The sequence below is a fragment of the Syngnathus acus genome, chromosome 9, assembly GCF_901709675.1.
Source record: "Syngnathus acus chromosome 9, fSynAcu1.2, whole genome shotgun sequence".
In the NCBI taxonomy this organism is placed as follows: Eukaryota; Metazoa; Chordata; class Actinopteri; order Syngnathiformes; family Syngnathidae; genus Syngnathus; species Syngnathus acus.
Window position 1 is genome coordinate 720981 of NC_051094.1, and position 118791 is coordinate 839771.

Sequence of the window (118791 nt, forward strand, 5' to 3'; positions counted from 1 at the left end):
CGTACATATATGTACAATAAAAGTTACACAACAAAATAACAACACAATAAGTCTGCAGTCTGCAATTGAGCCCTCTATTGTCGCCGAAATGTTTTTGTCGGTTCAGAATTAGGTCAATAGCAGCCCAGACAGTCATTATCTGTGTCCACCTGCTTCCACCACAACTTAAGCATTCCTCCTGCCTTTATAGCTCCCACATCATCACGTTTTAATCCACTCTGGAATCCAATTCTCTTCGGTGTCGCATTGTCAGTCGAATTCCCCCTTAAATATAGTTCATAAATATTCATGCTACGAAGCCCCTGTTTGTGTCTAGAATCTAATGACACTATTTTTCATAGGAGACCGAGGGTTGAAATGCGGTCAGCGGATTAAAAGGTCGTCTGGTGTTTCATTTTTCCGAGCAAAAGTAGCTGCATCGGCGCTGCGGAACATGATAAGTCGAGGGGAGGACCGATTTCTGCGTGTGTGTGTGTGTGTTTATGAAAGGCACATGTGTATGTGCCCTCAAGATGCAACTGTGAAAGGTGTGACATTTAAGGTTCAGACATCATCGGTGCGATTAAGAGCTAGGAGAGTTTGGGTGCATGGATGCGGGGGCCGGTGGTCGGGGGGCTTGCTGTCAGGGATTTCCAGATGGTACACATGTGAGTGGGCGAGCTCAATCTCGACAAGGGCAGCTTTATCCAGTTTGTCCAGGGATTCATCTGCAGCTAGCTGTCCGAAGAGAAATGCGCCGCTTACCAGCTCATTATCAGGCTTTGGCCAAGCTGTGAACATTTGTATGCATAAGCGGGACTGGCGCACAATCAAGCCGCATAGTATCGTTGAGTTCAGCTGGCTGGAAGTGGAAGCAGCCTGGGCGTTTGGGTTTACAACAACCGTGCGGGTACTGGAAAGAAATTCACTGAAAGAAATTCTCTCCGTCGAAACGAAAACAAGATGTGACGCATGACTGAATTGGAGCGGCCAACCCGTTTTATTTGCTACTGGTTTTGTCCTTTCCGCACATTTCCTTCACAGTTCACATAATATTGACGGTGAAGTGAAGTTTTACTCAGATCTTTTCGCGGTTTCGAAAGCCCCAACCGAATAAGCCATATAAATGGCTTCTTTCTTTACAACACATTTATCATGACTTTTTAAAATCCATTTTTCTTTTTTCTTTCCCCCAAGACCAACTCGATGACAGCACAGAAGCGAGAAAATAAAAGCACAGTGGGTGGAGACGGAGGGAAGATTTAGAACTCAAGCGGTATGTGGTACCGTACATCTTTTTTTCCCCCCCTGGCGAGTTACACGCCGTCCTGCTGTGATGATTTCCACTATTTACAGAACTCGTGCATCCCACCTACACGCTAGCGTTGGAAACACCAACCAATCAGGCTGTTCCTCGGACCAGTCTAGTGTCAAAGGGTGACAAAATGCTCTTTCGTCTACCTCCACACGACCCGGCCATCACGTCGGCTACAAATCATATCATCAATTAAATCAAGTGAAAGAAATGATTTATTTTCCACCCTTGAATTAGCAATCAATCAAGAGTCAGTGACGTCTCATTAAAATGAGATGTGACCCTGAATCCTTCTTCCGTGACTAAACAGGTAAGCAAGGGAGAAGCAAAACCGTAGGGACGGCACGTGATATTTCTGCTTGCAGGCGACTCAGCGGGTAAGTTTCATCTCATACATTGTCCCTTTATTGGATTTGACAAGAAAGCAACGACTGCAGGTATTGATTCTGCCATTTCTTATGCTCAACTATGAATTCATTATAAAGTCTTTTCACACATAAACACATTCATCCTTTGTGAGCGCACCGCAGTGCCGTGCCAAATCCCGGCGTTATGTGCCATAAAAAAAAAAATCATGGCACATTAGAAGGCAGTTTACAATTTAGATTTATCCTCATCACGTCTTGACGGCATCATCACGGCAGGTGGCTCACGATGGCTCGTAAAGAGCTCTCACGCGACACGCTTGGCACCGAAGCTACGAGCGCTCGTCTTTGTGCTAGCGCTAACGTGATAGCATATCTGGCTATACATTGTCATTATCCGGGCAATGAAAGCTCAGGGGACGTGTGGACATGTTTTGCGGGTAGCTTGCCAGAGACGGACAATGAAAGGCCATCTGTGAAGAAGGTGTTTTGTTGGCGGGAGTAAATTGCTAGGCCAACACACCATGTTTTCTAGCTGCACTCATATGGGGAGGAGCTGATAGCGTGGCTAACGTACAAAAATCAGTAAGGGTAGTTTTTATCCCTTGTTGGATAAATTCTTGACCTAATGTGCTGGCGTTTTCTTTGATTGAAAATCTGGCTTTGCTATTTCACAAGCTTGGATCGCTTTCTCCATTTTGTGCCCGAGCGGTTGCATGAACTTGACTCTCGGGCTAATGAAATTAGCGAGATTACACCTGTGTCTTGTCGCCTATTAAATCAACTACGGTCAATGAATTAAAATGATTTTCCTGGCGGCCCACTCGGTATAGCGTAGAGTAGGCCACGATTCGGTCGCTGACATTTACTCATGCTGGCGTAGAAAGACGGACAGATGCAGATACGCGTCTGTCAGCTCGTCTCTGCGGGTGGCGAGCGGCGTGAAGATGAATGGCATTCATATTTTGCCCTGCTTCCAAATTGTTCCCAGTAGCTCCTTAGCAGAAAGAGGTTAGAGCAATTTAACCTCTTCTCAGTCTCCGCTCAAGCCACCTTGGACCAGATCCAGCGGCAGTTAGAATGATTACACGGAGAAAAATGCATAAATCATACTTTGTCAATTGAGATTTGGCTCCCCCAATCCCAGCCAGTCTAGCCTTCGTCGGCTCGGCAATTTACATTGATTCACAAAGGCAAGTACAATTCGCAACGGGCACAATGGGTCTGTTTAGCCTCTCGATTGTTCGTTCAGGAGCCAATTAGGATGCGCGGTATTTTCAACGCTCTTGCGGCTGCTGTGATTTGCATGTTATAAATGTCTGTCTTTTCCCGCTAAGTTCTCACAGTGAGACGAGTGAGCTGCATAATATTGTCTCCTGTGTGCAAGCATCTTTTTCATCACAGCACACCTCCCGTCTTTCGGATGGGGGTGGGGGTGGGACGCAACCGGATCCGAGATTCCTCATTGAGCCAATTAAGCCGATGGGTAGCCGCTGTGCTGGCGCAAGCATATGTTGATAATCTCATTAGAAAATACGCTTCCTAATTCTGCTCATTGGTATTCCAAAACCAACTGTGAGAGGCAGGGGCGGAGCTATGTGGTGGCCAGTGGGGGCAGTGGCCAACCTGGGAACATTTTTTGATAAATGTGATTCTGCAGTGCGGATAACACTGGCCAACAGTGGAATTTGGTGAAATTGGGAGGTGCTTTTGTAGCAATGAAGCAGAAGGTGAGAGGCGCGAGTCTCAGCGATGCCACACGGTGGGAGATGCTCGTTGACTACACATTGCTAATTAAGGATGATTTAAAGGTGTGCTTTCGTCGGCCTCGTGATGAAAAGTTACTGGCAAATGGAGATGGATGGAGCCACGCAAAAAGCCTAACGCCACTTCGGTGGAACCAAAGGCAAAAAACTGGAAAAACACTGCAGAAGAAATGCTTTGATGGCAATTCCTGCTGTATGTTGACATCACGATGTCACTTTTATTTGTGCGATGAAAATGGGTAGCGGCTGGTAGTCTAGTTGCTAAGCAACCCTGTATAGAAGTTATTGATACTGGCCAAGATGCTGTATGGCTTTATTGTTCCGCCAAGCATGTCGAACGATGCCCTTCTGATGATCAGCTCTGACGGGTTTCAAATGAATACTCACGTGAAGGTTAAAAATGTGGCAAGAAAGCAAAAAAAAAAAAAATGCTGAATGGCTAAAACAGTATGACGGGAAAGACAAGTCAAGAATGAGTAGCGTGTCACATATTTCCCAAGATGACAACGGCGAAGATTCACATGCTAATCAGATATTCACACGACTTGAACCTGCGCATGCTTTCATGCTGTGTAGCAACACACAAAGCCTCCATTCACACGCTAAGCAACCGGCTGATCATGGCTGAGCACGCACAGTGACTGTCACAGCATCCGGCACGGCTGGTCAAATTGGCTACGAGAAAATAAAGTGCAGTGCAGGTTGGAAAAAAAAACATACCAGAATCATTTTGACAACAATATGTCAATTGTGTTCAAGCAGCAGAGAACGCAAGAGCCCTCCATATGGAGACAAGCTTCTTAAAGATATCGAATAATATTCATGAGAGTGCTACGAAGCATAAATATGCCTTCGCAAGACAAGAAATGCGTTTAAATATAATGGCATGATTTATGCACATGATGTCTTAGTGGATAAACGCCTTTGGCATCAAGCGACAAGACGGCGACTAACTTTTAAAAGATGCGATAAATAATATACTACTACATCGATATGCAGCCGGGGTGAATTGCACTGAAGATGAGAGCCAAAAAAAAAAAAAAAGCAATAATGAGTTATATTGAGTATTAATGCCGTATTTATTCGTTCTATTTCAAAGTTAATGCAATCTTTTACTGGTCTGCAAGTTTTCTTCCATTTTTCCAAAAAACGGTACTTGAAATAGAGTGGCGGGCTATGTCTAAATCCTGACACTGGAGTCAAAGCCATTACATTGAAGTGAGTGAGGCGAAATGAGGCAAATTTTACCCAAGAAGCTCTCACGGGGTTTGATGGCCCTTGACATCAAACATTCACACTCTCACCGGGCGGCCGGGCGAGCTCAGTCAGCCATAAGCCATCAATCATGATTTGTCGGCAACTCGTGCCACTGGGCTTCACCTTCTCACTCCATCTGTATGGATATAAATGACTCTTTTTGTTCTGCCAATACATTTTACCCACTAAACTGCACGCTAAGTGATGAAAACGCTTTTGTCTTACTTGGAGACCTGAGCCCAAGACAGAATGAAGAATGGATGGGCTCGAAGGTAAATGCAGCACTTGAGCTTTTGCCTATTTTGACAGTCCCAATGTGTTTTTCCAGCATGTTCTACCGAGCCACATTTGTACTCCTCCCGGGGATACAAGCGTTCTTCTTGTTTGTCTCTCGTCAAAATGAGGTAGGCCAATCACCTTTGCTGGCTTCCGAGTGACGCAATTCCCAGAAGGCTTGCTGGCGGAGCGGCGGATACCAGCCCGTGGGCTCTTGCCGGCAGGAGATGAGAAGAGCGGCTCGCAGTGTGGGGGCGCCACATTGGGGGGGGGTGTAACTGTTGACTGTCGATGTGGACTGATGTTAGACAAAAATGTTTTCTCCCTACCCACTGAGACGTTTATCTTCCTTTGCAGATGCAAATATACTGGAGAAGCACAAACAAGAAGCACAGTTGGTGCCCCGGGTGAGGACATTTGTATGAGGTCCCTCCATTTTTTTTCCAACGGGTGGTACGAATGGTAGATTTTGCATTTGAGGACAGGAACATTTCTGTTCTTGATACACTTGTGTCTGGTGTATTGCCCAGTTTTACTGCCCACTCTAAATGTTCAATGGGAATGTTTGCAAGGAGCTGCTGTAGGCCACAGCTCACACCCAGATGCTCACACACATACTATAAGTGGCCCAAATTCAACTCCAGCTCCTGACGTCCCTCACAAGACCACGCATACACATGGAACTCAAAAAGACGACCATACGTACAATAATTAAACTTTGACATACCGGTTTATTTCTTGATATTTTTACATTTTACATAATATTATTTTATTTCTATTTATTAAAAATACTGGGGGGGCGGGCAAACAAATGAATGGGTTTGTGTGACAAAAGTGGCGAGATGAGTCACGAAAAATGGAGGTCATGAATATTTGAAATCATTTCAATGGGGAATTTATTTGAGAAGTAAATCAAGTAAATTGAGTTACAAGCTTGATCACGGAGCAGATTAGATACATAAGTCAATGTAGCGGTGTATTTGGAAGCCAAAGGCCTCTTTAATTAGGCTTGTATTTTATTTTATTGCTCAGTTTGCACAAATGGCACGCACCTTGTAACATGCTAGACATGCACAGCCAGGCATTTTTCTCTTTCTTTTTTTTTTCCCCATTCAGCTGGAAGGGAAAGCAATTTGGCAGTGACACCGTAACTAAAAGCATTTCGGAAAACTAGAAAATAGATTGAATTAACATGCGGCGCACACTCCGTGACGAAGTGAATATTGAATGAGTCGAGTGTTCCCAAGTCAGCACGGGGCGAGGGGGGAAGCAGTCGAGAATTACGTTTCATCAAAATGATTGCTATGTACCGGTGGTATGGAGTCGGGCATGTTGATCATTGTGAAAATCACTGATGTATGAGATACGTTTTGCATTTAAGCAAGCTCTTTCAGTGTGATAGAAATGTAACGTATATTTCAACTCATTCACTGCCGACCAAGCTAAAATGGATCTTGAACGTCAATGGCAGTGAATGAGTTAAAAATGCATTTGTAGAAATCAAATCCCACCCAGCTTAAAAAGCGCCTTGTCTTCAGCCGAGTAAATAAAAAAACACCGAGTGACTGAGTTCCATTCTTCGCCAGCGCTGTTTGTGTAAAAACTTGTGTCACGCACGACTCAACGCCAATGACAACAACAGGGTGGATCACTGTCCGTTGTTCATTGTCAAAAGTTGTCAAACTGACACTTTCAGTCTTCTCACTTTGCTCCTCTCTCTCTTGCACGCAGATACTGTGCTCAGTTGCTCTGCTATCAATCTGAATCATACCATTCACTTTAATAAAAAGTTATTCAGACGTCAATTTACGGTCAACCAAATGACCTTTGCCGATTTACGATGCGCAGGTCGCAAAAGTGTGCGCTTGCTGGAGCGAGCCATCGTCTCATTTCAAACCGCATCGCAAACGAGATCATTTTAAGCACATTAAAATTGGATAACTAGAACACACAGATTGAATTTCCCGGCAGACGTGGAACGAGCGCAACGGTGAAATGAATGCCGTTAATAGCGGTTGTATCAGATCCAATGCAAATAAGCCATTGATGGGAGCAATGTGACTCCAGGGAGCTGGCAGGGCGCCAAGTTCAATTGAATGACATTTTTCAAGATGGCTTACAACGAGGTTAGGACCCGCACTTAAAACGACCACCGTTAGAACGATCAGTCCGTGTCGACTTAGTGAGTCGAAGACTTGTCTTTAATGAAGACAAAGCTGCGCATTTAAATCGTTGATAACTGCAGTGTGGGGAAGCTTCACTCTTGTACAATGTAACTGAAGGCAATGCTTGAGTAAAAAAAAAAAACATTTAAAATATAATAATAATATAATAATATATTGCATATTTATATGAATGATTATATGTATATATCAATAAAAACATTTATAATAATAATAAGATTAATTAAGTATAAAGTTTTTGAAAAATACATTCATATTTTTCTTCCGTATACATCTTAACGGTTAAATTGTGAGCAAATTCCGGTCTGGCACGTTGGCCTTGGACGAATTCGGCGCTCTTTCACTTCTTTAATAGTGTTCAAAATTCGTCGCTGCGTTGCGCTTTTGCCAACCTGCGATGATTCCGTGCTTCCTGCGGGCCATACGAGCGATGAATCACAAATGAGTGAAAACAGAACGAAGGCAGTCGGAGCTCAGTGTCGCCGTGTCACCTCGGCTCGACGGTTGCTTCCAAGCAGCTTAGATAGATGGCAGACATTGTGGGAAACAGCTCTGTTGCAAGAATATCTGGAACGATATTCCTCAGTTACCAGTACTGCCAATGAACACGTGAGATGAATCTTGTCACGTCTTCTCTTCCATTCACGCCCGCTCTACTTTGCGAGGCCCGTTTAAATGGTGATTCGCAACGCCCGGCCGGCTTAGGCCGAGCGATGGTGCGCAAAAGACACCGACGGCTGCGTTGGCGCCCTCTAAACGGCACGGCGGCGTCTTAATTCCCTCAATTTTGCCGAGCGTATTGAATGTCTCGCCGTATTTAAGCACAACAGGAAGTGATTTGCAACGTCCCCCCCCCCGCCCCGAGAGCATTAAACGCTGACAACCACGGCGAATACCTGATGTACTTAGCCAAAGTAGCAAACAACCTACAGCCCTCCCCGTGTCAGCGCTTGAAAAAAGCCATTTTGCTTAATCCGTGCTTCATTGAACTTGGTAGGGATTTGCAAAATGAAGTCAACCACTAATCGTTATTTTGAAACATTTCACATGTATATATATATATACACATGTTGGGTCAATATCTCCGTTTCCAACCTCCAATTCGGCAAATGAGAAAAATCATCCGCGTGTTGAATGCACGCCACGCCGTGTTGTCTGATGGCAAAAGGGACATGTTTTCTTTTTCACGCCAAGTGACGCCGTCACATTCCCCGCATCACAGTGCTGCCATAGCCGGATAGCTGTCTTTTAATCTGGGATTTTGATGCTCTAATCTGTCTGGCATATGGTTCTCGGGATAAATCAGACAAGCTCCACTCAGTGGAGATATCAACGTGCCTTTGCCTCAGCGGTTCAAAACTAGGAGTTGCAATTCTGTTGAAATCCATTCATTGGTGAATGCACAGTTTGTTTTTCTTTAGATGTCATCTTGCCAGAGATCTTTTCTGTATTCATCTTATAGATGTCATAGACCTCTGGAGCACAACATTAACTTGTGAGGCGCAATTCGAAAATTCTATCTCTTGTGAGATACGAGGATATTTTGCCAGAATCCCCGGTGATGCAAAATCGAGCAGATTATTGTACAAATCTACATTCGGAGGTATAGCTTTGGAATACCTGTCGTCTCATGGCATGGTTGACTCCATATAGCCATTCATTTAAATATCCTCACCGCGAAGAAGTCTTAATTTCCCAAGATACTACCGAGGTAAAAAAAAACACACCACATCATCAATCACAGCAATCCAGCTGCAGCACCTCTGCTTTGACTTACTTTATTGTCTGCTCGCTGGAGACCCCCAAGCCCCGCCCCCCTCTTAAGAGACGATTATGTAACACGGTCTCTGCCGGTTTCCGCTACAATTTGTAATAGTGGCGATGGCATTTCTTAACATGCCTAAATGCCATCCTAATTATCTTGGAAAGAGACTCTAATAGTATTAATAGAGTATTCCAAGTGTCAATGTTTTCAGATTCTTGAAAAGTCAGAAAGTCTGTGTGTGGACTGTCATTTATCAGGAAGAAACATTTTGCACCAGTGTTTATCTTTTGGTTAGTGTCTGTCTGTCCGTCCTTCCTTCCTTCCTTCCTTCCTTCCTTCCTTCCTTCCTTCCTTCCTTCCTTCCTTCCTTCCTTCCTTCCTTCCTTCCTTCCTTCCTTCCTTCCTTCCTCACGTTTAATTCCATTTTCCTTATTTCTAATGATTTTAATATCCGGTGTAGCTTCATGGCACCGTGCATTCCTTTTTTTTTTTTTTATATTGACGTGAAACAATATGCAAACTGGAACAAGTCAGATCACGCATCAAACTTTTTATTTCCCTTTCTAATTGCGCTTTGACGAGTTAATCAATTCTATTATGTATTAAAAGAAAGGATCATCTTAATGACATTATGCATCGGACATGTGCAGCAGTGATGTCATTTCCACCATTTGATTACCGTAATTTCTCAAATAGCGGCCCCCCGGGCCGTGTTTATTTACTCAAGTGCCAGTGAACACTCGGCATCAGTTCATTTGTTTTAGTGGAGACGAAAATATTTCTTGGAGTAGAAGTCATTAATATAAGAAAACAAATTCTAAAAATAATACAAATGCTCTGTCACAGATAAAAATTGACAATGTAGAAAATCCTGATGTGTGAACCAGGCCTGACTAAGCACCATCTTGTACAATTAAGCTAGCGTTTCAATTAATCACTAAGATGGTCCCAGAGAAGACAACATACCAAACAACATCCAAATCCACTGGAGACAAAAATCCCAACATGGAGGATTATCCCTTTTAGCAAATTAAAATTTGAAAGGGAAAAAACAGTGAATGTGCTTGGAGAAAGCGAGAGAAATCTTTATGGCTGTAACAAGATACAAACAAGCTGATAATCCTCTTTTAACGAGATGAGTGATCACGGCATTTGTCAGCGACTTGAAGCTCCACAATCAATGATGCTGATTGAGACCGCCGTGAGCTCTTTCGTAAAAAACAAAACACAAAAAAACCCTCATTTGTCTGCCACGTGAGGCATGGGGACGGTGGGGGCCGGGTGATGCGTGGTCAGCTCAGTCAGGTGGAACCCAAAAGAGAAGAAAAGGCTCAACGAGCGCATTGGCCTTCTGTCTGGTAAATGTCACCTCGCTGTTTTACAGATGGGTCCTGTTGACATCTGTAATGCACCTCTGACAATTTATCCTTCCCGGGGAAAAGACAATTTAATGGGGGGGAAGAAAAATGGTGGTAAGTGGAAAATCAAAAGAAAGACATCATTGAGTAGAATGTAAATAGATTCTTTCACTACATCCTTGAATCAGAGATGCGACTAAATTTTCCATCATTTATAATTATATTTTTAAATAAAAATAATGTAATAATTCCTAAATGATCATTTTTCTATATTTTTTTATGCTGGTTTTGAATGAACTTAAAGTCAATTTTCTATCATTTGTAATTATATTTATAAATTACATTCATAAATTATAAATATTTACAGAGTTATCAATTATAAATATTTACAAATGATAAATAATAATATAATCATTTCTAAATGATAATTTTGCTATCATTTTTTGGGCAATTAACTTCTTTTATACGTATACCCTGCCTCCAAACCAGCCTGCACGTAAAATGACGTGAAATAAATAAAGATGTATTATTGAGACAAGCCTGACAAAAATCCTTTTCTGCCTGTGGTAACATGAGTGATTGTCCTGGGAGATTTAGAGTAACTGTGAGCACAGTCTGGACGTCCCGATAAAATAGCCCGGCTTGCTCATAATTCCACAATATTCTCTCTATAGTGTTATTGTCTGATCTGGAGAATGTAGGTCACAGGAAGGCTGCTGACGTTGTTATGAAAGGTAGATTTACACTGCCCTCGGCTTGTCGCAGCTTCTGACTCACTGAGAAGACTCGGAGTTCACACTTACCCCTTGACAATAGACTCGAAAAAGCTTCTAGATAATTTAGCTGGAGCTGGTAGGTGAACACGGGCACAGCAACACACTTGACACAGAGGTAATACATTTAATTCAGTCTCGCTCAGAAAAGTAGAAATGTTTCCTTTTTCCACCAACTCTGCCTCTACTAACGATAAATATCAACGAGTCTTGTCATCTCAAACTGCTGGCGGGAGGTTGGAGATAATGTTGTTTTTTTTTTTTTTTTAATTCAAAACAGTTCCCAATAGAGGTGTGATGAAACCAGATTTGATTTGGACGAGTGGTTTTGATTCAAAATTGTGCGAGGGCACCGATACAGATGATATAGTGTCAGATATTAATAGATTGTGGTTAAATGTATTGTAAACGAATAGAATATCAGTATCGAATCTTAAGCCTTGAGAAGAATGGTTGAAATGTCTCCCCATAACGTCCGGGGAACTCACTTGCGATCGAAAATGATTTCAAGTCCACGTCCCAGAACAATAATGATATAAAAGTACTGATTGGAAATCAGCAATGCATTCAGGCATGTCCAAACCTGCTTCCTACAACCACGAATCACTGACCACGTCTCGCATTATCTGGAGGGCTCTAATGAAATGGCCCTTTGGTGTGAAATCCAAGCCGCACCATCCAATAGCTATCGGCGCCCAAATGTCAATGGCTAATTACTAATGGCTACCTTAGCGTGGTTCCCAAGGTCCCGGCTAATTGGCTATTTAGACCCTAGGAAATGGCAGTGCCTTGAGGCCAGTCACCCCTGGAAACCGGGCAATGAGAGAGCGCTGTTACTTCCAGAGTAGGAGGCTAAGGCGGATGAATCAGTCAAGTGCGAGACAACGAAGGTAATGGCTTTGAAGATTACAACATAAGCACGGTATATCTCTCAAGGTTAGAGCACAAACCTAATGACCCGTTAAAATAGCAAACAAATGGTCAACGGAGATCCGTGTGGTAAAAGTTGAGTTCAATCAGCGTGGTGTTCACGTCTTTAATTTGAAGGGAGATCTCAAGCCATAAGAGGATTTGCGAAGACGCTATCTCAGGCAAACAGAGTGGGGGGAGTTGACGTAGCTCGGGGCTAGAGGTTAGCATGGAGGATGTTTTCTCTTAATACGCCACCTCATTCTAAACTAGAATAATGAAAACCTAATCACATTGCACCATGCTGAAAAAGAAATAGCCGGCCATCAGACGGGAAGTCACTGCTCGGGGGAGCTTATTTTGCTATATCGTGAATACTGCCGCAGACATGATATAATATTAGATGCGATAGCGAGCCGTATGTGATGTAATCAGTCCTTGCTTCGTGGTGAGGATTATGGATTACCAGTTGTCAAGGAGAGGAACACATTTTACATTCAGCTCTGGAGAAATGAGCAAAGTTTAGTTTGACCCCAAGCTGTGTTTTTCTTATTTTGCTTTAGATTAAAAAGCGTGCCGCCAATAATTATGGTTGTTGTGGTTCGTCACCCCACCTTCGGTAGCTATTCTGAAAACACTCAACGTCCATCTACCCGTATTCTAGCTAGCATAGGGTTGCGGGATATGAAGAATAAAAGATGAGGGATACGTTCTTTGAAGCCGCAACCCGCTGACCTGTCGCTAAAATACAGCTATAACATGTAAAACGTCGATGCTATTCGGTTTAGCATCTTTATCCCTACACATAGTATTTGAGCTGCAACATTATTGTTGTACCTCTTCAATCAATACACTGTATTGCTGAAATGTTGTGATGGAGTTTTGTATCTAGCAATTCAGAATTGGACCCAACATTTGATGAATGGTGAAAAGCCACAAGCTGAGAACCTGTCCACAGCCGTATAGCAAAGAGGCCACACAGAATGAGGCTATACAGTAGAACAGCAAGTGACTACATCAAATATAGGTCAGCGTTGATAAGAACTTCCTGGATTTATACTGGAGCGGATTATAAATGATCGAATAGCCTGGAACCGCATCTGACAAAGAATGTTAAGGATCACAAGACCGTAGACTACATGTACTTTTCACTCTCTTGCAGGGACGTTCTGTACGTCAGAAGCTAACACACTTTCACATGTAGGGCTACTGTACGCACATGTACAAATTCCTTTGCATACAGTCGGTTTGAACCGCTGACCCTCACCTACCCACTGCACGGTCCCTCGACGGTAAATTACGCACTAATGAACGGTTAAGTGGACCGTTGAATACAATTCATGCATGAGTGTGTATCAGATGCAAAGTGGCAAAAGCAAACCGGACCGAAATAGAGAGATCAGACCGACATCTAATCAAAGTATGTCTTCATGTCCAGAGACGTTACGTAATGTTCTTATAGCCGACGTTTGTACTGCCAGAAAGACGGAATTAGGGTGAGTGTCACATGTAGCGTCTGCAACTAGTCTTCAAGAGTTTCAATTTCAAGGTGTGGTAACATAAAATAAATGGGCAAAGTCACGGAATTGAACTGTGCTATTAGTAGTTATGTTGGTTGAAAAGCGAGATTCGCAGAAGTCCATTACGCTTGCCAGACAAGGACTTACTAGGTTACCACAAAAGGCAGCTAGCCGTCAATAGAGTGTTAAATATGGATCATTTCATGCGAGATCAACGGGATGTCAGTATGGAAATGTACATTAACTCTCAACTACGGTCTGATTCTCAGCAGTCTTATTGGTTCCGCATATGGATTTGCCATCTCAGGCTACAAAGTGACACCTCGCGTGGCGCCGGGATGAGGCGGAGAGACACGAGACCTCAGCACAAGTGGATCCCTGCGATTTAGTGTGTTGCGCAAGAGTGGCAACCGATCAATCTCTCTGATTAATTAACTTCTAAAGAGTTCAGCTGAGCATTCACAGACTGTGAAAGTTGGGAGCGTACCGTCCGTCGTGTCTTGATCTGACCTCTCCCGTCGATTGATCCGTTCTGGAGACAGTTGAAAATCAGATTTCGTTTTTCACTCTACTGGGATGTTTTATAATAAAGCTGATGTTTGACGTTCCCGCCAAGTTGACATAAGAGCAGCCGCCGCTGACTCCATTCTGTGAGTCAAAGCGATACGAATCGCGATCAAGCCAGTAATGGCGGGCTCACGCGTTCCCCCGTGCCATTACCTGACCGTCATTACGGCCTTTTGGAGAGTGGCGGCCAAGCGAAAGCCAGCGGCGCAGAAGGAACGGTGATTAATGCTCATGCGACTCGAGAAGCGGCGAAGGCTCCGTGTCGCTCAACTCAGCCAGTTACTATATTTGCCTTGCGGGAAAATTAGTAACCGCGCCACCATCCATCATTATCTGACCCGCTATTGATAGCCAGGGCATATTCTCTTTTCAACTAAATTATACGACAAAAATACTAACCAACGCATACGTGGGTCGATATCACGACAAAGTGCCTTTGGTGTCTTCGTCGGAAACATTGCATCATCATGAAATTCAAAATAGCAGCATAATGAAACTCTTACTGGTAGCACATACTATATATATATATATATATATTAGGGTATTGATATATAAACTGCAAAGTCTATTTGTAAACGATACCTCCAATTTAATGCCTCAAGCAGAGATTTCAGTTTCTGTTTGAAAGGTGTCAAGTGCGGAGCAGATTGACACCCACCCGGTGGATTTCATCTGGCACAACTTGTTCTACTGCCGTGACACCTCTGTGAGAAATGTTGCAAGCTGGTTTCTTGTCCTAAATAATATACAGAGAGGAACATGCTGATCCAAGCATCTGCTTGAGAATGTTTCGGGGACTAAGGAATAGGAACTCGCTCGCAGACCAAAAAAAAAAAGCTATGCTAAATTGAAACTTTCTTTCAGTCTCAACAGAACAAAAAGGCTTTTGGTCTGCCACTGTTTCAAAGCTCCAAGGCGCTTGTCCCTTTGACTGTTTCGTGGCTTCACGTTCATCTTGCCATTTACAAATCCATCATCTCAATCTCCGAAATGGGGAATCCATCATATACTTTAATCACAACCCTGGACATTACCGCACATACACCGTACGGCTATTTCCCGCTTTGAACGTAAAGTCCAACACGAAGACGAGGTCCATCTTTCTTTCGATTCTTATTCATCCTGATCATAAAGCCTCACTTCCATATCTGACTTGCCTTCCCTGTGGATTCCACTTTTACGCACAGCGTCACTCATCCTCGGCTCTGGCGGTGCGCCCCGGGCACCCGACGGGGGACCTGCGAGGGCCTTCGGCTTGGCCTCCCATCTATCATAACTCGCCCGCAGCCATGATAATACGCACTTCTTCTATCCAGCGATATGTTTTTAACTCCCTGCAATGATCCCATCAAGGAGTCACTTTCCAAAGCTCACTGTATGTGTGTGGGGGAGGCAAACTTTGTTTTACTCGGGCTGGCAAGTTATGCAACAGAGTTGTGAAAAAGATTTACTTTGAAAAGAAAGTGCTAGACGAAATCGCAGTCTGCAGTTGTAATTCCACTGTGGACCACTAGATGGCGGGCACTCTATTTAGTTGCACATGGATTACATTTGAAAGAAGCGACAAGTGGAAATCCTCTTTAATCCTGCGTTTTACACCGACAGGAAGCGAAGTACGTAGGTTCATTTTGTAACGTACACCTTTGGGCATGATTATTATATTTGTTAGTTTATCGTCTATCATTGCAACAATAACAATGATAATACTCCGTAGAACATGGCCCAAGCAGCAATCCATATCAACGATAAAGGAATGTAAAGTCAGCCAAAGAATATTCGTCCAACATGAAAACATGCACACATTGAGAAGGTGTCAGTCTGTCTTGTCGTTTGTCACAAGGGACCAAGAAAAAGCGCGCCGCCGCGCTCGCTAAATTCATCAACACATGAAGATGTGGGCGAGTGCACATTTACCTTTTCAAGGCATCCTCCAAGTCGACGCTGGCAAATTACAAGGATGGGGAAAGACAGCGACTGAAGGCTGCAACCATTAATTTCCCTGGAGTGAAGCGTGGATTCGGCCTGGAGGGGAAGGCTGACCTTTTGCTGACGAGACACGAGCGACTCCAGCGGGCGCGCCGGACAAATGGCAAATTAGAACACAAGCAGTGGATATGTACTCCAATCTCCGTATGCCGGTGACTCATCTGCATTCAGCGAGCTCCTTCTCTCTTAATGATCATGTTACATTTCATTTGATTGGAATGTCTTATTTACACCTTTTGTTTGCTTTGACGTGAAGCGCCGAGGTCTGAATAAATGCGAGCACAAGTGTCAATTGTAAATTGAAGTGTGGGACTCTTCCTATCGCCTCACTCCCCTTTCATGAAAATATTTTTGCGAGCTTGCGTCTTTCTGCATCAGGGCAATTGCTGAGCTTCGACTCGCATTGTTTACGCGGCTTTCAAGTCGCGGCAGACACATGCGTCTATTTGCGCTGTGGACTTGGCGTTGTACTTCTTCAGGCAGCTTGCGTCAGTTTTGTGTAACTTGCCATGATTAAGCTCATTAATATGAATTAATATACATTTGGATGCCCAGCAGCTCATCTGCATCAAAGACCTGATTGGTAAGGTTTAAATTAGACCATTTTAAAGGTCACAATTAGATGAGCAAATTAGGGCTTCTGGGCCTAATATATATATATGTATATATATATAAAATATAAAAGAAATACATAAATTATATAAATTAAATAATACATCTATATATACAGTATGTACATGAATTAAAAACAAACTCTCTGAAGACAAAGAACAAGTGAACTGAGGCCCCTTGTTCATTAGAAGCACAATAACGAGATTGTGAGGGCCAATGGTGATCTTTGAGCTAACCTGCGGTCCTGCTGCATTATCTGCAAGTGTGACGATGAGAGCAACAATCCCATAATATACATCAGCTACCCACACGCAAGCACACAAATAAACAGCAACCCACAGCAGTGACTAATGGCTAACACCCACTTATTTGGTCTAAAGCACACGAGCGGCTACTTCACTTCAGCGGATGAGGCCGACTAATGCCCTTCTCGGTATCGTGCGCGAGAAAATATTGCAACTTTATGGCTGCTGGGATACAATATGTACTTGAAGATTCCTTTTGTGCAGAATTATGGTGGTTGTGCAAGGCAACAAAGCAAGTGTGTGTCTTCATTAAATGTACAGATGGACTTAATGGAATAGTTTGTTGTCGGAAGACATCTAGAATTTTGACTGGATGCAAAAATGCTGAGGCCTCAATTTTAAATTTCAAAGTCAAAATATCTGCGAAATATGACAGAAGCGTGTGGAATAGGATCAAATGTCATGCAAGCATTTTTGTCCCTGTCACTGATCGACAATTCGTCTCACCAAAGTATGAATTCATAAAACTACACAAATATATTTTCTTTATGAAGTATATCTCAGCTACCGATTGGATTTCACCTGGGATTGGGCTGAGCTTGAATTGGTATTGACCGCTGTCTGTAACGTGCCGTCGATTCCCACCCAGCCCGTACGTTTTCAGTTTCATGTTTCCACGCTCAGTTCATGGGTGAGTCTTTCTGTCACGAGCCATCCGTCCACAAAGCAGTTGAGTGAGCTTCCTTAAGACGCAGCTGCATACTATATAAATAAAATTCTGTACATTAGCTGATTCTATCAAATCATTTCCTTTACATGATGTGAACAGTCAGCCTTGTCTGTAAAACATTGCCATTAGACAAGCAGTGTGATGTTAAACTTGTCATGTCAATTATGATTTTTCTTTCTTTCTTTCGGTCAAACGAGAGCTCCACCTGCCTCATCACAGCGCATTTGTAGTCAACAACATCACTTGATAAAAGTGTTTTTACGTCGCCTCGTTCTCATCTGGAGGAGCACATCCAATCGTGACATCACAGGCGCATCACAACAAATTAGACCGACCGCTTTTCCATCTAATGATGTTTATCGCCCGATGCGTAGATGCGGGGACTTAATCACATTTCCTTCATTCGGTGTGAGGCTAAGTGTTTATCCCCGAGACTTGGTAACGCGTTTTTTTTTTTTTTTTGGCTTGGTGAGGCTGTGAGTGTATCATGAAGGGTTCCGTTCTCAACAGATAACGTTCAATTACCAAAAGGAGGAGGCAGGTTGAAGCCACCCCTTGAAAACGCTCGCCTTCTTTTAGCCAATTAAGAGCTTCTGCTGAAAACTCTTCTTTCATTATTCATTACAGAGCACGTCAGTCTTGTCAAGTAGGTCTGCTCCCACCCTCGTGCGATTGCTTTTTTCTTTTCGTTTTTTTTTCTACACACAACAGAAGCACGGAGAGCCCTTTGCCAACTTCCTGTCCAGCCAAGATGGCTCACTGAGCCGCCAGTAATTGAACTCGACTTTCCTTCTGATCTCTCCCATCTCGTATGATACGCTCCTTACTATCTCTCTCATTCTCACCTTCCCGCTGAGGAGGGATCCTGAATAAATAAGCCGGGCTCGGGAGCGGAGGGGCGTTAATTGGCTTGTTTTTATGAGACCGGGATGTTCTCCATGACCTTTTGCGGAGGTAGCCGCTAGCCCGAGGCCAGACGCCCGCAGGGAGACCAAGCGAAAGCTCTTACTCATGAAAGCAGCTGCACGAGCTGGAACAAGGTCCTTGATGCGTCCAGACAGGACTGACCACTTGGCGACATCATCGCAAAACTAATCCACTGCCGTGTTATTGATGTTAGGTCGACTTGGTTCAGAAACAGCAGTCGGGCCACCGCCAATCTGGAACTATTCGTTCATCGCGGACATAACGCATCTTAAAAGCCTAAAAATTGCTCGATTTTTTTTCTACATTATATTATATGTTATATTATATTATATATTTATTCATTTAACAATTAATAAGGTAGGAATTAGTATCAATAGACAACACTATCTATCTATCTATCTATCTATCTATCTATCTATCTATCTATCTATCTATCTATCTATCTATCTATCTATCTATCTATCTATCTATCTATCTATCTATCTATCTATCTATCTATCTATCTATCGTCTATCAAATGATCACTTCTTCAATATTCCAAAGAAATCACAATGTCCCAACACTGTTGAGCTATTTTTCAAACAGGCACGCGGGCTTCTGCTTTTGTTTTTCTTGCCGTGACGTGCGCAAATCAGAGGCTGAGCTGCACTGTGTTTGTTTACGGAGGCTTCCGATTCATGAAAATTCGAGTCGGGAATTTTGGATCGCATCGCTTGTAATGCACTCGAGTCTCGTACTTAACTTCTAATAGCCTGCGACTAAAATCAAATCAGGACTTTTACTCCAGACAAAAGTTGAAATGATGCCCGCCTGCCGTACTGCTTCTTCGGAGAGTGATCCATCTCTTTTTGAGGCTCGCAGAAGGCGGGTTTAAGGGTCACATATGTGCTGACATGACTCATGGAGTGTACCTATTTTTGACAGCAGTGCCATAAATCACTCTTGCTGAGTTCTGCCCTGCACTTTTCAACATTTTAGGGCAGCTCCTTCAAATTCTAACCCATCAAGGGGATGATTTACTATTTCATGAATTGCCATCTTATTGTCTCCGTTATTAGTCATACCGTACTCGATACATTCTTGATTAGCAACTTGGTACGTTCAAACGTACTTAATGGCCGTCTATCTTTATTTGTGTCCTGCAATTTGGCAATCTGTCCAGACTTTAGTTTTTGCCCAAAAATGATTGATTGGTCATTTCTACAAATTTTCAAGATGTATATTCAAGTGATAGCTGCACACACGCAAAAAAAGAAATAAAACCGTATTGAACACAACGTATGAGTTGAGGCCTACTTTTGTTTACCAGACAATATTTCCGATAAAAACGGAAGAGTTGTGCAAACCCCACGTGCAGATTCCCAATAATCTTCTAGGAATAGCATGTTTTTCTTGGTGGGTTAATCGTCATGTAGCCACCATCGTTTACTGTCAGAGAGCAATCTTGATCTCCACGGAGTGCAATCTTAATATCCTCTTTTGTTAAGCTTAGAGGGGGGAAAAAAAAAATCTTGGTGAGATTGATTTATGTATTATCACACAATCGCAATATCTCCCTGGTAGGATTCTGCAGCAGACTGCATCTCAAAACATGATAGCATGTATACATCCAAGTACTGGCCTGATCCCATTATATGATCTGGCGTAGCAGTGGTCACATTTGAAACTAAAAACAGGACTCCAGCAAATAGACGGTTACTAAATCACACCATCCCATTACAACTCTAACGAAATGATGACGCCAGACAGGAATTGTTACTAAAAATAAAGCAAATCTGATGTTCACTGAGGTTTTGCCAATAATACCAGAAAAGAACGAGACGGGGAAAAAAAAGAACCTAAGCTTGTAATCCAATCTGAATCCGAGATTTCAGCGTGTGAACAAAGCGCAGCCTGGCAGGAAATCATAAACAACCTTAAGACTGTGTAATTCCATAGGTGGGATTCCGTTGTAGAATCGGATTTGAACCAAACTACTCGTGCTCCACTTTTGAGATTGTCAACATGACGTGCACAATGACGTCTTTTTTTTTTTTTAATTAACCCGGACGGACAAATTGTTCCGTTATATGTGCCTAACCCAGGGAGGCAAATTAGACATAATAGCGTGTCTGGAGTTGTGTGCTTTCAAACGCAACGGCCACACACTGTTAAACAAGGACTCATAAATCCTTCGTCTTCTTCATGAATAAATAATATTAAATGTAAGACTTGCAAGAGCCAAAGAACATCAAACAAAGATATGTGTAAAAAGGAATCGTTAGATGTTCCTGAGGCTTTTGTAAAACATTGTCCAAACAGTCTAATAACTGACATTCAAGTTAATATTTTTGTGACTTTTATGCTAGAGGGGAAACCTGAATAAAATGATCATTTGGATGAAAAATGGATATAGAGATATAGAGAACAATAAATAGTAGTAAACAATAGAGGATCAAGTACCAATCCCTGCGGGACACCGCAAGTGACATTGCGATACTCGGAGGTCATCTTTTTAATGACTGTCGGGTTGCATCCCAAGAGAGCAATACGATTTGTGGTTCAGGCGTGTCGATAACTATAAATATCTACGTTTCCATACCAACACTCAGGCTAGCGCTATCCTAACTAGCCTATGTGTGTAAACCAAAAGCAGCTTGCTCAGATAAGAGGCAAAATCTTTTACTAGGACAATCTAGCTGCAATGGAGGCAAAGCAGGATCCGCTAACCTTTGGATCAGTTCATAGATAGCCAGCATATTGTAGTTGTTGCGCAATATCCGAGCCACTGCCAGCCTCGTTAATCTGGTGCCGTGCGTTTTTGTAGAACTCCTGGGAAGACAAAGCTAAAAAGCGAGGCGCATTTGTGACTCGTTTGCGTTCTGAAGGATACTCCAGCCTCGGTCAGTCTCTACTTTCCATTTTTCTACCTCATGGTAAACTGTGCAAAAGTCTTGGGCCACCACTAGATTTATTGTATGAATATAACGTCAGTGTGATGTTTTCATCATGTGCAAAAGCAAATAAAACGAAACAGACTCATTTATGTTTCGATTGTCCATGTCAGGGTCCATTTTGGTACAATAAACACAAAGAATGGGAAATGACTTGAAAACAAAACAAATCACATCTTGCAGCTGGCAGCCAATATACGTAGCTTGTGATTCATGCTAATTATAGAGCCGAATAAACAGATGTGATGACATCCTTATGTAATATGTTCAGCTCGATGACTTAAATTTCCGTCATTTACTGGGTTTGCAGATTTACAAGATCATTTCACTGCTGTTTTCACAAAGTTCGGACGGCGCCATTAAAGTGAGTTGAAATCATGACGGATGATTCCCGCATAGTTTTGTGTGACGGAAAGAAAAAGAAAAAAAAAGACAGAAGGAGGGAAGTCGTGCTTGACATGTGCGATGGGTGCCCGTATCGCCAGACAGACAAGAACAAATCCAATCGGCATGACACAGATGCACAAAGCCACGTTCATCCAAGCATCACTCTTCGTCTCCCCCCTCTGCGACTCTGACATGAAGACGGAAGCGCGAGAGAGAATCAAGGTCAGGCCTGTGCACGTGACTTTGCAGGAGAATGCATTTGCAAAGACTCGCTCTGGACTCTGTGACAGACTCAAGGAAATAAAGCCTTGTCAAGCCAGCTGATGTATGACCATCGAAGACACATGCCGCACTTTCATGGCTCCCTCCCTCCTTAAAGCCAGCCGTGGCTGACGAGGTGTTTAATTCATGAGCCGCAGCTCCGCTCCGCCGTGCACCTTATTGCTGTTTGAACCCAATCAAGACGGGAAATAAAACCAGGAGCGCTAGCGCGCTAGTGAATCGGAATAATGACAGCCTAAATGAAAACAAGTCCACATTGGCTTCATTCTAATGAGTTAATGATGTTGAAGAGGGACAGCAGATGAAAAAACAAAAACCAATTTCATTACGGCTGCCGTGCTTCTGACCAAAGGGAGCTGTCACCCGACTGCGTTCTGACCCGGGCCGTAAGGGATAAATGACTCGAATGAGCGGGAGGCGGGAAAGAAGTGTCAACTTTCTGTCCTGTGAATCCACAAAAGAGGAAGAAATAAACAAAAGCGGAACCAAGAGAGGAACGAATATATTTTTGTGATTGCCAGCTGTGAATGAATGAATGAATATTATCTTTTGCGAGCGTGAACTGAATTTTGCAGAAAATGTGGCTCTTCTGCCAAGAAATTCTACTAATAAATATTTGGGAATTTTTTGGGGCGAATATGCTGTAGTTGTAATATCACAGATTACCACTAGATGGCAGACATGACTTAGTCGAACTTGGTTTACAGTGCTTTTGATAATCCAAAAAAAAAAAGTTAAGGTCTTTTCGTAGGCTTTCCCTGCCCTTTTTTTCTTATTTATTTATTTATTTTGCTTCTCGCAGACGCCTGAAATTCTCATGCTAACACCGGCTGCTATTTTGCGTCACTTTGTCTAAGGCCCCAGTAATAGCCCGAAGGTATGACGCCACAACTACCCTTTACAACTATACGGTCCTTTTGGTGACGAGCAGTGTGGTGTTTGCACCAAACACACCTTTTGGAATTATGGCCAAAAAGTTCAACGGAAGGTTCATTAACATCACCGTCCGATGATGCAATCCCACATTGCCAACATTGCAGCTTTTGTCATGCCGACATCTTCTTGCATCACTACGACTTGTCACTCGGCATTGGTCGACTCTTGAACTCCAAAGTGAGAATGAGAGTGTGCTCAATCAGGGCAAAATTTGCATGACAGCATCGTCACGCTTTCCGGGTTCCCGCGGAGCCTTCGTGACCTCAACGACAATTAAAGACCTTTTCAACATGTAAGCTCGAGAGCGGTTTGAGGATCCTCCATTAATGGTAATTAACACCGACTTACTGTACTGGCGAGCCGATGGCGGTGACCGCAATGCTCACATTAACATAGAAAGTCATTTTGTGCCCTTTCTGATCCCTTCGAGTGCAGGATGAAAAGAGTAGCAGAGCGTCAGTCCGGGGAATCGAAGCCCTTTGAGACCCGACAGCGAGACCCATTCCATTACTGATATGAATTAAATATATTCAAGCGCCGTCGTTCGTTGGCACGACGATGAACCCGCATTTGTTGGGGTGTGCCGAAAACAAAACAAAAGGTTTGAAGACATTTTGCCATTAAACGGTTAAAAAAAGTTTGAATATTAAATACTCCAATACACTCAATAATTAAAAATAATAAAAATAAGAATAATTGATTTTCAAAAGGTATTCAATGTCTCATTTCTTTCATTTTTATAAATCAAATTATAGCCACGACCCATTATACACTCTATATTTTTTGATGGCGTTTGTGAGATTTTTGTCATGTACAGTTCTTTCTTTGAGAAACCATCTGCCCTTTTGTCACATTGCTTTTTTTTCGCATGGCCTGTGTGTGAAAAGCACACCTTGAATCCTCGTGTTGTTCTGTACCGTAGCCGAAGGACCCACGCTTGGAACATATATGACACAAGCACATTAACACCGCCCACACATATTGTCGAGCAACGCTGCCGCACAACACTGCGAAAGGTGATAGCACTTCCTCCGCTCTCGGGACGACCTCGCTCCCGGCAGGTCACGTACGACGCCGGCTTTGGACTGCGCCTCCGCAGGGCCATCTGGCGACACACGCCCCCCCCCACCCCCACCAAGCGAGCCGGTTGAGCCGTGCCGAGCGGCTCTTTGACATATTTCTGACAATGGCGTTTAGCATATACTTGGTGGATTATCTTGTTGCGTATGCCGAATCCCACCTGGCCGTCGCTTCCATTCACGACAGGCGGATGCTATGCCAGATTGCATCATTTGACACACAAGAAGTGAGGGAATCAAATAATCAGCAAACACACCCAACCAGCTTTAATTAGAACTATTTTCATTTTTGCTTGCGTCATCTTATATTAAAGTATTATTACTTGAGTACAGTTTTTGGCAAATTGGACCACTATGAATGGTGAAAAAAATTAAATACCTACTGAAGTAGCTTTTTGGAAGAGTATTTAAGAGTCAAATTATTAAATAAATAAATAAACAAACAAATAAATATAAATTCTTTAGTAACATTACTCTTACTCTTTTTGCTACTCTAACCATCGATGATAAAAAAAAATGAATGTCAGTGTTTGCATTTGACGTTATTAAATTCTCTAGTAGGTTTTCAATGAATATTTGTGCTTCATCAAGTATATATATATTTTTTCTTAAGTAACACCACTGTTATTTGAGTACTTCTTTATCTTACTCCGATCAAACCCAACAATCACTGTTTAGTATTGGATGTAATGCGGCGAGTCACACAGACGAGCTGTCCAAGGTTCTGAAATGCGTTTCGCTTTACCAGTAGGGGGAGGTGTAGAGCTACAAATTGGCCAGCGTGTTGCGAGCACGTCAAATTCACCAAAACATCAGACCTGTGCCAACTATGTATGTTTATCTCGACATTCATTAGGATTGCACACGGAACGTCTCCATTTTTTTTGTTGTTGCGATATTCACAATGAGAATAATAACATTTAAGGCGATATATAACCGTATCATATCGGAAGCCTCAGACTTTCCAGTCCCATGTTGGCACGTTTTGACAACAGCCCTCCCTCTCTTTCTTTTTTGTGTGCCTTCAAGCAGGGCGTGATCCCTGTGATGGGGCTCCAGGTCCCAGAATTCAGGCCTGGCCGGCCGGCCGTCTCTCTGCGAGCTCCTTTGGCATGCAGGTGCGTGCCTGCCTTGTGTCCGATCCGCATCAATTCGCCTCACGTCACCTTCCTATGCAAGGCAGCCACCCACCGGCAAGCAAGCCAGCCAGCCAGCCAGCCATCCAGCCAGCCAGCCAGCCAGCCAAACCCACCCAGCATTCCACCCACCTACCCACCACCCGCTGCACATAAAACATTCATCAGAGAGCATGCAGCACTGCGCAGCAAGACATGTCTGTGTGAATAAGCAATTAAGTGTCACATTCACTCTTAAAATGCTCTCTACATGAAAAATAATGTCTGCGCTTCCGTTCGGGATTACGACTCTAAAAATAACTTGAGGGCTCGAGTGAAACCAGGCAGAAAAGGCAGTTAAGAATGCAACTTTTTTTCTCTCTCTTAAAACGGAAATTGTTTCAGATTATCAGGCGGATATTTTCGTAGCGTGATACGGACACATAAAACATTTATTTAGGGATTCTCTCCTTGTGCCTCTCTCTCTTTTTCTCCTCCCACCTCCTCCACGCAGCCCCGCCCTTCATACGCCTCCCCTCCCCTCTCCCCCTTCCACACCACCGCGCACACTAGCGCGCACCATCCATGCGCATTCATACACTTTTCCCTCTTTCGACTTGGGAACTATACAACATGGGACAGAAGGATATGTGCATTTCAAACATGGATTCCATTTTGCTTTTGCGCCTTTACCGCTGATTCTACTTTCCGTTTTTCTGTGTGCGTGGACCTTGAGCTCTTCGTTGGAGCTTTTTTTCCCTTTTTATTTTTTTTATAGGCGCCCTATATTTTGGCGACGACGGGTGTCTCGAGCGCGTCGATCTCCAAAGTGGATGTTTATCACTGACTCTTTCCTCTAAGTCGCCCCCATGACTGAGCTCGGGTGCGTGCACGGACCGGGCTGCCCACTCGGCAGGAGCCGCGGCTAAAGTTTGCAGGGCTCGCCCTTATCACCTCCGGATTTGCCAATTCCCTCCTCACTAGGTGGATATCTGCTTGGATTTACGCAGCTTCCACAACACTATTAACACCATGAAGACCATTATTGCCGATGGTGAGTAGAGATAGACACAAGGCTGCGTGTAAAGTTTGCACATAAATCAAATATGATGGATTAATGCGCACTGATGCTACTATTAGATTGTTATAGATGATTAGAAGTATGCATTTCTACTAAATGATTTGCGGGATTGACTCCATGCTGATTATTTTTTTCTATTAGTCGTGCATGCAGTGCGCGTGTATGCGCGCGCGCGCGCGCACGCACCTGGAAGCTGTTGCCACCCCTCCGCTCCCCTCCGCCTCCCTCCGGCCCTCCCTCCCTCCTCGATCCCCTATGATGAAGTTTGCAGAGAGTCCACTTGGCGGCTCAGTAGTACCGCGCACTGCACGAGCCCCCCACCCCGCCCGCCACTCGCTTGATAATTGGTGATTTTTGTGGCCTCGTCCCACTGTAGAGTGGACCAAATAGAGTGACAGGAAATTGGCTCTTGCGAGCTTTTGCCCGGGCTGAACTTTCTGAGCAATTCTAATGAGCAGAGGATTGCTCTTCCCTAGTCCAGTCCCACCGGAAATGGCCAACATTCTCATTTCTTGTCAGCCAGTCGCACGGGTCACTGAAGAGAGGTGCATGCTAGGAGGAGGACGCACCTGTGCTTTGTGTTTTGCTGTTCACACAGAATGTAACATACTATATAGTGTCAGCAGCACAAACCATTTTTGTTCCATCAGGAGTTTTTCAAGACCCAAGTTTCGTTTTTTTTTTTTCTTTCGCTTTGACTTGTATGCCAGCACGATATATGCCAGCCAATGAACTGAACTTCGTTCACAACAAGCAACAATTTGGCAGTTAGTGAACAATTGTTGCCAAGAAAGAGGCTTCAAGCTGTTTATTGCCACTCCCGGTTGAAGTTCACCAAAGGTTTTCCTTAAGAAAGTCTGTTAGCCAAAATGGCATAGAGGGGCTAAGCGTGTCAGAGTTGCAATGTTCTGAAGATTTAACACAAACAACGGAGCAACACATGTAGACAGACATTTTTTTAAAATCCTCTGCAAAAAATGCCAAACATTACTTGGGCCCAACCCAACATAATTGGCTGCCTGACTAAAAATGGCCCTCCAAACAATGGCCCAAATTAGCCAAATGGCCACTACTTGTCTTTACCTTTGTATATTCTATTTACAGCAGGTGTCTCACTATTTTTAAATGTTTTCGGAGAGGGCGACTGGAACACATTAATGCAATTTCCATTCAACTCAACGGGGAAAGATGATTTGATTCACAAATATGGTCCCAGAATAAAATGTATCCCACCACTATAAGAATTTCCACACTACCCACCCTCAGTCACACACACACACACACACACACACACACACACACACACACACACACACACACACACACACACACACACACACACACACACACACACACACACACACACACACACACACACCCCTTATGCAACATACTCCCACTCCTCCTCACGCTGCTCATTACGTGGCTAAAAGTGCAGGATTACGGGAAGAAATCCGCAGATTAAGGCAGGTCCATTTTTGCATTTCCCATGCAGATAAATCAAAGCGGCACACCTACTTGTGCATTCTCTTTGATAAGTCATATCATGTCATACATATGCATGTGCAGACCCCTTTGTTGGCACCGACTCCCACTGATCCGCTCGCTTTTCACGGGTTTGCAGGTGAGATGTACAGTAGAACAGAGAAGGAGCAGTGGGGTCATGTGGATACTGGGGCACATCAGAACAAAGTTGGAAGTGTGAGAAGCAATGATGTAATGACAAAAAAGCTGTCAAGAGTTGGAGTCAGGTTGGGCGCTGAGTTCAGCGTGAGCTTCTGGATGTGAGGTGGGGTCGACAGCAGCACCTTGTGTGTTGTGTTTATCCTGTGCAGTAAATTCAATGTGTGTGCATGTACATATATTCGTTTTTTTTAATAGAAAAATAGACTATCTTGTTCACTTGTTTTTAAACCAGGGTTAGATTGTGGTAGGACGGAAATGGACTTTTTCCCCCCTCACAATCAGAATCTGATCAATGCCTGAGCAGCAAAGCTCTTGCTCATGGCGTTTTTTATCCACTGGCAGACAAAAAACAAACAAACAACAAAACCCAACTGAATGGCTAAAACCATTACGGCGGAACAGAATGCTTTTCAGTTCCAGCAGTTATAAAGCCGCGAGAAAGTCAGGCTTATTGTTTTTCTTCAATGAGTTAAGTGGGTTTTTTTTTCTTGGTGTTGTGGCAGTGCCAAAAAAGCACCAGCCTATTTTTAGGAAATAGGCCACAGGATGCATCATCTGAGGTGAAGAGATAATTGTCGGGGACTTATCACGCCGCAAAGAAAACGAGGACAGGCGCGGCAAAGAATAACAATGGCTGATTTGCATAGAGGCGTTAGGTGGGATCAAACACGGTGCCTTAAACTGACAATGAAAGGTGACATCTTCTGCAAGCCTGAGCGGAAATGTGAAATTGATCCATCTTTGTGTTTGGGTGGGCGTGCATATAAAGAGCAGAAAAGCAGCTTTGTGTTTGTGCATTCAAATGCACATCTGGAGCCAGGCAGGAGGATGGAATGTTCCAATGTTAGCAGATTTGCTCGGATAGCCAGCCGCTCATGGCTTTCATACATGCCGCAAATACTTTGGCCAAGTCAAACCAGGCCAAATATTTCCCATTTGCCTTTCACGTCAATATCATTCATAAAGAAGGGTCTCATTTTGCTCTCAATCCCCATTTGAGGTTTGAAACAAGACGACAGAACGGACAAGGCATTAGCATTAGCATATGTAAAGCATGAATGCATTGGAGCTAAATGAGTGGAAGATGTCTGTTGCCGGGAGTGTAGTTAATCAATATCGCTGACTTATCCATCACACTGCCAAGTGCTGAGATTTCTTTCAAATGTCAAAGAGCAAAAAACACAGAAACAACCAATGTCAAACCGCAACATTGCTATGCTACGCTAGCACGTGACCTTATTTGTTCAATTAGCCTTAGATTCATTACACGGCTCCAAAATGCATTGTTGTCTTAAAGCTGGGTATGAAGATGTCAGTGTTTTGCGCCACAGAGGCTTGGCGCTATTAACGTCACCGCCGGCCGTCCGTCACAGTGATGGACCGCAGCGGGCGGAGGTGGATCTGAGCTGTTGACTGCATCCCAATGAGCGGAGCCCATCAGGGAATCCCGTTAATTGGTTGCACCCTTTGTGTAGCGTCGACATGCGTTAGCGCGGCCAACCAGGGTGTCAAAGTCCTTTTGGTTCCAGCATTACAGAATGTAAAACTCGTACATACGTATATCTTCATCTCACCTACGCTTGAGATGAAGATTAGTTTTACAAACAAACTGATGGATATTGTCACTAATTTTGACTGAATGAATATTTAAGAATACAGTGCAGAGCTCATCTGTTTCCCTCGAGCGGATGTCTGACTAACCTGCAGAACCAGACAGAAATATTGCAGAGGAAAAGTACTAATATGCAAATGAATCTGTTGCATTGGCCAGCCTGGTTGTTTGTTGGCACATGTTGTGTTCATGGAAATAATAAATGGCTACACTACAGTCGGCTATAAATAATTGGAATGAGATCGCAATCTCGGGCTTCCAGCTGCTTTTCAAGTAGGCTAATTGAATTTTCTTGCGGTTGTTTACTTTTCAGAGTGTAGATGTAGTCATTCATTTGAGCTCCAAATAATATTTACCATCTATTGAACAAGAGGTCCGATATTAAAATAAAACTTGACCTGTTTTTGATTGGAACACGGTATACTAGAAAGTCAAAGTCAAAGTCAAAGTCAGCTTTATTGTCAATCCCTTCATATGTCAAGACACACAAAGAAACCGAAATTCCGTTTCCTCCATCCCACGGTGACGAGACATACAAGTCGGCGACACAAAACAAAAACAAGAAGGCACAAACCATAAATAATAAATAATAAATAAAATAAAACCACCGAGTTCCTAATTTTGTTTACCAAACAAGTGTATGAATGCTTAAATCCCTATTTGTTTTGTTTTGTTTTGTTCCAAAGAAAGCAAAGCTAATCCTTCTTGAATTGTTGAACTGTTTGTCGGAACAAAGCGCAGTCTTTCTTCTGACTCTCGACTTGAGAAGGGCGCCCTCGGTGATTGAATACGATGCATCTTCACCGTGCTGGGGCGGATGCCGTCTCATGGAGGATTTCTTAACGTCTATTTACAAAGATCTACTGTGACACTGTATCATAATCCTTTTAAAGGTGCTTACGCATGACAGAGCGGGTCGAGCCTCTCCGCGTGCAGCCGTGCAAAGTGTGAGCAGAAGATGTGCAGCGGCGACAAAGATGAGCTTCGCATTACTGTTTGAGCCCCGGCTGCCGTGAGAATACAAATTTAAAAACAAATCGCCCGTTTGTCTGTCGTGTCGTTTCCGTCGCGTGCTGGTTTGAGGTCTGGCTGCAAATGCCGCCGCCTGCGCCTTGATGACACTGATGAGGCCGCCATGGAGGAGGCTGACTGATGGCCTGGTAAATTGTTAATCAGACAGAAGCAGAAGCAGCTCTTAAATTAGACGAGTGAATAGAGCCCTTGTCAAAGTAGGCCCGAGCAGATTTTAGCAAGCAGCGGTGCCACGCTGATAGATAAATGAATGGATTGAATGCTGATGAATGGAATTGCTTTGTTTTGATGGCGGTTTCCGTACCAACTCAGTCGCATATTTGAAATACGACCTGTCGCTAGGCAGAATTCAGTCACGTTCTACCATTTGCTTCCCTTCATGTATCATTTTTCCGGGCTTACAAATTGAACTGAAAAAAATAAAATCAACTATTGAAAATTTACCTTAGGGAAAAAAGGAACTGCGAGTGAAACAAGTAAACATAATTTCACGTGATAAGCAAGGTCACAAAGCTAGCGGCTATGGCTAATTAGCTTGCGCGGGTTGGATGCAGCTATCGCTAATATTTGCTAATAATGTTCTGTATCATTTTTCTGGGCTTATAAATTGAAGTAAAAAAAAAATCAAATCAACAAATGTTAAAAATGTACATTGGGAGGAAATAAGGAATTGCGAGTGAAACAAGTAAAAATCATTTCACACGAGAAGCAATGTCACAAAGCTAGCGACAATTAAAATTCACTGACTATGGCTAATTAGCTTGTGCGGGTTGGATGCACATTTTTTATTAGCGGCCATCACTAAATCAAGGCATAAAAGTCTTTAGTGGGTAAAGAATCCTAAAACTTTTTGCGGCTGAGGTTTAATCAACCCTATGAATGTTTCCAAGGGTGTTATCGAGACCGCTCGGGACATTTCCTATATGTCCATTTTCATTCCTTCCAGGCCACTCTGTGATATTTCATCGCTCCTGTCTGGTGCGGAATGAGAAACTGACTTGTCTCGAAGCAGGAGATCATCATTCTTTGCTGAGCCGACTTACTATATTTCTCCACCCTGTTTTTTTTTTTTCCTACTGTGCCGTAGCTGCAACTGAGATTGTCGCAAAGTAAAATCCCTCCAAATAAAATCATTAAAAGTGAAAGTCAAAGCAGTGAGGGCGGAAAAAATGTAATTGGTTACTCGTATTCCGAGGAGAGATGAATAGTTTTAAAACAAACAGGGAGTCGGTCACAGGAAATAGGTTGTCACTTTCTGGCTCATTAAAAATGGATCTGTTGATCTTTCAACAGGACTTGCATAAAATTTCTGTCTGCACAAGCAACTTTCTTTCTTTCATACACAAATCGATAGCGGGTTGTTGAAAATGCGTAATCTTGTCGCTGAGATGACACAACTGGGCCAGGAGTTGGGACGTGAATTCATTTTCACTTTGGGTAATCTCACCGGAGCGTTTTGATTCAAATGCAAATGGTGAACACGGCGGATCGTCTGACGGGTACATTCCTCAATTGTGACCTCCGAGATCCCCTCGCTCTCTAAATCTGTCACTCATCTTCTCGTACACACCACGAGATGTAAGTGCCGATTCCCCCGGCCGTGGGAAATTGAATGTGGCCGCATCTTGCCTACCATGACGTCTATTTAAGATGATCTGCAATCTGCGAGACTCGAGGAAAGAAGGAGGAAGATGAAGCAGGGTATCCGTATTACAACAAGTCATATCCCCAAGGCGGGCTCTTCCGGACTCAACCAATTTTCCAATATTTGTCTCCATCTGTCCGAAATGTATTTTGTTTTTCATCCAGAAATAGATATGACATATTTATCGCTTTGCTTCTCTCCCAAATTGGTTGTTATCTGTCGAGTTGGCTATTGTACGTTTGAATTGTTGCCATGGTTTAATTGTCAGGCACAGGCCCAACAATTTTGATGAGGAAATTATATTCGCTCCCTTGAACGGCTCTCAAACTTTGTGGCGATTTCATGTGGGTGAAATTCTCGAGTCGTGACGCGGTCTCTTTGCATGTTGTTGTTTATTCATTTGTTTGCGTACTATGCTGAACAAGGTCTGATGTGATGTCATGTTTTGGGGCGAAACCCAATTCAGTTTGGGAAAGCCTGCTGTTAGGTAGAAAGGAGCAAATGCAATATTCACAACGAGATATCTAATTTATGAATGTTCAGCTCAAATTGTTAAGTCAAGCGGTGCGCAGAATATGAAAGCATGATCAGATTCATTTTTTTTGTTTTGCTTTCATTTCTCAGCTGTGCCCCAATAGGAGTTTATAGACATCGGAAAGATGAACGCTCGGTTAGCCAAATTCTAGCGGGTCTGTCATTGGATTTCAAAATCGTAATGAATAAAAAAATGTTGATAACTGTTTTAGTGGCGTGCAATGATGCATATTTTTGTATCGATCCGATATTAGTAAATACTGACATCGATACGTTTTCATCATCGATGTAGCGACATCATGGAGTTGCTAATTGCTAAAAAGTTTTCATGAAGTCTTTCTTAATTTTAAAATATTTGTAAATATTACCATCGGAAGTAAAGTAAAACAGAAATTGCTGTATCGATCTAATTGCGCCGGTATCGCTCCGATTTCGATACTGGCTTGCTATCGCTGTATCATAAAGGACAACATTGAGAGTCTTCCCGCTGCCTCCATTTTAGGCTTTCTTGCATTGGATGCAGGAGTCCAAGTGCCAAATAAGAATTCCCACGGGCTTTCTTCGCTGTTCAGCGCTTGGAGAAATAATTGAGCGGATGAGGATGGAGGGAAAAGGAATGGATCGGTGTTGCACAGCAGAAAACGCTCAGTTTTTTTTTTTTTTTACGTTGCCTGGTGAAAGCTCCCAAATCATTACGGCAATTATTCCGGCGAGGACGATGAGCGGAGCCGACACTCCGTCTTTGAGCTGTAAACAAATTACGATGAAGGTTCCTTTGCGATGCCTGCGTGAGAAAACCAGTTCTTGATGGTCTCACGGCGGTGTCCCGGGACCAGCGCCAGAAATTGACTTGTTGACAGACATTAGAGCTTTGACAAATCAGCGCTTTTCCCCCCCTCATCAGAGGTGCTGAGGTTTAGCGACATGATTTTTTAATGAGTCAAACAACCGTTGGCGTGTTTCCATTTATTGCATTTTTCAACTCATTTGTCTGCTGAAAAATTTCCGCTGCTTTTCCCATAAATTCTTCAGCGGGTAAATGACAGGTTCCTCCCCCGGCAAGACATTTGCGTTGGATGGAGTTTAGGGCCTGACGGTGACGAGCGTCCCGCCGTGCCTTTAAAGGGCAGCGCGTGAAAACATTGAACATTATACGGGGAAAGATGGAGGCGCATCATCCACTTTGATCAGGCTACAAAGTTTAGCTGTAAAGGAGAGTGACAAGCACACACACGTTGCTCCGACACCCCGCTGCTTGCTGACTCGTGCGGTTGAGACGGCAGATTGAGGAGAATCTTCACAGCTCCCGTAGTTAACTTTGGGGGGAAAAAAAGCACAATCCGGCACTGCAAAACTACTTGACGACTGTATCAAAGACACATAGAACTAAGACGTTACTTATTAGCCGCTTTTCCGTAAGTGGTCGCTCTTCTATTACGCTTTTTGCGATGGTCATGGCTCCCCCGCCTCGGAAGTGAATGACAGCTCTCAATCATCTAAACCGACTGGTTTTGTCCAAGAGACCACCATTATAACCAAGAGGCAACTCGGGGACCACCGCTTTGGCGGAAACTTATTTTATTTGGCACCGAAGGAAGATAGACCTATACAGGCAATTTATTTGCATCTGTATATCTATTTTGGGAATCTCAGCTACATTTGACATCATTTGTATGGGTAAATGATTCACAAAATTAGCTGGAAAATAAATCGTCTAGATAATAAATCCATTTAATTTTGAAAAATGTTTTAAAAACTATTTTCCATTTCCAATATCGCGGACCACCTGCAATACCGCCACGGACTACTAGACGGCCGCGGACCACAGGTTGACAATGCCCTGATCCGGCGACCACAAGCTTTCCCAATTAATTCATCAGTCGATGTGAAATGCTGAAGTAAAATACAGTGTTTATTTTCATGTCTGGCTGCCTTTTGTTTTCTTGCCCGTGCTCCTTTTTTATTTTAGTCACATAAGAGAACTGGGATGCATTTCCGCTAGAGTTGAATGAAATCCCGGTGCAACAAAAGTAAATGCCAAAAGGTCCTTGTTAGTTGATGTCAGGCACTGGGGGGAGGGCTGCGGCGGTTAACCAAATATTGGCATTTGACTTAAAAAAAAGAGAGAATTGTACACTTCCGACCGCTACCAAGGGTAAAAAAGGAAAAGTAACATCTTTCCCCAACTGGCAAAACATTTTCCCACCAGATTTTCTTTAAGCATGTCTAAAAGTGCCTATAATGGAAAAGTTTGACATTTTCAGTCTTCTAAATCAAGTCATCCCCGTTTGAATCCAAATGTTCCATTTATCACGTTGACACAGATCTTTCAGCGGGCCTTTTAAATCTCATTCAATCTTTTGGGAATCCAGACATCCAATCCCAGTTCGGTATTTTTTCACAGGCTAGGATAAAGGAGGGTTTGAAAACGACCGGCACTGAATGAAAAATGACTTCCTGTCTGCGGGCCTTTCACAAAGGCTAATCAATGAGACCAATCAGCTGCCATTAAGGCATTAAACTGTCTGGAAAACTTGCCTGAGTTATGAGCCCCTCCTGCCAATAACCGCATTCCACAGCGGAGGTAGTCTTCCATTAAAAGCGAGCGGCTTTGTCGGTCAAGACCGTATGCCTTCGGAAATTCCAGGAGGTCACTTGCGGTCCGGCGTTTCCCGTCAATGGATTCCATCTGCGCACAAGCCCGTAATAGAAAGCTTTTATTTCAAAAGCGGAGTGCATTAGGAACCATCGGCATTAGTTGCTGAGGGTGCTGCGAGAGTGAGTGGCGGAGGAGTCATTGCGCAATCATTGTCAACATGGCTTTAATGTGTGTCGTGATCCCCCTTCTGGCCCCCAGCGGAGTCCCCGAGTGGCTCCGGTGGGGTTCGTCTTCCTGACCCGAAGGTCTTGAAAACTCTTATTTAGTTCACACATGGTTAGTGTGTCGGTGATTCCACAATCTGGCTTTTATTCATTTTTTATATATATTTTTTTATTATTATTTATTTTATGAATGTTTTTATTTTATACAGTTTGCTTTACATATCAAATTTAAAAACGGCATCTCCTCTGACTTTTTTTTCCCCCCCATTCAATAATCTCAAAGAATCCCGTCAGGTACGGTACTTTGGGAATATGAAAAAAAAACCGATCCTTGTCAATTCTTTGTCCTCTAACCTCGGGCAACGTAGATCAATGCAAGACTCCAAATATTTTCTCAAGCTTCACAACAATCGATCGGCCCGATTCATCTGGAATCTAACTACACGATTGGTTGGGTTGAGAAAATACAGCTTGTAAAGAGTTAGTCATCACTGCCAGGCAGAATTGTCATTTTGATTAAAATGCTACGGACATTGCCATTCTTGTCATATCATATCTGTCATTTCCGCCTCCATTACAGAACAGCTTCGGTTGTCCATTAGAGAACTTTTGTTCGTGCGTGTCGCCAATATATTTCCCCCCGTATCATCATTTCTTCAGTTCCTTTCTCTTCCATTTTTTTTCCTTTTTGTATAATTCAGTCTCTCGAAAAGATATCGTCTGTCAATAGCGTAGCAATCTAATTATGCTCCCCACGTATCAGAGCAGCGAATGGATACGGCCCGATACACGATACCCTCTTTATTACTGAATAGGCTCATCAAGCCCACCGAGTGCCGCCGGCACTTCTTCCCTTGTTGCGCCACCTTCCACACTAGATAGACGTCGCGCGTGCATATATTAGGCCTGTGTTATGGTATTGACTTTTCAAGTACTCAGCTCAATTTACAGCTAATTAATGTCATTAAAGGGGGCACATGCTAATGCGTTTATGTGCAGATAACAGAAACACAAGAGGCAGTGGCAGCGGGGCTCATTTTAACAGCAGGGCAAGATGAGAGTAATTACCTGCGTATTAAAGCTGAAGTCTTATGTGTTTTCCAGCTCATCAAGGAATGAGATTAAGGGAGTTTTGTTCTGTTGTCCGACCCAGTGGCAATTCCCAATCTGGAGTCACATTTAGGAAAAAGATGGCAAAAGAGTGGTCTTAGTTTCGGATTTTTTAAAATTTTATTTTGCTTTTAGTCCACTTTATTATAAATCGTACCAGCTTTGTCCTTGCTAACGCTAAGCTAACTGGGGAGTTGGTCTCTCTGTTCCGGCCTTCACGAATTTTGTTTGTTTGGTCACCTCCGGCAGCTCTTCGCTTTGACTTGGACATCCGCTTTTTCATTGCTTTTCATATGATGTATGTAGTATTTGTGCCCTCTCTGCATCCATTGCAGCCTGGTGATCCTGAAAGGGGGATCCTTCCATCTGTGGTCCCTTCTCAAGGTTTCTCATTTTCCCCTGGTAGGGTTTTTTGGAGTTTTTGGGATGCTTTGAGAATAATTGTCCATTTTTGTCTATGTGAAGCCCTTTGAGACTGCTTGTGATTTAGGGCTATACAAATAAACTTGACTTGACTTGGTCCTATGACAACGTGAGAAGTCGTAAAGATAGAAGTGTTGATACACTGCCGAGATGGGCGTCATTTACTGTACTGCTTGACATTTTATTTAATGCTTATTAGCATTAGCATAGCAACATTCGCTTTTTTTTCTTTCCTTTTTTACAGTCAATTCACACCGCAATTCAAGTCACCATTTATTTGTCATTCCATTGGAAAAATCGGAGGCAGGAAGACTTTGTAAACGTCCATCAAAGAGACAAAACGGCTTGATATTATGGCGACTTTGCATGATATTCTTCCCACTGTGAGGAATAGACAAAGACACGCCGCTGCCAGATTGACTCCCGTCTTCAAAGCAATGTCGCTCGACTTGCGCTTATCTGGATTTTCTCGTACGGATGCTCGCCGATAAACGAGGTGCAAAATGAGCCTTAACCTGGGAGGATTCAAATATAATAAGGATGTAAATCACGTGACTGAAGGTTACTAAACATGTTTTATTGCCACGGGCTAAAATAATATCCACGGATGATTCCATGACACCCAGGGAGTAATCTTCCCAGTTTCCATTTCAATCACAAAAGCGTCTATCAGTAACATCCAGCTTGGTAAAGCTTGCGTGCATTTGAGGAAACAACACACTTGAGGGAAAGTTATGTGATTGCATCAGGCAGTAAAGCCTAACGAGACTCAATGATTTCAGTGTTTACTAGGAGGAGCGGGCTTTGGGTCATTACCAGGAGTCATTCCCAGATGTCCTTGCTGTTTCATTGGCATGCCAAATAATGCTCAAAACAAGCCCTTCAAGTAACTGCTTTCATGATGTTTTTTTTTTTCACTCCGGCGGCAGACTCCAGACAGTGCAGCTGTTTCTTTCTCCGTTTGGTAAAAATGAGCTTGTGGTGAGCTGACACCCCATCCCAAATGTGGAAATTGAAAAAAGAATCGCACCATATGCAACTTGCTCAGAATAGCGTCACTGGAGGATTGTGATCAACTCCATATGGGCCAACCATCAAAGGTTCTTTTCATCAGGAGGGAAATAGGACGAGCCGGACAAAACACCTCGCCGCCGCCACTCTCTGTCACCTCGACTCCAATCTATACGACATCAGCTTCGGCTTTCTTTGAAAGTTTCGACGCTCGACTCGGTTTGCTCTCAAACTTAGTCGATTGCAATCGTGCCCCCTTTTCCAGAAGTAAACACACTTCCGCTCTGCTCTGTGAGCAGCTTCATGTTTGAGATCCGGTGTCAAAACTTCGTTTACCGTTGCTCTTTCCCCACGCGGCACCGCTGTCACCAGTAGAGCAGATAAAAGCAGGAAGAAAAATATCTCACAGGTGATGATGATGATGTCGGGCTGGTGACGGAACACTCAAGAGCAGCGGCGTAGCGTGGGTTGGAAGAAACTTGGCGGCAGCCTACTAGCGGTCCCGTCGCATACTGAGCCATGCCATACTGTGCCTGCCTGCTTGCTTGCGCAACTCCTTCAAAAGAGTAGAGGTGACTCATCAGTAAAGCCGAGGCGACCCAGGGAGCCCTTGAGGTTCCCGACCAAGGGGAACAAATATTTGAGTCTTCATGGCCCTGACATCGTGCGCCACACCACTACTTAAGCCAAAGACAGACAGATGAGAATCTCGCATACTAATGTTGCCCTCTTCAACCTTGTGCCCCCTCTTCTATTTTGCATGAGGGGCTCTATTTCAACTTTTCCAATTGGCCATGCCTCCTCGGCAGTATTCCACTTTGCATGTAACTTTCTTTTTGGCCCGAAGTACCCATGAATCACCAAGCCCGAGATATTGCGCCATCAATCTGTCAACGGGATTGCTATCCAACTGCCCGACAACGATGTCACGCTGATGCAGGTAGAGGTAATTTACCGATGCTATAATGTCGGTAATAACAGAGCCGCCATATTGACTTGGCTAATTGGCTTAGAAACGCTGTTAGCGAGATGATAAATGGGGGTGTGACTGCGTAATGTGTCATTATCCGCACAGTGGCTAGCCAAAGAGCTGTTCGAACCTGTTTGTGAGGAAGCGATGAAAACACAAAACGGCCATTCATGCTAACGTCCCCACAGGATGGCGGAGAAGAGGTCTGAATACTTTTTCAAGGCGGTGTATTTTCGGCTGGCCGCTTTTTTTTGTTTTGTCTTGTGAGCGTGACTACAAAATGGGCCGTGTGGCAAAAGAAGACAGATGACAAGCATGCAATTTTTAAACACGCTGCGAGGTTTCACAGAACTTCTTTGGATGATAAAACAGTGGCACGACTGCAATTATTCAGGAGCTCATCTATTAGTTAGCAGCTGCCTCTTTGTTTTGCTTTGACCTTTGACAGTACATTGCGAGTCCCCATGTGTCTTATTTTCACTCAGTTCCAATATTCACTGCGAGGAAGGAGCTTGTGTCTTCATGGACTTTTGCTTTTTTTTAGATTGTACAAAACGGATTTTTCCGAAACAATTGTGGAGTGTTGGAGCGTAAAAGCGACTTTAGCATCACATCGCCGTAATCGCGTACGCGTACTTCTAATAATTAGGTGTAAATGTGATAATTGCTTTCAGCGACAAAGCGGGTAATGCGGCATGTTCCCACAAAACCCATGTCAGGTTGTCGCTTCATTTTCATCTGCATCAAATAGATTCCACTCTATTTAAAATTTCAGTTCTCATTATACAAGGTTGTAAGGCTAAACGACGTCCGGGAAATTTCTATTTGTCGGTCCTTAATGATGTGCCGCACGCAGACAGGCAGGCAGGCACGCACGCACGCTGCTGGTTTGCAATGAATGCCAAAGTCTATAAACGCTGCTCGTAATTTGAAAAACGCTCACCGCTGCTCTCCAATTTCAAATAACTTTTTGTTCTAATTGTGACCCCAAAGCAAATGTAAAGTTAGCCCGTGACATGCCAGTGACACAATGGCTGTAATGATGTTTCACATTTCTGCTCAATTGAGTCTGACGGCGAAAACAATTGAGTGCTTTAAAAAGTCCGACATTCTAAAACTGACATGCGTTACGTGGCAAAGCCAAGCGTTTAACTGCGGGGGTTTCTTGTTGGACAGAAAATATCTATATAGCTGCGAGAGAAAGGTGAAAAAAAAATGGACACCCTGTCAAGTTATTCACACTTTGAACACAAGCCGCACGCACGCACAGCACGTGGCAAATTGGCCGCAATCTGAAGGTGGCGTGCTGCTAAATGGCAACACGGAAAAGATGTTGAGAATTTGGATGACATGGGTGCTTAACGTGAACCGCGGCGCAACATCTGCTGCTCTCAAGTTGCCTCGGGGAGCGTGCTTGGCTTCATCCTGTTTGCATTCCCGCTTTATTGGCTATGCCACCAATGAGATGTGATTCAACGACTTAACAGGCGGTGGGATGTTTTGGAAAATCTTGACTCCTTTCGACAAAAAAGCAACAATTTTGCCAATGAAAAATGACAATGACAATCATTAAAGACATGTTTTAAAGCAAAGCAGGCTCAGATGATGAGCACATGGAGGGAGGGAGGGAGGGAGGACCTATTGTGCAATTGGGCCTGTTTTAGCCACGCCCCCCCCCCCCCAAATCCCTGGTTTAACCAGATCTCAACAATTCAGTGCTATTTTGGTCATCTATAACTTCATTCAGGTTCTTTAAAAATGAGATACTTTCATCACAGCTGAAAATGTTCAATCTTCAAATAGTTTGATTTTATTAGACTGCACTATTGTGTTGTGGTGGCCTCAGTCTGTTTTCATTAGACTGAAACCCCATCTTCCGGGAGCGAGTGACGACATGAATGAAAATATTGACATCGACCAGCCTCTTGACCTCAGAGCGAGGGTCTTCATTTCGGTGCCAGTGTGCGTTCATCTGGTCGGGTTCACGTGACCGATGCGGTTTCATGTTACCAGATGTCACTCTCCCCAGATGAGCAGATACTTTATCATCGACCTCTGTTCCGATGAGTGGATCTCGTCTCACCACCGGTCTCGCAGCGAATAGACTCCAAATGGCGCGCCGAGCTAAGATCTTCAAAGTGTCGATTTCAGCGCGAGGTCCAATCAGATAAGTTCCCCCGGCGGGCCATTAACCTCGAGGGGAAGGCGGCAAGCGACGACGCACTGTCACTTTCTGCCAGATCCGACTGGCTGAGGAGCAATTTGTTGATTTTTTTTTCCTTCGTTTTCTTTTCCGTCACCGCACAGAGACAGTTTCCCTGTTGCTTTCGACAATAGCGTTTCAACTTGCAGCGTTTAAAGAGCGCCTCGGGTCTCTTAGTTCATTTAGAATTATGAGGAGATTTGTCGCTGTTGATTGCTTATCCTGGTTTGTGTGCTGTGATATTCAGTTGAGGGGGAAATACATTAAAAACTGTAATCCGCAAAGTCCTCGCCCCCTGTCGATAAGGAGATGACTTTGCGTTTTTACCCCTAAGCTTGCAGGCTGGATCAGAAAGGAGACCGTACACACCGGCGTAATAGACTGCTTTGCTTCCCCAGCAAAAAGGCCAGCTACTTATCTTGTCAACGCAGGATTTTTTTTTTTGTTCATCTGACTGACGATGTTGAAACCCAAGACCAGGACCTCATGTCAATTTCTAGGTTAGCTGAGCATCACTGGAGACAAATCCTGACTATATTTGGGACTTTTGTCCTCCCCTGACCCCTTTTTCCGTGTATCATGCACTGTGCAGGGAGTCTTAGTTAAGACAACCAATTTGTTCCACTATGGGAGGCAGATATGCTGAGATCATAGCTAGTAGGATATCGGGAGCATTGTTTTGCATGCTCTATTTCACCTTCATCAAAAGACGGGCAAACTAATGCTGAAAATCACTAAATGACTGATGAGAAGTCATAGCTTGTTCCTGATGTGCCAAAGGCTGACTGCTTTATTTGTATTTTGATTATGCCGCAATATGCCATCGTGAAGATAAGCAGTTCATTATAATGAAAGGTTTGTAAGGTGAAAATAGTTGTCTCTTGAGTCGGAGAGTGTTTGAAATATTGAAAAGAAATAAAACACCAGGTGCTCTCAAGCCGCCACGTATCGCAGATGTACTTTTGAGCGACTAACGCTAGCTAGCTAGCTAGCTAACGTCATATCACAATCGGGCCACATATCTGGATAACAAAGGCATTTGTGTGAGGGGCGATTGGGGTGTGTCATTGGGCCCTGTTTTATTGGATGAACATGGACATTGTATTTACGACGTCCTAATCTAATGCAGGCACACAATCACTTAACGATGAGTCGTTATATTTGGACTAATGCCTCCGCTATTCCCTCTCATCTCACTGCAAAAACCTGACGGGCTTGCCAGTCTGTGTTGCCATAGCGTCCGTTGTGTTTACACCATTATTGACCGGGAATATATCCTCACATATCTGGAGGATTCATATCCTTCTTTTATGAGCTGTATCTTAGTGTTGGGCATAAAACAAATGGGGGTGCTTGACCCTTTTCCCGAGCTACTAAAAACACTATTGATAACCGTGTTAGGCAGATGATAGCCAAACGAAACGCAGCCGGCAATGTGCCCTGTTGTGTGACTTTCACCATTGACAAAAATCCTTTTTCAAAATTATAGATCATGACCATTTATGTAATTTCTTTGTCTGAGGCTGGTATTTTACAGCGCCGCAACATTGCACATTATTTAATCATAACTGCTGCCGGCAAATACAAAATGGAGAAGCGGATGAGTGATGTCGTTAATGGGTGAAATTGTTTTCATCTTTCAAATAATGAATCTCTCTATTATGGTAGCATGACTTTGATGTTAGGCTATCCATCGAGCCATCTATCATCCATCCATCTATCATCCATCCATCCATCCATCCATCCATCCATCCATCCATCCATCCATCCATCCATCCATCCATCCATCCATCCATCCATCCATCCATCCATCCCTACATCTGCCATTTGGTTTTTAAAACGTTTCATCTGTATTTATCAAGTTTTTCAAAAGAAATCTGTTCAAAAAGATCTGATCTTAAGGCATAACAAATTCAGCTTTCATGACTTAAAAATGAGAATAATTAACCAGAAAAAAAGGAGAGCTTAATGTGATCATGTAAAGCCATATCACCTCAAAGAAATGAATTTAAAACTAAAGTACAAAGAAGATGAATAATAATAATAATAATGACTGAAAGTAATGATCAAATCTGTGCATCAATAATTTCATGGACACAAATGAGAGAAGGGGCTATGATTAAAGGAAGGAAAGAAAAAAGGCTGCGCCTTGAATTAGATCTACTTCCATTTAGAAAAAAAAAATTAGACCTGCCCTGCTTGCTTTTAAAATGCTTTATAAATAAAGTTAGGGGAGCGGATCGTTGACGATTTTAAAACCGCCAATACCGTCCGATTAATCGGTAACAATTGAAACGACTCGATCGCTTTCATGCAGGAAAATGAGAAAATACGGCAAGGGCTTACATTCTAAGAATGTAGCCAGCAGCTCACCCAGAGCCAGCTGGGATTGTCTCCAGTTCATTCATGACCCTTATTAGAATAAATGACTCAATGGATGATGTTATGAGGTGTAAAAAGCCATTAGGGGGGCTGCGGCAGACACCAGGGGGCAGCCTAAAGCCTTCCTCGCACATATTTAGCATCATTTATTTCATGTCTTTTGCTGTTTGCGCTGGTTTCCTGTTGGAATTCTCCTGTGAGCTAACACGCTTGGTTGGTGTTTGTTTAACCCCCACACCTCATCAAAAAATAACATCCAAGTGGGCGACTTCTCATTCCCATGAAGGCGTCTGTAGACATTGCGGCTCGCATCTTAAAATCTCCCCCTTCCCTTCACCGTCTGCGCACTTGCCGGCTGACTTAAAATACACTCGGCACATCTCGCTTCCCCCTCATTGGCTACATTCTCCGATCCGTCATTTGGCTTTGTGCGAGCTTATTGCGCTGTCCTCCTACATTTGCATCATTCCTCCGTGCGCGACGTCAGCTGGAGGTCGCCGATCAAATCCTAACAAGCCGACGGCGGCTCTCGTCCCGCATTTAGCCGCTGTGCTTCCATGTGGCTGCCTCCGTGTTTCCCACAATTCATTGCTGGTGCGGGAATGGTGCCCGGCCCGGCCCGGGCCGCGAGTCGGCCGCTCTGCTCTGTCTGTTGTTTGCTGCCGGGGATCAACGAACAGATGGTGTGTTACGTTTCCCCCCGCAGAGGATGAGTACGGCATCATGCGAGATGTACTTTAGTGCGCACGACTTCCTCACCGGATCTCTGCCCGCAGATGAATACTGAGTGTTTTTCGATACCTGTGCGGTTTTAGGAGATATATATATATATATATATATGTATGTATACTGTTTACATTCTGCCTGACTGAAAATCATTTGTTATTCTACTGAATTCAGTTGGTGGTATTGGGGGTTTTATAAACGGTTTTATAGATTGTTATGAATTGTGCCGGTTGTGAAAATAGATCATGTCAGGTCGCCGCATTTTAGGCCAACCTTTAAAGAAAAGGTCACTTTTTACTGCGCCTCTTATTTTTAGACGAAGGCTTTTTGGCCCATGTTGTAGTAAATACGTCTTGGTTGTATCCTGGTTGTTTGGATTTTATTCATGGTTCCATGTCAGAATTTCCTTTGGTGTCATGAGCAGCAAAGTAGTCATTTGACTAAATTTGGGAAACCTTTCTATAGCATCGTGGATACTTTTAGCAAACAGCGGAATGCTCAATGAATGTAGGCTGAACGAGATTGCTGCAGAAGTCAAACGCGGAAATCAACAAGAGACAGCGAGGTGGCATGTGAGCCTTTGTAAACGGCAACACTTTTGAATTTTTCACCACAATGGTACTTGTGTACCTACGCTAAGTCAATAGAGTGAGGTTTCCAAAAACTGACGAGCGTATCAAGTCGGTTTTCCTCTGAAATGTGTTTACACCAGCTGGAGTCACTTGACATCACAATTCAGACTTATTTTTTCCCAAAAATCATCACTTCGATTTCTATTTTATAGCACAAAAAGCTGACATTTGACCAAGGGTGTGTAGACTTTCTATAACCACGGTACGTTTTTTTGAGTCGCTGCATTGCACGGAGGAACGATGATGAAAGCGCAATTGCTTTTGCTAATGACAACAAAAGCCTCAGGATTAGTCATGGGAGATTGAGTCAGGTCCTTGGCCCCGCACTCCTAATTGAGCTCTTACCATGACCCGGTCCAAAGTGCTGTTCAACTTAAATGCCATGTCATGTTCAGTGAATTTCTCTTTGGAATGCAATAAGTTCCCAAAGGCTAGCGGAGAAAATATTCTCGTTTTGGACTGTCCACTCGGAGTGACCGGCCACGGAAGCGTAATCTTATTTTCCAGAGCAAATGAAAGCGGATTCATTGTCATGTTTGTTATAAGTGCAGAAAGCATCCATCGTTAAGAGCTGCACTTTTGCTATTTCCAGGCGCCCCGTAGAAATACGCTGCTACCTGGGAAGCTGTTTCTTCTATAATCTTGCCTTCAAGCTATTTTCATCCTCTGGACCTTTTGATTAAAAAGGCAACTTCTTCACCCTCCATCTTCCTCTTCTCTCATGCATAATTCAAAATGACGGGCTCAGCATGAAAACGGACTCAAACACAAGTGCACGGGTTACTATGTGCTAGTGAATTAGCGAGACGCTAGTGAACAGCTGTGGTAAGTATTTGGCAGCTGCGGTTTAAAAAAATAAAAAAATAAATGTGACGGGCTCAGCGGAATGATTGAAGTCCCTGCTGTCAGGTGATATGGCAACACTCGTGCCTCTCTAAGCAGAACCAACACTCGGGTGGGTTTGATATAGGAAAGGTTACACACCAATTAAAAATCAAATGCCTATTTCAAGTGTTGCCAATATAATGCAGGTGGCCGGCCTACCATCGATTTTCAGAAGAGCTAGCCTTAATGAGTACTTCGTCACATGTATATATATTTGAAAGCAAAACAAAAAGTATGAGAGTAAAATACAAAAATTCTTCATTAAAAGTGACAAAATCATTGGATTAAAGGAGAAGCCAATGGGGAATGAGTCAACAGACTGAAAAAAAGCATGCAACGAAATGCATCGTGGCGAGACAACGAGGCACTCCTTGATAAGACACGAGTGGCCGGACGGAGCTGATTGGTTGGCTCAAAGAGACGAGACGAGGTACACCTGGACGAGACACAATTTGGAGGCAGCTGATTGGTTGTCCCAAGAAAAGGGCTAATAGGATTAGCATAATGCTAACGATCCCCATTAAGTTTCTGACCCACGACTGGCAACTTTATTACTATTTGGTGTTTAGAACGCGCAGCAGCTGGCTTCACATCTCTTTGTCACAGCAAATGTGGTGGTGGAAACTATTTGTAATATTCCACCCATTAGCGGTGACATTGGCAATACTATTCATATTACGAGCCGACGGCTGCTTCGAAGATGGCGCTTGAGGGAGAAAAGAACAGCTGAAGGATGTGGTTTAAAAATACCAAATTGCTTTCCTTCGGGGCAGGAATGACTCATTACCCGGACAGCAAAGCAGGAGGTGCTGTCACACGGGTCATCCCGCAATAGAGCCACACTCCAATTGCGCCATTGTGCATTACGCTCCAAACGCTATACGCTTGTCTTGAAGATGAAACAAACACAGAAGAAATTTGGACAAAAAAAGTGCTCGCTCCACACGTCTTTTTAAATAATGGATTAGGCAAGACGCCTGGAATGTGAAGTCGGTATCTTTGCGAGACATTTTTGACAACTTTCTGCTTTCGTCTTAGTGGGAGCGGCTTGATTCAACGTGACTGCGCCCATTGCACAAGGCGAGCGAGGTCCATTAAGACATGCTTGGATACATTTGGCCGGTACAGATTGGATCTCAAGCGTTAACGCTCCTGCCAACAACATCCACTCATAAATGAAACAAAATACCATATATTTTCCCACACAATCCTTTTTCTCCAAAATCAACAGTACTACTACGTATGTATTCCAAAACGAATTGGAGTAAAGTGTGACTTATCTGCTGTGCTGTGCTGTGCTGTGCTGGTTTGTTTCTGTTCATGTGAAATGATAGGCCTTATGGTCCGAAAAATACCATAACCCCAGGGACACACTTCAACGTCTCATACAAAAGGGTGGACGCTCTTTTCATTTCCTGTAAGTGCATCAAACAGCTTTTCCAATACATTTATCCATTTACTGAAAGATTAAATCCAGCAAAATCGCTATTTTATTTAATGGAGTTTTTTGACGCGATTGCTATAGGTTGTCGGGTGTCCCCAGAGGAGCAATAAAAAAAGCAGATAACCCGGCCAATACTTTGCTCAGATGCTGCAGCGGCAAGGTGACTTGCCACCATCGGGATCTTTACTCTGGTCTTATCTGATGCCTTCCATGCCGTGAATCGTGAAATGGCAAGCTGACAACGTCACCTCCGATCCCCCGAGTCGCGTTTTGGAGAGATGAGAGGCCAAGCAAAGGAGCTACGTACGTGAGAACTCATCCCTCAGCCGGGAATGAAAGCGCACCAACGATGACTTCTCGCCTCAGCTGAGCTTTGGGCCTGGGTGTGACCTTTGCGGTAACAAAGGTGACTGATTTGTGGAGGCCTTCAATGTCAAGCGTTGCCCGCCCTTATCAGGCCAGCAGAGAGGAAGACGGCGAGACGTGTGATTCTTTAGCTCGGTGGAAACGTTCCAAAGCTCCCTGTGCCTTTGTCCCCTCTTCTAAGAGATCCTCTGCAGACCAAAAAAAAAATCTATTTTCCTGCAGCAGAGGGTGCGGCGGCATTGAGGCGACTGGTAAATAATGCACAGGTTTTTTTTTTTTCCCCTCCTTTCATTCTTGCAGAGGTGGGAGCACTCATTGTTAGGCAATTCCTGAAGTGGGCTTATTAAATCAACAAGACCATAGCTGTTTTTATTCCCATTTTGCAAGGTGAGAGAAAGCATGAATATGTTGAAAAACCATCCACTTCAGCTGCAACATTTTCCTTGCAATAGCCCACAAAAGATAAATTAACCCTCCAAAAGGGTATTCCCTGATTTATTATTCTATATTCTTATAAAATGTTGTGCAACGTCAAACGTTACTGACAAGGATGCCGTTTTGTCATTCACTATTGTTGATTCTTGCTGAATTTGTCTTTCAACCATGCGTCATCCATGTCGCCATTCTGGACGGATCGCTGCGTCCATCACCCGAACGTTCATCCGCCCATTTGTCCAACAGATTCATAACAAATCTAATCTAATTTAGACAGTATCATATCAAATATTTATTGATGAGGACGTCCATGTATTGGACATCAATTCAATGTTCTGTTAATATTTGAATCCCAAATGTTGCTTCATGCATATATCATCTAACCATGGCAGGGAAGAAAAACAACATGAAGGAAAGTAAACAAGGGCAATCAAAATAGTCAACTCAACAACGTCCAAAAGCAAGATCCAAAGTTACAAACAAACAACAACACTCGGAACATAACAGACAGCAAACACACGCAATGAATGGACTGAGCGAAAATAGGAAACCTAAATATAGATGAGACAGACAACTAGAAACACTAGGACGAGAGAGACACAGGTGGCTGAGGGAGCCAATTGCTAATCGAGATCCAGCACGATGACGTTAGGAGACAAAAAGGAAGACGTGACCAAACTGAAATCTGATGAAAAATGCGGATATTTTTGTCCAAAACCTATCCTGAAAATATCAAAATGAAAATTGCAATATGATGGGTGTTACGTATATTATAGCTTATGTTCTTTATACAAACTGACAAATCAAATGCGGTAAAAAAAAGAAAAACATTTGAGTGGTGGAAAAAGTACTACTGCCTTGGACACATTTTGCATTTTCGACTCTGCACTGATGGCAACATGAAATCACGAGGCAGGCTCCACGTATTACTTTTTGACTGATTTAACATTCCATTTTGCTTTCATGTGCGTCCCGCTATCAATCTCATCCATGTCTGCAATGTTGAGTTCGTCTGAAGTAACTGCACGAGACTCATTATTCTGCATAGTCAGCGGGCGAGTCCAACAGAGTGGAATATTGCCCAACTGGAGTGGAGGTTGAATATATCAGAATAGTAAAAAGTGACGATCATAGTTTGTCTTGTCATCTCCACCTCTCTTCTGCAACGGTTAAATTCACACGGAAAGACGAATACCCAAATGTCAAATGGATTGATAAGTCATATTTTTATGTACTTGCAAAAAAACACTGGACAATGGCGTCAGTGAGAATTTGGGGAATAGGTCTTGATATTTCAGGAAGGCCGGTTGGTAGCCAGGCCGCCTCACCCGCCCGGCAAAATATTTTCGTAGCATCCTGTCCGGCGTGCCGCCGTGATTATCTTTTGGCGCGAGATAAGCCCCACTGACGTCGACGATTACATTCGGCAACAACGTCATATGCTAATCCGTGTCCAACTGAAAGCTCATTGTGGCAGTTTTAGCAAAGGTCAAAAAGAATTTTTGAAGAGGTGTTTCCTTAGTGACAAATAAATAAATGTATTCACAGGTCACGTGTGTTTTTTATGTTGATGCGGCGTCAAACTCGAAGCGACTTGATCGGGTCGGGGAGTATAAAAAAGAGAAAAGGAGAGAAATAAATGGCCGGGAGATACCTCATAAAAGTCTCGGGCTGTAAAATAAGGTTTTGGCAACTGCGAGCGAGGAACAAAAGGTCACCGGATGAAGTGTTTAAATTTTATATAGGTTATCTTTTCAAGTAAAATAAACATCGGGGGAGCTCGTTTATCAGGATGAAAGCGAGACGATGCCAACTGCCACGCTAAATAGTCTTTGCGTGGAAAAAATAAGACAGGTTTGGGAAACAACACACATCTCACACTGCTGCAAAATTGAAACAGAGAGATGTTTCTCACACTTTGCCTCCAGCTAAGCGGGGTTATCACAACAGAACGGTCCGATTGGATTCAAACATCAACAGTCCGAGGAGGCTCTTTGGCTTGTGATAAATTCAGTGTCGTGGATTTGGACTTTTGTGATGTCGTTAAGAAGGCACCCAAGTACATCAAGAATGATGTCATCAAAACAAGAAAAGGCCAAAACCCATTATACAAAGTAACAACAACAAAACAAGACACGAGAAACAAAACACGGAACAGCTGGAGATGGAAAGTAACGAGTAGACGAGACACGAACAAAGGACACAATAAACACGGAGGGTCCCGGTTCAAGGCTACGGAAGTGCAAAACTGCCAACGTCAACAAACATTTCTACAAATACGTTTGAACCGAAAGCCATTTGTCCCATGAGGCCACGGTTGGCTTGCACAACCGTAACATTTGCTTAAAAATAGATTGAAAAGTTAAGTAAAGATTCTCGCAAGGTTGACGAGATGTTCTTACGGTAAGTTATTTCAATCACAGCCAGGTTGCATTCGGCGCCACACCGCCAAATAGACTGCTCACTCTTGTTCTTCCTTTCAGTCCAAAGCCCGTTCCACTTGGACAAACACAAAACGAGCCAGTGCCAAACCTAGGGATTTGTACCGCTGACCCGGCCAAAAACATGTTGTGACATCTACCTTCTTCTCCACCCACCGGAGTCCGTCGAGAGTGCAGCTTTTGCCTTCAGCAAAGACGCTACAATGAAATTCCAAAACGTTTCAACACTGATTGAAGTGTGCCTGTCGGTCAGACCACCGTAGGAAACCGACTCGTTTTTTTTTTTTTTTTTAATTTGTGGAGGTGCTAGCATAACCTGTAGCTATAATGTGCCACATTCGTAATTGTTTGCCTGGTTAAATAAAGATTAAAAATCCTTGGCCTAGCTCCGCCTGTGGTTAGAGCTCCAGCCTGATAACAACATTAGCTAACTTGCTAGGTCAACATATCACTCAGGGGCTTGATGATAATTTGATGCTCTTTTCTGAAAAAGGAAAAACTCTTCACTTCCACATTCCCACTCAATTTTTCACCAGTCAAGGGGGGGATTCGATCCGACAGCCCTTCTGATTGCGAGCTCATTCTCTTGCTGTCAGGACATCGCCATCCATCCCCGTTGCCTTCGACTTAACGCATCCATTTAAACCATGTGACAAGATCTGCCCGCTCGTATTATCCTGAAACGTGTATTTATTGATTTTCATCTTTTCCGAGTGCGTGGATGTGGCCCGTCTGTTGACACACCGACACTTGCCATTTGGCTAGTCCAGCAAACTAGCGCTTGCCTCAGTTATTCATGAGCCATCTGCTTGGGCCAGTTCTGTGTCACGTGTGTCAAACAGGACCTCATCTGTGCCCTCCCCCTCATCTCCAATCCGGCCATCTAATTGTGTCCTCATCTGCATTCCAACCCCGCAAATGTGCCCATTCGGTGTCCCAAATAACCTGCGTGCTTCTTCTTTTGAAGCGAGTTATATCAATGGATATTTGTGTCTGGGATCTAACTCCAAATATATTTTCCACTTTAACTGGAAGAAAAATACTTACCTCCAAGTAGTGATGAAGAACCATGTGAAATAACGTACGTGTCTTCCATGATCACAACCTCCTCTATGAGAATTTGACCTTCCGAACAATCGTTCCGGAATAGTCAATTTCTTGCCTTTATATTACATTTTCACAGTTATATAGAAGAGTTCAAAGGAAACTTCCTTCCAATATACTTCCAGTTCCTTCCCCGCGTAATCCTCACTCAAATGTCAAAAACCGTGAATTTCAAAGATTAGTTTTGTGTTACTTCTCAGCTTTGACAAAATCACTCTTGCTTCTGCAGAGCTGAAACTCGAGAATTAATGGATCTGTCAGAAACATTCAAGCATCGCAAAGATTTCTTTTTCGTACATTAATTGAAGTCAATATTGTTTTATATTTCATTTGTATATATCGGGGCCGGCTCGACCGTTGAAAACGCTAAGAGTGTTGTGGACTTTAGGGGGCAGCAAAAATCAGGTGAAAATTCACCTTCAATAGAATTATATTCAAATGAATAATTGCTATTCACTCTTTACGTTCATTTATTGAATAGTTAAAAATTGTGTGAAAAAAATTTAAATCGTGGATGGAGGGGGCATATAATATAATATATGTATATATATACCGTTTTTTTCCGTGTATAATACGCCCCCATGTATAATACGCACCCTAACAATGGCATGTTGATGCTGGAAAAAAGCCTGTACCCATGTATAATACGCACCCAATTATTATTATTATTTTTTTTTTTTAAGTCCCAATGATCGTCACACACGCAGGGAGGCAATGGGTCCCATTTTTATAGTCTTTGGTATGGTCCTAACTAGGCTGGATGTATTTTTTTGTTGGCGTTGATTTCTCCGACTGCCCATAAAGGCACCACCGCGATCAGATGAAAAGAGAGGAAAGAGACGTGCGGACATGTGAAAAAGGCGGCTCTGTATGGGAGAGACGTTGAAGAGGAATAAAAACACCCTTGGAAACCAAAACTTGCCCCTCGTCGTGACTCGGAGCCGCAACAAATGTTTCGGATTTGTGTAGGGTACATTGTGACAGCAAACGAGCAGGTGATCGAGCAAGCGTCTGATACGAGAGCATTGCGTTCGTATGGAGCGTGTTTGAAGTGAACAGCAGAGACGAAAGGAACAAGGCAAAGTGTTGTGAAATAAAATATTACCTGTAATACGCATTTTGTTATTTGCTGATTGTATTAAACTATCACATTCAATGTCAGTCAAGAAGAGAAGAGGACTATTATCCCTTCTTTGACGAAATGACCAGAGCACAGTACAAACACACTATTGTTCTTTCGGTATTTATTCAACCCACATTCTTTCACAACATGACAAGAAGAGAACAATACATAAATCAATACTCGTACCAGTACCATGATTTTCTTAAAAAAAAAAAAAAAAAAAAAAAATTAAATTAAAAAAAATTTTTAAAAAAAAATTGTACCCATGTATAATGCGCACCCCAGATTTTAGGACAATAAATTAGTTAAATTTTGCGTATTATACACGGAAAAAAACGGTATATTCTCTAGCCTAGAACGCCCCATCGGCTCGGGCCGAGTATTCGTATATTCCCCACATTTGTCAAGAAGTGGTAATGACGTCTCGAAGGGTCAAACATGATGGACTTCCATAATTAGCTATCAAACCTTTCTACAAGGTTTTAATTGCATCGAGCAAGAGCAACATATACCATTTGCTGAGGCATATTTACAGCATGCGGTGTTTGTTTACAATCAGCGCCAGAAGGTGGCGAGCCCTTGTTGATATGCCGGAGCGAGAAAACAAATGTGCACCGATAAAGCGTGCAGCAATAAGCCATGACAACAAAGGTTGTGCGGTCCTTGTAACATTTTTGTCTAATCAAGGTATGAATGAAAATCGTAAGATGGCTAAAATGACCCCTACGTGACCCGTTTAGTCGTCAGTAATAGTCGAATGAGAAATAAGGGCTTACCTTGCCTTTATCTGAAATAGTTTCTCGAATATATGCAGATGATGGAAACAATCCCGACAGAGGCGTAAAGGAATCGCAAGTACTATATGAAATACAAGGCTGCCAATGTACGATTCGGGGAAAAGGGTCAGGAGGTCCCGGTGGAGAAGAATGTGTTTCATCTTTGACAGATATGTGGCTTCCACTCGGGGGCTGGGCTGATGAGACTGTCATGTTAGCCACCCTCGCCCAATCCCTGGCGTGTCTATGATGGACTGGCAGCTCTCTATACTATCCCGGCGTGACCTTTGTCTACTTTGGGGCTTGGTGGAAAATGCTTGTTGTGTTGTTTTACACGGGGACAAATGAGAGTTTGTCTGCATGTAATCACAAGCAGACAAGTGGGATTTTCGAATGAAAGTCATCCTGAGAAGTTACAAAATACTATTTTGGGATCACAGTTTCAAACAAGTGTGGGAATTTGGCTCCAAATAAACGGGTTTCTCAGGCTGTCACATTTGAAAACGGCTCCCTGAAATGGTATCCTCATCGTCCTGACGCTACCCACTCCTCTTATGCTGCAGGGCTGGTGTCAGTGTGAGTTGAAGTGTTTCTATGCATACGGTAACAACACGCCTGCAGCAAATATTGCGTGGAATTTATGCAGCGCTCGACAGCAAAGATGTAATTCACCTATATAATCCGGCCTCAGACCTTTTCCATGAGGCAGATTTACGTTAGTCTGGACTGAGAAAACAATCCACTATTACACAAAGTAATGAATTGTACAAATTGTTCCAAAAAGACCCAATTTGTGTCGTACTTCACATAGCTCCCCATCCAACGGCCAGCGTGGGATCAATTTCTGCTCACTGTGTGATCTGAGAGTGATCTGGCTTTCACCCAAGTCAGCTGGCATAAGCTCCAACCCTTGCGGTGACCCTGAACGGGATAAGCGCTCCACCCTTTGATCAGATGAATAGCAGCACATCATGGCCATACAGTTTAGAAATTCTCCTGTCAATCAAAATGACTGAAGTATGGTCATACCCCGCCCGCGAATCTGTCCTCGACTGCCAGGGTCCGTTTGTAAATAGCGTTAAGGGCGCCAAGCTATGTACTTTAAGAGGAAGGACCGGCCTCTAGTGTCAGTCAAGAGGAAACAAAAGAGGCTCGTCTGCTCACGTTGAGTGATGATCGTCGTCGTACGAAGCGATAGCTCTCTGAAGATACGCCACCGGCGGGGTCTCGAGACGGGGAGCTCGTGCTCCAAAGCATGTTTTGACACGGCAGATAGGTTGAGATTAAGTGTTGAAAACAAAACTGGCACAAGACGATAAGGAATACATTTTTACAACCTTGCCGTTGTATTTTTAGACTGAGCATCAACAGCGGCGGTAAAAACAAACAGACAGATATCAAGAAAGAAAAAAAAACAGTGCCCTTAGTTCCTTCCTGTACATCGAAATCAAAGGTAAAGAATTGAGTTTTGTTGTCCAAACACAAGCCTGATAAAATCGTGTCTGTTCTGAGAGAATGGTAGAGTTTGGTTTGGCGCCGCATGGCTCGGTTTGGAATATCGAGCCCTGATCTGGCTTGTTTATTGGACCATCAGCGTTTTTAGTGCAGGGGTGTCAAGCTCATTTTTGTCGTAGTTATAGTTTCCATCGCTATCTAGCAATATCGCTTTTTTTTTTTTTAAAGTGAAGACAAATTACAATTTTAGTATTGACACATGGATTGGACAAAATGATGTATCTGGCCCCCAGGCCTTGACTTTGACACCTACTGTTTAGTGGAACCAGGATACTGGACCAGGTCACCTCGAGTGGGTTACTATGATGGATTTTATTTTGGGTTTACAAACTTATGAGTACATAGGCGGTTTTGCTTCCTTGTTTTGATAATGACATACCATAATATTGGTATACAGAATATTTTGATAGCCTGAGACATTGAAGTGACTGCGCTGGCATAATTGTGATGGAGTTGACGACATTGTGTGCCTAACGCTGTCATTTAAACAGATGCTGACAAAGACAGGGCGTAATACGCCCAGAGCAGAGGAAAGCTGACTTTGACATGCGACGCGTGGGTGGAAATAGCCTGTTAATGAATAGACAGCAGAGAGGCGTTACGGTAGAGGAGCTACACGGAGCGTGCTGTGCGGTGAAATATTGCTATTGTTAGGCACCGCTGGGAGAAAAAGTGCTGCGATGCAGAAAGAATGTAAAGTCTTGACAGCTTTACGGTGGCAGGCTGACGGCCGAGCCAGGCGATTGGAGGCAAATTGCGCAGGAGGCCTTCTGTCGGGCCACACCGGGGCTCGCTTTAACAAGTTCACAAATGAGCTGCGCCCGCCGCTATACGTACGTTGCAGGGAAATGAGAAGAGATGGACGGAAGGCTGAGTACGACTTTTTTGTCACGGCAGCTGTCGTGACTGCAAGCAAGCCTGGCGTTCAAACGCATGAATGGCAGGGGATGGTAGAACATGTCAGCTCCAGCCACACATGGAAATCCAAATTCAAAATCCAGTCAAAAAACAAACAGGTGGTTTTACATTCCACCCATACTGTGCGTTTCTATGCAGCAAGGTCAGCCAATGGCGCCCAAGCACAATGAATTCCTACAAATGCAAATGCCTTGAGGGCAAGTTATGCTGGAAGACAATGTAAGACATCTCTTGGCCACCGAGGGTTGGAGCTACGATTTGATTTGGAAACTACGGAAGCCTGGAGCTGCCAATGTGCCGTAAACATTTTAGAGCGGGCTATTTCGGTTCAACGTACTGTCGAGTCGTTCAACCGTATTTGGTCAAACAGAGTCAATGCGCAAAACAAAGCATTTTTATCTTTATCATACTAAGTAGTTGACCTCATTGTAAGTATACAATGTTTATTTTAGCATTTAGCTCATTTTTTACCAGAATCTTCAAAAACGTTCCAACGACTGCAGTACGTTTGAACGACATAGCCCAGTCCGAAAAATCTTACTCCACATCGGTAGTTCCACACTTGTAAAGGCAAACGCTGAGCATTGTTTTCATTTGGACCCCGAGCATCGATATGAAAGCTTATCTCCCTGGGAAAGACGGTTATTTCTGTCTACCATATTAGAATAGGCATCTTTCACATAATAAACAACAGGCCACGGTTGTCAATGAATCCACTTTGACGCTTTGTTTGTGTTACTTATAGGTTAGCAGGCAGCTGGGAGAGAATGAGTCCCTTGATTCAAACGTTATGAAGATTACGACACTATCAAAGCAAAACAAGCGATTTATACTTTGTTGACTTGGTCAATGGAGCAATGTTCGTTCAAATGTCTTTCTGCAATGAAAAAGGTCCAAGGAAGCATTTTTTGCTAATAGGCTTGCTGTGTTTTGTCTTTTCAGGGGGGCGGCTACTGGTTGTGTTCATGTGGCTGAACTTTGCACGTCAAAGTGCCAGCTGCCCAGCCAAGTGCGTATGCTACAGTGAACCCCGGCCCACCGTCGCATGCCAGCAACAAGGACTCTTTTCCATCCCTACTGAGATTCCGGTGCGGAGCCAGCGAATCTTCCTCCAGAGCAACAAGCTGACGGTTGTGAGATCCACAAGCTTCAGCTCTTGTCAAAATCTTACCGTCCTGTGGCTCTACTCGAACAACATTAGCCACATCGAGGCCGGCGCCTTCTACGGCTTGGAGAAACTGGAGGAACTGGACATCGGGGACAACGGGAACCTTCGCACAATCAGCCCGACGGCCTTCCGAGGCTTAACCAAGCTGCACACGCTTCACCTGCACAGGTGCGGCTTATCCGAGCTGCCCGTGGGTGTATTCCGAGGAATGTTCTCCCTACAGTACCTTTACTTGCAGGATAATAACATTTTAACCCTGCATGACGACACTTTTCTGGACCTCGCCAACCTTACCTATCTCTACCTGCACAATAACAAGATCAAAGTCGTGACTGACAACATGTTCCGTGGTTTGATCAATCTCGACCGCCTGCTGCTACACCAGAACCGTGTCATCTTTGTCCAAGCGAGGGCTTTCAGCGATCTGGCCAAGCTGAAATCCCTGTTTTTGTTTTTCAACAACCTCACCGTCTTGACGGGGGAAACCATGGAGCCGCTTAGCACCCTCCAGTACTTGCGCTTAAACGGTAACCAGTGGATTTGTGACTGTCGGGCCAGGACCCTGTGGGAGTGGTTCAAACGTTTCAAGGGTTCCAGCTCGGAGTTGGAGTGTGACGTTCCGGAATTCCTGGCAGGGAAGGATCTGAAGCGGCTAAAGAGCGAAGACTTGGAGGGATGTGTGGAAACGCCTCAAATCCAGACCAATCTCTTCAGCTCCAAGGCCCAATCCGGGAAGTTCCCCTCCACCGAAAACCCCCAAGGGGACACGATTCCTCGGTGCTGCCTCAGCGATACCGACAAATCCGCCATCCTGTCCGGCAAGAGTCAGCGAATTACCAACAACCCCTTGAAGGAAAAGGAGAACATGTCCAAGACCAAATTGAAGGATCCGGAAAGAACCAAAAACGACACCCAGAACAAGCAGAACGACGGACCTCTTGGAACCTTATCCAACACCCTGGACCAGTCCCTGGAAAATATGAACCCTAACCTTATAGACAGTCTGGAATCTTCTACAGTCTCAAGTAAAAAGAAAAAGAAGTGCTCCAAAAAGCCCAGATCAGACAGCCACTGCATCAAAGGCCGGGGGGCTACCTTGCAAGTGCTGCACATTCTCCTCCTTCCCACCATCTGGATCTCACTAGCCATGTCTTAGAACTCCAGTTATGATTCCAAATGCAGGACTGGAGATTGTGGAAGCTCATGACAATGATAAGAGATGATGCAGGGCGTATCGAAAACAGACAGTGACTGAAAAGCGAGTTGATAAGCTCACCTGGCGAGGGCGAGGCAAGAAACGAGGGTGAAGCTAGAGTACGTTTAACAAAATGGATGCCTTTACAGAACATTACAGATATGATGTATATAATGAATCGGTGCCCAAAATTGTTTGTTCTCTATGTACTGAACTGTGTGTGTCTAAGCTACATTTTGGAGATTTCCTCCCCCCCCCGTTTCCCACTTTAAAGCTTCGACCGCTTAGCGAGTGCACTATGAGACGGAAAAAAAAGAACAAAAACAAAAAAATGTACAAGCGATCTGACACAGTAAGCACACGATGAATGTTGGGTCCATTTAACGACAACTAAGGAACACCCCCCCCTCCCGTTATTTATTGAAAGTGATGCATCAGTTGGGTAATGTTGTTTGTTATGTTCAAAAATGTTGTTTTCTCTTCCCCCATTTTTTGGTTTTATTTTCACAAGAGAAAGGATACGTATATGGGTAGCATTTGCCAAAGGAATGCTGCCAATTTATTTCTTGCAATGGAACCATAGATATGCATTTTATTTTCCTTGTGGACAAGTATGAAAATAATATGAATAAAAATTCTTATTTCGTACATCATTTTGACAGCGTGGTCTTTTTTGAGGATTATTCCGTGCCGCCATTTTACCATTTCCTTAAATACTGCCTTGGAGTCTAATCATCAATCAGTAAGAATATTTAATATCATTAAAAGACTAAAAAATAAAGTAATCAATTAATAAGAATATTTAATATCATTAAAAAATGTTTTTACACAAATTACGGTCACATCTGATAAACAACTTTCCCACACTAAAACTTGTGCTCCTCCATCTCATCTGTACGTACTGATGACATAATAATGATTCATATCAACGACGGGTGCTCTGGCTGTCTCAAGCAAATCAATGATTTGTGCTATCGTATGTCATTTTAAACAGGGTCGACATCTTTTCCATGCAGCATGTTTCGAAGCCGTTAGTGGCTGCTGCCTGAGGCAGCGTCATTAAATTTAGCATCTCATTAGAAATAGTTCTTCACTACCGCATCCCTTATCATCTGGGTTAAATTGTTCAGCTGTTTATATGTGATATTTTTCTAATGCAATAGCCATTATGACCCTGAATTCAGAAGAAGTCACCCCGCAGGCATCATAATAAAACACAGTCGAGTACTCTTTCTATGCCTCGCGTACTGCAGATCAGACACATACCAAAATAATATACATAACAAATAACTTTTATCAAACGTGGCCTCGCTCCAATTCAAGTACTAAAATGAATGCTGCATTTCAGATGGTGTGGACATTGCAAGTAAATTCGACTCAAAATGAAAAACAAACGGAAATCAATCATACAGCCGAGAAAAAATACATCTGCATGACCTGCAGGCATGATACAAATACATACCTGAATAGAAAAACACTGAGACTGAAGCCGGGTAATTCATCCTGTTAGCAATTGCACTGAATTATTGATAGCAACTAATAATTAAAGGACACACAAATAGAAACTGCTTATGCAACGCACATTCCTTTACCGTCATGACGAGAAACGAATTCTTCCCAGTTAATAGACAGCACCGTGTCTGTCGCCATACTTAATAAAGCTCTTAAAAACCTCGCCTCTAATGGATAAATAAGTACGCGGCACTGTCTGGCGTTTAACAAATAAAATATGCTGGCCAGTGGCCATCATTTAGAAAAGACAAAGCTGTGGCTATTCTGGTGTCATAGGTTCAAAAGTCAACCGATTGGACGGGCCGGCTCCTTGTTCCATCGCCCTTGATTAATATGAATCCTGATGTAAACCTGAGAGGACATTATCCATTCAAGTAGGAAAATCAACAAGGATTGTAACTATACTTTAGTGACGGACACTGACGAGATTGTAAGCAGTTACCGCCCGAGTGGATCTGAGTAATTAGGTGTCACTATCACGAGTTTAAAAGAAAAAAAATCACTGCTTGTTAATACAGTCGAGCTGACCGTGTTCTATCCCGACATGACCTACGCTGTACGGCCTGACATTTTACATAAAATGCAATTATTAAATCTGTCAGGATTGCCGAGCGCATCACTTTTTCTGGCTTGACCCACTTGCATAAATCACACTAATATAGCATACCGCCTTGAAGAAAATATTTCTACAAAGCATATGCGCAATCGCGAGGTCTGTGAAATTGAAACGTTCTCACAGACACTTGGACTGAAAAAGCAGGAATAAGATTTGGAACGTTTGGCAAGGAACTGGATTCGTCCCTCACATCGGCAGCACATTGTGTTCTTGTTACTTTTCCTTCACATTCAAACTTTTGTATTTGTATGGGTTTCTTTTCGGTGCCTTTGTCGCGCATTTTTGGGGAAATAAAGTTTTTGCAGCAAGAAGTGAGTTTAAATCAAAGCTGTACTTTTTGTAAACAATGTCTCATATCGGAGCTAAGGCGACAAACTGAGACTAATATTCCATAAATCTGAAATAAGAAGAAAATTCATTCCATCAGAATGTTCGGATTCGAGTCATACGTTGCCGTCATATTTGGGTGGCAACACTTAAATCAGGTTCAAAGTTCACAAGAAGGTTCACAAGGTGAACATTTCCAGTTCATGCTAATGTGTGAAAGATGTTTTACGGATAAGAAGAGCTTCTAAGCACAAAACACACATTCCACGCCTTTTTCGACATGTCGCAAAAATGACCGACCTTCAACGCCTAATACAAATTTTTGCAGACATTCCGTGTCTTCTCCGGAACACATCAACCTTTGATCACAAGGCATTTTCTCCGAAAGCTTCAGTGAATGTGACTCAAATATTTCAGCTCAAACCTTAAGGCAAAGGCTTATGAGAAAGTTTCACTATAGACGAAAGTGCCAGACTTCAACGTTTGCCTTTCTTTCTGCCTACTTCAGCATCCCTCTGTATTACTCACCGACTCCTCCCGCCCCCCCCCAGGGTGCTTACGCTGAAATTTTTCAATTTTAAAAGATTTCAAAATTATAAGTCAAAAGCTAAAACTGAACACCACAACCAGTTTCCCCGACTGACTATGAAGAAAAATGAATATGAATAATCAATGATTTCTTATTGTTTTAAAGGGCTTGGAGAATATCTCTGGAATGTTCTGAACTGTCAGAGTTGCATTAAGCAATATAGGGCGGGGCTGCCTGGGCACGTAGCGCAACTCCCAAAGCCGAATATTTGAACAAAATGTTCTTGGAGAAGCAGCTGTGCAGTGCAATCCAGTCGGCCACAACTGCGGTAAGACGTCATTTTTTGCCATTTCCCAAAACTGTTTCAATTACCCTTGTAGAAATGGAAAAACAAAGCCTCCTACCGCATATTTCTTCTTTTCCCTCCCAGAGCTCTTGGAAGTGGAATAGCGAGCCAAATGGAGAGCTGAGCCAATTCAAAGTGGTTCTGTGCGGTGCAGAAACATCATTTGACACGCTGTGATTGTGACCATTGCGCTTCACGGCAGAAGTGAGGTGAGCGAGCGGTGTGATGCAGAAGGGATAATCTGGTCAACCATTTATGAGGACGGAGCCACTCATTATTTTTCCAATCCTGTAGGATTTGTGGATACAGAAGGGCAATTTGTTCCCAATCCCGATTCATCCAAATTAATGCTGTACATATGTTGGCAGCCAGGCAGGCCTACGCTGAAGGACGGAGTGGCGATGAAAAAGGCAACCAGAAGCCGCGGCGCTTTTGCGGCAGCTTAGGCTGATAGCCAATCGGATTTGGTCTTGTCCACCTCGTGAAAGCATCGTGCAAATGACTTCATCCAATGGTCCAATTGGATTTGATTAGTACAAACAACAAAGCTCGCCATATACAAATGCTCTCTGTGGCGTTCACAAGCCCAGAGCTTTAATAAAACGGGGCTCCACCACATTTACGTGTTCAGTCACGCAATGATCATCGCTAATGTTTGATTATACTCAAAAGACCAACAAGGCGTGCAGAGTCTGGTAATCGTCTCCAAACCCAATGTCTACTATCAGAGAGCATGACTCACAAACATCAGGACGATTGGATGAAGAAAAAGAAAAATGCTAGTCTGAGTCGATAATCCTCTGACGCAACATTTGAAGGATAAATCTATTATTATGAACATTTATTTTACGAGATCATTTGCGAATGTTTTGATTCGCGTTATGCCTCGCTTGTGTAAAATAGACATCAAATATTGACCGGCTCGTTATGGAGGAAACTCGTCTTAAGACATTACTTCTTGAAGTAAATTCACGATTCAGGCCTTCATTCCCAAAGAATTTTTGTTCTTGCTCAAGATGATAGGTAGATTTTGACTTTCTGCTTTGCCACATCCGACCAAGACATTTGACCAATTGCATAGTTTGCGAGAACTCTTTTCTGCAGAAATTGCAAGAGCCCTCAGATCCAAGACCAGAGACAACAGATCACATTCCCCCAGGATGATGGAAAATGAAGACCAAGTCCTGTTATTATGTCCAAGGGTCCCAATAGCTTTCATCATGTAGAGTAGGTGTTTTATAAGAAACCAATAAAATGCCTCTTGAAAGCCAAACAAAGAAGCACTTTCAATTTGTCAAGCCGAGTCAAATGGGTTTTATGGAAAGGTGAATTAGCAAGACCTTTGTGGGAATTCTTGCCATATCCTGTGCCTATGCCTCCTGAGTGCCTCCATGCTGTCAACATATTTCCCATCCGCAATTCTGCCATCGTTTTCACCGAAGCAATTATCCTAGTGCCTACGCTCTGTGGGTCTATCAGTCTGTGGTCCATTAAATGTCACGCCATGGCTTCTCATCTTCACTGTCACAATGTGCGACGATTCCGCCCACCTGCTTCATCATCGGTCCCGCTCAGTCTGCTTGGGTATTCAAACTCAGCCGACCCAAAAGCACCTGTGATTCCAGATGTTCCCGGCAAGTTGATTCCAAGACTGTCCAATGACGCTACTTTGGATTTACTGATCAGAGGGCTTCCACATCTCTCTCAAATCGAGTTCTAAACGTTCCATCTCACTAACCATAATCCCAAACACTAAAACCAACTCCCAACCCTAAAAACAAGTCCTAATCCTAAAGTGGGATCTTTTTCATTCCGTGCAGCCACCACGCAAAATAAGTTGGACTAAACTGCAGAGAGCAGTTGGCATGGAGGAACATGTTGCATTCATGTACTCTCCACAGAACGGCAAAATCGTCTTCAAAAGCACAACATGCTCTTAACGATCTGTGCTTGGCAAGGCAACATTTGTAGATGTTCTTCCGGGTCTTAGGGGGATGATGTCCAATTCTTTACACTTCCATGGCTCCAATTTTTGCTCTCTAATGGAGGAGGAGAATATGTTCCAGTACTAAGTAGCGAAGAAATATGGAGCTTCTGTTCGCCCCGTAACATTTCATGGCTTTAGAGTCACATTAAAGTAAAAAATATTAATAGATGGAGGCTCTTGATTTAGAAAGCGGTATGCTCTGAATAAATTACAAAATCCTTTTTCCTCAGGTTTACATAATGTCATAATTATGTGAATGAAAGGGAGTACAAGAGGTTGGTTTGATTTTCGCTGGACGAAAACAACGACCCAATTTTAATCACCAATCTGGACATGGTTAAAAGGATTCCCAAAGTATCACGCTCAGGCCAAGTTAGTCATTGAGAAATTTGTGGAACTAATTGAAATGGATGTTCCATTTGCGCGAGTGACCCGTGCCGAGTCTTACGTAACGTCCGAGTAGCCGGCGGCGGGGGGTTAAAAGAGGACAATTGCCATCTATCGGCGATTATAGCGGGATCCGGGGAAACTGTCAGCATTTTATAATCCCCTCCTATGTTCCCTTTATCTGAGTCACAAGCTTCTCGATGTGAGATTACAAACATCTGGCAGGTCATCTACTCTCAAGCTGTTCTGGTAAACTAGGTAGCACAGGGAGGGACAATTTCCTGATGGAATATTCCACGCAATACAAGTCCGAACGCATGGCTCGCTAACCCACTGCAATGCGATCCACCACTTAATGGCCCGCTAGCGTGCAGATGTGATTAAAAACATAATCTGAGAGGTTTGCCTGGGCCGCTACACCGTGCGTGTATCACTTCTCAGTCACTCGCTCTACAATTATTCCCTAATGTCTAGCGATGGGCGCTGCTGCTTGACGGCCTTTTTGAACCCATCCACTGCCACTGACGACTATAGACGTCAAAGATCTATTTGAACTGGGCTGGCAGTGAATGAGTTAAAACACACACCTGATGTTTGTTAGTACGTCATTGCAGGGTTGATATGAATATATGAAGCACCACCAAAGTATTTTCTTTCATTTGAATGAGAGACAATAACGGTCATTAGATATTCAGATATCAAGTGCAGCTTTGGGCAATTAATCACACGTGAGTGTGAAATTGGACTATTTTAATTGAATTTCCCATCTAGAGCCAATTAAAAGGCACAGCTGCTTCACTGAGCACATAAGAAGCGTTTTAGATTTTCACACGAGGAATTACAAATTTTTAAATAATCGCGCCTGGCAAGACACCGTGCAAAGTTTAGCGTTTGCTCGCGCTTACTGCAGTGCAGATGCAAGCAGAACTTGCCGAGAAGGCAAAGGGAAGGAAGGGGTGGGATTAAGCAGTGAATCACCCATCCTGGCATCTATTGTACACTCATTTCTTCCCAATAATCTTGGCCAAATCTAACAGCTGGCCGAGCACGGAAGGACGCCGCTTGTTTTGATGTTAGCGCCGAGCCGAGGCGGTTTATTGGTCAGGGATTTAGTGTATCTGAATTCATTGCGGACAGCCTCTGATCCAGGAGGTTCAAGGGCTGGGGGGGAAACCAAGATTGATGGTTGAGGACACATGCTTGTATTAGACCCATTTGACACCGAGCCGTTCTGCGCGGGCAGCAAACGGACCGTAAAGTAGACTGATCATGAAACATGAACACGCTGCAGGTCACTGGGTTTCTGGCCGGCGAATTCTCTATCAAGATCTTTCAGGACGACGTTCCAGGCCTCCATTTTCCATTGAATCAATTGTAATGGCAACAACATCAAGCAATTCTCTTAACTCACTTCTCAATTATCGTTGTTCGTCATTAACACCGTTCTTGTTTTTTTCGTATTTTTGGCCCAATGTTGAAATCATTTATGTACCAATGAATGTAATCTAGCAAATCCTTCTTGTGTATTTCACATAAGAACCCACTTGTTAAATTACATTGATATGAATGACATGACGTCAATAAAATGTCATCTCTGTGAGTCATTTAATTAGCAAGCATGCGGAAACGCTCCAACGAGCACAGACTCCCTTTAAGTGGTGATTAGTGCACTCGCCTGTGTATTTGGACCAAATAGTGCTAATACGTTGGGTCCAATGTCATTAATGGTGCACTTGATCGATATCAATGACCTAGCAATTGGGCCTATGAACAAGAGGCTTACATTTCAGGCCTTATTTACACACACGGAAAATGTACAAAGTCACGAGCACCTCCAAATGCACCCTGAAGATTGTGACCAATACGACCAAATATATACTAAAAAAAACAACAACTTCATGGAGACGCACGCACCCATTGCATCACCTAAATATTCTCCATTTCATGCATAGTTCCACATCAAATCAAAGTCAAACCGTCTCTATTCTCCACAGAGAAATCACTTTTCTTTTTAAAAAGGGGAGGGGGAAGGAAAAAAGCCTCTTGGAAATCAAATTACCAGGACATCTCAAGTGGAAGCTTCAAGGTCGTTTTCGGTGCTTAACGTCTTTTTATAATTGTATGACTGTTAAGAATGGTAAAATGTTCATGACAACATTACCTGCATAGTTAATGTAGGCCACCATGGGGGAGTTGGTGGTGTTAGAAGTGCTAGCATGAAATGAATATAGCTTCACTTCACAAATCCCCACTCAAGCCTTTATTCTCTGATTAAAGCCCGTCCCTAACAAGCTGGAGTGCAATTCTAAAACATGCTCATTCGTAATTGGTTGTGAAATGAAAATGCGTAGTGTTCAACGAAACAGCATCGGTAGCAATACTCAGTTAGCATTAGCACTGGAAAGACGCTGATGTCAGCCACAGCTGCTGCGTTGATTAGGGGCATGACTTTTTCAAAATAGCGTTACTTTCACTCTAAAAGGATAGTAATACAGCCATATAAGAATGGCTTGGATGTCATGACTGACAGATTGAACATCTACCCAGTCACGTTTTAAGGTAATAGTGGCGGCCATTTTGTTAACAGTTTCTTTCCACGCCTTGGCAGATGTATAACACACATTTTTTTTGTGCTTAAATATTCGAAAGCACAGTTGACAAAAAGTGATGCGTTTAATTTCTTTCCTGATTCCTTTCCAGATGAATGTTTCCACTTCCTCATACTAAATGGTAAATTCACAAACCTGCATAGAAACAACAATAACTCTGCGCACTCTCATAAAATCAAAGTGGCTGTTTTTGTCGACGACAGCTTAATAAGTTACATCAGACCCAACGTGAATTTCCCAATGACTGCTGTGAGCTATGTTGGAGGGTTTTTGCGGAAGAATTCAGCTGCGAAGGAAGGTCGCCGGAGAGGCATTCACCGCACAAGCCCGTTTTGGAATAGAACGCATTAAAGAAGGATGAGCCTGCACTCAGAGATGAAACTTAACGTTGTCCTCACTGCATGCCCTTTGAGACTGCTTGTGATTTAGGGCTATACAAATAAACTTGACTTGACTTGACTGCTGGCCTGAAAACTTGTCGATAATGAATTGAATTATTGTTAGTCTCATGCTTTTTTAAAACTATTATTGCACAGGTGTCAAAGTCAAGGCCCGGGGGCCAGATCATCACGCCACATCATTTTAGGTGGCCCGCGAAGACAAATTGTGCATCGAATTCAATTCCAAAATTTTAAATTGTTTTCACTTTTAAAAAATAGAGATATTGTTTAGCAATTTTTATTACCATTCTTTTTTTTTTTAATCATTTTTATCTTTAAATATTTGATTCGAATTCAATATTTCATTTTTTAACAATTTGAACAGTTTTAATTAGTCTCCGTTTCGAAAACTAGTTATCGATTTGTTGTGTAGCCTATACCATATACACAATATGAGACGTTCATCCATTTATTTGGGTTGACAATGTGAATGGCCCTTTGATGCAAACTATGATGCAGCCCGCGACAAAAATAAGTTTGATACCCCGGTCTTATTGTTTTGACTGTCTTCGTCATTGCAGCGGTGAGTCATCATTCGGGCCAGAAGAGACTCCGTCAAGATGGAGTCGAAGCTCTGCTCTCCACCTTGAGTGTCAATGAGTGGAAAGAGCGCGCCTGTCAGGCTCATTACTGGAGCCTCAGCTGTTTGGGCCGCGGCCGGCCGTTGCCGCGCACCCGCTTGGCCTCTCGTTCGGCTCTCGCAATTCATTACACCTCGCGCCAACGTGCGGGGGAAGCCGTCAGGAGCGAGCACCCTCATTACCCACTAAATCCTTTGACAAGGGCTTTAAAGGCTTGAGAGATACCACTATTGATTTCGGGTGGGTGTGTTGAAGACCTGTCGATACTCACTGCTTTTATTAGAGAGGGACTGAATAAACTCCATCTACATAGTATCAATAGTTTTACTTCAAAAAACTCAAAGCATTGATGTATTTCCTTCAATAGTGTCGCAAGTCTATTATTAAACACGAGAAAGGAAAACTACAGGAAATGGAAAACCTTTCGAAATCAGGTCTTAATTATTAAGCTAGTGCAACTTTTAATGAGATGAATTATCACCACCTTCATTTATTGGGCTTTTATTTTTTTTTGACATTTTCATTGGCAATGTAAAAACACAGAGGCTAAAAATAGACACGTGTCCCAGTCAACCGTGACGACCAAATAGCACGCGGAAGCCGTTTAGTGAATGTTTGATTTTGGAATTAATTCTGTTTCTCTTTTTTTCAAGCCATAACAGATGCCATTTACACACACATTTACAAATATGTCGCATTAATAAACATTCCCAAGGGCTCCACGGATTTGGATAGCGTACACTGAAATGGTTGACCTTTTTTTTTGTTTGTTTATTTGCATGCAATTAAAATCAATATGATAATGACTATTCTAATAAGTTATTTTTTCCACTGTGAAGCAAAGCACTTGTTGCCATCATGTATAGAAAATAACATCCGACTTTATGAGCATAATTAAAAAAATTGAGAGAGACAAAAGAAATTGGGAAACAAAACACAACATTTAAAGGATGGAAATGAAATAAGTCAAATGTCCATAGTTGTGAATGAATAAAACAGTGAAAGATGACTTCATAAACATTGATACAATTCTGTAAAACACATTATGCTCTTTTTTCGGAGAATTTCATCGTACTCACATCCACACATTTAATAAACAATTTTTACGCTTGTGGGAGTGCTGTGTTGTTGCACCTTGAGCTATGTCTTTATATCACTGGAAATGCATTTGCTTTTCAAAGTGTGTCTCCCGTGGGAGGGAGGGAGGGAGGGAGGCAAAGGGAGGACAGCCTTTTGTGGTCTTGTGATTCATGATGCACCAATATCTTCCTTCGAAACAAAGCAGCAAATCCTTTTAGAATGGAAATCTTTTTTTTTTTTTTTGTCCCCACACTTAATTCAGCATTTTATGTGATGTTCTTAAAGCACGTAAAGTGCTTGATTCAATTGTCAACAAAATTCTGTGTCGTCGTTTTTACAAAAAAAAAATCTGGACACTCCATTAGGTAGACCTCCACAATTGTACGATATTCAATTGATTGGGGTGATTGAAATATTTCCCTTTTTTTGTTGTTTGGACTGAGATAGTAGAATTATGTCCGTCTACATTTCAAAGTGTAGCTTCCCGTCCCTCGACTTTATGGTAGGCGTAGCAGCTTGAATAAAAAAAAAAAAAAAAAAGTAAAATGCTTTTAAACATGTTAAGAGAGAGGCACAACGGATTGATTTTTAGTCACCACGGTGACAAAGTAGATTAAAGACGAAGGCAGATATTGGAAGCATTTTGAAATGCTAATATGAACGGTAACACAGTCGATGATAAAAAGGCAACGTTTTGTGATCACTTCAAAAATTCTGTGACCTGAAATTTCACAAAGGCCTGTGAGCTTTTGTTGTGGATGTTTTTAATTATTTTTTAACAAGGACAGTTTGGCCTTTAAAAGTTAAATAAGGTCATAAGAGATTCAATCCAGTACAGATTTATTTTTTATGTATTTATTTATGGTAGTAAGAGGTCACAGCTGGCAGTTCTGCCGTCTTAACACAATCACAATACTCTACAATATTTTTCCCAACTTTTGTCGAGAGTCAACCTTGAGGGAAAGCTGCACTTGACTTGCGCGTACTATTTGAGTTATTATTATTATTTTTTTTAAGGAAGACATTTACTGAGCACTGTTTGGTGCACTCCAGATAACCAACACACAACAACGCAACTAACGGTAAAACATAGCCAAGCATTTAGCATCACACGACACAAAATTGCTAAAGACATTATTGACCAAACACATACAAAAAAAAATCAAACGGGTTAAAAATGTATTCCAGTCTTTGACATCCCCGCCACCACTTGACATCTGTCCAGCATGTCAAGCACTATTTTGATTAGGAGACGATCAAATCTATAGCTAAAATGGCTCATATGTCACAGATCATTAGCTGACACTGCCTAAGGGCATCAACGTGTCATCACGTGTCTTTACATCTATCGCTCTGGATGTTCCTGTCATCACCTCTCGGGTCGGAAAAGACCCCCCTCGCTCATCTGAGGGCGGAGACGCAATTAGCGCGGCGATGCATGAGAGGTCAGCTAGCGTGTCTGTGTGTGTAAACAACCCACATCCATTGTTAGCGTTCCACATGAGAGATGTGTGTCACCAGCAATTCCTCACACGTTTAATCTCTTCAAACATTCATCGAGAATAGCCAGAAGGAAGAAATGATTTAAATTCACCAATGTTGGCAGGGTAATACATTTTCACTCTCATACAAATAAAGAGTGACATTTCCGCTTGTTGTTTGGCTCATTCTCATAAATGGTGGCGTTTCCGTTGCGAGTGACCGGTGAGCCCTCAGCGTTGATTTTTTTTCGAGCTGAACCAGCAGCAGCAGCAGCCACAAGTTGCAGCCCTGATGTAGCGTCAAATTGTAATCACTAATCATGCCTTTGGGTTGGATGGGGAAAGTGTCCCAGATTCCAGAGGGCCTCTGGCTGACGGATCGATGTGACATTATATTAGCACGAGCTGGAGCCGCAGTCACGTCCAATACGCTACATGGAGGGCTCAACCGCACGTCTAAAAATAATTGGTAGTTTAAACAAGAAAGTCATGAGCGCACGAAAGAATACATGATTCAAATTAGGAAAATAAGAAAACAAGTTGTTTGGGCTGTTGAAATTGAGATGCATTACAACTTGGCCTAATTTTTCCTGCTTTGACCTGATGTGGCCTTTCCTACTATTTATCTACTCCGGAGAGTAACAAGTAAATGAATTAGTAAACTGACACATTTGTGTCTGTGAGATGAAAGATAAGCGGAAAGTGTCAAATGCAGCACAGTCATTCAAGGATGCTCTGATTTGTCAAGGAGAAGAATAAAAGCTGTATCACTGTCAGTCTTTTTTTTTTTTTTTTTGCTCTGTCAAAATGTTGACGGAAGAAGATGCCTGGCTGCTGTTAGAAAATATGAAATGAAAATGCACATTGCCTTTAAAGTAGACAAATCAGTGTTTTTGAAGTGTGGAAGTTTCATCTCGGACTTTTTTAAAATTATTTTACGTCACATTTGTGTGTTTACAAAAACATTTGGGTCAACATTTCGCTTTTTGTTTTTACATAAAAAAACAATGCTGGATTATATTAAAATGCAGTATGAGAATGCAAGAAAAAAAAAAAGTCAGTCAGTTAAACTCGATTGGATTAAAGCACACAGAAGCAAATTTGGGTCATGAAAATACCCGAATAAATGTCGACAGCTCGGAGGTATGACATTGATGCTGCTATTTAAACTTTGTTTGGGTGAGGCATTTACCGCTTCTCAGCAGGCTGGTTCATGGAATTAAGCCAGCATTATCTATCAATACACGGCAGGATGCAGGAGCTTAGCAAAAACCGGAGGGGGTCAAGAGCACACTCCCCAGGGGAGGGTTTTGCTCATTACTTGAATGCAGCTTCATGCGCTCTCATCTCAAGTTAAATGAGAATAACCCAGTGAAAGAGACAAACCGGGAAATCATCATAAGACTTGTTCTATAAATTGCATGGATTTCTCACTTCAACATGAGAACCATTTTTCAAAGATTATAACTTTTTATACATCCAATCTAAATGAGTCATGCATTATATATAGAAATCTATATTATACATCCAGTTTCAGTCTGCCAAATGTGACCTCTTCAGAGAAGTCTCTGGTTGATGCTAACGTTGTCGAACCCCACTCACCCACAAGACAGCAGCTGAGGTTTAGTCCATCAAGTCGCTAATTAGACCCTCTTGACCAATAATAATCTGCTCGCGGAACAATCAGTAACACCAGAGACACTCGTGTCCAAATAGAAATGGGCTACTGTAGATCTGCTGACACTACAGCTCTCGGCACTTCATTTTAGGAATGCGTACGTGTCTCAGCATGGGGTCTGTCCATTTATAATAGAGTGCAGCGGTCTCCCGATTCTACTCTCGTCTATGCGGATGTTCTGTTAACGCATTCACTCCCAATGACGGCTATAGACGTCAATTTGTAAATGGGCTGGCGGTGAGTTTAATGATAGTGTACCCAAATTGTCCAGATTTAAAAAGTGGTTTATGGAGTCTGCAAAGGTGAGCAGAATTGCCATACATCGCCTGCACCTCCACTTAGACCAAATACGCTAAACTGGACTCGGACCATCCCAAACAAGATTCCGAGTGAATTGACACCCAGGCAGTCACGATGTCAGTAGCTTGTCTTTGTTAACTATCTTGTTGCGTTTTTAGGTTCCCGCCTTTTGTGCGCAGCAAAACCTAGGTCGAGCACTAAAGCACACGGGCGGAGCCGAGGCGCAGGCAAGCCGGCGTACAAACGTCCTTCCCGGCCAACATCCATAACGGCCCGCAGTGAGTGCACTTAGATTGAGACTATACATCAACACACACGGGCCGGATCGATGAAAGTGACATGCACATCTACGGCTATGGCAAGGTGGGAGAGATGGCAACACCTTTTAAATTGTGATTCATTAAGCCATTAATGATGCATTTCACAACGTGTCAACTTGGTCGTGATTGACGGGTTTTCATTCGAGCGTAATATACGGACGGCGGCGTTATTTCCCGGATCCTGCGCTCAGTCAAATGTCTTTTTCACAGCAGGGGGAGATTAGAAGAAAGAACAGGGCCATTAGAACTAACTGCTGGTGGACATTTTTTTTCCCTTCCCTATTCTCGTCACAGCAAACTATATTAAAATGAAATGATGCGATACACGGGCAGAATCCTCAATCGCCATCCCCAAACCGAAAGTTGTGTTCGATCCTGCGCCCTTGTGAGCATGTCCTTGATGAAGATACTGAATCGGCTGTTGCTCCCGATGCTGTATCATCAAGTGAATGAGGAGACAGTACCTTGAGCCTTGAGAACCTTGAAAAGGAAAATGTACCGTATTTTCCGGACTATAAGGCGCACCGGACTATAAGGCGCACCTTCAATGAATGGCCCATTTTAAAACTTTGTCCTTATATAAGGCGCACCGGACTATAAGGCGCACCATTAATGCATCATGTCAGATTTTTCAACCAAATCAAATCATTCTCCATTTTATCTTTTTTATTTCAACTTCAGACGCAACAAGTTACTTTATAATCACAAAATAATGATCCATAGTCTTTTTGATTCATGATTCATAGTCTTCAGCGGGCCACTTATGATTGATTTCATGACACAATGCTTCGGGCCAGTTTAAATTTAGGAATTTGGTCCATATATAAGGCGCACCGGACTATAAGGCGCACTGTCGGCTTTTGAGAAAATTTTCGGTTTTTAGGTGCGCCTTATAGTCCGGAAAATACGGTAATATAATACGGTTGGCGAATTTAAGGGGAGAGTTTTCGGAAAGTCTTTGTGACTCCATAAAGGCGATGAATCATTTCAGAGCGTAGCATAAAGGTGAGCGACAGCGATCGCCGCGGTCCAGGAGGAAAAGCCTGATGGACCGTCTGAAGCAAGCGGTTGACATTTGATCCCGAGCACTGATAGGGCACAACCTCACGAGAAGAGCGAGCCTCCCAAAAGCCGAACCGTATCGAGCCGTGAACGGCGGTCGGTATTTAATTGGAAACAAGAGAGAGAAAGAATTGATTGTCGATTTGCTGAAGGGGAGCGGGATGAACAGCGAACAGCAAATGCCAAGGAACCTCATAAGCTACCCGGACGTGAGTTGTGTTCATCTGACAGGGTGGAAATGGCACGTCAGCCAGAGGCTTGTGATTACAGCACTAGCGGCAACACAAGTCCTTCGTTACACAAATTGCCAGTAGTTATCTAACGTACGGATCAATACTGCAACACGGCCTCCTTCTGCAGGAAATTGCCCTGCTTTTTAATCACGCGCTATGGGCTTGATCTTTGGACTCTCATAAATCCTGCAACATCCTTCCGGTCACACTAATGGGTGTAATTTCTACACAGTGAATCGGCCAAAAGGATTTCATCAATTATTTATTCATGGGATAAATAAAAAATACAGTAGAATCACTTAGGCGGGACAAAATCCGTTTGGGGAAAGTGGTCGACCTCTGAGTGGACTTTTTGTTTTCCCGTATGAAATGATCGAAATGGCCGTCCTCGTGGTTAGTGGCGGAAAATGACAAATATCTCAATATTGCCGTCTGAACTTCCCTCGTGGTCTCTTCCGTGATGTCATGTGTGGCGACGTTTCAACGTGTCATTTTATGCCACGCCAACTTCATGATAAATGTGTCAGTCTTCCAGTAGCTGCCCATCATGCATATTACATACATGATGTTGCTTTTATGTTTTCATCAATAGATGGATGTGAAGAAAGTACATTAAGCCACAACATATGCAGCACACATCGAGACACAATGCTCAATATTTTATATATTCCATTAGAAAGCCCTATCGTCAAGGTTCCTTGTAAACCACTTTAACCCTAGGGAAGAGTACGAAAAAGAAACTACAAAAAAAAAATAACACAGTGGATACAGAGTCTATGACCCCGTTTACCAACCATTCGGTTCATAAGCAACTTCTTAAAAGCAAAATTAGCTCAGGTTAGACAATATTTTGGGTGGAAAGTTCGCAAGTTTGAATCCAAAGTGGCCACAATGCAATGCTGAGGCCATTGAGGCAAGCAGTAGGCGCAGTGAATATAAACACAACCGTATCATCATTATAAATTGTATTTTCACCGATTTTTATTTTGAGAATATATTTTGATTTCAATTCTATTTATTTGAATAGGAAACATGGAACCAAAATACATTCAACTCAAGATTCTACAGCAATTATTTTTGTTGATGCACCGAATAAAAGTGAAAATATAACATCGTTTTGAGGCTAGAGCAAATTCATTGCATTTCTATTCATTACAATGGAAAACATTTCCTCAAATGTTATCACAGAACGATACGAGTTCCTAACCACTGTGATCCTTACATATGATTACATAATAGTCTTTAGTTAAGTAGGACACATCCACATTTTGTCTTTGGAGCTGGCCATGAGGTTAAAAGAGCCAGATCATTTCAGGGAGCCAAAAAGCTTGTGATTGAAAAAGAAATAACGAGGTCAGACTGATTTAAGACCATCAAAAAAAAAAGAATTAAAAAAAAGCCACTTTGTGTTGATTAAATTCAACTGAATCACCGTCAAACTTCCCCTAAATTCTGTAAATGGTTTCAACAAAAATGAGCCGACATCTCACCATGCATCGGTTTATGAATATGTAATCACCCGTCTTTGTGCACATGCTGGCAAACACGTAAAATGAACAACCTGTTCAAAATTGTTTGGAATGCATAAATCATTTTGTAAATCCTTTGGGGAGACGGAATCACGGATTGGTCTTTTATTTCGTTGTTTTTATTCTTACATTTTTGAGATATGCAAGTAAATTTTTTTTTTTGTGGAAACTTTCCAAAACAGAGACTGAGCTTTTTTATGTGTATGTTTGCACTCCCAGCTGACTTGAAGACAAGCAATAAAGTCTCTGAATTTAATTTCAAAATGTACGTAAGTCGGTCACGTTATATGTTTAAAGAATCGAATCGGACGTTCTGGACATTTTTTTTCTATTTGGCTCCTTCCTGTCTGGCCTTTTGATGGCACTTGATTGATTACCTGAGTCTTGCCATTTGCCCAAATGGAAGACGAGCAAAAAAGAGCTGCAGTCAGGGGTATCAGTTGCCTTTCAGAGGTTGACCTTCAAGGCTGTGTGGGACCAGACAGCTCTGCCTCGGGCGGGTTGCCACGGTACTTGAACCTGAGTGGAATAACACCTTGATAGGAATGAGCGCTAGTTGAACATCTGTCCATGTTGAAGAGCTCGGGGAAATGAGAATTTAGTGTTACTCGAGATCATTTACTTTGGAGGGCGTGCGTTTACTCGGATATTCAGAATCGCAAACCAATTGACTAAAACTTGTTGACGGAACGAGGGAATCGTAGATTATTGTACTGAGCCAGACCGGCATGCCTCACTCGAGCTCACTTCAACCGGCTTCAAAGTATCAATTCACCGTTGCAGATGTCAGCGTGGGTGGCAGTAACGTATCCCAAGATTTGTTTGCCAACAACAGCAGAAGTCCGTTTCAAAAAAATAGAAAGAGTATATATAAAAATATACAAATATAATCTAAATATAATAGAATAAATAGAAAATAAAATATAACATATGTGAAATATATATCAGCACATGTACGCACGGGCTGTGTGAATTGAAATGACAACAACGCGGTTTCAATATGCATTTTCAAACAAAATGGTTGCTGTCTTCAGCGTTTTCACCATGCAAAGAAGACAGCTCCAAAGCCTGTCAGCCTGGAGGCTTATACAACAACACTGAGACAATCAATAGTGTGCACCATCTTTCTCCGCCTCACCTGATATTTTTATTCCTTGTGTGTGCTTCATGCTGAGACTTTGGGGGCAAACATACAATGTAATTGGTTCTCTCGGGACAAGGGGGACATCGTGCTTGGCAGTAAGTGAGTGACTCACGCCTTTCTCAAAGGTCCACAGTGCATGGGGGCTGGGAATACTTCCCACAATGCATCAGTGCGTTCAGCAGTGTGATGTAACTGACCTTTTTCACCATGCTGCAGTGGAAGATGTGCAACGGTCATTCTTTTTTGGGAGGGGGCTTGCTGCAGCAACTCAGCACAGAAATATTCATTCAAGTAGGAAAAGTTTGACCCGTGTTTTGCTACGCAAGGCAGTTTTTTTAGGAATTTCATAGCAGTCGTTTAAGGTCGATTCATCCTTTCACACGCATATACAGTATGTATCCCGTCTATTTGAAGTACTTGAAAAGCATTCGGCTATTTTAATAATTTGACGAATTTATCGACCCTCATGCGTTCGGTGGTTGGAATTGCCACGTTGAGGTAATTTTTTTCAACTTGCTCCAAAGTTTCTCTCAGAGTAAATTCAGGCTTTGAGGCGAGCTCGATATTCCAGTAACTAAATACCAGATTAGCCACATTTATAAGACGGGATCTCTTGTCTTTATAGAAAGGAAAGTAGACCTTTAATTGATTTTTTTAGCAATTAAACTTCAAAGACCGTGCATGTTCGTAATTGAACCATCAATTGCAACTCAGCCTAGCAGAAACGGCTCTTTCAGTGCTAATAATGATTTCTTTTTTAAACGTACAAAAAATAGGGAGGCGCTCAATGCAACAATGTACCTGTACAAACTGTCAAGTCAGTCCTACATCACGTTGTAATGACAACAAATGATCACTGTGACAGTAAAACAATAATTAAACAGGCAGTCATGCCTCCAGCCAGGCCATGTTTCCAAGTCGACGGCATTTGAAATGTGCCTTTTCAGTGCACCAAAGGGATCATTGGATTCAGTCAAGCTTGACCGTGGCATAACAAATACTTGCCTCCAACCCCAAAATTTGTCAGAGCAGATGGACACAACATTTAACTAATCACCACACATTTTTTTTTTGCCAGCCCTTTTCTAGACAGATTGAGTGTCACACTTACAATACCACCAAAAACAGGCTTTACAATGTGTGTAGACTAGAACATACATATATTATATACATATATATATATATATATTATATACATATATATACATATATATATATATATATACCTATGTATGTATGTATATATGTCAATAATATATATATTTATGTATGTAAATATGTGTGTGCAGTAATTGTTTTCAAAGTTACCATATTTATTATTCATTTTTTTATTAGCATTTTGTGTGATGGCAGCGCAACACACACACACGCACGCACGCACTCACACACACACACACACACACACACACACACTCAGAAAAGACAAAACAATTCTCATGAGATTTGCTGAGATGTAAGATATGCGGAGGCTCATGTGACGCCGTGCATGGCAGCAGTTCCAACTATGGGTTGTTTTGAAAGTTTGGAGAAATATTTTTTCCAAATGTATTTGTTGAATTCTTTATGAGTTTAGATGCATTCAACTTGGGAGGTTCCACTGTCAAAATCCAGTTACGTGTGCAGTCGAGGTTGCAGAGGGGAGTAGAGGATAGTACATCATTTGAAACTTTTCAAGCATGGACCAAGTATGAATTGATGGTCCTGCTTTGACTGTCTGCCAGTCGCCACGACGACACAAGCCGCCGGATCGCCTCCATTTTCCTCCCTGACAGGCGCTGGCGTGCCTTAATTGGTCTTCTTGGAGATATCACCTCCAGGGAAGAACCTCAGAGTCATCACATGGAATATGGAAAACAAGACTTGACTCTGGCTCGGATCATTTTGTCCTTGCTAAAATTTGGGGAGTCCCCAAAGGCAAAAATTGCAGACAAAATGAAGGAAGCCTTGCTCTGTTGAAGTCCTGCAGACTATCTTCATAAAAGCAAGCAAACGAGAAACAACTTTAAGTCAACTCATATTTTCAGCATTTCGTCTTTTCATCCACCAATTTACTGAAGACTTGGAACTCGTCATCGCTGGACTGTACCGCTTTGTGGAACGACAAAATGTCCGAACAACACATCCGAGCGGGTCCAAAAGTACAAAAATAAAATGCGAGTGAAAGTTAGCGCTACTAGCTTAAACTATGGCTCATGATGCGCCTTTTTTGCAGGCAAAATGTTGAGTCCAACATTTTACAGGCAACAATTACCTGTCCAATAACAAGAACTTTTTTTTATCATAGTGGTTAAAAAAGTGCAAATCTTATCAAATCCCAAAACTTGTGTCACTTTACCACACAATTGTAACACTTGTCATACGCTCGTGCGATGCTAAAAGTATGTATAAACATTTGAGCAAAAGATGAGACGCACCATTTGAGACAGACCAAATTGTTGAAAAGAACGCCGTAAAAATCTTACTGACAAATGAAACCACACCACCCCCAATGTCACACTTTACAAATCTCTACAGCGCATGATTTCCCACTGCTGAAGATAGAAACCCCCAGAAAAATCAAGACTGAACGTCCTTCTCAATCCGCCAAAAGCCACTTCATGTCTCGCAGTGTTGGTTTTGAATTGGATTTTTGCCTTTAACACCTCCTACTGTATATAAAAGTACAAGGGGTGGGAGGCAACCATTCGGTGTCTTCTTGAAGAGGATTGATAATGATGCTGTCAGCTGTCTGTCTTGCCGGGATTTTTCGTTTTATTTTTCGTTTTTATTCTTGCCGCAGGTGTTGATTTGCTGTAGTCTATTAAAACAGAGACGCTGTCAAACAACAGCTGCACACAAGCCATTGACGTCACGCTTCCATCTAATTTTGCAACTGATTACAGCTATGTATTTAAAGTTGGCAGCCTCCAGGTGGCCGAGCCAGCGATGCACATTATGGCATTTGGATTTTGATCTGATTGATTATTGGTCTAATGTTTGTGATGCTGCCGGAATGGCGTCGACATGAGGTGAGAGCAGCTTGGCTCATTCACTTCATTTGGAGTTGAAACGATGCGTGCGTCACAGAGGGGGCGGATTCGGCGCTCGGTATGCATTCCGGGGTTCCGCGCTACCTTCGGAATACCGCAAAGGCCGACCGGCACTGAAAACGGTCATTAAATAGAAATGAAGATGGAGCCATGGGTCTATCTGCGCCACGGTTTTAATCCATCCTCTGAGCAGGTTTCAATCCCTCCGGGAGCTTTTTAGGAAGGCCGCTGTCCGTTGGTTCTTGCTTATTTGGCCATTTTTCCTTGCTTGTTGTGCTTGTGCCACAGATCACAAGCCCGTGCAGTAAAATGTTTCCCTTTTTTGTCTGATTTAATCGTGGCAGTTATTGTTATGCCCTACTTTGAGGTGCAATGACCTGCAGATTTGAAGGTTGTAAAGCATCAGCGAGTTTTTGTGATTCTCAAAAATGGAAACGCTCGTAGAATTTTTTTTATGTTCTTACATACCTGAATTTTTACAAGGTCTGCAGAAATTTGTCTCAAGACACAAATCTGAATTTATATGCAACTTTCAAAAGGGATATCTTTTTTCCAACATTTACTAACATTTTCGCAATCATCTCAGCAGCAGAATATGCAACGTAGGTCATCTCACCTCTCCGTCTTGTAAGATGCCACATCTGCGACGAGCGACGCTTAATCAGATAGAGAGCAAATTTAAATGAGAAAAATGACCGCAACCTTGGAAGCCAAAGTCATTTTCTGAAGCGTCTGTAGTGTATTGATCAGTGTTTGCGAGAGCGCCCGCGCATCCATTATCCACGCAAGTCATCATTCTCCACATTACGCGGGGAGAACGCTCAATTGGGTTGGATGGGGGAGCACAGAAATGAAAACCCCGCCTCCCCAAGAATGGAGTGCCTCGAACTTAAATATAGATAAATATAGTCATCTCTGTGAGCTTTTCTTTTCTCTTTTCGGGCATCTGGGAAGTGCTCCTTACATTGCAACATTAATGGTGCTCATTTATCTGAATTACACAACGCGCGTTGATGCATTGCCCTGTGATCCATGTGCGCCGAGGTTTGCAAATACAGCACTATTGCATCATCATGCGACATTAAACAACAATGAAAAGAAAAACAAACCACATAGACAAATGTGAACATTCCCTTATATCACTTAATCGTACGTATTCAAATTGTCAATAGACTTTGCCTTTCACTAGCGCCAAAAGTCTCCATTGGTCTGGTCCATTAGTGTGACTCATCTATTAAGCCAAGCTCCAGTTTCAGTGTCCGGCAGGGTGAGTGACTCACCGACTGCTGTTTGACTATTTTTCACAATGCGTTAACCTTGCGCCGAGGGCAAAACCATTAAGTCCGTCGATATCGTTTTCTCCACACTGGGACCTGTTGTGATGTCTCCGCTCATTTGATCATCGATGCTTCCTCGGATAGGAAACCCAAGAACGGTGCTTGTGTTATTGTCTCAAAACATCCCCGTAACCCGTATTTTTGCGTCATCCACACAGCAATGAAACAAACTATTGCTGTGGAACGAACGACGTGTGTGTCCATGTTACAAAGTAGGCGTGTTTTTTCCCAATCGCTTCATTTCTCTCTCCTGCACGTTCAAGTGAAGAACCAGTCTGTCGATCAGCTCCAGGGAACATCTGGTGGAAACACCTTGAAGCCCCACGCTGTTATCTGCCATGCTACAGTAGGAGCTGTGATTGAGCACCTGTCCGGAGGCCTCTGTTCATTTCCGAGCGATCACTTTCACCTTCCCCCGTTGTGGACCAGAAGGTAATGATCCACTTGGGTAGCTGCCAAACTATTTTCTCTTGTCTTCCATATCTGAGGCTGTCTCGCTCTCTCGCTCTTGGATTTTCTTCATCCAAACAAGCGTTGTTGAGATAAAGACTGCTGCCGAGTTGGCCTTGCGATCTGCCTCCTGGTGAGAGGTCACAGAGACTCCATGTCTTTTGTCTGCTAGTCAGACCCATCACAGGAAAAGAAGTAGCCTGGCCTTGACCTCTATCACATCCCTGTTTTGTTGCTGCTTTCACTCGTTTCCCTGTTGCTCTTCATTGAGACGAACGGTAGGCGGGGTCAACACCTGCAGGTGATTATCATCAACCCACCAAAAAACACCGACACCATCAAAACAAAAGGCACTAGAATATTTGTTTTAGAGTTTTCAACCCAAACCGTCCTTGCATTCGGTCATCTACACGCATTGCCTCATTTCTACAACTTTGTTTTTGTAAATATGCATGCAAATGGTCCTGGATTACATATTGGAATCCCAACTGCGGACGTTAGCATACGCTGTGCGGCGTTTGGTATTGTGGTTTTTGTTTTCCAGCCTTGTGCATATTACAGCGTCTTGAATGACTATTTAACGGCCGCATCACAACCGTGATGCCCGAGCAAAACAAAACAAAATCCTATCGCCGATTAGTATTGACTGCGTGTTGTAATGTTCCGTTGGGATGCGCAACCATCGTCCTTTCTCAACAACAGCTCAGGAAAAAAAAGATCCATGGGCTTCAAAAGAGGTGAGGGGAGCTTGATGATTCCAGGACGAGAAGAAGAGGAAGAAGAAGAGCCTCTGTCTCAGGAGTGGAAATCCTCAGCAAGTATGTGGAAGGCATTTGAAGACTCGTGTGTGGAAACTTGCAATTTGCAGCCTACGGGCTTCTTTTCTGTTAGCTTGACAACTCCCTCATCGCTGTTTTAATTATTGTAGCTCCTGTGAATCTTAAGGAGTTTTCCCAAGGTTGCTGCATTGATAGATAGAAGGACAGTTTAAGAGGTTTTGTATAGGTGGCAAAGACCTTCATTGATTTTGAATGATGTCTAAATTGATATTTATGATCACCGAGGTCAGACTGGTAGTTCGGATGTGTTCGGTGTTGTGCTGTAGGTGCGATGGACACGATGGCTTTGTGTTAAAGGTAGAAACGTGTTTTGAATTCTATTCAGATCAGGTTGGACAAGGCAACTATGGAGTCAAGTCAAATCACAAACGAGTCTCAAATGACTTCACCAGGGCAAGAGCGAGGAGAAGTGGCAGTAAAACAGGCCGACATGTGCTCTACCTCAATTCAAAAGTCAAAAATGTGTTGCACTCATGAAGAAATATGACAACACAAAGTAACAAGACAGGAATAAATGTTCTTCCACTTCGCAGGGTTTTGATTGACACTGGCGGCTAGGGACTGTCTGTTATTTAAATAAGCTGCTTCAAAGTTCATTAATATAACATTTTACTTTGTAATACAGTGACACTGCATGTCGCTTGCTCATTAAATAGCAGTTTATTTATCTCCCCTTATTTGGCTCTGCATTTTGGGTATTCGTAACACCAATTCAGGGTACAAAAGAACGGTGGAGAATTTTAAAAAGTGGTTAGATAATGAGACTGCTAATTAGCTTGGATTTCCAAGTACAATGGCTAACTTTCTATCTTCGCATATGACTATGAATAACAATGTCGCAGTGACCATTAATTATCTGTATATCTATCTGTCTGTCTGTCTCTGTCTGTCTATCAGTTTGACTTTTAATTAGCTAGCAGCTAGCTAGCTAACTAGCTATCTACCTTAACGAGGCATAATGTGGTTTATTCAATTAGCAACAAAGGCGTATTGGTCGGGCTCTCATCGCAGTTTCTACCTGTGAAATGCAAATTTGATCAGGCCAGGGTCCGACACGGATGGCATGCAAATCAGCTTATTGAGCGGTCACGCCGTACGCGGCACTACTGACCCTCAGCCACCGCGTTTTCAATATTTTTCTTCAGTCGGCTCGGAGTTGTTGAGCAGTGAGTAGCGGGAAATTCAAAGTGAAAGCCCTGAAGTCGTTTGGAGAGCCGCTCTGAGTTTTGGGTGTGTGCAGAAGAAATTGAGAAAACCTTTGACCTTGTTACTGTCGCTTTCCCGCCTCAGGCTCGAGTGATTTACAATGTATAAATTAACAACGGAAATGATTAAATAATCGAAAGCCTCCTTTGACAGACCTGTACCTGATGGGGATCATTTGGTTTGGGCATATTTTTCTTCCGGTGATGCATACGAGATCAAATTGAAGTTTATTTTCATGACTCAAATATTGATTAGCAGAAGCAAAATAATCACAAAAAGATGAATTTGCATCCTAATCTTTGGATATTTTGGAAATGTGTAACACTGCTCTGAGAAAAACTCTTCAAGCAAAGTTAGCAAGCGTTCAAGGTTTTCGTCGTTGTCACTGAACCATTTATGAACTGCCATTGTTATATTTTTTCACTTTTGTTAATCCAGATAAGGCAATTAAGAACAGATTTTCTTTCGCAATGCGACCCTGACAGAGTAAAACAAAGCAAAAAGTATGTTCAAGGTCAATGAAACTACCACAGGACTCAATTCTCAACAGCTTTTAACGCCTAGCGATCCATTATTAATTTTCCTGCACTGGATAATGTTGGTGGACAGTTGCTAAACCTATGCAGTGGCCAAGTCTGAAACAGAAACACCACTAAAAGGCAAAACACCTCACTACTCTCGAACTTCGCTCCCGTGGGATCTAATTTGTGCAATTTTAATGATCAACCCCACGTTGTATTTAAGCAGACAAAGGTAATATCTGCAAAAACTTTTTTTTTTTCCCAAAGAAAAGGAAAATCCTTGTCCACACCCTTGCAGTAAAGAACAAAAAACTAATCTAATGCCATATTAGTGATGTGTGTGGATGGATAGACGGACGGACGGACGGACAGGTGGATGGACGGATAGATGGATGGACGGACACACAGTATGTGGCTATTTGCCAGAGGGCATTTGAAACAAGACGATATGATGCCTTAAGTTGTTTTCCGTGAGCCTCTGCAGCCGGCCGTCAGCTGTGTGCTCAAACATTAATGGCGTGTTTTCGCCGGTCGAGCTCCCCGGGCGTTAAATGTCTAGACACCACATTTGGAGCTCTTGTCAGTGATCAATTATTCCAAAGATTTTAAGAAAGCTTCCCGCAGCCTGCCCGGCACGCCGCCTTCTTCCAAATGTGTTTCGTTTCAATTTGCCAAAATCCATTTCCTCACCTTTTGGACCAGAAAGGCTTTTCAGTTCAAGGCTTCAACTTTCAAGACTCTTTCATCTTCTTTAATTTGTCGATCAGACAAAGGTGAACAGGAAAGGAAAACAGGTGAACTTCATTCACAGGTTACTCCATATAAATATTTAGATGTTTTCTTCAGTTGCAAGAGTAGTGCTTCATTTCAAAAGAAGTTATTTAGCCCGCGTCAATGTGTCGTCCTTGAACCGAATCCTCATCCCTTAAAAGCTGTTTATTTACCGGGGTCTTATTTGACGCACACTTTTAATTTGGCTTTTCCACTCCATCCAGACTTGCGGCCAATCTCATTCACAAGCATTGATGATGAAATCTAACACAGCCTCCGCAGCGGTCCTCTGGGTGTCGTCAGGGGGCAGTTACGCATTGGTCGCTACGAAGCTGCGAGTCCCGCTGGGAGGCGGCCATTACACCGCAGCTGGCCACAGGGAACGCTCAAGGACAGTGAGAGCAAACAGACTTAAGTAGGAGTAGTGCAGCCTGGATTGGTGCGACGAAAAACCGAGAAGGTCTAAAGCCATAGATGAATGGAGTTTGCAATGCACTATTTTATGCAGATGAGGTCTAGAAGCAGCAAGAGGCCAACTGACGAGTTCAAGCGCAAAAGCGAAAAAACAAAACCATGATAACTAGCAAGCTGTCATTATTCCTTGTTGCATTTCCTAATTCTGCAAAAATCAAACTCCGCCGTGGAGCTGGTGTATGTAGAGCGTACACAAAATGCAATAAATCACAAACTGTCATGGTGATATATTGCATAAAACCACCAAACAGCTGCATTGTAATCCAAATAAATACTACACCCTGACGAGGGTAATTTTATTGATAAACGACTTCTCTACCTAGTACTGTATAGTCTTAACACTTCTCTAGTTTGGAACATTGGAATTAATAGTCTCATTTGCTGTATAATATCAGGAAAATTCATCTATTTGTAGACAGGTGGTGTCAGTAAAGTTCCAGGACTAGCCTGAATGCACTCCTGATTCCTCCTGGATCCTCCACAGCTTCTTCAAGATGGCCATCTTGAGGTTGTCCATGCAATATCTTGGGAATATCTTTTTTTTAATCCACGAGTACTTATATGAAATGCAAATAATCTGTTGTAGAAATATGCCGACCTTTTCATTTCCTGGTATCTGATATCTATCTACTTTTATATAGACAATCAAGTATGCCATTCGTATGACAAACCATTGTAATCCTCAATTCAAAACAATCTCCTGTGCAATATCCAGTAATTAAAACTGGGAATAATAAGTAGTAGGAAAAAAAAATGAAGCGACGTGAAATAGATTTCCCGTTTGTGAGACGCCTGATGGCATCATTGTTGTTCCACTCATCAACTACTTCACTCCCTGCCCGTCCACCACAGGTGAACCTTTAATCGCCCCTCGGCGAATCGTAGCAATGAGCTGAGGACTCCCCTGCATGATGGAGTATCAAATTATCACTAATAGGCAGGGTCAGGATGGGGTGCGTGCGACTAGCATGCTAATAGGGACTGCGTCTCGCCGCCACGCAACAGGACAAGCTAATTTAGCTGTGGAGAGAAGAGCCTGTGATAGGGAACATGTTGGGTGGGGGGTAGCACCTTGGGGATGTGGAAAGATGGGAATCCGCCCAGCTCAAACACCGTATTGATCATCTTTCTGCAGTGTTGACACGACACATACCTCTGCAGAGCAGCTTCACCTGCGCTGTACCGCAGCGGTTCATCAGAGACCTTTGTGTTGGCTGCCCCTTGGCAACAAAACAACAACGATTGGTATGGAGACGACGCTTATTTGCGAATAACACCGCTTTGTTTGTTTTTTTTAAACGAGGCGCATTCCTCTTTTAGAATTATATTGGTGCCGTTACAGCTGGGAGCGGAAGAACAACGCAGATTTAACACAGCGGCTGGCAAATTCAAGCACGGCAAAGCTCCTCCTGCACCTTAATAATGAATGACTGCTTTTTATAAACTGGCTAATTGGAGGAGATGACGCTGTATGCTCACACCGTGGTCTCCACCTTTATATTGTTCCACTCCATAGCTGAATCTATCCGTAGATGAGAGATTATAGTCAGATAAGTGATGGGAATTGGATAGCGAGGATAAAACCGCAATGCGTGTCGTAATGGTATGAAGGAGCAGAAGAAGAATATTTCCCCTGCACAGTACCTACTGGGATTTTCTAAAACTCAAGATCCATCAGATTCTATGAGGTACTACTATAATTACTTGTTCAGTTGGTCAACAAAAATAAACAAGCATGCTAACGTTAGCTGTTGCATTTGTAAGATTATACGCAACAGTGTCCACTTTGGTGAATCTGCTCTCTTATTGCTATGGCTTCAGTTTGTCTCTGTGCTGTGGCCCAAAGCCACACGGCAAAAATGAAAACAAAGATAAAAACAAGAAATGCCCATCCTACTCCATCATTGACACATGTCAGCATTTGCATTGTAAAAGGATCCTAGCCTAAGAGTGACTAGTTCCGATTTGGATCCACAATACTGACTATGTTAGAGGTTTGGAAGAAATCCAAGTAAGGCTAGCAAAAGAGTGAGAAAATACAATGTGTTCCCGGGCAATTGGGAAAACAGATACATTTGTATTCCAAATTGTAGGTACATTCAGCTTAAGTCTCATCTCAACACAGTTTCTGACTTCCTCGCAATAAGTCAACGGAAGTCGTCAAACTTTTATCAATGACCTAAGGCTCCTCTTTAATTGTTAATGGAATTCAATTCAGCTTGATACCACGGCACACAACAGCAACCCTCTGTTTAACAGCAGCCAGTCGTGTGGCTTCAAAGTTGAATGGTCTAATTTGATCAGACAGTCGTCAAAATCGAAGCTGTCCTTGGACGTGTATGCCGATTCCACGTAGGTGCTGCGAGCCGGTGCGGCTGGGGATGGATGACTTGTTCAAAAGCAGAAACATGAAAGAAAATCCTCTTGTTCCAAACTGTGTTCTCGGGTACAAAACAAGAATACAAGAGCTTGGACCGAACCAGTGATCCAGGAAGAACAGGATTCGGGTGACCGATTTCAGTCGTAAAAATTATCTGTGGTCTCTAAAGGGGATTAATCCGCTCTTAGTTATTTATTTATTTTTGATATACCCAGACTGAAGTTCTCGATAGTAACCTTTGGAAACTCGACACAAATGACTCCCACAAATATCTTTTTCTCTCATTTGAGGCTGATTTGTTTTTAAAGGAGGCTCTGAATCATTTGTAGCGTCGTGTTACAAGCTATTGCGTTGGCTAGCTATTAATTCGTCTCTGTGGTGGGCCTCCCTCAATGTGGAACAATGCTCCAACACGCTTTATCCTCCTCCCGCCACTTAAGTGCGGGGACAGCCGTGTCCGACATCGCCGTCATATCCAGTGTACTGTGGAAGCCTACAAGTCAAATGAACGTCAGAGCGACTTCTCAGCAGGATTAGGTCACACTCGAGCCGCCTAGAGGATGGGAGGTCAATTGGACTGCATCCAATTAGCTGCCTGTGACGGGTGGCCGTGACGGGCCTAACGCTGCGGCGACATCTTATTCCTCACGGAAGGGATGGAGGAGTGGAAGAATAATAGAAGAACAAACAAGTCACGACTCGGGGAGAAGACCCAGCAGATACTCATTAGACGAGAATCTCTCCTGACTCTGCGCCATCCTCCCTTTTTTGCTCCACTGGATGAGATGAGAGGGGGGGGGGAAACAAAAATCTTTATTCAGGCTCATTTGGACAGCAATTTTTCCACTTTGCGGAATACACAGCGAGTTGTATTGACAGCTCGTTTGATTGCGTTCATTTCAAGTGTTTGAATATCTGTCTGCGGTGACAGCGTATCTGCTTTCAAAGGAAAGTGGCGACACTTGGTGAAGAAACTCTTCCTTGGAGTTTTGTGCTTTTCTTTTGTTTTAAATGATGTCAAATATTCATTCATGAACTTCAATACTGCCTCTACGTGAGTTAATAAAAATAGGAGCGAGTCTGCTGTGTGTTGTCCCTTTAGAGGAGACATTTGCAAAGTTTACATTAAAGGTTAAGATAAAAGCACTCACAGTAATCCATAGCCACTGTTTATAAATGTATTTTCAATCGAGAAAGTCAAGGTTTGAGAAATGCTATCTTTCGAGAGGAAAATCACTTTCAACACTTCGAAGTAATTACTCCGAGCGAGCTAGAGAGCGCCTCCCCGAGAACTAAACTCTTCTCGGTGGTTAAGACAGTAAACAAGTGGTGGAAAAGGAGGCTGAGGGGAACCTTTGATGTGATGTTTAAAATAAGCACAGTGACGTTCCTGTTCGCAGCCCCCGAGATGGAGCATCTGCCGCTCACACAGGAAGCTCTGCAGTCCTGGCACGGAGCTCTAGTGGCCCTGGACCAGAGCCTTGCGGGACCTACTTGGTAACCGGCTAATGGTCTCTGAACAAGCGGCCTCCAGGCCAACTCACACAAACACCTGTGATAGCTGCTCAATCATCACCAGCTGGCCTTAGTAAAGCATTCGGCTAAGGTCATGCAAAGGGCACAAAGTCCAAGAAAGGTCTCCAACTGCCCCAAAATGATCACTTCGTACCCCTACAATTTGACAGTGACATTTTCACCTTGGGGTCTACTCCCTTTTGTTGACGACAGTTGGGATCAACTTAAATGATACAAATTTCAGTTATGAACAGACTACTTTAAATTTTGGCTATTCCATTCCTTCAATCCCATGAAATGTAATCATACAATCAACTTTTGCAAGACGCTGCACCGTATACATTTTTGCTAAGCAGCAAAAGCAAAAACTTCAAAGGTGGAAACCAATCTGGTGAGAGTGAACTTTTACTTCGACTACATTAGAGAAAACAAAAGAATGATAAACAGCAAAACATTGGGTTCATCACACCTTTACTTGAAAAAGGGTTTTAAATTGGGTGGCGTTGACAAAACAAACAATTCTGAAGCCAGACAGAAGTGGCCCACTGGGGTCACAAAGAGCTACGTGAAAAAGAACCAGGTAAAAAAAGAAAGTGTGTTTTCAAAGTGTCTAAATAAATAAATAAATAAAAGTGCATACTGCGCACAAGGGTCACTTCAGGTCATCTTGAGCATAATTAAAACCATAATTAAAGCCATAATTAAGAAAAATAAAGAAAGCCATAATTAATACATTCATAAGATACAAGTCCAAAAGATTCATTTGATAGTACTTCATCACAGCAAATAGAGATGTATTAGCTTATTAAGCAACTTGGGTTTACTCATGCCTGTTTATAATGAATTTTAGGAAACACGTTTAAAAGTATTAACTAATTAACTAATTCATTCCATGTCATGACGCAAACATTGTACATGTGTGACAATGACAATAAAGATCTATCTATCAAGTTTGTATGTATGCGGATATTTTCCATTCTCTGTGGTAAACAAAAAACACTTCAAATTATATTGGCAGTTTGCAACGTATTATGTTAGCGAAGCGGGTATACCATACCGTACCGTACCGTACCGGGCGCATCAAAACTAAACTCAGCTGCTAACCAAAGCAGCAAACTTGTCAATAATCTTCAAAATAGTCACAGTATTAAAAGTGATTTGACCTTTTGAGTAAAGAAAGTTTATTGCCGAGGCGGAAGAAACGGCTAATCGAAACCTAGCTAACGGTGAGTGATATGCTGCCGCTGTGGACGTTAGCTTCTTTAGCTTGGCAGTTATAAGTTGGCCATGTAACACTCGCGTCTGAACGACATCATGGGTGCAGGGTCGCCAAAGACGTATGGAAAAGCAGTACACATAGCGGAGGCATCACGCTGAGAGGTCACCGTCTATGCGCACCTGCTAATGGTGTCTCGGCTTCTGAGGTTGCACAATGCGGGGACATAAAAAGTCACAATCAGACAGCCTCCCTGCGTTCGTTCACACTGCCCACTGCTATAATGACGGCATATTATGCTTTGTAAAAAGGAGCAATTTCTGGTTCTTTTGTTATTGATTGCTTCTGGGGTTTTCTTTCGCTCTTCTTTATTTTACTCAAAGATACTCTTTGATCTCCTTTTGGCGGCGAAAAGATGCGGCTGTTTTTCACCTGAAATTAGGCACTAAACTCTTGGAATTAAATCTATTTTTGATTTTTCTTCTCAACACTGCATGGCTATGAAACTCATGATGAATACCGGAGAGAAAAAAAGCGGTTCAATGGCCGTGAGAGCTCAAAACCATTCCATTTTAAGAAAACACATCGAAACCAAAACAAAATGGTTAAAAAATGTGTTCGTCGATGCGACAAACAAACAAACCTCTAACAAGGAACCTCTAAGGATGAAGGGACGAAGATTCCAATGGATGTTGTGATTGCCGAAGATAATTGTACTCAACTAGGTACAATAAGAAGCAAACATACTAATCCCAGATATCCAAATGAGATTAGTGCTTAATTAACCAAGTCCATTCATTGGCTGATTATCCGTCGCGGCAGAGAAATCGACTGATTTTTTTATTTTTTTTTTTAAATAAATACAAACACCATCTCTATTGCATTAAACAAGTTGGGATCCTAAAATGTCACCTCAAAATGATAGTCAGGCTTACAGCAATATTCAGTAGCATGTAAAAAATAACTAGCATGTCAATGAGAAGGCCCAAAAAAACAATTGTAGTTTTGATTTTGTCCATTACTTATTTGGAAGCAGCTTTGTGCTTTATATAGGATGAGGAAGCAAAGGGCATCTCCATCATGATTCTGGGGGTGGACACTTTCATTGATTCTACAGTGACATGTACTGGGCAAAATCAATTCTTTGTCTCTGTATCTCACCTCTCCTAGTTTATAAGTTAATAAGGAAACTAGCACTCTATAATATTGAACTTTACGAGAACATGTAGTACTAAAAATGAAATAGAAGACAAATAATTGTGTGACTTGTATAGTCCAGTCATGCAGAGACAAAGTGTTTCACCGCTATCATTAGTGATGCAGTCATCATTTTTCACAGAAAATAAAGAACATATGCATGTGAGTTTTGTTACATTGTCTGTCTACATGTGTTGATGCACTGTTTGTATTCGCATAGCCATTACCTAATGACACGGGCCACATTGATGCTCTTCGTGATCTGCTTTACCGTATGGACTTTTTGCATTATTTGTTAGCATTAAGCTAAAAGGACTGAATAAAATGTTTTCCACAATATTCCATTCAACAATATATTGAAATGCACCGGGACATGGTATGTAACAGTTCACAGTATTTGTATGAAAATAGTCCTTAATATCCTCCACAGCTACAAATCCTTATTGCGTCATGTATTCTCTGTTACGGATTCTACAGCCTTCTTGTAATATCCGCATTGCATCTGGACTGTTCTGCGGCTGCCTGGGCAACATTATGAGTCCTGGGACAAAGCGCCGCCGGACTCTTTGCTACATCTTCTCTCTGCGTGCGGCTTAAATAATTAATGCGTTGATTGCTGGGGTATTCACAGACACAAAAAGGCTTTCCCTATTCTCCGCCTGACAAACCTCCTCGTCTCCGGGAGGGAAGCGCCGTGACACGCAGGATCTACACTCCTCACCACCCGACGTCCTTGAATGTCTGACTATCCCAAATGAGCGTCATTTGGCGAAACGAATCCCCCCGTACTTAACTTCCTGGAAGCAGCAAAGAACGTATATTTAGACTCTCTGCTTTCAACATCAACAATCAGACTTGTCTCCCTTTGAGAGCAACTATAGACAAATACAGAGACTATTTCCACGCTGCTTAAGATGCATAAAGTGCGCACCTTCTCGTCGGTGACCTTGCAGAGTTGCGTGGAAGCATTAACTAAGTATGTTTGCGGCCACCGCTCTATACTTATTTATTCATGTGTGCGCTTCGGCGCCGTATAAATCCCATAATTAAAGGGGATTTGTGTACAAAGAGCGGTGATGTGCTGGGGGGGGGCTCCTAATGGAGGGAATTAGCGGCGAGGAGCGCGACGCTCGCGCTAGAGCTCTCGGCGACGTCACGGCTGATTCTTTACGTGACAGCTTCGGCGTGATAATCGTTGACGCTTGCGTAATAGACTAAATTGTCCCGCCGAGACACCGACATGTTAGCGGCCTCATTGACTGACTATTAAACAATTAGCCCGTCAATCTTTTCCTCTCAAAGGCCAATGAGGTAACCTGATATTGAAGTCCATTGACATGTAATGGCTTCCCTTTCGTGTCGCCTGTTTGTTGCTTCGGATCCGGTGAGCAATCTGTGGTTGTGTGGGGTTTCTCTGTTTCCTCACAGTTCGGAAAAATACGGAGTTTTCCTGATGACCATCACACCCCTGAACGTCAGTATGGATTTTGCTTTTTGAAGTCTAATTTATATCCAATGCAAAATCGTCTTGTGTGAATATAAAAGCAACCTGTTGTTTTTCTGTATCTGGCCTGCAATTGGCTGGCAACCGATGACCCGCGACTCCGATGACGACAAACGGTTGTGAAAATGCATGGATCTCCCTCTAGAAATAAATGAAAAAGTACGTTCGCGGTGGCGAAAAAGAAACTCTTTTTTCATTTTGACCAAATCATGAGGATGTTTAAACTGCAAGCTATTATGAGTGCATCATTTCCCCCAGGAATTCAAACAGTATCGAGCGCAATGCTTGAGGAAACATCAATGTGAACGAATCAGACTGGATTTAAACCAGATTGTTTCATTTCCCATTGCTTCACTTGTGACCAGACATAACAGGCTGCATTTGTCAGCAGCATTCATAGAAATACTTAGAGAGGCAGACTGCATGAATTAGCCAAGAGCAGCAATGAGTTTTGCTTGACACAGACGCGGGCAACCACACTCACACACAGCAATATTGTATCCGTCCAAGAAAAAACGGGGAAGTGTGTCTTTGCTCATCAAGCCTGCTTCTGACCTGAGGGCAATGTTGCCGTTGTAACTCCCGAGTCGGTCGGCCAGCCAGCCGGTCGGTCGGCGTTGGCGAAGCTGCCGCAGACCTGCTCGACGGAAGAGGGAGGAGGGAATCTCACCACAGGATGAGTCATGTCCCCTCCTCACCTCGTTTGCTGCACGGAGGGATCACTGCGGGGAACCAACGGCCAGTCGTGTGGGAGATGAGACGTGCCGCGTCTCTGAGGGCAGTCCGTTGGTTTTCTTGGCATTGTAATTGGTCTTAATTCATTTAGCTTTGAAGTTGATATACCGTAATTTTCGGACTATAAGTCGCACCGGAGTATAAGTCGCACCAGCCATAAAATGCCCAAAAAAGTGAAAAAAAACATATATATGTATATAAGTCGCTCCTGAGTATAAGTCGCCCCCCCACCCAAACTATGAAAAAAAAACGCGACTTATAGTCCGAAAATTACGGTACATCCCCTTTCACATGTGAAATGAAATAAAAGTATTGTGCGCTGCATTGCGTGTTGGAGAGATGTTGCTAAATTGGCTCATTCATGCTTCCCTTGCCCCCAAATATGCAAAGGCCGTTTTTCCCACAAGCAGCATTGTATTTATGGCAGGCTTCATGGGTCCCGTAACATGAGCATGCAGCCCCTTAGCATGAGGTAATACTCTCTGGATGGCAAAAACAATTTGTCTGCAGCAAAACTCTCAACTTTTCAGTGGCTGTTGGAAGAATCCCATATACCGCGGAGCCTTGAGACGCCAGCAAATTTATTTAAGGTGATGTGAGCCATCGCAGGGGCAATGAACTCAACTCACTTCATGAAAAGGAGCAGGATGGCAGACACTGAGTGAAAAAGTCTTCAAAATGTCTCACTAAAGCGGATGGATGGATGGATGGATGGATGGATGGATGGATGGATGGATGGATGGATGGATGGATGGATGGATGGATGGATGGATGGATGGATGGATGGATGGATGGATGGATGGATGGATGGATGGATGGATGGATGGATGGATGGATGGATGGATGGATGGATAGATAGATAGATAGATAGATAGATAGATAGATAGATAGATAGATAGATAGATAGATAGATAGATAGATAGATAGATAGATAGATAGATAGATAGATAGATAGAAAGACAATAGATAGATAGATAGATAGATAGATAGAAAGACAATAGATAGATAGATAGATAGATAGATGGATAGATGGATGGATGGATGGACGGACGGACGGACGGACGGACGGACGGACGGACGGACGGACGGACGGACGGACGGACAGACAGACAGACAGACAGACAGACAGACAGACAGACAGACAGACAGACAGACAGACAGACAGACAGATAGACAGATAGATAGATAGATAGATAGATAGATAGATAGATAGATAGATAGATAGATAGATAGATAGATAGATAGATAGATAGATTTTATTTCCAGAGGATTTGATCCTATATCCAGATTGCACTCCATAGCACCGAGTGCGTGTCTACAAGTGAGGAAAACATCAGCAGCAGCTGTTGGGAACCACAGTTGCTTGGGTGCTTGTGTGTGTGTGTGTGTGGGGGGGCAGTCCTATGTGGTTTCACTAATGATGTGCAACTGAAAGATTTGCACCAGTAGGGTATTCTATGTGAGTGAAAGGAACACCGGGAAACCCGTGTGCAAATGCAGAGGCTATACACTAAGTGGTGGACACACATGCAGAGCGGTTCTGGCCACTCTAAGCCATCAGCTTCAAAGCAAACTGAGATTTGCACCAGTAGGGCATTCTATGTGAGTGAAAGGAACACCGGGAAACCCGTGTGCAAATGCAGTGGCTATACACTAAGTGGTGGACACACGTGCAGAGCAGTTCTGGCCACTCTAAGCCGTCAGCTTCAAAGCAAACTGACCACTGACGGGCGTTTAAAAGGGGATTATTTGCTGCAACATTAGTTTGTGCTATACTATCATCACTGAGGCTTAAGTGCACCAAGCCTGTAATGATGGCAACAAATGCCAAGACAACACAATAAGCATCAATGCAATAGGTGCGAGTCTCAAAAGACGCTTTTTGGGTGATGTTTTTTTTTTTTTTTGTAAATCTTCTGTGACTACATTTGGCCATTTGACAGCATACAGATGCTACAAATATTGAATTCATGTAGAACTGCTACAAATGCTACTTACTTAACATTTCTAGCCAGCGGACATGCGTGAATTCATTTAAATGCATTAAATGGCCAATTTGGCAGACGTCCAGTAATCATCTGGTCTCAGAATCAAATTTCCATATATTCACCATCAACATGTTTCTAACTTTATAGCGTGTTAATCGGAGCTTTTCAGACTGGTCAATACTGAGAATCCCGTTTTGTCAAAACGGAGATTTCATTAAAGCGCAACAAGGTATGACCTGATTAGCTCACACAAAAACATACAACTGCCAATATGGAGTTAAAAAAAAAAAAGACACGTGTGAACGTATTTGCCTGTCAAGAATGTTTCCGCCATTGGCAGTTGCACGCTTCTTTATCTACCATCTTTCGGTTTGTGTTTTCCATTCCATTGCTATTTTCTCAGTCTTCTCTAGGACGTGTGAGTCGAACAAGACTCCAGACAGCCTGCTATCCACCAAGGACATAGATTTGTATGAATAATGTTCAAACAGAGGTGTAAATATTTTTCCATGACAAGCCGTTTGGATTGCTTCTCATATGCGATCGGATACTCGATGCATCATGATCCAGGACGGCCGACCGAGCAGTCGGCTGGCTCACTTTGTAAGCAAAGGCTTCCCCTGTCACGGGCCAAGATGCACTTAAGGCCTTTCAGGACAGGCCTAGAACTGTCACGCTTGACACTGACTTGTTCTGATGAAGTGGCCCCGTGAGTTAATGGATCTGATAGGGCTCAGGTTTGAAAGAGAAAGAGAACATCCATTTTGGAATGTGGATCAATTGTTGGTTGAAGTTACCCAGGGATTAAAGGCAAGCGATTGGTGTCATGTTAATCCTGCAGAATGACACGCTTCGAAAATCGGAAGTCTTTAGGGAAGCTTCCGTGACTGCCCCGACCTGACCTTGCGTTAGAACGACAGATTATCAGTATAATTAAAATCCGACTCGTTCCTCATTATAATCCTTGCGTTGTTTACCTTTGATCGGCCCGGCTTTATCGTGCTATTCACGGGTTCGGCCGTGTTTATCTAGCGCTAAACCAATCACGTCGATAAGCGGAGGAGATCAACGGTGAAATCACATCGGTCACCTCGCTGGAATATGGATCAGCACTCAAGCATAAATCTGTTTGCCAAAGGGGTTGAGGGCATCTGAGGGGGTGACAATGACCTCGTTTACAACATTTTTTGGGGAAAAGTTTCACATAGAGTTGTCGCAACTCTGGCACTGCCATGGACGTTTATTTTCCTCAACTGGAATCCAACCTCTCAATACTCTGCGAAATCTTTTCAAATACATTTCCAGGCTCATTGTTCATTGTTGTCATGTAAGCAATTTGCCTGAAAGCCTTTTTTTTCGTCTTCACAGGCAAATGTGTGACAAACCCATCGTGTCCTTTCGCACTCTGCCTAACGTACTTAAAAAGCCTCGGTCGATAGGAGCTGGGTTCTAAACGCCTTCATCTTATTTTCTAAAGGGTTTTTGGACGCTGCCACCTTTGGATACAGTCCCCCCTAACCCCACCACCACCACATGAATGGTTCCTGGCTTGGACTCACAAAAGAGAGCCACCATTATTTATTAAGACACATAAAGAGTACCTTTCAATATTCATTAATAATCCATCAATGGGCTGAATAAACCACAGGCCCAAATGGGATCTTGCTCTTTATTTCACTTCATTTTCTCTTTTATTTGTCAATTCAAAGCCTCGCCAGAGCGCCCACGCATGATCTGAATCTTGATGCCGCCGTCTGCCCATGAGCAGATGTTTGCTTCCTCTTCCTCACCAGTATGTCTCAAACTAAGAGCTTTGGCCCTCCGATTGATCACTAATCAAACCCTGGCTCGCGGCAACTTTTCACTCCTTGGCATTCTCTCCCAAGTTGGCACCAAAGTGGCAATCCATTCTGAAAAGTTCAAATCAGTTCAGCTGTGATCAGTGTGGTGAGAATTTGTAGTTTGCCTGCAAAGTAATGACATGACAGAAGATCCGTCTCCAGTCCTCCTGTCCTGTCTTATTCCATAGACAAGCTAACGCTAAATTTTGCTTCATCCACTTAGCTAGTTCGTATGCGACGTTACGATTCGAGAGCGTTTAACTCCTTCACTACCACTGACGACTATAGATGTCAATTTGTGAATGGTCTGGCAGTGACTGAAATAAGGAACTGCAAAAATCATTTTCTTCTCGCCAGCCCTTAGAAATGGATTTACCGTGTAAAGTCTAACGCTAATGTCATTCAGTCATTACTTTCTGCTTCAGCCTTGTGGAGTGCGAACGGCAGAAGTCCTACTGTTTTAAAAAGATTCTCGAGCGCTGACGGAAACTATTTAAGCCCTTAAAGCTTCCTGTCACCATCCTTCTCTGCCAAGAAAGTCATATTTCCATTCCAGGTTCAGTTAAAGAACAGTAAAGGGCTTCAGATGATAATCACTTAAGTACTGTAGCCTGTCTCCGATAGTCCATCACATTTGCAAGGTTGTCGGCAGACGATCTATTATTAATGGACCGTCCGGGATGATCCTGAAAGCAAAGGGCTGATCATGACTGCGGATGTTTTAAGTGAAGTTTCTTCTTCTTCAGTTTTGGTTGGAATGGTGAATCAAATGAATTGATTGTTGCTTGCAAAAAAACACGGCATCTGTTTTGTCGATCTTTCAATTACACATGTATTTCAAAATGCTAATGTGCAAAAGTAAGAACAAACAAAGCTTTCGATTGGATTTTTAATTCAATTTAGATTCCGTATAGAGAAGATTAAAGACATTTATGCCTCTGAAAGAAACCCGGTGAGGACGTGTTCGGAAATACGTTGCTTAAAGAAGAGGAACAGAAGAGTATCCAAACACAATATTGTCTATCTCAGCCATTGCTATTGTTGCAGGCAAAATACAATTACCCGTCTTGCTCCTCGCAATAAACAAGCCGACAAATATTTCATGTCTGCAAATCACTCGAAGCATGTTGCAGCACCGACAGATCGAAAATGAATTCAAACTCCAGACGCGCCCGCCGTTGGGAATTCATCATTGTTGCGTTCTGCATAGAAATGGTTGACGGTGGACTGAAAGCACAGAGACCAATCAAGTCGGGGTCTTCCTTCCAAAAGATTTTAAGTTAAAGTTTCATTACACTGTGTTGTTTTTTTTTCTCAGCTTCATCCCGGTTTCCCCGCTTTCAACTATTTTACCGCCATGTGGGCTCGCTGACTATCTTTTCGCTCTCAGACAGACTTGTGTCCTTGAGCACTATTGATTCATAGCGCGCTGTATTTACAGCATGTGAAAATAACTTTGAAGGTTGAATCCGAGTGGCCCGAATATCTTGCTTATATTGCCGTTTTATGACGGTTCTTCGTGTACCCAGCAAACGGCCCGACGGATGACAATGAACTGAAAAATGATCAACGCTAGATTGTGCACACTGTCTTTACAAATTGAAAATTGGCTGGGTTCTTTTGTTCTCTGGTCCATTTGATCAAGAATTGTCATCCTTTGGGTATTTTAACTGTCCACTTTTCCAACATCTGTCAATCTCAGGCTGTCATTTTCTGCAAATGTCTTTGCAACGTCAACTTCCCTGTCTGCGTGCTCATCCAGTCATTTCCTGTTCTTATCTTCAGCATGTTAATTGCCTGCCTCATTTATAATACATTGCACAGACAAAGTGATGGTTGGCCAAACCATCAAATAGTTTTGTGGTCGATTGTAACCGCAACGTGGCTCCTTGAAATATCTTTTTTTCCCCCCTGTCAGGCTTTCAACATGCTGGACCAAATTAGTATTCGTATTCTATTTTCTTTTAACTTTCACTGTCTAGCTTTGTTTAAATATATTATTATTATTATTATTATTATTAAAAAACAAACATCTTATAATTGTACTAGTCTGTTTTAAAATCTTGCTTGCACTGTAGCACTTTGAGATTTGGTGCCAAAATAAATGAAATGTATTATTATTATTATTTCAATCTTTCTATAGTTATTGAGCACTTCCTGACTGATGACTGCTCTCTCCTCTTTTTCAAAATATAATTGTGCCTCCGCTTAGTGCATCCTACGCTGCTTTCCGTGGCAGCCTGTATATTATTCAGCGTGTATAATAGATGCGCTCAATTTGCCCGAGCCACCTCTTTGGCTCATATAATCACACAGATCATCTCGGTAATTTATGAGGATTGGCAAAAGATTCCTTCAAATGCGGTCAACCTTTGCCGAGCACAGATGAGCTGCTTCTTGATTGCAAATAAAGCTCCTAAAGCGTTTTCAGTTTTAATATTTATCCGTGCATATCAAAAACATTCTGGACGACATCGGCCTTTCCAAAACTTCATTTCAAGAGATTTTTCCATTTGTTTGTGGCGATAAATTAGTTTGATTTCTGAATTTGGCTTGGTTACAAACGATAATGCATGGATGGTGGATTTACGTCTTGTTTAGAGTCAAGAATGTCAGAACCGCTCATGGTGAACGAAATCTCTTCCAAATTAGTCCATTTTTTATTTCCCGTTCTGGTTCGCGGTCTCGCTTTAACGAGGGCAGGCTACAATCGACGAACACTGCACTTCACCATACTGGTCCCTCGTGACACTAGTTTCCAACTGACACAAGTGCTTGATGAAGATATCTTATTTGGAGACCAGAACTTCTTCTGTGTGTTCCTTCTCGAAATAATCTATAGCTTTAATCCAATTGCTGCCAAGAAAATTAGAAGATGTCTACAGGGACGTGCGTTTTGTATTATTCTTAGCTTCTCATTGTGATTCGCAGTGACCTCTCCCTGCTGTCTATTGTGCTGACAAAGTACGTTCCATCGCAGCCGACTGTCACAAGTGCGGGGAGGTGATGACCAATGGCATCGAGGGAAATAAAGCATTCATCTTTATTAGGTGATTTCAAAAAGGCTATCAAATCCGAAGTCACGTTAAATGTGTCACGAGAACGATGAAAACAATGTAACCGATGATGTGACGAGCATCTGGAATGATGTTCAGTCATCCAAAACGCACGATTTCGATGGTCAGATTATTAGGAAGGTGAATAATAATAATATATGCAGGACAATGAACCCCAGGGACGGAAATTGGTGACCCCTACATGAGGGCAATGTAGGTTTTGGTGAATGTTCTTTTTTACAGAGAGGAGAAATACAATTGTATTTGTCAATAGTCGTGACAGCAACAAAGTTAGAAACACAAGTTATGCTTTTGTGGAAACAAGTTCAGGTTAAAGTTGTCCGTCACAGAGTTCAGGTTGTTGATGAACTTTCTTCAAAGACGGGACACAGAGAAATAAACTCTTTCGGTATTGACTAGTTGTCATAATTGCGCATTCAGCCTCGGAAACCAGACGCATTACGGCAAATGCCTACTTTCAGCTGGAGGCGAGACAGATATTCATTATTCAAGGTGAGTGTGATAACAGCGATGACCTGCCTTTGTACCGTTATTGACTTTTGTATACTGTACAGAAAAAGCTATGTTTGAGCAAAAGTACAAATGTGGCAACAGTTAAGCAGAATATAAAACTCAGGGGAAGTACATTCTTAAATGACACTTGTCTACTATCAGCCACAGCTTTTTTAAAACTTCACACCAATTTATTTCCCTCACTCAAAGAGCCTAACATGTTGTAGAGAGATGTGAAACAAGTTCAATGCACAATTCTCCCAAAGAGCACACGCATCCTGATGTAACCTCTTCCCTGTGGCGTGAGTAAAAAAGTCAAGTTTGATCAAGTAAAAAAAACATCACTGCGATTTTCTCAGGCCTCGCCTCCAGATTCTTCTCTTACCGTTTCCAATCTCTCGAATCCGGAGAGTGTTCCGTGACGCGGGCGGTAAACAAATGGAGTGAGGCCACGATAGCCCTTCACTTAATGCACCTTGCAATGCAGCCAAGCCTGTAATCATCTGCTGCACAACAGTGGCCTTGCTAGAAGCTAACATATTTTCAAGGGTCTTGTTGAAGCCCTCCTGTCCAAAGCCCACCCCCTCCACTTGCCCGAGGACACTCTGATCACTCACACCATGATCTGCTGTTTTCCCCATCATTGATCAGAGTCAGCGCCTCACTGTCCACTCAGCCATGCGCTGTGTTGTGGCAGCTGCTCATCTAGCTGTGAAATGTTATCACTCGGGCCGAGTCCACACCGGCGAGGATCAATGCTCTTCTACCGGGTCGCTTTAGCCTGTCATGTGCACAACGCTTTGATCGGCACTTTCATAGAGCTGTCAGCGTGTCTTGTAAGGGAGACCGCATGGATTCGTGCGCGGGTACGGGTGAATAATAGCGCTTGTGTCGTGAGGTTATTGACCTGCGTTGACTGTTACCGTCCTGATATATTGCTTCCCTTCCTAAAAGCCATCTTGTAAGTAATCCGGCAATACAGTCACAGCAGAAGGTCAGAATCAAACGCAAACCGTTAAGGCCTGTTCACATGGTCGGGAAAATAGAGTCGTTTTTTTTTTTTTGTAATGTTCCAGTTCAGAACATCATCTAAGTCTCGATCCGAGCTGAATTCTGGACTTGTCAGAACCCCAAAACATTTGGAAAAAAGTGAGACGCATCAAACGAGAACATTTGCTTACATCATAGCCTTCATGTGGCGGTTTACTCGAAACCGCAAGGTGACACCATTTGTCTTTAACGTAATCATACTCGGATTAATGCTTCATAAATGACTTCCTGGATTTTTCAACACCCGCTTCGAAGCCTCTGCGCAATTTTCCCCATCACTGAAACTTCTATGCTGGCAGAGAAAGGAAGGAAGTCTGGACAGCCAAAGAACTAGTGTGCGTGGCCAATAAAAGGACATGCCAAAATTCTCTCAAAACAGGTCGGTGAACTCGGCCTGTGTAGCCCCTTAGGCCACCGCCTGTCTCAGCAAGGCAGCAGGAACAGGAACGAGAGGATGGCAAGAGAGTGGCATCAGGCCAGAAATAGAAGAAACATAAATCAGCCTTTTTTCCAGCATGCATCAGGAACACGTGAGAGAAATGGCTTTGGATGAGAAGAACACGCGAGGAAGATAAATGCGCTAGATGTCAAATATTTGCTTATAGAAGTAAGAGGCCTCTTGATTTGGTTTTCTTCTGACGCTATGCCCAAGAAATGTATCAAAATAGTCTTTCTATATTTTCAGACTTTTTTTTTTTTATTTCACGGAAGGATGCCAGCCGTCACGTCCCCCCCACCATCCACTGCTTGTTAGTGTAATCACTGTCCTTTCGATGGCTCCACACATGATATAGCTTCATGCTACGATTAACTGCTGCGGGGGATTGGGCAGCAACAAGAACACCCCTTCAGCAGAGTGCTGCCCACCCTGGGGAGTTGATGGAGGGATGATTCGTAAAGAAAATAGAAATGCAAAAGGGCTGAGGATAGAAAGAAGTGAGGAGGGTGGCATACTAAAGCTTTGTACTACTTTTGTCTGTATTTTCTGGATTGTGGCAGGAAGAGGTACGGTTTGTGCTAAGAGGGTCGCTTCTGCCCCCTACTGCAGACAACGTGTTGATGGGAGGTCTTTTTTTTTTTTTTTTAAATGGTAATACAGTAAATCTAAAAAAGGGATTGTTTAAATATATCGATATATTTAAGCAGTACTTCCCCTTCTTGGCTTGTTAAGCTGGTGATCAATAGAGTGAAGATGTTGCCAGGATTTTTTCAAGTTGTTAAAGGTTACAAGTTATATAACTATTCAATATTGTGTCTGTGCAATTTAATTTGCAGGTTCCCGTTGACAGTTATTGAGCCATCGTCACAGATTTCTTTTAACGATGGGTAGGAAGTTACCATATTTTCTTTTTTAATAACAAGTTGGAACGGGTCACTTTGTAGTTCACCTTTTGCCTGAAGTCATCTGGGATAGACTTTAGATAAGCCATGACTCTGAACTAGATAATTGGAATAAAAAAATAATACGGAGATATTTGATATTTTTTTTAAAATCGAGATCAATCGTATTTAATTGATCAGCATGTGGAGCTGCAGTTTTTGCGATGGCTCCGCTCTGGTTTATATGTTGACAGTAAATAGTTAAACTAGTTCCAGATACTTTTCAAAAGTGATCTCAGATTGTACGTCGTTGCGTATTCCCGGTGCAAAGATCAGGGTGGAGTTAATAAGAATTCAAATATACTTTTCATTCAAACTGTATACCAAACAATTCCTGACTTCAAGTCCACCATTTGAGAAAATTAATTGGACGTAGATTATTTGTTGATGAAGCCCGGGTGGTAAAACAGTGAATGGTTTGATTACAAAACTTTACAAGTGTTTTTAATCGAAAGAACTCTCAAACACACACGCGCACACACACACACGCGCGCACACACACACACACACACACACACACACACACACACACACACACACACACACACACACACACACACACACACACACACACACACACACACACACACACACACACACACACACACACACACACACACACACACACACACACACACACACACACACGCATGCACTCGCACACACAGACACACACGCACACACACAGAGGTATCCTTTAAATCATCTGAAATGACATATGCTTCTTTCCAACCAGCTGTTGTCTCATGGGCTGCTTGTCCTGATAAACAAACTCACACTCATTTAATCGCCGCAACAAATGATCCATTTTTATAACCTTGTAAATCGTAAATTCCTCCGTGCCGTTTACCCGTTCCGAGTTTAACCGCACGAGCATACGTAATGTATGCAAAGACATACATCGCGAGGGTCACAATGGAATCCATGTTCGTAAATTAGAACAATATGTCGCCGCCGAGAGATTCCACACGGGGTGATTTAACGACGATTCGGCTCGACTTTGAGAAGGTGAAAAGATGAATGCATGGAATGGTGAGCATCCATAACAACCAGGGGGGCGGGAGTGGACTACTTGGCTTTTCTTCACAGTCCTACAGAATATTGGCTGTCAAGGAAACGATATGCAATCAATCACGGGCAAAGTCACAGCCAATGTGGAGAATAGCAGTTCGCCTTCGGCCGCATGACACTGACAGGGTATCGGTCACATCATGTGTGACTCTGCGCTACAGATTGAGATTGATAGACACTGAGTACAATATGTACTTTTAAAGTGGACTGGAAGTGACCCCACGTGGTTTGAAAAACAGATTGAAAAATAACATCTGTGGAGATTCTGAGACATCAACGATGCTAAGATGGGACATTATGGGTCGATATCCCCCCTTTAGAAGAAGCCACTTCCCGAAGTTTAAAATGAAAAAGAGTGTCCACCGCTTCTGGATTCCTTTGTGTTTGTTTGTACACACACATAAAAAACACACCTCAAGTGAATTCCTTTAGAATCTCACTCTTTGTCTCGCAACTTGGACAAACCGCTTTTCGTATTTGAAATTCACTTCAAGTGGGAGGAAAAAGATCTGAAGCCTTGATGTTGAAGACTTTGCAGTTCCTTCCGTTGAGGGAGTCACTTGAAGCTCTTTCGCTTTGGGACACGATGGCGCTTCAGAGACGAGCGTCGTTCAGGAACGGTCGCGGCGACAAACACCCAACCGTGTCGTCGTCGTTTTAAAACTCCAATGTCCGTGTCGGTCTTCCGCTCGTGACCGAAATCCATTTCGAGTTCAATCCGAGATATGTGTAGAGTTCCGTTGCACGTAGCCATTTCTGAGGATTTAGATATAATCGGATAATTACGGCATTTATCCAACATGCGCAAGCTGCCCTCTGCAAACACAGCCGCCATGTGAATATTTTTATTTATTATTTATTTATTATAATTATTTATTTATTTATTGTGTTATTTGTTTATTTTTTATTTATTCATCACTCTTATTATTTATTGTTTGTGCCTTCTTGTTTTTATTTTGTCGTTTGCTTGTATGTCTATCGTGTACTATGTCTCGTCACCGTGGGATAGTGGAAACGTAATTTCGGTTTCTTTGTGTGTCTTGGCATGTGACGAGATTGACAATAAAGCTGACTTTGACTTTTTGACTTTGAAATCTTGGCTGTGTGTTCTGCAACCCTGACGAGGAGCATCATGTATGCGCGGCTCTTGCAAATCCGTGGACATTGTCAGATGACAGATCTTGAGCACCGAACTGTCATCCCGAAAAGCCAGGGTGGATTTTCATTCTGAGCGGCAAACGTGACAAAGTTGTATCGATTTGCTTGAATTAAAGAATTCCTCCACAAATGGTGGATCCATGATTTTGGAATACGTTTGCATCTTCTTCTTATTCAGAAAACTTTTGTTTGAGCTTCCTGGCATAAAAACTTGTCAGATTTGGCAGAACAAAAACAAATCAATAGTGCTTTTTTGTTCATTGGAGTTGACGGGCTATGCAAAGACGACCAGTTTCTCAAGCTTGATGTGCTTTTGTCACGACAGCACATTGGATGGAGACAATCTTTTTTTTTGTTTGGAGCTGCTGCAGGCTCAAATCTGGCCTACTTTTTGGTTTACCTTTTCCTCTCCCGCTGGTTGCTGAGACATTACCAGGCAAGATTTAAATATAGCCATTGCAGATGATTGCGCGGGCTAGCGCCGAGTATTGTCTTAATTATGGCTCATTTGTTCTTCTAGGTAGCGAAAGAAGAAAAATAAGATATAATATGTGAGAAATGTGGGAATAAAACAGTTGCATACAAAAAGAAAAATAATACAAATTGGAAGCACCCAATTTTTTTTTTTTAATCAAAGGCAAGTCAAAAATTTGTTTTCATACAGGAAATTAATTTTTCACATTTAGCAATAGAGTCAACACTATTTAGAGTTGTTCATATTTTTTAGTTTGTAATATCAATATTGGTTAAATCTCACTTGAAAATGAATGTTAACTGTTCCTACAATTGTGAGTAAAATTAATGTTGGTTAGAAAGCAAAAAAAAGAACAGAAATCCTTTTATTTTGCTTTTACTTCCCTTGTTTAAAAACAGATTCATGTTCTGAAGGTTGTAGCGCCAACAGTTTCGAAGGAATATATCGTCATCTCATTTTTGAAATCACATAAAGCTGACGTTTGAACAGGGGTGCGTATACTTATGCTATTCACTGTTGGGATAGAGGAGCCTCCCTAGTGAATCACAGCCAGCAGCAATGTGGCTGAAATCTCAGCACGTGGACGACTAATAAACTTCAAACCCCCCTTCCAACCTTTGCTGAAGCCAAAAGACGTCTGCAGGCAGATCGGGAGAGGTCATGTGTGCATTGCTGCTCCTGTGATTAGGCATCCTGGCGTACTGCAGAATTCATCATGGCCGCTCATACATCTGCCATCCATCATGCACTTCTGATTAAACACACTGTGAACGGGTACATTGCTCAACGGAAGCCCCGAGCCAACTTGTGCAAGCAGCATTAAATTAGTGCCGTGGCCCGCCGTGTCCGGCAGGAACGGCTTTTCGTTGGGCGTTCTTCTGAGACTTCAACCTGCTTCCGTGTGGATACATCAATTCATCCATTTTCTACACCGCTTGTCTTCATTAGGCTTTCGACTGATCCGGAGCTTATCCCGGCTGAGTTCGAAACCGGAGACCGGTGGCCAGTCGATTGCAGTCAACATACAGTAGCCTCGGGTCAAGCAACTATTCACTTCAAGTATTTTATTTTATTTGTCAAAGACATAAATACACTTGAATGAAAATCAGTACCCAGCACGACCATTTGTTTACTTGGTTACATCATTGCCAAGATTTGGAGGCTCCAAATGCAAAATATCCACTGGCGAAGCTCGCTGCCATTTTCACTCACCGAGTGATTTATTTTGAAATCCAGCAAGGGGTTGGACAAATGATGATAACAGATGATGCCTCTTGGCTTGGTGATAGGTGCAGCATCCCCTTCTGAGACATCCTAATGCTTGCGCTAACAACTGCCACTTTTGGCACTCATTTCACACTGATCATGTTTTTCAACTGTCTGCCCCGAATCATGAACAGGTCCTCCCATTTTTTTTTTTTTTTTTGGAACCAATCGCAACCTGTCTGTTTTATCTCAATCACGGCAGTTTCCGGGAAAGAAACTCTGGACCCGACGTAGGTACAATAAAGGCGCTTCTCAATTTTGTGATTTGCTGTGTCACTGATGGAATTCTGGGATGGGATCCAGTGCAATAATTACAAAAATCTTCCTCTCACCAGTCGAGAGAATCTGGATTCCTGATTAAATATTGACTTCGGATCACCTCTGCTCCATCCAATCAATAATTCATGAGCGATCAGATCTAGGTGCTTGTTGATATGTTTGCAGAAATGATCTAACTTTAAATCAACATGTGCTCAGTGAGAAGCGTGTCTGAATGTAAAGGATTCCTTTCTCGATTTTTTTCCCCAAGTTTGGCTTCATTACATTCAATTTGTACCTCCATTCGCCATCTGTCACATCTTTATTACGTTAATATCTCGATGTAATACCCTCAAAATGAAGTCATTTCATATTACAGTCAAAGTCAAGGCCGACCAATCCCAACGCAAATAATTGGCAACTGGATATTTGAACGATTTGTTCAAGCTTATGAGGTGGCCCGTTATGACAAGGCAGGTTGAAATTTGCCGTCAACTGTGTTTCTCTGAGACAGTGTCCAAAGAAAAGCAGCCTCCCTCCCGGTGCTGGCCCTGACTCGTGCTGCAGAGCCATGAATTTTTCATAGCAGTGTGAAAAGGTTGATGATGAGCAGGGACGGCTTCTTAATGCGCTCCCTCCAGACTGGCAACAACATTTACAGCATGCCACCGTGGGCCTGAATTGCAAAGAGCCATTGGTTGCCGTCACTCAGGGGAGTCGACGCAAACATCTCAGACACGCAGTAAAGAACTGGGAAAAAAAACAAGCCACTTTCATGAAGGAGTTTGAACGAGCTTCACGGGAGTGCGCCGAGGGTTAACCCAATGCAAGCGTAACCTGTGGCCCTCTCGCAATGGCGTTGGTCGAAAGGATGCTGTTTTCACCATCTTTTCAGCAAGAGTAAATGCATTTCTTTGGAGACATCCAAGAACAAGAGTGATACTAAACAGCAGCTTTAACAAAAATACCGACAGCTGCAATTTTTGGGTTGTTTTCTCCACAGGTCAGGACCCACTGTCAGTGTGGAAGAGTGCAAAATGCAGACAAAGAAATGTTAAGCTGAGAAATAAAAACAACACTGAGCGGCCGTCATGACGGTTAGATTGAATCAATGTTTCATCGTCTCATTGTATTATTGCATATACACAACAAATTGATGACTAGAAATAATAGCTCGTTCAAATGACTATAAAAAGGGTAACAAAAAAATAGTATTCATGACACATGCCAATTTGAGATTTTGGCACAGATTTCAGCGATGTGGAAGTTTGCTTCGCGGGCCGCTTAAAACAGTGCGGCGGGCCAGACCTGGCCCCCTGGCCTCGAGTTTGACACCAGTGAGTCTTTAACTTTCTCGAGAATGGACGGTGCAACTTCTGTATGGACGTATCCACAAATAGACTTGTTACAAAGATACGTTAACCAAAGAAGCCACTGAATTTGGGGCTCGCACACATTATACGTAACAAATGCTCGGCTGTGCTTTGAAAGAGTAAACTGTTAGCATTGTCCTGTGAACACAAGCGGAGAATGGGAGCTGTGTAGATACGGGGCTTTAGTTTTGCTTTGACAAAGTCAAACAACAGCTCTCACTTATCACACCAAACAAGATGTCCTCGGTGCCTGAAAAGCATTAAGCTCCACCATTCATGCTTGAAGTTAATTCTCTCCCAGTTTTTGCTAAATTTGCCAAGCTACGGGGATTTACTCCACTTTTCAAAAGGCCGCCCTTAGCGACACGCGTCTGATACATGTCCTGTCCGCAGGAAGCGGCTTCACGCTCGTCGCCCGCCACTTTGATCACCATTTATACTCGTTCGTGCGAGAAACGCCAACAGAAAATCCCTCTAAAGCACTTGCTGATCATATTAGCCTGACGTCTGTTATTGGAGCTTCAGAGGAGGCAGTTCGGGCCCAACGCCGCAGTTCTCCCTAATGGGCACTCAGTGCATTGGGCAGAACCGCAAAATAAATGTGTACCTTCCCAGGAGCGTGGAAGTTGTGGACTAATAAGGAGGTGTGTCACTTTTACCTGCTGTGCCCCCGTGCAGAGCTCCCCGAGGAGGAATGCAACCTTCACCTCTAAGTGACGGAGTGTTAAAAGGCTGCGATCTGCAGAGCAAAGCTCCAACAAACTGTCGCTTCTTGTAACATTTTTTATGACTCATAAAAACCACTGCTGAAAGAATGACAGAAAAGCTAATATATTTGATTTCCCCGGATGTCGAATGTCCTAATGAAACCAGGCAAAGCGATTTGATGCTCTACTCATAAGTGATTTAGCCAGTCCGGCTGTAGTAGACATCAAGTGAAAACGATGCAATTCCTCAACAGTAAGTCAGTCTCCAGAAAGAAGCTATTTGAAACTTGGGTTTCGATAAAAGATGATACTGAGGTTGTGGTCAATGGATTTGTAATGGGCAACATCTTTCATATAAATCCCCACAACTACCGCATGTTACAGTGGATGTTGTGCAGAAAATGCCATAATTTCCAGTCACACTCAAAATGATGCACTCAACGCCTACTACTCATCCAGATCGTCCAAGCCTGCCAACGCTGAAACTTTTACTTGAATATGACCATAAAACTAACGCATCCGTCTCTCCGTGGGAATCCAACTGTCACTTTTGGAATGCATTATGAATCAAGCTTCATCAATAATTGGTGAGCAAAAAACCCCTGTAGGGCAGAAACGGGAAAACCACAAAGAAGAAATATCTTTGCCTTGTTTCAAAACTTTGTGGTGGAATTTTGTTTTCAGAAGACCAGAGTCATTTAGAGGGCTTTCTCAATAGCAGATTTCTGACGCTAGACTAACATTAATTAATATCTCATTTTGGCACAATGTGGACTGTTAAGTGCGTCACACATGCTCTGATGTATTCTGACGATTGTTGGCTCGAAACATGCTGGAAAGTTAATGGCTGCATCAGCGAGATGTGCCCAGATTTGGGTCACAGTGTCTGCTGGGAAACATCAGGACTATATACTGCACTGTATCTAGATTTGGAAACAGCAAAAAAAAAAATATTTTGTCTCGCCAAACCATTGCAGTAAATTGGAAGATGGATTACACCATCACTTTCAGAGCTAAAGCACAGCAACAGGATTGCTAGCATAAGCAATGTTAGCATTGTCCGCCTTTCCAGCATTTGGACAAGATAAATGAACAAAAAAACACGGAAAAAAACGCAACTTAAACTTTACTAGCGACTTTTCTCTTACGTATCCAAATAATGAAGCAGTGAATAAAACGCCAAAGCTAAAGCACAGCTACAGGGTTGCTAGCATAAGCAATGTTAGCATTAGCATTTAATCGTCCGCATTTCCAGCATTTGGACATGATGAACGAACAATAAAAGACGGGAAAAAACGCAATTTAAACTTTACTAGCTTGAATACTTTTCTCTTAAGTATCCACATAACGGAGCAGGGAATAAAACACCGTCCCAGAATTAGATGTCAAAGACATCCATTGTCTGTTCGTGCGCTTGCTGCTCTGTGATAAAGTGACGTCTCATTGGCGGCATCAAGGTGGCATAAAAAGGTCGGTCACAGTAATCCACACCGTATATCTACTTTCACATTTCTAGGACACTACTTTGAATCACCCTGAGAATGTCTTTTCAGGCTCTTGCGTCACTACAAAACTGTCAAAGGTGAGATTGCAAAAAGTAATCACCGATTAGCGATGAAGACACGGTGGAGCAAAGTTCAAGCATCCTTTAAAATCATTTTAGTTTTACTCCAATAGAAATAAAGTTGCTGGAGATGGGCCATTACTCTTTTTTTTTAATGTGTGTTTTTATCGGATTTAGGGTAAAGAATGTTTTTTTTAGCATTTCAACAAGTAAATAAATATTCATAATGATTTATTATGTATAAATTATTTACCGTAATTTTCGGACTATAAGTCGCACCGGAGTATAAGTCGCACCAGCCATAAAATGCTCAAAAAAGTGAAAAAAAACATATATATGTATATAAGTCGCTCCTGAGTATAAGTCGCCCCCCCCACCCAAACTATGAAAAAAACCGCGACTTATAGTCCGAAAATTACGGTACATTTAATTTTCCGCCAGTGCGCACAAATCTGTCAAAAAGCGACACAGCAGCCAAAAACATGCCCATGGTCAAATACTAACGAATCAGCGCAACGGCCACCCATTTTTGTTAAAATGACAATAAAAATTGAAACAATGGCTGAAAAGTCCAACAGGAACCTACCAGTGTAGCAAATTCATAATTCCATGACCAACACAAGAAGAAATCATGACAGGTGAGGAGCCAAATCCTACTGAATAAAATCCCGACCGACGAGGTACTATCTTGAACCTGCACCGTCTTCATTCCCTTACTGTAAGACATCAGTGTGGAACGGATACATGTCTTAAAGCCACAGCCATTGATCAAACTCTGCCACCATAAACAGCTTCACAATGCTGTGACATTACGTACATAAAGAGGGATGACAATTTGACACAACCATTAACGAGTCCAATATTGTTGTCCATCTCACACAATGATCCTATAATAGTACCTATTTCTTGCTGTCGAGAGGAATGCGTCTGAAAAGACATTTCTCGCACAGTATTTCTTTCCGAGAGAAGTGTGTGACATTTATATATTTCAAAGTTGCGGCTTCGAGGCAAAGCGACAGTATAATGCATTGCCTGGTCAATATGGCTTGACATTGCAATCCCCTTGCCGCCGAGTCCTAAATTCACCTGGAGAAGTTTTCTCAAACCGAAAGTAGAGTGTCGACAGAACGAATGCCGGATACCTTTTAGTTTTTTTTAAAATCCTAACCAGGGATCGAACTCGTGCGACTAGCATGAAAGTAAGTAGCATGTACCATTAGCTCACCAGTGCTAAATGTTTTTCAATTAAGACCGTAAGCCCTGGAGTCTTACAATGAAAGGGGGCGGGATCAATTCAACACATTTCCCGAATGCTTGTTGTGGTGCCGGTTAATTTGCTTAATGAGCGTCGCAATGACTAATTCTGATGCACATTAAGGAACACGTTCTCGCAATTAACGCTTAAATCCCATCAGGCCATTAAGTGAGATATTACATTCTCGCTTTATACGCTTTTTGTTAAGTAGAAAATTGGGGCGGCTAAAGAGTTTTTCCCACAGCAGTGATTTCACGATAAATCACAAAATGATGGATCATGATAATTTCGGGTTAAAAAAATCATTTGAAACGTTAAATAAGTGCCTCCTTGTTATTCCACCTATCTCTTTGTGATGGGTGTGCACACGACGACAACAATGAGCCGTTCTAATATAGCGGTAGGTATAGCTAGTGAGCGAACCGTGCCTCACAATTGTATCGGTAGCAAATGTTGCTAACAATCATGGACAAAAAAAACAACAATTTGATCGATTAATTGTCAAAGAGGCAGAATTTAATGGTTGTGATTCATGAGCAAATCCGTTCCTGGCAGAATTCTATCATTCATGTCATTTCCTATTCCATCTTGTGTAACAGATATTGCAAAGTCTTTTTTGTAAACATAATCAGTTATGTAATTCTCCTTTGGCTGCACTTTCTACTTTGAATACAAGTATTTTTCACCTATTCCCAGAGTGAATTTTGTATTGCTACATTAAACAGTGTGGCGCAAACACAAAAAACAAGAAGTACAAAACATCAAAACTATTTTCCCTTTGAAAACAAACAAGAAGAAAAAAACCTTGCCCATTGGTGGCAATATTCCACCGGAGCCCGAAAATATCTCCGACTGGTCTGCTAATGTTTTTATTTAATTGCCCGCCTGCAAAAAGAAACACGGCTGTGCACTTTGAGAAAGGTTGCTACGACTTGTCATTTCAATCAGGTGAGCAATCTGCAATCATGAGGATAATATTCCAACAAAAGCAAAGTTAAGTGCAAAATGATGTTTGAACATTTGGCTGCTCCGGGTTTTAGCATTACGCTCGACAGTTTTGGATATCGACGTAATAGTCCACTGCTGTCCAAGCCGCGCTACAATCATTTCCCAATTTGTCCCTGAACCATAATTGCATAATGTCACTGAATTTCATATTGAAACGGAAAGGAGATGCTTTTAAATTACTGGTTACATGTAGTCAAGGCAAACAGCAAAAATATGTAATTGGAGCAGAAAAGGATGCTGCAATAAGTGGAAATATTTATCAAAAAGGCTTACAGCTGCCATGGCAACCTTGCCCTGCTGGACTTTGTCAAATGAATCTTTTGCACTTGAGAAATCAATCCGATATGAGGCCCATCCCAGTTGTGTACCACCTACACACATCAAAACACCTTTAGAGCTAAAACAGCATTGCTTTTCTGTAAATGTCTTTCATCCTCAGGTTAAATACTCCACACCAGTCCACTCCAAATGTAATGGAACGTTTTTTGTTTCATAGCGAAGACATTTGGGATGAATAATCCATTTTCCAGGTGATGATGCCCTTTTTTGATTTGAAAGCAACCAAAGCGAAATTTGACACTGTATTGTGTTCAGTGACTGCCAACGCATACTGATGCATCGTGCAGCAGGTGAAAGAAAGATGGAGATGATTTTGTCACAAGGCTGATTGTGATGGATAATGAAAAGGTCAGAAGTCGCTGCAGGGAGAGCAGCTGGCTTTATAATACCTTGTTAAGCGTGGCCGTCTGTGGAAATTGTCAAAATGACCCACTTAACTTTTGTGTGAACCTCGGTCAAAAGGCAACGGGCCCTCACTATTAGATGGTTTAACATATCGCAGCTTTGGTGCTTTGCACATTCTTCCGGCCAATAGCGCTGTTGGGGCATGTTTGCTTTTAAAAATGTTTACAGGGGGGAGAACGAGGCACCGAGCGAGTCTAAGAGGCGTCATTAATAATTCAGAAGGCCTCACTAGAAGGACTTGTGTTGACATCCATTGCAGCCTGGTCATCCTGGATAAGGGACCTTCCCATCTGTGGTCTCTTCTCAAGGTTTCTCAGTTCCCCTAGCTGGAGTTTTGAGTTCTTCCTTGCCCTCTCGGGAGTTTAAGATCAGGGGATGTTGGAGAATATTTGCCATTTTTCACATGTCCTGAGTGTTGTTAGTCACCTAAATGTTGAACAGAGGCTGTGATTTACCGAAGTCAAATTCCTTGTTTGGCACGCTCAAACATGGCGAATAAAAACTCTTGAATCTTGAAACACTGGCGGCGCTAGAGTGGGGGCTGCGGGGGCACTGCCCCATCCCCCTGTCAAATGCTTGGGTCAACACCAGGTGCCAGACCAGATAATTAATTTTGGAATTCTTTCGCATGCTCTTTATAGAGAACATAGTAATGCTGAGTTTTTTGTGGTACGTAAAAAAATGTTTTTTTTGCGGGGCTCCTCGTCGCTGTTGCATTTCGCTTCCACCAGGTGCCAGACCAGATAATTGATTTTTGGATATTTTTGGAATTCTTTCCATTGCTCTTTATAGTAATACTGATTTTTTTAGCTGTGTAAAAAAAATGTTTTTGGGGGTGGGGGCTCCTCGTCACTGTTGCATTTCGCTTCCACATGCGCCACCTCTCAGCAGGATTTAGTCGCCACTTTAATTTCCACCTCTGTGTGCAATCAAGCAATTAAGGCGGTCCAATTAAAACCCAATTCCGGCTGAGACCAGCATGCTTTGTGCCTAATGGTTATGTTGTAATTAGCGCCAGAGGTCCTCGTCTCGGGGATGTAATCCACTCAGTTGTTAAATGAACACGCCTTTCCCATCCTTTTCTCGTAGGAGCCTTTGAAGGTGTCAATCTGGTTGGGAAATTTCAAAGCAAACTGCGCCGTCACAGTATAAGAGCGCCAAACGCTGCGGTGGGCATCCTTTCAATACACGCCGCTATGTGTATTCACCGCTCGCCGAACCAAAACTTGGAAAGTAGAGATGGCGGAGCTATGAAAAGAAAGCAATCCACGCTTCATATTTAACCAAATCTCAAAGGACGGCGACTTTTTATGAGGCCGTATGATTTTTAACGCTCACGTGTTTTGGAGGCCGTTACACTGCAACGGCCAAATGGAGGCCCAAATTACATTTTCACCTTTCACATGCGTGTTCCGCTAAATGATGAGTATTGATTTGCCGGTTTATGTAGCTTTACCTGCGCTGTGCCTGAGATAATAAATTCCCAGGGGGGCCACTGGCGGGATATTACTGTGCTACGACCCCCCCCCCTTCCCCCTCCCCTCCTGGTGTAGAGGTCAGCGTGAACAAACAGGCTAATAATTGAGATAATTACAAGCAGGCTTAAGCAAAAAACACACATCGCTGCTTCATTGTAGAGCGAGTGAGAAATCATGGTGGCGTAGAGTGCGCCGCGTGATCAAGTATGATTTATTGATCAGCCTTCTTGTAATGTGTAATGCAATTGCGTTTTATTGCTTTACATATAGCAAGTGGAATAAAACATTTTGATGGGGCCGCACGAGTGCCGTGAGATAAAGAAGCGAGGAGGAGTCGCTCTCAAGCAGCACTTGTGCTTGTTGTTGCGACGTGATTAAAATAAAGCGGAACCTCCTTCCGAGTCTCCGTGCTGTGAGCATTTCAACCGGTAGCTTTGTCAGAAGCATAGGAGGTCAAAAATAAAAAGCGACTCAAATTGTAATGCGAGCATAACCGTGATCAGGTTGAACAGGAGCGAAGCATGCTGAGAACTAAATCAGCGCTTTTGTTTCTCAGGGAGACGGCGCAGGAGACACATCGCCGTCAGGCCGGGGAAAGTCAAGCTCGGCAGAGGTTTGACAGCAGAGCCTTGGGCAAGCGTGAGGATGGACTCGCCAGAGAAAGGCTATGGCTCGACACGACGGGGGATGGAGAACTTTTGTGAAAGGAGATGGGAGAGCAAAGGGAGAGCAAAGAGAGAGAGAGAGAGAGAGAGCGGACGGCTTTCTGCAGCCATCTGGCCCGTTCACTGATCCAGAACATTGACACTGGCTGCACAGGGAGACAAAAGGAAAGAGAGCAGAGAAGACAGTTGCCTGATCTGAGGCGGAGAAGAACGAGAACGGGACAACCCAAATCAAAAGTCCCAGACACAAGATGTTTATGGCGGCTGACAAAAGATGGAAAAAAAAACAAATTCACTCCTTATTTCTCCCATCATTTCATAATGACAAATGAATGGGTTCTCCTTGATGTGACTTTTGAAATGAGATAAGACTCCCAATTAGGATTTAGTTGATAAAGATAGCTCCGCTCGACCACATCACTCAGCGATTAGCTGCGGCTGGGCACCGAGCTGATAGTCGTTGACACACAGGATAGAGACAAGGTGGCATATCTTGTCTAAACAGATGGCAGGAGTCTGCCCGCATGAATGAATACACACACACACGCATTTGCCAAAAAATCAGGAAAGCTGAATTAGTGGAAATCACTTGAACGCTATATTGCAATTGGATACATCATTGTTTGCGTGTTTCAGCAATTTGAATTGAATTTTTTAATTTATTGATTTGGGTACAATTTAAATGGAATGTATTCATTTATTTCTTTATCTATTTATTTATTTGGGTACAATTTAAATGGAATTGAAACCTAAAATATAGACATATTAAAATGGTAATGCAAGAAAGAAGACACTTGTCATGACTGTCATCTCACAACCAGCAGTCACGATAAAAAGAGTTTCACAGCAGAGTCTTGCACGGAAACCCTCATAAAAAAGATATTTTTTCTGAAACGAAACATTCCGGGATGCCGGTAAATAAAGAATTACTTGAAAGTAAAGTCGCTATGATTGAAGATCTCACAAAGTTCCAAATCCTTCATACGGATGAGTCTTGTTGGAGATTAACTCACAAACTTTGCAAGTTCTCATGATGCAGCTAGAAAATAAAAGTAACAGATAGTAAGTTCTGATCCATGTCTGGATCCTGTCTTCCCCTTCACATGGTATAAGCAGGCAAAGAAAAAAACCATATTTTACATTTAGACTGGTGAAATCCATTTGCAGTCACGTCTCTTTTTTTTGTACGCAGGCAGACCTCCACGCTTCAAAATGACCTTCCGATTGTGACATTGGGAATTGTCGCTGTCACTGTTCTCCTCCTCCCCTGCTCATGTGGAAACATTTGGTCTTTGTGCACGCTGGCTGGCTGGCAGCGCTCAGCCATGTTCACCACCCCTGAAGGAGAAGCGAGCTGGTCCCAAAGTCGCTGAGGCGGATTAGTCTGTCCTCTCGCTCTCTTTCCCTCCATCTCCGCTCGCCGTTTAAGCGTATTGGAGGGCATGTGGAGAAACAACAAGCTTAAAAGTTAACGCGTCTGTCCAGGGACCTTGCGTCATTCTTCGGCTGTCCCATAAAACTCGTCTTCCCGGTGGCGTTCGGAGTCAATATTGCACAGGTCCATTTGGGAGGACGGGTCAATAAAGGAAAGCAAACAACACGTTGATCATCTAGTCCCAGGAATTAAACACGAGCCTTTTTATTTGTCATGGCCAGACTTGTAACCTTGGACAATAATGGTGTGACGAGAGTACATTTTGAAAATAAATAAATAAGATAAGCAACAGAAAGAGGCTGAAGGACTCGATTTTCACAAATCCAACGCCGCATAAATATGCGCGGAGACGTGTTAGACAGGGTGTCGGTAATTTCACAGCTGCGCCGTTGTGGGCGTGAACACTCCATGTGTTGCCAATCAAAATGTCTGCTCTCATTCCCTTTAGTAAATGTGTCGCAGTCACATCCCTCATGGACGCATATCTGCGGAAAAGGACGCAGCAAAGCACGCGTGACGGGAGCATTGTTGCTACGCTCGGTGGCTATGGCAACAAGAAACGTCATCGGGTAAATGAGTTGGTAAAAATGGATGGGGACTTGAAAGATTTCTGCAGACTTCTTGTATCAATCGTTTGCCGTGCTTCTAAACCTCGCGTGTCCTTTG

At 42.8% G+C, this 118791-nt stretch overlaps 1 protein-coding gene and 1 long non-coding RNA gene across 4 annotated transcripts; both read left to right on the forward strand.

Annotated features, from left to right (window-relative positions):
- The first annotated feature begins 25809 nt into the window (after window positions 1-25809).
- Window positions 25810-59153, forward strand: rtn4r (reticulon 4 receptor). Of its 2 annotated transcripts, none has more exons than XM_037257982.1 (2): window positions 25810-26319; window positions 57085-59153. In XM_037257982.1, the coding sequence occupies exons 1-2, from the start codon at window positions 26298-26300 to the stop codon at window positions 58464-58466; spliced, it is 1404 nt and encodes a 467-aa protein (XP_037113877.1). In that variant the 5' UTR covers window positions 25810-26297; the 3' UTR covers window positions 58467-59153. The 2 variants fall into 2 exon arrangements, with proteins under 2 accessions (XP_037113877.1, XP_037113878.1); XM_037257983.1 differs by lacking the exon at window positions 25810-26319 and adding an exon at window positions 55477-56098.
- A 2604-nt stretch (window positions 59154-61757) lies between these two features.
- LOC119126715 lies at window positions 61758-117245 on the forward strand. Of its 2 annotated transcripts, XR_005098688.1 has the most exons (5): window positions 61758-61817; window positions 61920-62044; window positions 72537-72656; window positions 108900-108993; window positions 116582-117245. It is a non-coding gene; the product is annotated as an uncharacterized LOC119126715 (long non-coding RNA). The 2 variants fall into 2 exon arrangements; XR_005098687.1 differs by lacking the exons at window positions 72537-72656; window positions 108900-108993; window positions 116582-117245 and adding an exon at window positions 62130-65809.
- The last annotated feature ends 1546 nt before the right edge of the window (window positions 117246-118791 follow it).

Bases quoted from the DNA above. Each gene is read 5' to 3' on its own strand.
- rtn4r (XM_037257982.1), top strand. From the start codon at position 26,298: ATGAAGACCATTATTGCCGATG. The intron at 26,320-57,084 runs GTGAGTAGAGAT...TTGTCTTTTCAG, and splicing joins GAAGACCATTATTGCCGATG to GGGGGCGGCTACTGGTTGTG.